Genomic DNA, 118,109 nt, shown 5'->3' on the forward strand with positions numbered 1-118,109 from the left:
CCCGATGTTTTTAATTCATTTACATGATAAGAATTAAAAATGATAATAATACATATGAAATCATTCTCTAAAATTTTAAGACGAATTGAAATTTTCAAATTGAGCTCAGACGAAGAAGGTAAATAGGTTTTCTTTGTTAAAATATGTTGTTAGTTTCTAAATGTTAAATTAAATTTTTTCATGTCTCAAACATTGATTCAATTTTATACTCAAATTAATATTTTAAGATTATATTTGAATTGTTTATATTATTTGATGCATTCTAATTTAAATGTTTATTTTGAAAGTCATATAAAAAAAATTGAAGACTTCTATATTAAGCCAATTATATCCATTAATTTTAAACTTGTAAACCAAAATATCAAAGTTTCAACCGTGTACAAATTATTATTTCGCATACAAGTTTAAGAAGTTTTTAGTTCTAATAATATTTTTTATTTATACAAATTATTCATTATTTTAAAAATAGGAAAATTATATTAAAAAGTATGTATTTTTTAACATAAAATTAGTATTAATTTATTTTAGAAAAAAATTTAACTTTTAGAAACTGAAAAAAACATATGTAGTAAAAATTATGGTAAAGTAACAAGTCATCTTAAAAGAGATCATATTTTTAACGTCACGAAAAATTTGTAATTTAATATATTTTCGTTATAAGTTTAATTTTAGTAAAAATAAATAAATAAATACATTTCTTTCAAGTTCATAAATTTTTATTTTTGTTGGAATTATGCAGGATTCATCTTTTGTCTACTTGTATAAACAAATATAAATTAATATTAGTAATCATTTAGTCATTGACAAATAATGACATGAAAGTAAACGAGAAACTTAATAATTTAGCTATCCTAACATGTTTTTAATTAAAGTAATCAAAATTACTTATTATTTTATATTAACTACAATATCATCTTATATTTTATCTTATACTTTATATTAATCGTAATATTATCTTAAATTTTATATTAAATATCATCTTATAATAATTTCATAATCTTACGTATGAAGATAATAAGTAAAATGTCAACAAGATACAATCATGTCTACCATTTAACAAAATAATTAAACACAAAAGGTTCAATAAAATAAAGTATAAAATTCTAAACACTTATTAAACAAAACTAAAATCAAAAGATAAATTGAAACTACTTATCAAAAAGACTCAAAACTTAATTAAACCTTAACAAAAATTATAAAACCACTTTATGTTAAATTATTAAATATGATTTCATTTCTTATAATATATTTTTTATAATTTTGATGGAGTTATATTATTCATTTTTTGTCTCCAGTCTCAATTGTTATGTTCTTTTTTATCATTAGATTCATTTTAGTCTGGATTATTTATTTTTATTTCATATCTATATATTACATAAAACGAAGGACATGTGGCAGCTCTTGAATGAACATTTTGAACATGTGGCAGTTCTTGAATAAACATTTTGGACATGTGGCAGTTTTTCATTTTTCCTAAAAATTTAAAAAGAAAAATAAATCTATTATTCAAACTTTTGATAACATTTTTATATTTTAAAATAAAATTTTAAAATTATCAATACTTTCTATATATATATATATATTATTGAAGAAAATTTTGTTACGGTCCGGCATTAGTTTTACCAATGAAGAAATAAATCTTGTTTTTTACCTCGTGAGAAATTAGTTTCTTTTATTAGACTTAAACATTAATAAACATTGACATGTAGTAATATAAAAGAATACAACAGAAAAATATGTTTATAAAAACAAAATTTATAAATGAGCATGCAGTTTAGAATATATTCGTATTTAAACCAAATACAAAATTTGAAAAATTGAATCATTAGTCTAAAAATTAAAAAAAAAATATTGTGATTCATATTTTTTTAATATAATTTACAAATTACAATAACTAGATAAATTAAAATTGAACAAATTTAAGAAATAATGTTAGAGTAGATGAGACCAAGTATCAAACATTATGTATACATGCGGCCTAACAATTTTTTTTCACAATTAATTAAAAGTAAAATTTATGAAAACGTTACTAAATTAAAATTTACAATTACTTTTTTTATTAACTTTAATTGAACTCAACTCAAGTGAATTTTCTAACTAAAATTCAAGCAAACAAATTCAATCTTAAGTTTTTGCGTATTAAACAAATTATTATGGAGACATTGGATACAAGTTTCCTTTTGTTTTTACAAATTTAGAAAGAGTTATTAATCGAGTTTCATTAGATTCGTTATTGTCTTAATTAAAAGAAATTCTAATCACCATTAGGAAAAATAATCTTGATATTATTATTTTTGAGAGAAATTTTGTTATTAAGGATTTATTTTTTTTCAAATAAATTTTTTTATGGCGCGGTGAATAGAATTTTTGTTATTATTATTTTTATTAAAATAACTTTCTAAAACAATATAATAAAATTTGTATACATAAAATTTCTAATGCAAGGTGACATACTTTTTTGTTCGCATAGCTATCATGTTTTTAAATTCTCTACTTTATCCCAATTTCTTCAAAGTTTCCATAGCTAAAAGAAATAATATAATTGCTAGTTGCTAACTACCAATGCACTTTTTTTTCCTATATCTTCTTTTACCATATAAATAAGCGAAAGGAAAAAACGTTATAATATTAAACAAAAAGACGCACGCAAAAAACGATTTAATACAATAAATTTGTATAACAATTTATGATATCCCCTGTTGTTTGACTCCCTTGTACAACCATCAAAATTGACTTTCTAATTTAAAATACAATACATGTTGTTTTTGCAGGGTCCGCCCGGACACAGCCGAAACATTTGGCGCCCACCGTGGGGCCGTGTAACTTCGGTTACCTAAAGGTGACCACGAGAAATGAGCACGGACTACCCCATCACCAGTACTTCATAGCCGCACGACATATGTCCTCGGCCATTCGGCCTCCACATATTTAAGAACGTTCGGCCTCAGCATAGTCTCGGCCGTTCGACCTCCACATATTTAAGAACGTTCGGCCTCAGTACAGTCTCGGCCATTCGGCCTCAACCTTTTCTCGGCCATTTGGCCATAGCATATTTTCGACCTTACAAGGTACGGACACATCTCTCGTTAAACTTGAAATTCGTTATGTTCCCTTCACGGTGCAGGTAACCGGCAACGATGGCGACAAAGCGAAAGACCGTCCGCCCTACCAAACTCCAAGCTGGTGAAAAAGAGTGTTCCAACGAGAACAACTCTCAGCTTGGTTGGGCGACGGAGCGAAAGACCGTCCGCCCTACTAAACTCCAAGCTGGTGAAAAAGAGTGTTCCAACGAGAACAACTCTCAGCTTGGTTGGACGACGGAGCGAAGGACAATCCACCCAGTAAGACCAAGCTGGTGAAAAAGAGTGTTCCAACGAGAACAACTCTCAGCTTGGCCGGGCATTCAGCAAAGAGCCGGCCATCCGTAACTTAGCCGAATCTGGCATTGAGCAAAGAGCCGGCCATCCGTAACTTAGCCGAATCTGGCATTCAGCAAAGAGCCGGCCATCCGTAACTTAGCCAAATCTGGCATTGAGCAAAGAGCCGGCCATCCGTAACTTAGCCAAATCTGGCATTGAGCAAAGAGCCGGCCATCCGTAACTTAGCCAAATCTGGCATTCAGCAAAGAGCCGGCCATCCGTAACTTAGCCAAATCTGGCATTCAGCAAAGAGCCGGCCATCCGTAACTTAGCCGAATCTGGCATTCAGCAAAGAGCCGGCCATCCGTAACTTAGCCGAATCTGGCATTCAGCAAAGAGTCGGCCATCCGTAACTTAGCCAAATCTGGCATTGAGCAAAGAGCCGGCCATCCGTAACTTAGCCAAATCTGGCATTCAGCAAAGAGCCGGCCATCCGTAACTTAGCCGAATCTGGCATTCAGCAAAGAGCCGGCCATCCGTAACTTAGCCAAATCTGGCATTGAGCAAAGAGCCGGCCATCCGTAACTTAGCCAAATCTGGCATTCAGCAAAGAGCCGGCCATCCGTAACTTAGCCAAATTTGGCATTCAGCAAAGAGCCGGCCATCCGTAACTTAGCCGAATCTGGCATTCAGCAAAGAGCCGGCCATCCGTAACTTAGCCGAATCTGGCATTCAGCAAAGAGCCGGCCATCCGTAACTTAGCCAAATCTGGCATTCGGCAATCAGCCGGCCGTCCGTAACTTAGCCGAATCTGGCATTTAACACTAATCTGAAGTAGAAGGACGTCAATCAGCCATCCGGCCATTTGTCCTCCAAGGTACGCCAAGACGACCACCACATGGACCCAACAATTCGGGGACCATCTAAAAAATCCCTTCGCACAATCAAATTACGCTCGGGCTTGGGGGGCTTCTGTACTGATAAGTCCTCCCAGCATAGACCGAGCGAATGGTTAACAAGGCCGCCCCCCAAAATGGCAATCAGGACCAAGGCCGCTCGAACACCACAAGGCCGAGCGTTCACCCTTGTCGAGTACCAAAGTCGAGCGCCCCGCCTGGACGACTCGCATAACACAAGAACCGGACGTCTATCTAAAGTAGCACGTCCGCCCAAAGATCAAACGAGCGTCCAATCACTCAAAAAGGGACGTCCAAGATGGAACGCCCGTCCAGAGTGAGATGACCGCCCAAAAATGGCAATCTGGCTGAGCGTCTAGCCATTTGGACGTCCGCCCTAAGATGACAATCAAGACAAACGTCCACCCATTTGACGTCCGCCCCAAGATAGCATGTCCGCCAAACGTCCGCCCAAGAGGTGGACGTTCGCCCAAAGAAGTAGGACGTCCGCCCAAGAGCTGAACGTCCGCCCAAGGTTGGCATGTCCGCCCAATGTGGAGCGTCCGCCAGTGTGAAGCGTCCGCCAATGTGGAGCGTTTCACCCAGTGTGGAGCGTCCGCCCAATGTGGAACGTCCGCCCAAGAGGTGGACGTTCGCCCAAAGAAGTAGGACGTCCGCCCAAGAGCTGAACGTCCGCCCAAGGTTAGCATGTCCGCCAAACGTCCGCCCAAGAGGTGGACGTTCGCCCAAAGAAGTAGGACGTCCGCCCAAGAGCTGAACGTCCGCCCAAGGTTGGCATGTCCGCCCAATGTGGAGCGTCTGCCAGTGTGAAGTGTCCGCCCAATGTGGGGCGTCCGCCCAATGTGGAACGTCCGCCCAAGAGTAGGACGTTCGCCCGAGGACCGGACGTCCGCCCAAGAGCTGAACGTCCGCCCAAGAGATGGACGTCCGCCCAAGAGCTGGACGTCCGCCCAAGGATCGGACGTCCGCCCAAGAGCTGGACGCCCACCTAGGGTAACATCCCTGACCGACCATCATTCCCAACCGACGCACTTCGCTGATTACACGGTTAAACGCTAAATGACACATTAAGTCCTTAATGAAGATTAAGGTATTATTGGGTCGTTCCCAGGCCCCCAAAAGGTAAAAGCCCATTACAACTCACTATAAATAAAGGTCTCAGGTATGAACTCTGACCAACTGGATAACGATGCATACACGCATCACAAGCGTTCTGTCATATTACTGACTTGAGCGTCGGAGTGCCTTTAGCAGGTACCCGGCCCCTCCCCAACTGGGAGGGGGGAGCAGCGCCAAGGAGAGGGAGGACGCCCGCCCAGCTTGGAGCTGAAAGCAAAGGATCATCCGCCAGGAGAGGAGGACGCCCGTCCAGCTTGGTGCAGAGAGCGAGCGTCCGGATTGGAGGACGTCCGCCCGGTTTGGAGCACAGAGCAATCGTCCATATTGATGCCGCCCGCCAGTGAAGCTTGCTTCGGTTCGTGGGATCCAGCTGAAAGTGTCCGCCCGTTTCCGACGTTCGTGATCGCTCGTCCGCCCGGCTCCAGCGTTCGAGACCATTCATCCGCCCGGCCTCAGTATTCGTCGTCCGCCCGTCCGCCTTCAACAGTAAGCTCGTGTGTTTTTGCAGGGTCCGCCCGGATACAGCCGAAACACATGTGCTTTGCAATTTTAATTTCAAACTAATTTTAACAACTTAACATTCTTCATCTTCCATTGTGTTTCATATATATGTTGGAGGGACTAAGTTAATTTGTTAAGGAAAAACAGAACTGATTAAGATTGGATTTTAAATACAGGAATCCTTTTAAATGAGATATTAAATTTTGATTGAGAAATACAAAAATAGAATGTAGACAACAAATTTAAATCCAAGGTGAATGAATTGTTTGCTATATTCTATTCAACAACTTGATATTAAGAATTAATCACAACAAAGTTGGTAATTCGATCGTCGCTAAGCCGTCGCTAATAAATCATGACGGTTTTTAGCTGTTTCTAAAAGATTATCAGTGCCTTTTTCTTTTTTAGTGTTAACATATTTTACATTGACTAAATTTTATCTAAAATTATCAAATCAAGGTCCACATATGTAAAATGACAATTTTTTTCACATAATTTGAAAAATTAACAGGAAAATACATATACAGTAAAAAAGAATTAATTAACATGAAAATTAAGTCTCTTTGTTATGGTACATGAAACACGTTTAAAACTATGTTCCCACTTCTGAGTTGATTGAGATGACTTCAAATTCAAAGAAAGTCACTGCTACCAACGTTTTTCTTACCTAGGGTTAGCGTGTTCTTGATAAACTGCGCATGAATTATGCATGAATAATGCATTCCTAATAGTTTAAAGGAAAGTAATAAAAAATACGTTCATGGTTGGCTCTAATGGAGCTTCACCCACCTAATAAAGTTCCAATTTCATGAAGAACACAACACAACTGCAAAGTTTTTCTGCAAGCATTTCAAAAAGTTGCAAACATGTCTTCTCTAAGATCAACCATGTCAAATGGTCCTTCTAAATCAACCTTTGACGAGCATCGATGGGTGATTCACATCCGCAAAACCCTGGAAGAAGAGCTCGAGGAAGATGGTGAATTTGCTGTATCCATCTTCAGTGTGCCCAAGCTTCTCATGGCAAGTGATCCTGACTCGTACGTCCCCCAACAGGTTGCGATTGGTCCTTACCATTATTGGCGTCCCGAGCTATATGAGATGCAAAGGTACAAGATTGCAGCAGCAAAAAGATTCCAGAAACGACTACAAAGCTGCAACTTGGATACTCTGATTGATCAATTGACCAAGTTGGAGCAAAGGGTTCGATCATGCTACCACAAGTTCTTGGATTTCAACGGGGAAACACTGGTGTGGATGATGGCAGTTGATGCCTCGTTCTTGCTTGAGTTCCTTCAGGTTTATGCCATGCAGGAAGGAGCAAAGGTGCAAAGGGTTTCCAGCAGCATGTCGCATTTAGTGGACTATGCTGGGAAGAAATCAGCTCACAATGCGATTTTGAGAGACATTGTGATGCTTGAGAATCAAATCCCGTTATTTGTGTTGAGAAAGATGCTGGAGTTCAAATTCTCATCACTGGAAGCTGCTGATGACATGCTGAGGATGATGTTCATAGGGCTGTTCAAAGAGATTTCTCCGTTCAAAATGATGGAGGAGTATCCAAACATTCAGGTATCAGAGAGCGTGCATTTGCTAGATTTCTTGTACGATGTGATAGTGCCAAAATCAGAACAACAACCAGACACAATCGAAGCTGAGGTTCAACAAGAAGAAGAACAAAACCAAGGGAATGAAAATGAAGAAGGAAGCTCATCAGACTCCAGCCATGTTAAGCAATTCTTCAGTGAAATATGGAAGCTTCTTTCAAAGTTAAACAAAGGGCCAGTGAAGTTAATAAAGAAGGTAATAACTGTGTCAAAACCTCTCAAAGTCATTGTTCAGTTGCCTTGGAAAATCGTTTCCAACCTTCCAGGACTCAAGCTTCTGAAGCAACCTGTTGAATATTTCTTCTTCTCTCAAGAAAAAGGAGAAAATATGAGTTCAAGCTCCAAAACTCTCATGAACAAGCCACCCTCAGTGGAGGAAATCACCATTCCTTCTGTTACAGACCTCTTGAACTGTGGTGTTCGTTTTGTAGCTACTGCTGGAAGCATATCAAACATCAGTTTTGACTCCAAAACGCGAACTTTTTATCTTCCCACAATAGGTTTGGACGTTAACAGTGAAGTTTTCCTGAGAAACTTGGTTGCGTATGAAGCATCGGTTGCATCGGGGCCGTTGGTTATAACCCGTTACACTGAGCTGATGAACGGGATTATAGACTCGGAGGAAGATGCAAAGATTCTGAGAGAAAAAGGGATAATTATGAACCATTTGAAGAGTGATAAAGAGGTGGCTAACCTATGGAATGGAATGAGCAAGTCGTTGAGATTGTCGAGGGTGGCAGAATTGGACAAAGTGATTGAAGATGTTAACAAGTATTATAACTGTAGATTGAAGGTTAAAGTTGTGAAGTTCATGAAGGCTTATGTGTTTAGTTCTTGGCAGTTTTTGACATTCCTTGCTGCCATATGCCTCTTGCTCTTGATGGCTTTGCAAGCTTTCTGCTCTGTCTACACTTGCAGTCGTTTTTTCCAATCTGCACTAAATTCCAGTGATTAATTCATCTGTCATGGGATCTCCAAGTATTAATAAATGGAGTCTTTTTTTAATAGAATATATTAAAAAACTATTTTGATAAATTGTTAGAAGTAGATAACATCAATTTAGAATATATAAATGGATGTAAACCTTACTTTAGAAGCTAGTAATTTTTTGTGGAATTGAGTTAGGCTTAAAGTACACTTCTTAACATGGTATCAGATTAAGTCTCACATCGACTAGAAATAAAACCAATTTAGAGTATATAAGTGAATATAAACCTTATTTTACCAGCTTATTTTATGGAGTTGAGTTAGACTTAAAATTTATCTCTTATCATAAATTATTGGTAATTTTTAAGGATCTATTTCAAACATTTTTAAAAGGAGGGACTAAATTGAGATTTTTCAAACAAAATTGGGACAAAATTGACTATTAAGCCTCTACTAAACATGCGTTAACAGATCATTTTCCTGTTTGTACCGTATAACCCAAATTCACCTTCTGATAAAATTTGGATTGTCGGATTAACTTTTTTATATTCTTTTTACCATGTCTTCAAAGTATATTGGTTGGTACTAACTTTAATGTTTTGAAAAATATTAAAATAATTATGATATACAAAATCAATGTATTTTTATTAAGGCAAGCACAAAACAATACCAATAATAAATTTAGATTTGTTGTGATATGCATGTCAGTTGGTCACTTGGTGATGATGAAGATGATTCGTCTTGTTTCAATAATTAAAGCCATTTCAAGATTATGTTGTTTTTTTCCTGTTTTTTTAAGTTATTCTGTCTTGTACCGTATTTTTCTAGATTTCAGTCACTTGTTGTTATAATGAAATCTTCATAGTCCAATAACTTTATATTTTTTATAATTATAAAATTTTACTTTTTTTCTAATTATCACTAAATTATTCTTTATCAAGCTAAAAGGTGGTTAGGTTGTCAAAACATCATTTTGTCTATGAGTAAATTAGTTTCTCATTGATAGAATTTTTTATATGCCATGTTCTGCATGAGGAACAATAATTATATAAGTTAAAGCTTATCCGTTTAGATCTTAATGTGAGAAGCATATATAATCTATTTTAGTGAGATGTCCATACTAGTAACTATTAAAATTTGATTTCCCTTTTTTTTTTTACACAATTTTTAAATTTGATTATTATATATAATTGTAAATATATTTAGATGAATCACCCATATAGAAAAGAGTTTTTGTCATCGATTATTTGAGATACTGTTTATCAAAGTTTATTATTTAACTCATTTAATAAGCCCAAGGAAAGTTCTGTTTTTAGGAGTATAGTTATTCCTATTTTGTTAATATATAGTACTTAGATTTGATTTTTTTTTCTGTTATATAAAAACTTACATAAGTAGTTTCGTCTATTTTTAATGATGAATAATATTCATTCTCAATATTTTCTTGAGTCAATTATTTCTAGTTACAACAACTAGTATAAATTTTTGAAATTGAGATCTCGTTGTAATATGTTTCATTTACTCTAAAATAAAGAAAATTTTGGAAGCCCAAATTACATTCTTTTTATTATTTATAGTTATTTAAACTTCGACATTCTTTTGCTTCAGAAAAAGAAAATAACAATATGATCCAACCCTTATATTATAGTATAATCTTACGCATCACTTCAAAATTATTATAAGAATTAAACCCCCACTAGAATGTAAAAACTGAGATATTCAAAGTTTAAAGGAAATAAATAAAAGCATGTGTATCCCTTCAAAAACATATCTTATCCGATTTGATAGGATCAAAGAATGAAGCGTTGAGTTTAACTAATAATAAAAAACCCTAACAAATTTTAGAAATATCCTTATTTTCTCAGCCAATTATATTATTTTTCCCTTGCACAAAGTTGTATATTTTACCATTATTTAAAGCTAAATCTTACTTTTATACAACTTTAGCCAGAGCTAGAAAATAAGATATAGTTGAAATGTTGTATTCTTTTTTTTTTTAATGAAATGGGATTGCTCATCATGAGTTATGTCATGAGATGGATACTTTAATTAGGAGAATTATGGCAACAAGCCAACTTCATAATTATACATTATTTAGAAGCAAGTGGCAGAGATTACAATGATTTACCTTTTCTTATGGTCAAAGAAATCTTTCAATCTTTCAATTAATAAAACTATTTAAATGAAAGTGGGGGTTCAACATGCAACAAACTTCACTTTTTTCCTTTTTTCCTTTATTTCTACGAATTGTATCATTCCTCACGAAAACAATATTGTTCTTACATTGCTCATTTTTCTCATTCATTGAGCACATGTTAAAAAAAAATAAGGTAACACAAACCTATGTAAAACTTGGGAGATCCAAGTTTCCAAGTTAAAGCGACTTAAAATTTCAAGCATATATCAATGTGCCAACTTGAACAATAAGCACTAGGAAAAACATTTGTTTGAGGGGAAGAATGAGTGTAACAAAAGATTGATCAAATACAATAATTTGTTAGGTATAATTATTATTTTTTATTTTTATTTTTTTAATAAACTTTCATTTAATGTCGATCTTCAGTGTTCCAAAGCTTCTTCAAGCATGTGATCCAGACTCATATATCCCTCAACAAGTAGCTATTGGTCCTTACCATTATTGGCATTTAGAACTGTATGAGATGTAGATACACAAGCTTGCAGCAGCAAAAAAGTTCCTGAAGCAATTACAAAGCCCTAATTTGAATAATTTTGTTAAAAATCTCATGCTGACAAGTAATAAGGTCAATTTAAAATATATAAATGGATGCAAACTTTAGTAAGTCAGTTTTGTAAGGTTAAGTTAAGTTTAAAGTCTATTTCTTAACATTGTATTTAGAGTTAGGTTAGAGCCTATCCTAATAATACTTATTGTTTGTTGAAGATATTATTTCACTGACCATCTATTAATGTTTAATCTTACGCGTGATGAGGTGTGTTGGAAGTCCACAAAGTTAGAGCTCAAATTCTTATTGTTAAGCACGCGTTGATCACGAAGATCATTGTCTTATCAGAGAGATTTCTCCTTTCAAGATCATGGAAGAATATCAACAAACATTATTCAAGTCTCAATAAGAAAGCACATCCTGCTAGATTTCTTATATTACATGATTGTTCCAGATATGTTATTAAAATGAGAAGAAGAAAACGAAGAATCAAACATTAATTCCAGACAAGTTAAGAAACTCTTGAGAGACTTTCAAAATTAAACATGGTCAATGAGTGTAATAAAAAAAGTCTAGATAAAAGTAATGGTATAGGAATACTTGTAGTATAAATATTGTTTTAATACTGATGTTTTTGTTCATATTATATATCTTGTTAAGTTTTCATTTTTTTATAACTTGAATTACGAGAGTTATTTCTCTAAAATATAAATTCAATGGTTTCAAAACTTTTACATTTAAAAACTTACTTTTTAATTTCATCAATGTTTTTTTTAAATTTTGGCCAATGTTATTTTTAATTTTTAAATATTAAATAAAAAGGAAAATATTACTTCATTAAAAATAAAAGAGGTAAATATTTATTTGAAAGAAAAAAATAGATTATTTTACTAAAATTATAAAAAAAACAAGAAATTTATATTTAAATGACTGAGAATATTGGTACCAGGGTACTAAAATTGGAACAACTTCTCTTCAAAATCCTTACTGTACATCACACTTGTCTATCAAGATTTAGAAGTTATTTTTTATTATTTAAATGACTTTTACATATTATAATAACACATATTAGCTTTGTTAAATAATTTTTTCCGTTAATGGTGATGTGAAGCATAACTATTGGTTACTTGCGAATGTGGTTAGGTTAAATGCTTGTAATTAATGATTAGAAACCCAATTAATTTACTTTGTCCTAATGATTTAGAATCTTTTCCAACCTAGATGCACGTGACTCTAATATTCTTCACGTGTATTCTTTATTGCCTAATGTATCACTACATGTTAGTTTAAAGTGTAATTATTGTTTGTTTACACAATTTATTAACTTTTAATCTTTTTTTTTTTATGTAAAACTATTCGAGTAAAATATACTTAAATACACATTAATTAAAAATAATTAATATAAATTATAAAAACATATTTGATAAAGGATAATATGTGTTAGTTTAGGATTATAATGATATGTACAACTTTTTTCTAATCAAGTAAATTGAGGCTTTAAAATTTTCCAGTCTAGAATATATTTTTTTAAGAACACAAGAATTATGATAAAAATAAAAACTAATTTAATCTTTTAATTAAGTAGAAATAATTGATAGTCTTGATAATATAACTTTGATGAGATTCCTTTAGGAAAAGGCTACTAGACTAGTGATATTGTAAAATTGAATGAATTGTGACTCTTTTAAATTTAAATTACATTTTGTGAATGGTTTTAAGACATATTTTTTTAGTTATTCTATTGTTGATATAATGTATTTTAGTTTAATGTTGAATTTGGGTTTACTTTGCATAAAGATTTTTTCATTTGAGTGTCCAAAGTTAGATATATGTACATAAAAATAAATGCAACAATGAATTGAGTAAACAGTCATACCTCGTAAATTGTGAACTTTTATATTTTTTTTATGGACCTTTACTATATGTATTGAAACCTTTTTTCAATTTGATATTTTCTCAGTGTGCATATGTGTTTATTTTTAAATATACCATTTAATTTAGACCAATAAAAAATATATAAATATATAATTGAACAAGATAAATAAGGGATTTCATTAAAATAAGTATAAATATATACTGAATTTCTTTGTTAGAAAGAATTTAGGAACTCAAAGATTGAAAATCAAGAGAGATATAAAATCAACAAAGTTTTATATTTAAGTCAAATGGTTGTACCTCCTATATATTTCATAGCAGTAATACGATTAGATTTCTAACCTTAAACATAGTATAACCAAAAACCGTATGTTGTGGATTGGATTGCCTTTTACTAAATTGGAACATTAACAAATTTCGTAGATACCATGATATCTAACTATAGCTTTTGTGTTTTGTTTTCATTCTCCACTTTTCCTAACACAACATCCTTTTTCCCTGTTGGGAAACAAACATCTTCAACTATGCATAAATCATTTGAATAGATACTCCTCCTATTGTGATAAACCCAACGAACTCAATTAAAGTTCATATTTATGAGCGTCCCAATCACAATTGCACCACCAATATTGTGATTGGGAAGCTACTATCACCTTGTTAACCCAATGGTTCGTCTCGTTTCAATTCTTGTTCTTTCATGGATCTTGTTTTCTCCATGCCATGCAGAAGATTCAGGGTCCCCAAAAGGTTTATTTTTTGGACATTAATGTCACATCAAATGTTGTCGTTTTGAATATTACCTCTTGTGTTGTTTCCTAGCTGCTTTTAAATTATGGTTGATATGGGAAATGTTTTTGTTTATCACAGAAACCCAGAATGGAAACTCTGCACCTGAGAATAACTCAATAATACCATTAGCAGCAACAAGAACGTACAGAATTGACCCAAGTAATGATTTCAATTACTACGATGGTGGATGGGATATTACCAATACACATTATTATATGGTGTGAACCTCTTGTTTTTCTACCCACATGCATCCTCATTTTCTCCACACATCAATGTTTTTTACAAGCCATGATGTACTCTTTTGCATTGTAATATTAAGCATCTTCCTACCCTAACAACTACTTTAAAGATGTTAGATAAAAAATCATAAGTTTCTGAGTTGGAGCTCATACATATATAATCACAAATCAATATGTAAAATTGAATGTAATATATCTACCAAAGTTTACAATCATCTTCATGAATTTACCTTAGACAACTCAATATCAAATGAACCCTAATAACATGTACTTTTCATCACATGTTGCAAATTTTGCATATGTTGTAATATTTAGTTTTCCCTTATGCTTGTGTTCCTTTTAACCATGATATGAAGCTTGGACACGCCTCATAAATGGTGTGTTCATGTGTCTGACAATCGAACACTGATACAATATGACATATATGACATTTATATGACACGTATCGAACACCGACACAATACGACACTTATATAGATAAAGATACATATATAACATCTAATTGTCTTGCTACAAATTGGTTGGAGTGTAGTCTCTTGCTTTTTCTGGTGTTCCTCCGGTTGCTGTTGCTGTCTGCTGGTTTTTCATGGTGGCAATTTCCTTCACCCTCATAGCTTTATTGAGTTGTTGTGGCTGCTGCAAGGGAAAGCACAGTGCTGAGTGCTCTCGAATAATTTATGTAGTGTCACTCAGCTTTATCGTGCTCTTCTTGATCATGACAGCGTAGGTCCCTTTTATCCCTTCGTATATTTTTTGAGAAACATGCTTGAATCCATGTTAGTGTTCACTCCCACGTTGCAGAATTGGAGGGTTTTTCCTTTACACTGGACTGGAGAGATTCCAGATTACTGCAAACGATGTATCAGATGTTCTGGTCACGAAAGCAAACTCAATATTCAATATTGTTCAAAACGTGGTAACCAATCTTGCAGCGGCCAAGAACATACAAGTAGCTGGTTTTACTCTTCCAGATGATATCAAGCAAGGCATTGAAATGGCTGAAGATTTCACCAATGAAGCTGATATTATTAGGAATCAAGCAGAGAAAACTGCAAGAATCTCAATGGAATTCCTGAACGCTGTGTGAGTGAAAAACATCTTTTAGGTTTTACTATAATTTGTAATAAATAATGAAGTATGTTGCTATAGCATTTGTTTTCTGCCTTTTGTGAAACTTAGGTTAAGGAATTGAATTCATCTTACTGAATCAGTGTCTGTAAATTCCAGAAGCGAGAGTCTGATCATTGTTGGCTCTATGATGCTTATTTTGGCAGCGATTGGCTTCAGTAAGTATATAAACTCCTGCATGATTATTTCCTTTGAGCAAAAAGTGCATGCATTTGACTCATTATACATTGTTTTAATTATCATTGCAGTGGTCTCTTTTTTTGGCTGGAAAGTAGTCGTTTATATGTAGGTGACTTAGTTCCATTTCTTTCTTTCTTTCTCTTGAATTAATTGTCTATTTTTTTAATTTTTTTGTGTTTTCAATTTCCCTCCTAGTACTATGTTTCTTTTTATGATGTTTTTTTAGTACTGCAGCTTGCTTTTCTTTGGGTGGATTCTGGTCACAATCACATTTCTATTGAGCAGCTTATCTTTGGTTGTTCATAAGTAAGTGCTATCAAATTATCACAACCATGTTCATCTTCAATTTGTAGTTGATTTGTTTGTTTACTTTTGATTTCATCTTCCAGTGGTGTAGCCGACACATGTGTTGCAATTGATGAATGGGTTCAACACCCACGAAGTGAATCAGCTCTAAGTAAACTTCTTCCTTGCATGGATGAGGCAACAACCCAGAAAACCTTGGACATAAGCAAAAACACCTCGTACCTTGTGGTAAATTTGGTTAATGAATTTGTAGTTAATGTTGCCAACAACGATAATCCTCCAATGGCTGATAAGGATATAAAGTACAATCAATCTGGTCCAGCCTTGCCCCTCATCTGCAATCCATTTTTCCCTAACATGACTGAAAGAAAATGTGACACCATGGAAATAACCTTAAAGGGTGCACCTACAGTAAGTTCAACACTCCATTTTCTTCTCTCAAAATTTCGTTAACCATCATGCAAGGCCTTAATAAAACATACAAAATCTATTAAACAAGTTTTACTACATCAATTTTCACGAACTATTATATATTATAACTCAATTTTACAATAATAAGGTGATTGACTTATAAAATAAAGTTACACTTACTAATATATTATAAATTCGTACTATTGTATATAATAACTCAATTTTATAAACCAGCTAGTAAGTTGATTGACTTATAAAGTAAAGTTACAACTTATTAATATATTATAAACTAGTTTTATCTATAGTTAATAATATCTTTAATGATATGAAAATTAAACTCAACAAACTCGACTTTCATACGCTAAACATTCTTCCATTGCCTTTATATATGCTTTAATTAAAATGGATAAGATGAACAACTTATAAAAAAAACTCATAAATTTATTGACTTAAGGTTTGAATTTAAGATAATATCAGTTCTTTATATAGAACAGACTCATATCTTATTGGTATTATGGCTTCAAATCTTATTGATGTTGTGTTTATCTGTTAATATGCTTGATCGACAGGCATATCAGGGTTTTTTATGCGATACATCTCCATCTGGTGTATGCATTACAGTGGGGAGACTGACTCCTTCCCTGTACTCAAAGGTTATGGTGGCTACCAACTTGAGTGACTCACTGTATCGAAATGGTCCAATCTTTGCTGGACTATTAAACTGTTCTTTTGTCATAGCAACATTTGATCAAATCAATGACCATGATTGCCCTTCGTTCAAGCGAAACAGCCACCAGATATTCGTTGGCTTGGTGGTGGTTTCAACTGCAGTAATGTTTTCTGTGATTTTGTGGGTTCTCTTCGTCAAAGAAAGACAAGTTCAAATGTCTGCAAAGAAGTTAAGGACAACAACAACAACACCTGGTGTAGTTCCACAAAACCATGACCATGATGTAGTTCCACAAGACCAAGAAAACCATATTAGCTCACCATAATTTCTCTAATATGGAGCAACTTTAACTCTAAGCAAGATCTTAATTAACTTGGTAAGAATTCAAGATGGTGAATTATGATTACTGATCATTTAAACTAGAATGTAATGTAGGTATTTTATGCTTTGGAGAGTGAACTGTATCATCTTTTAACAGTTATATATATACTTAATACATTGCTTACTGTATTACAATCATTTAATTAATCCACCTAACCTCGTTTTTTTAATTAATATTCACCTTTGATTTAAAGAATATATTAAGAAGTATTATAAAAAATTGTCACTGTTTTATTTCTCTTCTTTCTGACATGCATCTATATTTGTCAAATAGTCAAAAATCTCTCTATTTTATAAATATATAACACAGAAATTTGAAGGAAATTATCCCTTCTCAAATGTGTATTCTCCAATTTATTGGTTTGAAAGAATACATTGAAATGGAAATCCGAATTATAAGTTGGCTTGAAAGTAAAGTTAGAATGAAATGGAAGGAGCTTCTGAATTTAACTTAAAAGTTATAAAATTGGCTTGAAAAGTTTGAAAGAAAAAAGTAAAAAAGATTTTGATTTCAATTTTCCAACATCTAACATTTGTTATAAAATAATATTATAAATGAAAATTATATTAAAATAAAGTTGAAAAAATGGAAGATTGTTAGCCAAAAGAGAATCCAAGTGAAGATTCAATAGGTTAATAAAACTAAGTGGAAAGCTGGTTATAAATATAATAATAATTATTAATTGAAGTTACATTATAACACATTAAATATTTAAATCAATAACTAAGCCTCAATTCACAATATGCTATTTTCAGGAAAAAGACAACACTTTATTAATAAAATACTACATTACGTCGCAAACAATCTAATGAAAAAACTATTTAAAATTTAAATTAGTTAATGGTGATGGTATATTGGATAGATGAATTATTAATATTCTATAACGCTATTTAAATTCAATAAGATCAACTATAAACACACCTTACTAAATGATATTCAATTATCAAAATTCTTATAACGATTAAAGAATATAAATAATTATAAAAATGTTTGTAGATTGTTTGGTACCTATATTGGGTTTTTGAGATCAGTCTTATCTTTTATTTAAGTAGAGAGAAAGTTAAAGTTGGAATTTCAAAGCGAGAATTAATTTACTTTCTAATCAAAATTAATAAAAGAAACGGTATTCTTTATTTTTAATTATTGTACTATATATTAAAAATAAAAAGAATACTTTATATTTATATTTTTATGGGGTTTCTTTTACAAAATGTTTGTGAATTTTATAATAGTTACCATCACATTTTCAAATTCTTTTTTATAAAAAATAAAATTGCACTAATTAAAATTTGAGCATATCATTGAAAAACTTGATATGAATTTTAGTTATGTTTTAATAACCAAACTATTATACTCTAACAAAAAGACTAATCAAACTATCATAGTCTAACTAAAATGCTTTTATCCCCTTATTTTTACTGTATTTATATTTATACTGCTTTCAACTTTTACATGATACATATGTTGGTTATGCTTTTTATACATTAAACATGACTATATTAAATAATGTAATAGCATTAAATAATTTTATATAAAAGTTCTTTTGAGAATTTTAATATTAATAAGTTATTAGTCTATTATTAACAAATTCTCTAACTTTCAAAAATAGAAAAAGTTTTTATTTAATTTTTTTTTAAATTTACTCTTGAAAAGTAATAGAAGAAAGAATGGTATACATTCTTAGTACTTTTCCTTGAAATACTTATTACAAGAGTTGATATGTTTTTACATATTTTTTATATTGTTTTAATGTTTGATAGGTTTTTAAAATTTTATCTAATTAAATTTTGAAGACCGATAAATAATATCACTTAAGTTACCTTAATTAAAATTGAATATAAACTTAAGTAAAATTAAATTTAAAGATGATCATGCAAGTTGGTCCTTCTCATTTTTGTCCGTAAAAAGCTGGTCAGTCTTGTTTTTGTCCGTAAAAAATAAGTTCATGAATAAGAAATACGACCTAATTTCTTTAATCCATTTCATATAACATTTAGTTTGTAGTTTAGTCCGTGACTCGCATAATAATTTTTTTTATATTTATAGTCTAAATAAAGTACAAGCTTGTTAAAAGTATAAATGATTTTAAATTCAACAAAAACCATAGAATAAAGGTAAATGAGAAAACTAATTTTGGATGGATTGGACACAACTGAACAAACTATATATTTGAATATCCGTGAAGAAACGTGGATGAATAAGTTATTTAGAAGAAACACACTATATGTTGTGTTGATGCTGTTCGATTTTAAGAATTTAAATTAGCTAGAGCCGTGAAAATGGGTTGGGTTAATTCGGCTCACCATGGGTTTGTGTTGGATTGAGTTTGAAAAAATTATATTTTTTTTATGTGAGTCAGATTTAAACCCGGTTCATTTAAATCCGTGGTGGGCCGGATTAGCCCATCAACTTACCTACCTAATTTTATTTTATTAAAATTTTATTTTAATTTTATAAAAAAAATATTTATTATTTTTTTTTGAAAAAATTATGTAGATTCCTTATTTTTAAAATTAATTAAATATCCATGTTGGGAGTCAAATTTGTTTAAATTTGAATTATAGGAAGTTTGTAAATTTTTTTATTTAAAAAGAAATTATAATTAAGTAAGCTAATGAATCAACCCGTTTACCCACAATCGGGTCGAGTTCTAATTGTTCTGACTCGCTAATAAATGAGCCGAGTTTGGTTGACTCACTAAGTGACCAACCATGATGGACCGGGCCAAGTCAGACCGGATGGTCCGTTTTGACAATTCTTATAGGGAGTTGCTCCCTCCACCCCCACACGTCTCTTCCTCCACCTCCCCAATTTTCTAAAATGCCAATTATATCCTTCTAAAATGACAATTATATCCTCAAAAGTTAAAAGGAATACTGCCTCTGGACGGATGACATCCGTTTCGCCTTAAACGGATGTTGACATCCGTTGAAGGATGTCATCCGTCCAGAGGCAGTGTTCCTTTTAACTTTTGAGGTTTCGTTTTTATTTTACTACGTTTTGCGGCTCATGCAAGGATTATAGGCTTGGATATTCAAAGGATTATTGGAAGTATGGGAAGGGTTTAGGGTTTAGAATTATAGGAAGGATTATGACTACGTACTTGGAGAGGAACCACGACAAGGACACTACACCATAAACGCACTGCACCACGTATTGCACCGAGAACAAGAGGAAGATTGCTTGATAATTCTTTTCACGATCACCAAGCTTTGCAGAAAAATATTTTACTCATACAAGAAACTACGTAGGTTATCAGTGAAATATGTTATAAATGAATAAAATTAAAAAACAATAATTTTAAAAATAAAATTTTACTGAGGGGCAAAATAGTAAAGAAAAGGTGGAGGAAGGGGCAAAAAAGTAAAGGGGAGGTGGAGGAAGAGATGTGTGGGGGTGGAGGGAGCAACTCCCATTCTTATAAACCATGCAAGCCAAATATAGGTGGAGAGTTGCTCCTTCCACCACCACCAACCGTTCCCTGCACCTCCCTATACCTTATCTGTCCTTCTATAAAACGGATGTCAACATCCGTTTCACCTTCAACGGATGTTGACATCCGTAACATCATTTACATCCGTTAACGGATGTGCCACATCTGTTTAATAGATTTTTAAAAAGTTTTTTATTTATTATTTAAATAATAATATATAAATTATAATAATAATAATAATTTTATTAAATAAAATAAAATTAATTTATAAATAATAAAATAATAATTTTTAAAAAATTAAATAATATTTATATATTAATTTAAAATATAAAAAATTAAAAAACTAAAAAACAAAGAAAGGCAACGGATGTGGCACATCCGTTTTAATATATTTATAACAAATTTTTTAATTATTATTTAAATAATAATAAATAAATTAAAATTAATAATAATTATTTTATTAAATAAAATAAAATTAATTTATAAATAATTAAGTAATAATTTTAAAATAATTAAATTATATTCATATATTAATTTAAAACAAAAAAAATAAAAAAAACTAAACTAAAAAACAATAAAAGCAACGGATGTCGTCACATCCATTAACGGATGTGGCACGTCCGTTTTAATATATTTATAATAAATTTTTTAATTATTATTTAAATAATAATATATAAATTAAAATTAATAATTATTATTTTATTAAATAAAATAAATTTAATTTATAAATAATTAAATAATAATTTTAAAATAATTAAATAATATTTATATATTATTTTAAAACAAAAAAATAAAAAAACAAAAAAAGACAACGGATGTGGCACGTGGAAGAATTTTTTCTTCAACGGATGTTGACATCCGTTGAAGAAAATAGGCGGGAGTGTAAGATATTTTAAAATATAAAGGATAATTTTGGAATTTTAAAAAAATGTGGTGGTGCACGGAACAAAGTGGGGTGGTGTAGGGAATAACCTTATAGGTGTTGTGTATTAGAAGTTGTCATTTCCACCTTATGATCCATAATTAAATCATTATAAAAAGATTTATATTTTTTTAAGAGTTCTTTATTTCTTTTGTATATAGGAATATTTTATATATTTCTAATTCTTCAATAATTAGTAAAATAATATTTTATAAACATTTATTAATGAATAATATGATTTAAAATACTATTGAAAGTATCTGTATAATTTATTTTTTCCTTACACTAATGTCTTCACATTTTTATAATAAAAACTTAGAATATTTGTCAAATATTACTTTTACATTTATAAAATGTTAGATGCAAAAATGAAATAAAATAAAAATATGTTTAAGTAGATAGAATGTTAATAGGAAAGGAAATAAATTCAAAGGACTAGATGTAAATAGTTCTGTATCTCCTAAAAAGGTAAATTGAACCTAAATTCCAAAACAACTCATACAAATTATAAAAAATTATTTTTCTTATTTACCTGCGTATGATTATTTTAACCCCATAATTTTTAATAATTTCAATATAAATTTTAAAATTATTTTATTATAAAAAATATTTTAAATTTTGTTATTATGAAAATTTTAACATAAATGCACTTATACGTATTTTCACTTGCATAACGTATAATAATGAAAACAATAATTTATAAATTAATAATACAATATAACAATCAACCTAAATTAATTACATGTAAACACGAGAATGGAAAGAAGTCTTATATTATGATGAAATTATTTTGCTGAGATATTATAAAATAATATATTTTAATAATTCTAAATCTTGATTTAATATCTCAATATTTTAAAATGTTTAATTTAATACACATTTTGACTATAAATTTAATTTAATCTCAAGAAAATATTATTCCCAAACTTATCTTTTTGGAGAAAAGTCAAAGAAGTTAACGTATAGAGGAGGACCGTTTTGTAAGTAACTTTGCTCCTTTCGCAATAGTGGACCGTTTTGTAAGTAACTTTGCTCCTTTCGCAATAGTGGAGGACCGTTTTGTAAGTAACTTTGCTCCTTTCGCAATAACCGCCTGAAATTATTTAGAAATTAATTATTTATTTATTTTTAATTTCACTGTTTGTTAGTCTCTGAATGTTAGAATTATACCAAGAGGCAAAAACCTCTCTAAGAAAAATAATAATTATATATTTGTGATTTGTGAATGATCTGTGTGTATTTAACATGAAAAAAATGTCAGATTTACTGGTTCATTGATTTCACCATAAACTTCTGTGAATTAGGCTGAGAAAACCTCAGTTCTCTGCAATTTCCGATTTGGAGGGGCCGTCACCTGACGACTCCTCTCTCCGCCTCTGCTAGTCACCTTTGATCATAGCCCACGGTACATCTCTTTTGTTTTTGTTTTCTTCTTTTGTTTATTATATTCTATTTTTCTGTCTGTTGTTCTGGGTAAGAATTGAATTGTTTGAAACTCTGAGTAATTATAGTTTTGTAATTGATGAGGATGGTGATGGAATTGGAATTGACGATATGTGTTGAATGGTTGTGATTTTGAAAATAAACTGAGAATCTGCGCTGAAATTATTTGTAGAGTGTTCTAGATTACAGGGAGGAGTCTGAGGTTGGAGGGATTGATAAAGAAAGAAATGAAATGGGAGTAGAGGAGAATATGTATAAGCTAGGTATTCTATTCTTTGTTCAGGATTTAGTTTTTCCGAGATGAATATTTTATTAGACTATAACATGAGGAATCCACAAACACAGTTAGCTTTTGACTGAGTCAATTTGATCTTTAAAGGGATTTTTCTTTTTTCTGATGAAATTCAATATTTGTCATAAGAAATGAGATATCATTGTGCTATTATTGGTTTTGGAGTTATCTATTTATCAATTTTAAGCTCTAGGTTTTCAGCATTGTGGAAGTTTTAATATGTGATGCATTTGTTTATACTATTAGCATAAATCTTCTTCCATCTACTCTAGATTTGGTCTCTTCAACAACATTATTCAGTTCTTTTAGGAATAAAATTCATCATAATTTTATTGTTTGGTGGGATGTGGTTTAGATCTTTATAAATATTCCTGTTTTGAGGATGAGTTCCAACTCAACTGTAAAGTTGCCTACTGTGACCAGTTAGTCACATATTGGAATCTAAAATCAACTTTGTATATACAAGGGGAAGAAGGTTGCATATAATGAACCTCCCTCATCCATTTTGTGAAGCAAGAAGCCTTTAAGGATACTTTGGGGTGTTAGATTTTGCAAGTATTCCTGTTGTATAGGGTCCTTTGACTTGTTCTCTTTTTGGCATTTCCAATCTGGATAAGAAGGTTTCATCTCTTGTTTCTACTGATTTGTATTTTGGCTATGTTTTTCTTTCATCGTCTTCAAATAAAGTGCCTTTCTTGCTAAGCTTAAAAATTTCAGATCCCCTTGAAGGACAAGTCTTTTGTTTGGACAATGATTTTAGTGAAATTAGTACTGGTGATGCACTACCGCTTTTGATATCTAAGAGTCATCTGCCTGTTTTATGCAGTTTTAGTTCAGAAAAACTGCCTACTTATCTTTATATCTTGGGAACTACTGAGGTTGGGCACATTTGGACAAACAACTTAATTAAGCGCTTATTCAATATGTTTATATTTGTAAGCCTAACTGAAAAGTTTAACCGTGAAATTCGTTGAGATAAGCTAAGGGTTTTATGGGAAGATTTTAACCAAATAACTGTAAAGTGCTTATATGATAAATCAGTTCCATGAAGACTCTTCCAAATGTACCTTATTCCTTTTGAATCTAGCACAGTTCTTATTAACTTTTGAGGTTTTGGAAATTGGAAAGATTGAAGTTGGCAAAACTTTATGCTTGTAGTTCGTTTGTGTGCTTATATATCAGTCGTTACCATCAACCCTGTAGCCACAATATAGATATGATGTCTTTTATTGTATATGTACCTCCCTTTACATGTTTCCATCTAAAATCTTACTTGATTATAGCATTTTGTCTTCGAATACTTCAGGTGATTGAATTTGATGGATTCCAATAATTGGAGACCTAATCAAGGTAATAACCCCACTATGGATACAAACGACTGGAGAGCTCAACTACCACCGGAGTCACGCCAAAAAATTGTCAACAAAATGTAAGCTTCAATTTTAATTCTGTATTCTTGAGATTATTTGATTAGTTCTTTTACCAGTTGTTACCTATCAAAGTCAAATTAATAAATAAATAAATAATGAATCCCTAAATTGACAACATTTTCATAAGGTTTCTTTTGTTTGTTATATAGAAGGAATTCTATCTAATATTATTGTTATTGTTGTTGTACAATTTGCTGTACAACTTGGTCTTGGTGTTGCGTTGCATAACTTGATAGAACAGACCTTTTTGTATCATTGGTGAGCATTTGGTCTGTCCTCTAAATGCAGAGCACTTCTCTTTTATTTAGTTTGGAGATTTAGAAAGAGAAGGGAGAGCAATGCTTTGCCAGTTTAATATATTGGTAACATTTTGGAGCTTTTGGTTGAAGTGCCATTATAATTAAACAAAAGATATGTCTTGAGTACGCTACTTCGGGATTTTGTATTTGGTTCCTCCGTAGTGTGGTGCTATTTTTTTTTTCACAATTTTGGTTACAAATTGATATTTAGTAATTTTTGTTATAAGATATATTGTATTGCCAGGAAATATAAGAAGAAGAAATGTGGAAGAATGAAGACGTGATAGGTAGTTATCATAGAAAATTACCTTCATTCTCGTGAGAATGTAGAATATCCACATTTCGCTATGGGAAGAAAGCAAGACTTTATATTTTATATTCCTAGGGATCCACAATATATGGAAACGAGTTTCTAAAACTTGTAAAAAATATGGGAATGTGGTATTGCCTAATTCCTTTATTGGGAATAATTGGTGATACTTTGAAACAAACACAAACTTTAGAGACATTGGGTGAAAGGTTATCGTAGCTAAATCCCTTAATACCTAAGACGATGTTATGAAGACCATCATGGCAACTCATTAACCCTACTCCCTCTCATAGGTTGGGTGTGTGGGCTTTTTCACTGGTTTCATCAACTTTTAACAGATAACCGTGTTCTGTCGTTTTAGAATTGGCTGATATTCTTAACATCTCCGTCCTTAAATTATCTAATTGTGAAACTATTGTTTATCTTCATGTAGAATGGACACATTAAAAAAACACATTCCTTTTTCTGGTCCTAACGGATTGCAAGAACTTCGGCTGATTGCTCAAAGGTTTGAAGAAAAGATTTTTACTGCTGCAACAAGCCAGGTACGTCCATTTTGAAAATTGGGGATCCTCCATTTCTTTTGTTGTTGCATATGCAAATACATAAATATATAAGAAAATTATTCAAGGTTTGACCCAGCACTGGTGTTTTGTCTTTTTTCAGCCTGATTATCTACGGAAAATATCTATGAAGATGCTTACAATGGAAACTAAGTCCCAAAACACCCTGACTAACAGTCAAGTTGGCCCTAGCAATAAACCTACCGATCAAGGTTAGCATTTAATGGCCTGAGTTTGGTGATGATATTTTGATGTGGTACCAAGTGTTCAATCCTAATTAAAGTACAAGTATTTGGAATGGTGTATTCCACTCTCTTAAGATTGGAGAATTTGCAAAATACTACCAAGATGTTAATCAATTATCTCATAAACTTTAGTCAGTACTATAATATATCCTTCCGGTTAAGCTATATTAAATCCTTAACAGAGGTGCCATGTATGATATAGCAAATTTGGAGCCCTCCATAATGATATAGGAAGATAAATAAGGAAGCTATGTGACAGCAAATCAATTTAATTAGGATTATCAATCAGATTAATTTTGATTAAGAATCAATTTAATTTTGTTTATTCTGTTTGGATTTTTATTTATGACATTGATAGTTAATTGGTGTAATGCAGTTCTATAAATAAGCATACTCTAAACAGAGTGAGGAGATCTGATTTCTGAATAAACTGTCTCGTAATCTTCCTCAAATCAATATATTTTTGGATTCTATTCATTCATTGGAATCCCTAAAGTGCTGTAGTTGTTTGAATAGTTTTATTCCTAGTTCTACCTACATCACATAAATTCTTCTTTTCCAACTTACAAAATATTACATCATACGAAGTTTGCTTGCAAGACATTAATGACCAATATGGTCTGGTCATCAATTTTGTTTGACTTTCTAGAGGATCTTCATCTCCTTGTCAATAATTCTCCACTTCTCTGAGAGAATAAAATCCTCTTTCTCTTTCTAGAGCCTTACCCCAACCTAGCACAGTGCTCCTACTCAAGCATACCAAATAGTGACTACGGGTTGCAACCAATGCCACCCCCTTGTGTCACTGAAGAACATACCAGAAAATACAAATGATCAACCAAAAAGTTAAAAAGCAAGTGATAGTAACAGTTTTGCTACAACGTGATGTTTTAGCAGAGACAAATTGTAGGGATTCCAAATATGTTGAAGATAATACTTTATAAATCAACTGGATGATGAGAAAAGTTAAATTTGACTTTATAATTTGGGTTGATCAGTGTGGAAAAAATGTACCATTTAGTTATTTATTTGTTTTCAAATATTGCATTACTTTAATTATGGAAATTACTGAAATTAGATAAAATTAAACTTAAAATAGTAAATTACAGAGATGGATGGTTGAGATTTTGCCACATGGCATTTCTGTTAAATATTAATGCAACTAGCAAGAAACTATTGGAGTGGTAGTTAAAGTTTAAGAACTAAATGGGATGACTTCAAATTTCGTAGTGTTACTTTACAAATGCCCCAAAGTTTAGGGGAGCCAAATTCACATAAGCCTTATATATTTGATTAATTTTTGGCATTCTTGTTCTTTTAGTAATATTCTGATTTTCCTATCCAATCATGTCTGCAAGCTGATGCTATTGAGACTATACAATATCCTTCTGCTTAAAATATCATAAACAAATAAAATTGATTTTATTGGCCATTCATATTATCTGTGTAGTTTGTGTCCTTGTTCTCTGTCTTCTTAGATATCCTTGTTTTGAATGTTTATGTTAATCTTTTCCACGTGTTATTAAATTCCTGACATATTGATGCTTTATTGTTATCAATATGTTTTACTTCTCACCCAGCAAATAAATTTTTTCATAGGACTTGTTTTGCAGCCTCAAGTTCATAATCTTGGGCAACAACATTCTGTTCCGTTGTCTAGTCAGATGCAGTCACATCAGCAGCTTCTATCTCAAAATGTTCAAAATAATGTTGCATCTCAACCTAACCTTCCACCTGTATCTAGTCTAGGCCAGACTCCCAGCCAAAATATTGTCCAGAACTCTAACATACAGAATATACCTGGGCCAAATTCAGTTGGAAGCACTATTAGCCAAAATTCCAACTTGCAGAGTATGTTTCCCGGTTCTCAGAGAACAATGCCAGGAAGGCAGCAGGTTGGTCCCTCACAACAACAGCTGCAATCACAGAGTCCACAGCAATTTCTTTACCAGCAGCAGTATCTGAAGCAGAAGCTCCAGCAGCAATCTCAGATGCAGCAGCAACAACAGCAAAGCCTTATGCAACCAAGTCAGTTGCAATCTTCTCAGCAATCTACTAGTATTCAACAGTCAATGCAGTCCATGCCTCAGCAACATTCACAAGTTATGAGGCATCAACAACAACAGACTTCTATGGTACATCAGCAACAAACACCAGCCACTCAACAGACAATCTTACCTGCACAACAACAACTTATGGGGCCTCAGTCAAATACAGCAAACATGCAACATTCACAGATGCTCGGGCAACAGAACAATGTTGGTGATAAACAGCAACCTCAGAGGATGCTTTCACAACAAAGTAATCTTACAAGCCTGCAACAACAGCGACAACAACAATTAATAAATCAGCAAAACAACCCAGCAAATGTACATCAACAACAATTGGGAAATAATGGCCCTGGGTTACAGCAGCAGCATTTGCTTGGACCTGACTCTGGCAATGCAGACATGCACACAAGTCTTCACTCTGCACACATGTTGCAACAACCAAAGGCTCCAATGCAGCAACAATCACAACAAAATTCGTTAAATTTGTTGCTACCTCATTCACAGCAGTCACAGCCATTGGGTTCACAACAGCAATTAATGCCTCAGATTCACACTCAGTCTACACAGTTGCAACAGCAATTGGGCTTGCAGCAGCAGCAGCCAAATCCCTCACAACGTGATATGCAGCAAAGAATTCAAACATCAGGATCCTTACTTCAACAAAATGTTCATGATCAACAAAAGCAGTTGTATCAATCTCAAAGAAATCATTCAGAAACATCAGCAAGTATGCTCTTACACTTGCGTCTTTCTCCTTGCCATTATATATTTTTGGGAGCTAATAGAAGCTTTCATTCCATACCTATTGCAGCTTCTCTGGATTCTACAACACAGTCTGCACAACCTAGTGGAAATGATTGGCAAGAAGAAGTTTACCAGAAGGTACAATGTTTCTTATCACTTTTATTTCGTTACCTTTCATGAAATAAAAATCACTTGTTATTGATGCGTGAAATTTGCAAGCCAAGTAATGATATCGAATCCACAAGGATTGTGTGTTTATCACATTTTAATATGAAGCAAAAGGAGAAGGAATTCGTTGAAATTGAGAATTGATTATGAAATACAAATTTGGGGGGGAAATCAAGAATTTAAATGAGAATGTAACATAATTAAAAGATAAAATTTATTGTGAGAAAACTTTCAGGATTGAGTTTGACAGGAAGACTTTCTATTGATTTAATGTCTTACTTTATGCTCTTTTGATTCTTTTTGAGGGTAAATTAACCAAAGGTAATCTACGCTCCCTCTCAGAATACATATATGTATCTAATTGATTTGACCCCTGCTCTCATAGTGGCTATGTTCAATTATACCCATTATTATGTCCTTTGTTAATTCATTTATTGCTTGAGGAATTAAATATATTCTTATGCTTTAAAACCTAAGTTCATCCCCTGTAGGTTCAGCTCTTGATCTTTCCCCGTGGCTATGATTGTGAAAAACGAAAACAATAAAAGAACAATCAAGAAGAGAAACCAAAAGAAAATAATAGAAAATTCAATTAAAGATCAACAATCTTTAGGGGATAAGTTCCAGTCCTAGAATGAAGGGAACTATTCACACATAGCCAAGAGCAATCCTTCAAGAGAAGAATAAAATGTATCAAACCGAGAATGTGTAGCCGATCCTCTTAAGTTCAATATGGCTATCCTCACTAAAGGTGTTTATTTAAAGCATATGGGTTCAACAACATTAGACCTGCAGTAACAAAAGCAAAATAAGGCAATAAAATTTTGCTTAAACATGCACCTGTGTGCAAGCCATGTGCATAAATGTGTATATTTCAACATTTACCAATTACAATCTCTTTCCATGCTAAAATGTCCCTGCACACATATAGAACACTAAAAATACATAATTTGCTTGATAAAATAGTAAAAAACAAAAAGAAATATAACAAGATAAAGATTTAAACTATAAAACACCCAAAAAGGTAATTTACTCAATAAAAGAGTAAAAACAAATAAAAATATGCAAGATAAAGGTTTAAACTTATGTAATATGCCTAAATGAAATAATATTAAATAATGGACTAAAATGCAACACATCACTTATACTGGTAGAGTATTTCAAAAAGTAAAGTAATATAGTCCGAGTAATTTATTTTTCAGTCCTATACACTTCCTCTAACCCAATCTCATGAACTAGAATTGGAACCTTTCTACACCCAAGAAACTGAACCAATATAGAGCATACCCAACACTTCAACATTTATGTACCAAATGAAAACCTTAACTGGTCCAACAACTACAAGTGTTTGAAGTGGGATTGACCTTAGATCTTTCTTTGAACAATTGTGATCTTGGCCCATATGACTTGCCAAGTTTCTTGATTTATGACATAGAAAAGCAGAATTTAAAATGTTGTTCAAGGTTGAGTGTCTTGCAAAGTGTAACCTATGGCACAAAGGATTTGTAAGCTATCATGGATAGATATCATACTTGATGTTCTTAAAATATGAAACTTCTATAAAGTTCTTCAGTGATAACAAGTCACCCATTAGTACTGCAGACAACTTAATTCTTTATGACAGAATAAAGCTCATTGTTGGAAATCCTACATCGATGAGATAAGGAAAATTTATAGTATATAAGTAAGTGCAAATCTCACCTTACAAGCTGGTTTTGTAAAGTTGAGTTAGGCTTAAAATTTATTTTTTAAAATGATATTTGAGCCATTTAAAAAGCATATTCTAGTGAGAGATTTGTTGTTTGTTGGGCCTATTATGCCATCTCTTGGGCCGCTATCGAACCACCCATAAAGTTCTAGTTCCACACTCAAGATGTATATGTCTAGTGTGACGGGTATGTGTTGGAGATCTTACATCAACTATAAATAAGACAAAGTTATAGTATATAGATGGATGCAAACCTTAGTTTACAAGTTGTTAGGTTAAATTAGGTTTAAAGTCCACTTCTTAAGACACATAAAGATAGACCATTTGTCAAGAAAGGGCTAGATAATGGTCTTATAGTTATAGCATTTAAGGGTCTCAACTGCCAATTGTACTGATCAAGAGACTTCCCACAAAGCAATTCCAATAACTCACTAGCAAATTATGAAGGATAGATATCTCTATTCACGGGCTCAAAGGAAAGTGTTGTGCTTTATAATTAGCTCATGTATTGTTTCCTTCTAAGCCAAGTTAGCTTTATTAGAAACCGTCTCTCTCTCTCTCTCTCTCTCTCTCTCTCTATATATATATATATATATATATATATATATATATATATATATATATATATATATATATATATATATATATATATATTATAAATAGTGTAGTAGTATAATCAATTCAGAAACAATGCTTAGATATTGTTTTCTTTCAAGTTTTAGTTTTATGTCAAGTGAGTTTTCTTTTGTCACTACCTTTTTTATCATTTTAGTTGTTCTCCTAGCCTGCCATTAAGAAAGACTCTTTGTAATTATTGATGCTATATTTATTTGAACGGTATTTTGAAGCGCAAACTGGTTATTTTTTAGAGATCTTGATTTAATCATAAAAGTTAAACTTTCTATTTATGATGCTCTACAAAAGGCGGAAAAGGAAACTTCTCTGTTATTGTCAATGCAAAAATGATATTGATGTTATTTATTTGCATGAGAGATCTCGAAGTTCATGACATTTTAACTATTTTATTTGATTTTTTTATTTCAATCTACAGATCCAAGCCATGAAAGAAAGTTATTTGCCAGATATGAATGAAGTGTACCAAAAAGTTGCTAATAAACTTCAGCAGGTATCTTTATACTTATTTGCATATAATTTATCGTGATGTAGGGATTAGAATAAAAAATATCAACATGTAATAAATTAATATTCTCTAATCAGCAGGATTTATTCATTGAAATCCAGAAATCATATAATTTAATTTAGCTCGAAAATGTTTCTAATCCATATAAAAGCAGCAGATTTTGATTTTGGTCACAATAATTTTTTTCTTTGCTTTTCATCTCAATCCCAATAAAATTTGAAATCAGTAATTTTAGTTTTTGACATCAATTTTAGCATAGATAAATAATGTATATTTTATTAAAAAAAATTGCGTAATTCTTATAAAATATATTTTATATAGTGATTTTTTCAATTTTGGAGAGACTAAAACGAAGAAAATTTTTTACAATATCAAAATCAAAATACATTTATTTTAGAGGGATTAAAAACATATTTAAAGTTATTAATTTTCTATAACTGCAAGATATATTCATAAATTAATATTATGAATGAGGGTATTGATTTCTTCTAAAATCTTTATTGGTGGCATGAGGACTCGTCTCAATTTATTTATATGTATTTGCTTTTCCTCTATTTGACGTACATTTGCTTCCCTTTATCAGCATGATTCTCTTCCCCAACAGTCGAAATCAGATCAGATTGATAAGCTGAGGGCATATAAAATGATGTTGGAGCGTATGATGGCATTGGTACAGATTCCCAAGATGAGCATTACGCCTCATTTCAAGGAAAAATTGGGATCATATGAGAAGCAGATTATAAGTCTCATAAATCAAAGTAGACCCAGGAAAGGCATGTCTTCTGTGCAGGTAGGACAGATTCCCCAAACCCATATGTCCTCCATGCAACAGCCCCAATCCCAAGTTACGCAATTACAGTCTCATGAAAATCAAATGAACTCTCAGCTGAAGTCAACAAATTTACAAGGTTCTGTGCCAACCATGCAGCAGAATAATATTGCAACCTCTCAGCACAATCCTTTGTCTGGTGTATCAGCAGGACAGCAGAATATGATGAATTCGATGCAACCTGGAGCTAATTTAGATTCTGGACAAGGAAATTCTGTGACCTCCTTTCAACATGTTCCAATGAACTCCATCCAGCAAACTCCTGTTAGTACTCCTCAACTACAGACTAACATTAATTCCTTACAATCACAAGGTGGAGCAAATGTCAGTCAACCAAATTCCCTTCAATCAGGTTCCAGTGCACTTCAACACCAACTGAAACATCAGGAACAGCAGATGCTGCAGACTCAGCAATTCAAACAATTTCAGCATCGTCAAATGGTGCAGAGGCAGCTCTTTCAGCAGCAGCAGCAACAGCAACTACACCATCCAGCGAAGCCACAGCTATCTGCACAATTGCAAACACATCAAATGTCCCAGCTTCACCAAATGAATGATATAAATGACTTAAAAATGAGACAAGGAATTGGTGTTAAGCCAGGGGTCTTTCAACAACATCTTACATCAGGTCAACACTCAGCATACTCCCATCAACAGCTGAAACAAGGGAATGCATTTCCTGTTTCTTCACCCCAACACCTTCAGGCACCATCTCCTCAGATTCAGCAACATTCATCTCCCCAGGTTGAGCAACAAAATCATCTCCCGTCTAAAACTAAAGTTGCAACTCCTCTGCAATCTTCTAATTCACCCTTTGTAGGACCTACCCCTTCACCTCCTTTGGCTCCATCTCCTATGCCAGGGGAATCTGAGAAGTCCGTTCCCTGTGTTTCATCAATATCAAATGCTGCAAATATTGGACATCATCAAACAGGGGGTGTAGTAGCACCACCTCAATCCCTTGCCATTGGGACTCCTGGGATTTCAGCGTCTCCTTTATTGGCAGAATTCAGTGGTCAGGATGGTGCGCATGGCAATGCTTTAGCTGCCACTTCTGGGAAGTCAACTGTGACAGAGCAGCCTCTTGAACGCCTAATTAATGTGGTCAGTATTGAAGCATATCTGATGCTGGTTTTGTATACTTTTATTCTACATTTTAACCAGATTTGACAAATTAAAGTGTGAAAGGTTCCCTTAATTATTTTACTGCTATGCTCGGAATTATAGATGACAAATTTATGTCTAAATCATGATTCTAGGTAAAATCAATGTCATCTAAAGCATTAAGTGCTGCAGTCAGTGATATTGGTTCAGTTGTCAGTATGAATGATAGAATAGCAGGATCAGCTCCAGGTAACGGATCCAGAGCAGCTGTTGGTGAGGATTTGGTTTCCATGACTAATTGTCGCCTTCAGGCTCGAAATTTCATTACCCAAGATGGTACCAATGGAGTTAAGAGGATGAAACGTTACACAAGTGCTATACCCTTGAATGGTGTATTATCTGCTGGTAGCATGAATGATAGCATCAAGCAGTTAACTGCTTCAGAGGCTTCTGATCTAGAGTCAACAGCAACATCCAGTGTCAAGAAACGGAAAATCGAGGTAATAAACAATATGTTTTTGACTGGTATGTTTTATTTTATAATTATCATATTTTCTGTTGATTATCTTTGTTCCCTGGCTGGACTTGAGATTTAGAAATGTGTTTGTCTCATGGATTATTGATGCATTGAATCTACATTAATTCTTCACGTTTTTTATTTAATATTCTAACTTTCTCTACTGAAGTTTATGATTATGTTAATTCTCTACTAAAGTGCTTATGAAAACCTGAAGTGAAAATAAAAACATAACGGTCAGTTAGAAGAATATGCAAAGTTACATTTTCATTTTCTCGTATAGGCAGCAGACACAGAACTGGGAATTCATTTAGGCTATAATTTAAGATATTCTTGAGTAGAACTAGACTAATCCGTCTACCGAACAAGTAAAACAAACAACACAACAAATTTTATACTGATTCACCTAAAGATTATGTCCAGTTTTTTCTTAAGCAAACTGATTAAAAAGTTCCACTAAACAATCAATTGATTACAAACTAGTAACCAACCACTCCTGGTTACAAGTGAATACATAAACCATTTCTGGTTCTCACGAGTACATAAACCACTCAGGTTATACCTATCCTTTAAATTAAGAAATCCCAAAAGAATAGAACACGCTCAGAGAGAGTACAATTGAAGATCACTGGGTCTATTTCACAATGTGAAGGATTACAAAGGCAATCTCTCACCCACAAAGAACACTATTAGATAGAAATAATTGTATATGGCAGTTGTGTGTTTTTCGTGTTTATCTTGAACTCTTAATATAGGCTTGGAAGATGACTGATATGTAAAGTTTTAATTTGAATCTTCAGCGAGAATCTTCATCTTCCTTAGCTTAGATGCTTGATATGGAGAGTTTTAATTTGAATCTTAAAAGCGCTTTTGCCTTGGTTATGTGTATAGAAACAATTCAAATAAGATTTTCATATATAACAATTAATCATAAATGCATTGATTCACTTGTTTCCTTAAGTAGATGTTTACCCGACTCTTTGTAATAAAAATATTTCCAAACATGGATAACATAGACGTTGTAAATAATGTTTCAAACACTTGATATTTATCTAGAAAATATTTGATTGTTATTATAAGATAAATTCGTGTTAAGAACTCACATGGTCCTATTAAACCGTCTATCACAAGACTTGCCAGAAGCGTTGGATGGTCTAATGAAAGAGATAAGACATTCAAACATTTTATACACATTCAAACGGAGTGTTTGTTATCATCAAACTCATAGATGGTCTACTGATATTAAATTGTCCAGTGGGGCTTACAGGATCTAGAGTCTCAACATGGATGTTACTGCAACTTTCTCCCATAGCATACACTCCTAGTCCTAATCCTATATCAAATTTTACTAAGTGATGTAGAAATTACTAATTAGTTAAATAACAAGCAAGCAAGATAAAAGAATTATAGCAGTAATTGCACGACATTAAGAAATGATTTAGTGGTAAGGCTGATGCATGTTTGACACTACTTTGTCTCATGTTTACTATTTATCCACCCTGTTTGGTAACAATGCCAACTATGGCATAAGCTTAGAAGTTAGAACCTATTGTTGGTGTGAATAACTCACTTATGTACATCATTGAAGTTGCTAATATAGCATATGGACATTCTATTAAATTCATCATATTAAAATCTGTTCGTGTTTCATTAGAGCATGATGATTCATCAGATAATGTTCTAAAAGACTTACAAATACCATGGTTACTAACTTGCTAAAAAATGGATAATAACTTCTACAACAAGACTTATCAAGTTATTACTTTCTAAAGGAAAACACATAATTTCCGGTTTTTATCTGTAAATGTGTAATTTATCCGCTGTATTGGTATTTTATTTGATACGGAAGATTTGCTGGTAGGTTAACCATGCCCTTTTGGAAGAAATAAGGGATATTAATCACCAACTTATCGACACAGTAGTAGACATAAGCAATGTTGATCCAACACCTGCTGTTGAAGGAGCAGAAGGAATCCTTGTCAAGTGCTCTTTCATTGCTGTGGCTCTCAGCCCTAGCTTAAAATCCCAATATGCTTCAGCACAGATGGTGAGTTCCCACTTCTGAGATCTTAAGCCTTCTTATTTAATTATTCATTTTCTTTCTTAGCCTTATTTTCATTTCTTACTGTACAGTCACCTATTCAGCCCCTGCGTTTACTGGTTCCTGCAAATTATCCTAACTGTTCTCCCATACTCCTAGACAAATTTCCAGTTGAATCCAGGTGAGATTTTGAGAAGCACTTTGGTATCTCCTGTGTTATGATCACTTCAATGTTCACAAAAACTTAGGAGCTATATATGATTTAAGAGTCGTTCGTTTTACATTATTTATTAAAACAATGATAATTATGTATGCTTATGAGACTTGTTATTATAACCTAGGTGCTCTCTGGAATGTTTGTTTTCCTTTCTAAATAATGATGATCTACAAAATACTTGTCTTGCCTCTCACCTTCACCATGGTTTATCTAATGTTTGATGGGAAACATATTCTTAATGCATCATCTGTCTTCTATTCTTACAGTAAAGAGAACGAAGATCTTTCAGCAAAGGCAAAGGCAAAATTCAGCATATCTTTGCGCAGTTTACCACAACCTATGTCACTTGGGGATATAGCAAGGACTTGGGATGTTTGTGCTCGCAGTGTTATTTCTGAGCATGCCCAACAGAGTGGGGGAGGAAGCTTCAGCTCTAAGTATGGAACTTGGGAGAATTGTTTGACCACTAACTAATGTCCCCTGTTTTTCCATGCAGACCTTTTCTTTCACCCTACAAGTTGCTGTCAAACATTCTCTTTCTATTTATAAGTAATAATTGTGGATGTAGATAAATGCCTAGTTATGAAGTAGCCACACCATTATGTATATACTTTTTTTTTTGCATTTGTCTAGGTAATAATCATGATTAGGCCTTATTAGTAAAATTATATAAAGTATAAACGTATAAGAAGCAGAAAGTTGTTCCAATAATTGCTTTCCTTTTCTGTTTCAGTTTAGCTTTATTATAGTTAAATTTCGATGAGTTGAAATTGATTTTTTCTAGACCTTAACTTTTTAGCTTTTAATTCCTTTCATGTAAATTAATCATTCCTGTAATGTTGTACAGAGTATCTCTTCCTAATTATTAGAAATGTGGTTGGTTATTAATTGAAATTGATCAAACCTACGTTGCAAGCCAATAGCAAAACTTTTTTTTCCATGTTTTGGAAGTGAATGTCTGTATAATTGGAAATGGATATTCAAATATGCTTTAGTTTATACAAAAGGGGTTTCGAACCCTCTGATAGTTTTTTAAATTCTTATTTCAGAATACCAGAAAAATTAAATAAATGAGGGTATCAAGTTTTTAAAGATTATTTGCTATGTAATGAACATGGATGACAAAAAACTCGTGTTTACGGATACTCGTGAATAAAATTTGTGACGGATAGTTGGTATATATTTATTATCTGTAGATTGTGAGTAGCTGATATTTTGATATTTGTTTATAAATGGATCGGGTGTGGATAGTATACTATTCGTATCTGCATATATTTGTTATTTGTGGATATTTTTTAATTAAATAAACAAGTATTTGCACAAATAATAGGTGGACTGTGGGCTAATGGTAGATGAATTTTCTTTTATATTTTTTGAATCGAGTAATAGATAGACACTATTCGAATCTGATCTACTGGTTGACATCTATAGGTTACCATTAATTCATTGTATTAAGAACAAAGTTGGTAAGTGTTTTGGATTCGTTAGAGACTACCTATGAGGCTTAGATAAAAGTGACCAACACCTTCACATGGTCTTGGATGTTGACCTAACCAATTTCTTAGGATTACACTTTGTAAGAACTTCAACAATGAAGTTAGAAGAGTTTTTGGCAAATTAACAATAAGTACCATCTTAGGTGCAACTAAAGTAATTATTTTAATCTATTTTCATTGTTCATGTTTACATGGGGGCACAATGGTTATATATTATAATCTCTGTATTTGAAATATATCTTTAGAGTGTGGTTAATCCCTCACAGCTTTATCTTACTAAAACAAATAAGTAAGACATTTTAGCTTAATAAAACAACTTTCACTCATAATTAATTCAAGTAAAATGACTTTTGGACACTCTGGAAATAGAAGATAAAAATAATAAGTGTTATTGAAGATTTTGGAAAGATTGAGTATCGAAAAAGCTTGGCTCCTTATTCAATTCGGATTAAGTGATCAATACCTCTAATATGTTAAGATCACAGTGTGTAAAAAATTAGTAATCAGATTTTCTTTGGTTTGAATGGCAAGAACTTCTTAATTCAATTAAATAAATGTTTGTTGAAGCAAAAATATGCTTTTTAAGGCCAGTGATTGAAACAAACTGAAATCCATCACTAATTAATTAGATCTGAACCAACCAATCACATATGGATTTAACACTATGTTTTATACAAAATCTGAATATAATGGGTTAACGAATCTTCCTATGTTATACTTTCATATTTTTATCTATCATGAGACTTAAATTCCCATATGGAATTCTATTAAAATTACCCATTAAATACAATACATGCTACACTAATCAGTACACGAACAAAAATGGTATTTCTGAAGTACAGAGCTTTTCTATGTTACTGAATCACAGAATTAATGCAACCATCTCAGAAATCAGAATCTAAGGTCACCACTTTCAGTAAGAAATGAACATCATTTGTTTTCCCCTTCTGTTGAAGGGTTCAGACGAAAATGAAGTAAAACAATCAAGCTCAATCAAGAAAGAATTAGTTCAAACACAAGAATGGCAATGCAGTAAGTATTGTATTAACTATTAAATATAGTATGTTAATGTGTGTATTGTCAACCACAAGACAATACACTGCACAAACCCAAAGTCAAGGCAAACTTTTAAATTGGGGCTTCAAAGTTGCTAAAGTAAAGTAACAAAACTAAACATCTACCTCATCATTCTCCCCCATAAACACGCTAATCTAAGGCCAATTTTGCCCTATCTAAAGGGCATCACATGACCATACAAAAAGCAAAGTAGACAATCTCATTACTGACACAGATAGCTGCATGCTAAAGTTACCTATCCGCATGACCCACACCATTGATAAAAACAACAACAACAACAAAAGTATGGTGGTGGAAGAACCCTAAAAACCCATCTCTCACCAAGTAATGAAAAAAATAAGGGATCGTAGAATCAACAACCCCAGAAAAAAAAAAGGATTTTTTTTTATCAGTTTGGCTTTAGATCCTGAAACATGGTATCCCACCTGATTTCTTCTGCAGCAGCAGCCGAAGACCAGTATCCACCATCATCGTCATCATCATCTCCTTCCTTTTTTTCCTCCTTGCTGAAATGGTAAACCATGGGACTGGTAAAACCATCAAGACCATTGGGACTTCCATTTGTGAGCAAGAGCCTCTCTTGCTTAGCCACCATCAACTTTTTGGTTTTGTTCCTCTTCATGACATGACTCTTCCATCTTGTCCCATAAGGCCTTGTTCTCGACGATGATAACGACGATGGCACCACGACGAGTGCCGCAGACTCTTCTTCACAGCTGATGAACGTGCGAAAGTAATTGGCCAAGCACCTCTTGGTCCTCTTGATCGCCACCATGAGGCTTGCCACAGGGCGTGGTGCTCTCTTTCCTTTCACTTTCCTTGCGAGCTTCAGAATCTCTAGCCTGTGTTTGGCTATGGAGATTCCCATGCTCATCAGAAACTCATGGTTGAAGTATATCATGTCTTCTTCTTCCAGCTCGTTGTGTGCAAAAGTAAGACCATACTCATACACTAGGGTTGGCTCAAGGCTTGTTTTTGACAGCCATGAGAACCAATCCATGGTTGTGTTGTGTGTGATGTTCTTCAAGTTGAAGAGTTGTTGAGTGTTTATATAAAGAATGGTAAAGAGAGTTGAAAAAGAGAGTATCTGTGGTTTTCTTTTTGTGAAATTAGTTAGTTTATATATATATATATATATATATATATATATATATATATATATATATATATATATATATATATATATATATATATATATAGTAGTTGAGTCTTGAGAGTGACTAAAGAAAAAGTGAGTATAGGTATGTGTGTGTATGTTTGTGGGGTATGTTAATTACATTGTAACCCCCACACATCAGCCATGTTCGTGTTCCCTCCAGAAATAGGGTCTGTGACATCAAACTTTAAGGAGTGAGTGAGACCTAAGAATACGAATTTCTTATTCAAATTTAGCCCATCAATCACGGCTTAAGGAAAAGTACTTCTGCTGGACCCACCACTACTTCTTTGTGTTAAGTAGTTCAGACTGAAAGTGAGAAGGTCCTATCACTCAACAAATTTTTTCTTATCTTCACAAACTATTTTTAAACATATTTCTTTTATATAATATATTGAAGTATTCGGACATTGAAGTATTCCGTTAAGAAATAAATTTTAAATTAATTTCATAAAATTAATGGGTGAATATAATATTTTAATATATTTTAAATTCAATGAAAAAGAAAATAATATATAACGTGTTAAGAGGTAGATTGTAAGGTGAAGTCTAGATATTAATGGTTGGTTCGATAGCGGATCTATACAAATCTTGGTAGAATAGACTCTAATTTAATTTCATGTTAAGAAATGAACTTTAAACCTAACTCAATACTTTAAATTAGTTTTATCTCTAATCAATACGAGACTTTCAACGTAATGTTGCAAAAAAATTATATTAATATATCATTTTTTATATTTTATATCTATTATTATGGAAGAGTTGAAAGTTGGTTTTGGTGTATGGGAAGGTATGCAGGCGTTACTTACAACAATTTACAGTGGGTTGGATTAAAGGAAAAGCAATGTCTTCTTTTGCCGTCAAATGAATTATACATTATTGATAGACCCATGACATTTGTCCTTTGAGTTTTCTTGCACTTGCTTGTGTTATAAAGAGATTAACTTTGTAAAATCAGTACGATTTCCTCAATTTAGTCCTTTGCTTCTCCTGTTTCAGGCAATAAATAATAATGATTGACATGATATCAGGCAAACTTATACAAAAATTATAAAAAAGTAAGTTTAAGCTTTAGGATTTAAATATTTAACATATAGAAAAGAGATTATCTGTGCATGATAGTCACACTGATAAAGATTAAGATTAGTTTTATTTAAAAATTTAAAATATTGGATATGTGGATTTTTTTTAATATATTTAATTTTGTTATTTTTATTCATTGACTTAAATTTATATTTAAATTATTTCTAGTAAAGATTTCATGAAAAGATAAAATCAATCTATAGAATATAGATAGGTCAATCATATTTTAATAACTAAATGTTTCATTATCAATTTCATGGTATCAAAATATCAAAATTCGTTGAATGATATAATTAGAATCAATTAATATATATCTCTGGAATATTATTCGTTATTATGATTTTATTCTTTAAAGATATTATGATGTTGATCTCAATTCCTAAATTATAAAATGTTGTAAGAACAATATTATTACTAAGAGAAATCGTTTTGTTTCGTAGAAAAGTTTTTCGTTAATATTTTCTTCTCTGGAATGAACAATGAAAATGTGATATTTTAATTATATCTTCATTTTCCAAGAAATCAAACCTCATATAAGTTAGACTTTCGTAAATTAAGGAAGCAGCGACTATAATTATCTCATTAATTAATCATACCCAAACCGTCATTAATTATGGTTGAAAAAAAAACATAATTTAAGATCAGTTTATTGGAGTCTATTTTTTGCTGAGACGGCACTTTAGGGGAAAAAAATTGGAAATATATTTAAAATTATCTTAGTTAACTTTGAGATGTAATGTTCCATTGACTTTGGTTCTTCGTGCCATCACCATCCAATTAGCTTCTAATAACTATAAGTATTTTGTGATTAATTGAGCATAATAATAATGGCTGATTAGTTTGCACGTTTGAAATCTTTCAAATCTCAAGAGCTAAATTTGCAATATAAAAGGTCAAAAGATTATAATTTGTTCTAAAGTTATTTAAAATTTTAAGGAGGTTCAACACACATATATCTTCACACTAGTAAGATATTGTCCGTTTTGAGTCAAGCTCTCACGGATTTGCTTTTGGTACCATTTCAAGAAGTCTTTTACCAATTAAGGTATCTTATGTGTATATAAACTCATGTCTATCTCTTATTTTATCTGATTTTATTTGTACCCAACAAAAATAAATAGAGTTTATATTTTAAACCAATTCAAAAGGTTTACTTTCTCACATTTTTTTTTCTTAGTTCATATCACATTTTATATTACAGTTCACCTAAAATCATTATGCTAAAATAGTTAACGAAGAATAGGAATATTTTAAAATAATATTTAACTTATAATGGTTTAGAATTAATGAAGATTCAAAAGATTCGCATAACTTTTCACTGATAATATAAAAGTAGACTATTTATTTATCAATGTCTATTTGTTTGAAAAGGTTTAGAAAGTTTTTTTAACACCAGCATAAAGACAAATAAAGAGGTATAATTGTGTAATGAATAGTGTACTAAACTAAACATATCTTTAATCTGAATTATGTTATTATCACATTTAATAATTTTATATTATTTAATATTCGAGATCTAATCTAAATATTCTTTTATTTTTTGAAAAGATTTTAAAAAGTAAATTTAAAACGAAATTTTATGTTTCAAAATAGATAATATTTTAGATATATAATGATTGACCTAATGATATCATTAAAGAGATTTAAAATCATGATATATTCACTTTTTAATTTATTAGCTCTCTTAAAAAGGTTCAACTAATATAAAAAATATGTAAATATTTTAATTATAGTATTTTCTTTGCATGATTATACAAAAGTTACTTTTCGTTATTTTTTTATCTTTTTAAAATAGAAACAAAAGGTCAAAAGTTAATTTTTAGTATTAAATCATTTTTGTCTATTTTTAATATTGTTGGATTGTCACTTTTGACTATACAAACAAAAATTATCTATCATTTTTAACTTTACAGAAAGAATTTCATAAAATTAATTTGATGTACGTGAATCTCTTAATTATAGTTTAGAACTTGATCTCCAAACTTAAAATAATATTTCATTTTAAAGTTAATTGATTGGAGAATGTTAGTAGCCATTGAAAGCAAGAAACCTATACATGCATAGTAGTGTTGATCTCGATGGATATCTTTCCCACATTAATGTTGGTTGCCATGTGAGCTTATTTTTCTTATTTATTTATTATTATTATTATTATTACTACTACTTTTGTCAATTCATCAACTTTCAAAAGTAAATGTGCCACTTTTGCAAAAATAATAAAGAAAAGTTGAAAATAAGAACAAAAAATGATACATAACTTGCTTTGGCTACATGTCAAATCACTTTTTTCCCTTGACAATAAGTGATTCTCACAATGGTTAATAAATAGCTCAAACATTATCCATGGTTTAGTAAATGCTCCTATCAACTATAATTTCATATATTCAAATTTTTTAGTTTATTTAATATATTCAAATATTTCCTTCGTACTTTTATCATCTTCAAACGTGTGAAATAATTAAATTAGTGAATAATACATTTAATAAATGAAAAAAACAAATCATGTCATAACCCAAATTCAAGTTTCGTGTTGCTTTAATGATAACTTGGGGAGTAGCATTTTTCTAATAAACTTAAACTTTTTATTGTTCGATTTAAATAAAAAAATGTCAAACTCGATCAACATATTTTTTCAACAAGTCAAACTGTTGACTTGTTCTATTTACATTGTTATTCACAAATCTAATTTTAAGCTTCGCATTTTTCTGATAATCCCATTGAAATAAACTAATCAAACGTTTTTTTCACAAGTCATAAGCATTAATTGATTCATGCGTATTTAATTAATTTTATATGTATCCATGTACTTTCTTTACGTACGAGTAACTTCATTAAAATTGGATTTTATTTTTTTTATTTACTCGACTAAATTTACTTACTTACATCTCAATTTTCAAGTTTGATAGAAATAATATCTATACAAGTCTTTTTTTTTTCTTTAATACTACTAAATATGTTTATAATTTTTAAATTTAAATTAAAACATGTTGAATGATGTAAACCGTTTAAACATTAATCTAAAATATACAAGTTTAGAGTTAATACGGTGTATTCACCGCTCGAGAATCTATATGTGATATTGAGAATAGATTAGTTGGACGATAACCATGTGTTAATTGACTGCAAATGTCAGATGATTTTTCAAGAACTAAAAAGTATAGAGATATTAACAATGTGAAAAATTATACACAATCTCAAGAGTACGCAAAAAAAATAATTAACATAGTTATATCTATTATTTTTAAGTTTTAAACATAAATATAACAAAATTTGAAATGAAATAAATTTTAGTTTTGTGTCAAAATTTAGAACTAAAAATAGATTTAGCTTTTTTTTTAATAAATACATTTGAAGTTATTGATGTAAAACGTGACTGAAAAGTGCATAAATTACTTATAATTTGCTTAAATTAATTCAAAGTTAATCTAGATTTAACAACACTCCATGTTACTAATTGCGTGGCACTTGCTGCTCGCAAAAGCATCTTTTTCTTTATGTTTTATTGAAAGGACCACAATAAAATTAATGTTTGCGTATCAATCAACCTTATCAAGTGAATGTAAAGATTAATTCAGATCATAAACACAACTTTAATAATCAGAAATTAAACACAACTTTGTGCAATCATTTAAACACCATGCAATTTGCGTAAGCAAATGAATTTGGGGTTCTTCTGGCTTTACACAAACGCATAATTAGAAATTAGAATAATAAGAGTGCTAATTAATGAGAAAATCATATTCAAGAGAAAGTGATAATATAATAATTAATTGTATTTGTTTGGTAATGGTGTGTTTGTTTGTGGACATCATAATTGAGTTTATGGGTATCAACTAACGTTAATCATCAGCTTTGCAGACCTTAAAAACTCCACCTTTTCTATTAACACAACATTAACCAAATTTATTGTTATTTTTATTACTTATTATTATATTATGTGTATTTTTTTTATGAGAGATCATCTTTCTTTGTTATAAAAATAAATAAATAAATATCTTAAATATCTAACACATCTACATCCATTTTAAATCACTTATTTATTATAAATATATAATAAGTATGTTTATTATAAATATACTTATTTATTTTGAAGGAAATGCGATCTCTCTCACTTATTTATTATAAATATATCACAATGGTTATAGTAACTCTTGATTATCATTATTTTTTATATTTTTTTGACTAAGAAAAAGTGCATAAATTTTATTTATTTGGGCTAAGAATAAGGTGAAAAACTTGATTTATCCCTGTTAAATATAAATTGATCTGCTATAAATAAAAAAATAATAATTGTTTCATGTAAAAAAATATATGTCTAAAATTTTTGCTAGTCAAACCTAAAAAATAAAAATAAAATAAAATAATTTAAACATAAATATTTAGTAACATTTATATTAAAAAAAAATGCCTTGTGAAACATTGAACACAATCCCAAGTATCCCAACCTAGGCCCAATACACTCTTTTCGGTATCTTTGCACATTTCAAAAACCCTAACAAAAAATCTCTAAACAGTTTTGTGACTTAAATTACTTTTGATCTTATAGTTTCGTAAATGTACCATTCTTATTTTTGTAAAATATTAATTGAAAATTTAGTCCTTCAGGTAATATCAAAATGTTAATCTATTGTTGATATATATATATATATATATATATATATATATATATATATATATATATATATATTTCCATTTCTAATAAACAATACTGATGTGCCGGTAAATTATGTAATATTAACTGTTTATTTATACAAAATATTAATAAGAATGTTGAGTAATGAATTTTAACATTATGAATATATGTTAACGTTTTTTATACTAATTAAATGAAATATTGTGTTACATCAAAATTGTTTAATTTTTCATAATTATAATGTTTTGATATTTAAACACTTTTTAACTTTATTTTTAAAATTAAGGTTTTTATTTTGTTTTGTTAATTTACTATTGTGTTGATTTTTATATATGGCATTTTTATATGAAAACAGATTATTGTACAAATACTGAAGAGATTGTATAAAATTATAAATACCGGTCAATGTAGAAGATGTTTGAACAAACTTTTAGTATAATTTTTCATTTTTCAATAAAAATTATGATTGTAAAACAATAATTTTTTATTGAGATTTTCAATAAAACATAAATAAGCTTTTATTTTAATTATTATTGATTATATATTTTAAAAAGATAAAATTAGAATGTTACAAGTACATATATCTAATACACATATCATACTCGTATATGGATTATTCTTTTCATTTCAACTTTAATTCATAGGATAACTTTTAATTTACTACAAAAGGCTCTTAAGTTTTTTTTTTTAAATCCTTTACTTTCACTTTTTATTTAATTATATCCTTTTATTAATCAAAAGTTGATTTTAGTTTTTTTTAACTTTCTAAAGCATGAATATCAATATTTTTTTCCGTAATAACATATTTAAAACTAAAAACGCGTCACTTTCGCACTCTGTAATTACTAACATTACTTTCGCACTTAGTAAAAACTAATGATCAACTTAAAAATTTAATTACTATAAAGGTTTTAATTGAATTAATTAAATAAATATTATTTAAGACATTAGAAAATTAGCCGTATTTTTGTTGTTTTGTGAACTCTTAATCCCAAGTCATGACATGACATATTACCTAATTGGCCACCACGAACAAAACTCGTCTCACGTTCTTCTCAATTTATAAAACAAAATTAAGAATTTATTCAATTTCAGAACTTATTTCTTAATTTTAATTTGGAAACACACTCTAATTTTGTGTAAAAAGTAAATATAACAAAAAAATCACATTTTTTCTTCATACTAACTTATAAAACTAAAAAGACAATAAATATCTATATACATATATATAACGAAAAAAAAATCTTTAATTTATATATATATATATATATATATATATATATATATATATATATATATATATATTTGCTTTATAAATAATCAGTACAACTTTATATATAATTGTCGGCATAGTATATTACACTTTTTTTCATCCACTTTTGCAACATCCCCATGTTTGGTGCTTTCTGCAACTTGGTGGTGGTCTTGTTTGCTACCCTATTTTGATATATTTTTTATTTTGAAATAATTTCACAAATAATTATGTCAATCACATTATAATTTTTAATTAAATAAAAATATTAAGCGACTATAAAAGTGCGCATTAACGAATAAAAGAATTATTATATTAATCCATCAATATAGGTACGTAAACCAAGTTCATATATGCGTCATTTTCACGAATAAGATGTAAATATGATTAAACTTTTTATATTTTTGTTTGGTAAGATACTTACAACGTGTTATTTTTAATCAATTTAGAGTTCATTATTCTTCGTTATTGGATAAAATGAAGATTATAAACTCTTATTTAACTGGAGATTTAAGGAATATTTTGTAATTTTAATATTATTACTTTTAATATTTTTTAAGCAATATTATGGTTTTAATCGATATTAAATGTAACTATATATTTGCTTATCAAACTTAAAAGAAGAAATAAAAATATAACCTCCGATTATTTTTACGGTAGGAAATTTTTTTTTAACAATTTCTTTTTACAATTTTTGACATGATCCGTTTCAAATATTTTTCTAAAATTAAATTTAAACAAATCAATAAAATAATGACACTGTTGTAAAAAATTGAAAAAAAAAAGTTGTTAAGAGATCCATATGCTTTTTCAATTTTAAACACACGTTCGTTTAAACTTTAATGGTTTACGAAGAAAGTATAAAGCTGCATATATCACAATTATAATAAATTATGATATTATAATATTAAAATCTACAAAATTATTTTGAAAATTGATGACCGAAATGAATAGTACTTTTCTAAATAATTAATATATCACACATATATATCTAAATGTTTATTAGAAAGAATGAGTAAATATATTTATTTATATTCTTATTTAAGTGAGTTATCTAGTTGACTATATAGTATAGAGTGTTTGTAACCTACTTAAAAATACTTATATTTAATATTTATATATATATATATAATTTGTTATTTGTGAGGAAAAGCGTAAAATAATTTTTTATTTAAATTTAATGAAAAAAACCAAGACATTTGATGAGGAAAAAAAGAGTTAAGTTATTATTGCATCAAACCCTGTTCGTACGGTTTTACTGTCATGACTGGCATTCATCTACGCCACACAAAAACCAAAACCTCCATTTTATCATTTCAATTAAACTCTCACGCACCGCTTCAACGATTCTCTTATCGCGCTTTTTTAGAGTAATCTCGTTTTCTCTCTTCTCTTCCTTCTACTCGCCCTCTTCCACTTTCAACTGTCAGGACAAAGTGACAAACAATAATATTAAATACTCCTTCCAAAGAATCATCTAGAAATAATTAATATTTGGTATTTATCTTTATTTCTTATTAACAATAATCTTCAAATTCATTTTTTTATATAAAATGAAATTAATTTGAAAGGAAACCTTGAACATTTTTCAATTTTGTACATAAAAAATTAGTAATTACATAGTTCTTAAATAACATATATTTTTTTTAGGGAATCCAGTTTAAGATCTCAACCCAAATAATTGTACATGCAATCATTTTAAATACACTAATAATTGAGCATATATGCAACGTCATTATAGAACTTATCTCCACATATACACTTTGGTAAAAAAGTATGAATTTAATGATTAATGTAAAAACATGTATTATCTTTATCTCCGATAACTATAAATTATTATGAATATAATTTATTAAATCATTATGATAGAAATCTATAAAATTTATACGTAGTATTTTCTATTAAATTTACGGTGACAGCGTGTTAAGTGTTTCTTCTATCAACAAGTTAATTTTAATTAATAATTCTATTCTTAAATAAAACAAAATTTGATTTTTTTAAATAATGGAGTAAAATTAAAATAATTAGTTATAATAGTAAACTTAATGGATAATATTGTTGGGAATGGTTTTAAAATGCTATTTGTGTTTTTCAAGATATGATTTTGACGTAAATGGGTCTTTTATTTTTTATTTTATTTTATTTTTATTTATTGTTGTGTTTGTACGCAACTTTGTGTTTGTGAAGATGAGATAGAAACAGTGACAAAGTTTGTAATGATGTTGACAGGCATGGAAGGAGAACCTCGACATCAATTGAAAGGATAATAGGCTCAATTCAACACTCAATCAATTGCATTTAAAAAATAATAATTAAAAAAGTAAAATTAGAAAAATAAAAGAGAAAAAAAGTATATCTTATATATATATATATATTATAACTGTTTATCATTTTAAGTATGTATGTGGATATATCGACTTTTTTTTAGTTATAACATTGCTTAATATGTTTATTTTGTTTGTTTAACAATTATATATATTAATGTTTTAATTTAAGTAATCATGTTTCTGATATCATTACTAATTATAACTAATATGTACTATAATAAATATACAAAATAAATCTACTTAACCGATGATAGATAGCTTTAATTTTGATTCTAGAATACGAGATTCATCATAATTTTAATTTTAAAAAGTATTTTAGTAGGTAGAAAAATAAATAAAATATTTAAACTTGACCTCTACAGTTAAATAATATAAAACTAGTAAATGTGATTAAAATAATATTAAAAATTTTAAATTATGTACTTAAAAAATATAACTATTTTTATTTCTGTATTAAATTTATACAATGTTTACAGAAGTGATAAATTATTACAATCGTGCAGAGCGTGTATGCACGCATCACATAGTGAGAGTGGATAAGCGCATAACAATCTGTTCATTGATGTGTCGTTTTCGTGATATAGTATTAGCAATAATTTTAATCACTAAAAAATATTTAAAATTTTTATGACCAAAGGGAGTCAATCCTTTTGTTTGGTCACCACATCACAATATCATCCCACCACCGATACGGTATCTACGAACATTTTTCTATGTCTTGATAAATCATGAGATATTATTAACTCGCGAGAATTTTTTTCTCGAGAAAGTGAGCTTCATAATTTGCTTTCCATTTCTCTTTCTGCTCGTTTTGCGTGTCCAATCTGAATGCCAGTAAATTTTTTTAATGGAAACAGTAAATGCATTTCTATATATGGATGCATTATTATTTTTATTTATTAGTAAAAGTACGTATTTGAAAATACATTATTTAGTTAAATATCAAAATTTAATATTTAATAACAATTTACAACATAGAAAAAGTGTCACCCTGAATAATTTAACTATGATCAAGTTTGGAAAGTTAACTATAGCAAACAAAAAATAGATGAATATTTAAAAATAAAACAATTTATTCTTATTGAAGAAATTGTATAGTATGATTTAATTTTGAAAATATAAAAATTGAAAAGAAATGAACTTTAGACTTTTGTATGAAAAAATGAATTTAAGAAGAATAAGGATTTTACTTTTATCATTAATAATGTTTTTGTTGGTTAGGGGAAAAAAAAGCAATTATATGAAACCTATTAAGATTAAATATGCTTTTAACTTTATGTTAAAATTCAAGTTATTTTTTTTTTAAATTTTGAACTAATTTAGTTCTTTTATTTTATAACTTTGTAAATTTAATATTTTTAATAAAATTTTATTAAGTTTATTTTATATTTTAAATGTACTGAAAGTGAAAATGTGTCAAAATTTATCAAAAATTAGTTAAAAAAATTAAATTTATACATTGGAGAACTAAATTGATCTTATTTTTCAATTTTCACTAAGAATGTACTGTAATTATATTATTAAAACAAAAAAAGAATAATATTTTTTATAATCATAAGTGATTTTGAATTCTTGTGCTTTAAAGAAGATGTCTTTTTTGAATTCTTGTGCTTTAAAGAAGATGTCTTTCGTACCTGAGGTATATATGCACTTTTTAAAAACAGTAATGTTGTTTATGTATAAATATAAGATTTGTTATATAAATATATTGACATTTTTTTATTATACGAAACTCTTGATATTAAAGAAAATAAATGCATTTTAATTTTTAACGTTAGAATATAAAAACAATATAATTGGTGCAGAAGTTGCACGTGGTCGGTTTGTGCTTACCACAAAAGTGTCATCCAGTAGCTACCAAACCCAACCGTTCCTATCAAAATTAAAAACACCTTAAATGCTCATATAAATTCCAAGACTATATTTTTTTTAATTATTTAATACTAATTTTAATTAATCTTCTAAATTATTTTTCTTTCAATTCTCAATTTCTTTATTAATAAAGTATTTTGTATTACTTTTTCTTAAAAATTAAGCATTTTAAAAAATTATAAATTTAAGTATATACGAAAGTAATTATCTTCTTCTTTCCATGGTTCTTTTCGTAAATATTTTTCACTTTTTATAAGTTATTTTTCTTTTAATTTTTTTAAATCTAATTATTTTCGAAGTTCAGCGTGTTACAAATCATAATTTAGATCTAATATTAAATATTAAACTTTATTTTTCTTCTTTACAATGATTAATATAAATATTTATAAAAAAATATTATTTTAAATGTTTTGAAATTGAATTTCCTTTTGTTATGGAAACGAGACATCCCGTTTATTAAATTTATACTGACGGTGGTGTTATTAAAGTGATATATACTATTTAATATTTGTGTAGTGTTATTTTGTTAATGAATTAGTTTTAATAGATAATAAGTTATAATAAATTAGTTTTAATAAGTAAAATGTTATTTATTTTTAAAAAAATAACAAAAAATTAGTAATATTTAAAATAATGTAATGAAATTGAAAAAAAATAGTAAGATAAAAAAACCATTTCAATATAATGAATATTATACTAAAAGTGGGAAAAAAATGAAAGTGAAAAAGAAAAAGTTTCTTATTTATTTAAATTAAACTAAAAGTCTGAGAGAGAATGTGGGACCCACTGGACCCAATTTGCTTTGTACCGTGTCCTTGTCAATCTTCAATAGCTTGTGGGACCCTATCCATTGTCTTCCCATTTTAAGGTATGTTTACATTTTGAAACTTCAAATAATATTTTTAGTTTCTTATTATAATTACAATATAAAATTATTAATTAATTTGAATTATTAAAGTCAAAGAGTTACACCGTGATATGATAAACTAAGATTAAAAAATATATATTTCATTAAAGTTCGATAATTATAAATTAAAATTATTCGCATCTTCGTAATCTACCGTTAAAAAAAATCTCTTGTTTAACTTTTATCGCGTGAATTTTTTTTTCTTTATCATAATATAATTGGTAAGACTAAAAAATTATTTACCAAAAACACAAAAAATTGATTAAAATTCAATTGTAAATTCAATGCTTGAGTTTAAAAATATATGAATAACAGCTATTTTTATCGAAATTATGTAATATTTGATTATTTATTATATCTCTTCCTATTTTAATTTCTAATATTTTTTTTCTTTATTTCTTTTAGTCACCTTGACTTTCTTTTACACGAAAACAACTTTTCAGCATCACTTGTCACGTAAGAATTTTCAAAGAAGGGTCCACCTTATTTGTTTTAAAATATGGAAACACGTTAATAAGTAGGTTTTTAATAACACGCAATAAACTATTTTGCTAAAATCATATAAAATTATTATAGAAAGTAATACAATTGTACGTGTAAAATTTAAAGTTAATATCACGTATTAATCTAAGAAATTTTATATCCGTTAAAAAATAAACTTTAAATTTAAACCGGTATATTATTCTTATTAGTAAACTAAACATTAAAAAATATATGAGAAATTTGATAACGAATAAAATAATATGTTTAATAAAAATTCTTTGATAATTATTGTTTAAAAAAATAATAGTAGCAAAATACATTTTTACTTTCATGTAACACACAATACAAAGATAAAATGATTATAAATATAAATTTTTATATTTTTAAAAAAGAAGAAAATGAAAAATAAAAAAAAGTAATATTAAATAAATATAAAAATTTATGTGTGTGAAAAAATAATTTTTTATATATAAAAATAATAATAATGATATTTTAACAATTTTTTAACGTGATCTATCTATATGTTATATGTCGTTTAATTCAAAATTACTTTATAATTAATAATAATAATAAATATTAATATACACCAATTATAAAATAACACGTGAAAAAAAAATATTGAAACAAGATAAGATGTCACATCAAGATGAATGGTTTGACTGTTTAGAAAAGCTATGGATGATAAACAATATGAGGACAACAGGGGATGAACTTTTATGATTCAACATTATTATTGTGGAAAATATACAAGAAAAATAAAACTGAGAACGTTGCCGTGTTTGGTAAGAAGGTAGTAAACAATACAGTGTCGTTGAGGAAAATTTTCAGACAGAAGGTTTGAATTAATTTTTTTATTAGCATTTATAACGGAGAAAAATAATAAGTTTATTATTTTTATATATCAAAATTACTATAAATAAATAATAATAAAAATAAATTTTAAAAAATTTAATTTTAGGATAGATATGTTTTTAGTTTTGTTTACTGCTTCAAAATTTGGAAATATATTTATTTTCAAAATTATATCAATTTATTTTATATTAAAATATTTGATAATTGATTTTATAAAAAATGTTTATTTATTTTAATTTTTAATTTTATTATAGTTAATTTATACCAAACTAATTTTACTCTTTTTATTTTTGTGGAAAGAGCTTACCAAAAAAGTGTACAAAATATCTATAATTTAAGTTCAGAATTATTTTTAAGACCCTCTAACGATAGGGACAACTTTAGGAGGGTCACGCTTTGGAATTTTGTATCCCTCAATGTGAACATATCACTTTTAGTGGTTATTCTCTTTCTCTCCTTTATCTTATCTTTCTAACGTGAATATTTTTACGATAAAAGGTTAAGTAACATGGATATTTTTATAATATAAATATATTATTCCTTGTCATTTAAATCATTTGTATGTTGAAATTGTGGTGACATTCCAAGTGAAATGAAAAATGGAAAATGTCTCTTATACAAATATTTATAAAAAAAAGATGGTTTCTTGATCTAATCCTTAAATTTTAGTAAGATTTTTGTTATGTTTCATTTGAGTATTGTGATTATTTCAACATTCTAATTGGGATTTTAGTTATGTTTATGAGGATTTTAATATTTCATAAATAGGGTTTTGTGTATATCAAACAAGAATTAGAATTAAACATATTTTAAAATACATGTAAAAATTATATCAAATTAAAAATAAAATTTAAATCTAATAATAATTATTTTTACTACACTTAATCGTTTCAAATTAAAGCTTCAAACGATTTAAATATTTATTTCTTCTTTTATCTTTTAATATATTTTCTAAAAACATGGACGAATTTGTAAAGTAGACTATACTTACACCTTAATTATTATAAGAGAAATAAAGGAAAAATATATTTATACTAGATTTTGTCTCGACTCCATTAGAAACTATTAAAAATTATTATATGTATAGATTTAATATCAATTATTTTTTTCTTTTAATAATCTGTATTGACTTTCAATACTAAAAAATCACACTATATTTGTGAAATCATAACCTTATATAGATTTAATATCAATTAATTGTTTCTTTTAATAATCTGTTTTGACTTTTAATATGGAAAAATGACACTATATTTGAGAAATCATAATGTTGCCTTATATAATTAAAAGACAAGACAAACTAGTAAGGACTTTGGTTACTAACCATAATTCCTTTGAACAAAGTTTATTTACGGAATAAACCAATATATAGTAAGTTTTTTCTAAAATTGTTAGTTAAAAAGATTAGGTTTAAAGTCATAAAAAAAGTTTTATTTGTCTATTAAATTAACAATTTTATAATCTGAAAAACATTAAATTTTAATTTGGTAAATAAAAATAATAGTAAAAGACATTACTTTCCATTAAATCGATTCCTTCTTAATTAATAAAAAAAAGTGAGACATAGTAAAACAAGTAATTTATATTTTTCAACTTAAATTATGATTTGTGGGTTAATTTTTTCATTTTATTTTTTAAAATTATGATTCTCTATCACTTTATTTAGTGAATATTTTTATCTTTATTTTATTGCAGCTAAGTGGAAAAGAACAGGCAGACGTACATACCTGACAAGGACAATAACCTACGCACCTCTCTGACCACACATTTAATTCACTTCACTTACTTTACTAACTCTCATCTCGCGAAAAACACCCAAAATATCGTACGGGAGAATGCCCCATATCGCACGGTGATAAAACGTGCATATCGCAATTGCAACGAATGGCAAGAACGGTAATACTTTCAAACTCTGGGGTCAAATTTATGGGACCCCTCCGATAAACTTTGTCGTTACCGGGGATCTCAACCCAGTTAAAGTCGCTTTCTCAGCAACTATCCACGCCTTTCCCCTACCCTCTACCTCCAATCTTCACCATCCAATATGCCAGGTTATCACTTGCGGAAACTGAGCTAAAACATCCAACGGTTGATGTCATAGAGTAGCTTGATGTCGCGTCAGCATAGGAAATTACCCCAATTCTGGAGCTGAAGGACAGCTGTTAGCTCGAGATTCCGAGCCGATTGTTTAGACAAAACCGAAGCCGGCTTAGCGGGTCCCGCAATTAACTGCACTTGTAATATAAGTGTTTTTGCTTCCCTGATAGCTTATTGACATAGATGGATAAGTACTTGGGCTTATCACCTCCACTATCTGTCGCCTCCTATATAAAAAACACCCTATTTCTGCAAGTTCAAATGACCTCTTTCTCTCTCTCTATATATTTTTGAGTTTCTAGAGAGAGAGCGAGTAGATTAGTCCATTTCCGCGAGGAGAGAGAAAGTGCAAGAATCGGAAGAGAGACAGGAGAGCGTTTGGTTTGTGATGTGTTAGCTTCTAAGGTTAGAGTTTCTCTCTTACATGTTTCCGAATCTGTAGCTTTTTGTTTTTTTTTTATTAAAAAAATTATGCTCTTTTTTTTAGGTTGAAACTTTTGGTTCATGCATCTTAGATTAAAGCTGCTTTGTTGATCGTGTAGGATGTAGATAGAGTCAAATCGTTTTCGTTTTCTCTTCGTTTGGCCACCGAAACCGCATCGTTTTTGTTTTTAGGTTAATTTTGGAAAATACTGAGGGTTTTTTCCTAAATAAATGCTTCTGGTTAGATGATTTCATTGACGGTGCGGATTTTGATTATTCTTCTTTTTATTTTTTTATTTTTTATTTATTTTATGTTCTGTGGTTTACATGTCTGACCCTAGCTGCTATTATTTTTTTTTCTTTTATTTTTTGGTTTTGCAGATCTAGTTCACTGTTGTTCATTTCAGTGTGTATCTAATCGAGGACGAGGGGGTTCCGATGTCTTCTCTTAGTAGGGAATTGGTGTTCTTGATCTTGCAGTTTCTCGATGAGGAAAAGTTCAAAGAGACTGTGCACAAGTGAGGCTAGTTTGTAATTTTGTTGGGTTATTTTTGGTGTTTTATTTATTTTTTATTTTCTTACCACATTCATTAATTAACTAAATTTTTTTGGGTTAAAAAAATAATAGGCTTGAGCAGGAATCAGGGTTTTTCTTTAACATGAAATATTTTGAGGATGAAGTGCACAATGGGAATTGGGACGAGGTGGAGAAATACCTCTCTGGTTTCACTAAGGTGGATGATAATAGGTATTCTATGAAGATATTTTTTGAGATAAGGAAGCAGAAGTATCTGGAGGCTTTAGATAAGTAAGCTCACCACTAATTCACATTTAGATTCTTTATTGACTCTGAGTCTTTAAATTACAGTGTTCTACTAGCAGACAAGTCTAATTAACTGTTTTAAATTTTATTACGTAGGCATGACCGGTCTAAGGCAGTAGAAATATTAGTGAAGGATTTGAAAGTGTTTGCTACTTTTAATGAAGAATTGTTCAAGGAAATCACACAGCTTCTGACATTGGAAAACTTTAGGTACCAATGCTAATTTTTACTGCTGTTTTCATGTGAAAAAGTTCTCTAAGAAGCAGCTAATGAGTTTCTGCTGACACAGGGAGAATGAACAACTGTCTAAGTATGGCGATACAAAGTCTGCACGAGCAATAATGTTGGTTGAGCTCAAAAAGCTCATTGAAGCAAATCCTTTGTTTCGTGACAAATTGCAATTTCCCAACCTTAAAAACTCAAGGTTACGGACTCTAATCAATCAAAGGTAATTTTTTTTTATGTCCAAGCATTGATTGCTTAGTATGGAACACATATTTGTGCTTTGAATGTGAAGTAACTTTCTTGTACCCAATGCAATCATTTAGTTAGCGTCTTAATTTACAATTGATGGGGATCATCTGCCATATTTAGATTTATGTTCTTATTGGTTTATAAAAGCTTGATGTTACTGTTTTTCAATCTTTTGCAATTTCCATTTGTATGTGACACTTATTTTCATCAAAATTAGTTCCATCAATCTGTATCTAGTGCAATGTGGTGCAATTTTTGACTGCATTATCTGCTTCTGTGCCTCCTTTCTGTTAAATTATAGATAATGCATTGCTGTGTTACGGTTTGTACCGAAGATACACTACTGACTATTTATTAAATATCTTCTACTAACAAAGAATTGCTTTTCTTTTTCTTTTAATTACAGCCTAAATTGGCAACATCAACTTTGCAAGAACCCACGGCCAAATCCTGATATAAAAACACTTTTCGTGGATCATTCATGTGGACAACCAAATGGTGCACGAGCTCCTTCACCTGCTAATAATCCGCTACTAGGCTCCTTACCAAAGGCTGGAGGATTTCCTCCACTTGGTGCACATGGGGTGGGTTCCTGAACTAATTTTATACCTTCTTTTGGTAACACGAGCATCATTTCATGTCTCTTATGTTTCAATTCTTATTTTTGGTGCTGGACCTCTCTGTGCTTCTTTTACAGCCTTTTCAACCTACTCCAGCACCAGTGCCAACACCCCTGGCTGGTTGGATGTCGAATCCAACCACTGTAGCACATGCTGCGGTTTCTGGAGGTGGAGCTATAGGTCTTGGTGCTCCGTCTATCCCTGGTATATTCACCAAGTCTTGGGGTGTTTTCATATTGTGATCGTATCTAATTTCTCTTTGACTCATAACATGTTTCATTGTCTTGTTAAGCTGCTTTGAAGCATCCTAGGACTCCCCCAACTAATCCTTCGGTTGACTATCCATCTGGAGACTCAGACTATGTTGCTAAGAGAACAAGGCCAATTGGAATTTCGGATGAGGTAATATGGCTATGCTTATGGACATAATTAGCAATTCATTGGTTGGCAAATTAAGTTTTGATCTCATGTATTCTGGTATTCATCACTTTATGCAGGTGAATCTACCTGTCAATGTGTTATCAGCAACATTCCCAGGTCATGGTCAACACAGTCAACCTTTTAACGCACCTGATGACATACCCAAGGCTGTTGTGCGGACTATTAATCAGGGGTCAGCTCCTATGAGCATGGACTTTCATCCAGTTCAGCAATCTTTACTTCTTGGTCTGCTGCTCTTCTAAGGCCTTTTAGTTGTTTTGTAAGTTGCATGTATTTGCTACCAAATTTCCATTTAACTTCTTTTTTATGCCATTTTTCAGTTGGTACAAATGTGGGGGACATTGCTTTGTGGGAGGTGGGTTCTAGGGAGCGGTTGGTTTCAAGGAATTTCAAAGTTTGGGATCTTAGTGCATGTTCAATGCCATTTCAGGTTGTCTCTTTACCTTTATACATGAATGTTCTTGATAGTAATCGGAGCTGAACCATAAGACTTGTAATTTTGTCATCTCTGAAGAAAAACTAATTATGATAATTTCAGGCTGCTCTTGTTAAAGATCCGGGTGTTTCTGTCAACCGTGTGATTTGGAGTCCTGATGGTGCTTTATTTGGTAAGTTTAGAATTTTTAATTCTTCAATGCTTGATTACTGATAATCATATTATATTTGTCTTGAGATGCCAACTGAACCAATCCGAAATGTCTGTATTTGTTCAATGAACAGGAGTTGCTTACTCAAGGCACATTGTTCAGATATACGCTTACCAAGGTGGGGATGAAATACGACAGCATTTGGAGGTATGAACTTGAATGGATAATGCATTTGCATATGTGCATCTTTTGTATTTGCTTACTTAATGATCCTGTTTTCTAGATTGATGCTCATGTTGGTGGAGTAAACGATCTAGCATTCTCCCACCCAAATAAGCAACTATGCGTGATAACTTGTGGTGATGATAAGACCATTAGGGTAAGTTTGTCAGAACGTGTGCTTGGTTTGTTGAAGTGGAGAGTTGAATGTGTTACTAACTAAATTTTGTAATTGAAGGTATGGGATGCTGCTTCGGGTGCAAAGCAGTATACATTTGAAGGTCATGAGGCTCCTGTTTATTCTGTCTGCCCACATTACAAAGAAAACATTCAGGTTCAAACTGACTTCCGAACCTTCAGGGATTGTTAATTGGGTTGGTTTCCTTGCTGACGCTCATTGCCTTGTGATGTTGTAGTTCATATTTTCAACAGCATTAGATGGAAAAATAAAAGCATGGCTGTATGACAATTTAGGATCCCGTGTTGATTATGAAGCTCCTGGTCGTTGGTGCACTACCATGGCTTATAGTGCTGATGGTACAAGGTATGTACTCTCAACAATGGATCCTTCTACTGTGCTAAATCTTGTTGCTTAGTTGAGTTATATTTCCTTTTCATCACCCAATGTTCAAAATTGGCTATGAATGTATGCAACAGGCTCTTTTCATGTGGGACTAGCAAAGATGGAGAGTCCTCGATTGTTGAGTGGAACGAGAGTGAAGGAGCTGTGAAAAGGACTTATCAAGGATTTCGTAAGCGATCTTTGGGTGTTGTGCAATTTGATACTACCAAAAATCGTTTTTTGGCTGCTGGTGATGATTTCTCCATCAAATTCTGGGATATGGATAATGTTCAGCTTTTGACAACTGTTGATGCTGATGGGGGTCTCCCTGTAAGTTAATTATCTTATTGAAAGTTGGAGAGCTAGCCTCTAGAAATTATAGTTTTTTGCTAATTGTTGCCTGATCTACACTATAGGCAAGCCCCCGTATTCGTTTCAACAAGGATGGAGCACTTTTAGCTGTCTCCACAAATGACAATGGAATCAAAATTTTGGCCAATGGGGATGGCATACGTTTGTTGCGCACATTAGAGAATTCTTTGTATGATGCTTCAAGAGCATCAGAAGCCTTGACAAAGGTATAGATTGATAGTGTTATACTTTGCGCATTTCTTATTTATTTTTAATAAAACCTAATCTAACACAATGTTTGTGGCAGCCTACAATTAATCCAATTTCTGCTGCTGCTGCCGCAGCTGCTGCAACGAGTGCTGCACTGGCAGAGAGGGCTTCATCTGTAGTAGCTATTACTGGAATGGTTTGTGATCTTGTCTTTGTAAATCAGTGGGACTCGTAATTTATTTGCTTGATACTTGTACTGTTCTTTTTAATGTTTATTTTATTGTTCAACTTGCACTTCTTAATAGTGCATATTCTTCATCAGTTATTGGAAAATAGGAAATATCATACTTGTTGTGATTTATGATAACTATCATTTGTTAACTGTCAATTTCATCTCGTCAGAATGGGGATACCAGAAACATGGGTGATGTTAAACCCAGAATAAGTGAAGAATCGAATGACAAGTCAAAGGTATGGAAGCTCACTGAAATCAACGAACAATCTCAATGTAGATCCTTGAAGCTACCAGAGAATGTAAGAGTTACTAAGGTATGTTACTTCAATTTTATTGTATACTTTACTTCAATTTTATTGTATACCCTCCATAGAAATTTAGTAACAAACTTATTGCAGCTTTACAAACGTTTTAATGATTAGATGTGTTATCTCTAACCCATTTTAGTCCACAATTCTATGGGAAATACCCTTTTAAAATTGAGTTCATCAGCCCTTAATTTAATCTCCAGTGAACATAATCTTTATCAGTAGATTTTGGATACACCCTCGGTTGCTTACTTTAGAAGTGCCTTTTTCTATGATCTGGTAACACTAGTATCTTACGGACTTGGGTTATGCAACTAAGGAGAATTGTGGATTTCTTGCTTCCATGTAGTTTGGCAGGAAATGTTCTCCTATTCATGTAAATTTTGTAATGAGCCAAACTCATGTTTCTAGTTTGTATTACCATCTTACATAGAACCTATTTTTCTGTCTTGATGCATAAATGGTGAAATAATCCTTAAGTATTTTACAAAACTATTTTCTCTAAATATGGCTATGAATAAGGTATATTTTAAAAAAGTGATTGGACAATTGTGACCTTCATTCTTGTGATGTTTCTCTGGCCAAATCTCCATGACGGAAATTGTGATTTTTTTGACAGATATCAAGGTTGATATATACAAATTCGGGTAACGCTATTCTTGCATTAGCATCAAATGCTATTCACCTGCTGTGGAAATGGCAGCGAAATGAGCGCAATTCATCTGGCAAGGTGTGAGAACATGTGATTTTTCTTATGTCAGACTATTCTCTATTCAGAAATTGATACTGGGAATTGCACTCCTTTTTGATGTTGATAACTCATCCTGTAGGCCACTGCTACCTTGCAACCTCAGTTGTGGCAACCTTCTAGTGGCATCCTGATGACCAATGACATTGCTGATAGCAATCCTGAGGATGCTGTACCCTGCTTTGCATTGTCCAAAAATGATTCATACGTAATGTCTGCATCAGGAGGGAAGATATCTCTGTTCAATATGATGACCTTTAAGGTAAACTATTAGCGTAGTCATTATTCAAGACCATGTTTTGGAATTATGCTAATGAACCAATTTCAATCTTCTTGGCTAAGTGCAGACTATGACAACGTTCATGCCTCCACCACCTGCGGCAACCTTTCTTGCTTTCCATCCTCAGGATAACAATATTATTGCTATAGGCATGGATGACTCCTCTATTCAAATATATAATGTCCGTGTTGACGAGGTAACAGAGCTGTCTGTATGTGAACAGTTTGTACTCATGGTTTGAGATCTTTTGTTGTTAATGAACAGTTCTTTTGCAGGTTAAAAGTAAACTCAAAGGCCATACTAAAAGAATTACCGGTCTTGCTTTCTCTCATGTATTGAATGTATTAGTTTCATCTGGAGCAGATGCTCAGGTAATAATTGCTTATTGTAATCTCTCTTCAGAATTTGGTTTTTCTATTATTCAATTGCATAAAAGAATTTGTAGATTTGGATCTTTAACTGGTTTCTGTGGCAATGCATCTTCTTCTGTGATGATATGGGGAGTTACTATTGTACCCTATTTATTATGCAGATTTGTGTTTGGAACACGGATGGATGGGAAAAGCAGAAGTCTAGATTCTTGCAGCTTCCTCCTGGGAGGACACCACCGGCACAGTCAGATACCCGTGTACAGTTTCATCAAGATCAAATACAGTTCCTGGTTGTACATGAAACTCAGCTTGCCATTTATGAAGCAACAAAACTAGAAGGTCTAAAGCAGGTTAGTCTAGTTCAATATATCATGTGAACAATTTTTACGAACTTTTTGTCTAATGCCAATATCTTCAATTGTAGTACTACCCGCGAGATTCATCTGCTCCAATATCGCATGCAACATTCTCGTGCGATAGCCAGCTTATATATGCCAGCTTTTTAGACGCAACAATCTGTGTATTTAGTGCTTCAAATCTCAGATTACGTTGTCGTGTCAATCCTTCTGCATATCTTCCTGCAAGTGTCAGGTAATCCTTTTATTAAGTAGTTGTATCCGCTGGCATGGGCAAGAATGTTCTATGACTTAAAAGAAATAGATTTAAAATGCTTTAATTTTCTTACCCTTCTTCCAAAATGAGAGTCAACCTGAAAATGAATATGATTTGCGTTTCCTAGAATTTATTAAGTTTTGTGCGTAACCCGGGATTATTCCTAGTTTATAATGTGCTTGTAATGAATCTTTGACATGCTTTTTGTTGAATACTACTAACATTGTCTTCGTGAAGCAGTTCCAACGTACAACCACTTGTAATTGCGGCTCACCCACAAGAGCCAAATCAGTTTGCTGTAGGACTGTCGGATGGTGGAGTTCATGTTTTTGAACCCCTCGAGTCTGAAGGCAAGTGGGGTGTGCCTCCTCCGATTGAGAATGGGTCAGCAAGCAATGTTGCAGCTACTTCTGTTGGACCTTCTTCAGATCAAGCTCAAAGATGATCCGTGTCAGCCGAAGACAAGTTTCTTTTACATACTTGGCTTGCTGGCCAATTTTAAGAACTAAATTTGTACTTAACTTAATGCAGGGCACTCTTCAATTTAGTTGATCCAACTAAGTTAAATCCATCGATCGTGCTGTGCACACAATCACATCATGCCAGAGCCCTGGAGCAACTCCTTTGGTTGAAGGCCAAAACCACATTGTAATTTGCCGATAGATGTGAAATTCTTTTTAAGTTTAATGCTACAGATCATGTACAAGTTCTTTTCAGCACTTTCAAACTGCTTCTGGCTATTTAATTAGATTGATTGATCCTAACTCGTTGCCTTCTGTCAGTCCCGTTCCAATCTTGCATGTAAATCACTGTGCCAATCTTTCATCTTTCATCTTTTGGCTCAGGATTCGGGCACACCAGTTATTTGCTTTAGTAGCTGTAAAAGCTGTTTGGTTTTTAAATACTGTTGCTATTTATTATTTCTGAAGGTTTGTATATGAACCTGTAAGTAATAAAGTTGTCTTGTTCTTTTGAAAAATAGACATTTTTTTAACCCAATGAAAATAATGTCAGTAATAAATAATGCATGCTCAAGCCTTTTTGTGACTGCTCTTAAATTTTCACTAGTTAGGCGTGTTAATAAAACCATTTTAACCTCAATTGAACATTACTCTAACAAAAGTTTTTGTCAAATTTAGTTCATCAGAAAGCTGAAAGAGATTGCTGCTTTTATCCCTCATTTTAAACACTGTAGAGCACTCTTGCACGTTTTAAATATAAAAAGAAAATGTCCAATTTTAATGTTTGAGCATTAAATTTGGGGATGGATAGGATGTTGAGTCCACGGGTGTTTGTGATTAGATTATATGCTGCAATTTCTGATTGGTTGATGAAAGTCCATAAATGCATGATTTGAATTGGGACCCACTGTACCTAGCCAGGGTAAGGTCTAATATGAATGTGATTTATTTTGATACCATTCACAGTCACTGCTGTCACTTGTTTGGCATCAACACTGCCAGGGCCCCCCCTTTCTTCCTTCAGATCAATTTCACTTTCTGCCAACTAAAAAACAAAATAGCAGCCAACCACAGATATTTTCTATTTTGTAAATACTCGATATTCATCTGCTTGAAAATTCACATTATTATTTCTTTCCTGCAATTATATTATGATTTATTGACATTAATGATTTCGTATTATTAGTATAACTTATGTTCTTTTACATTGTTAAGTAATAAAAATTACTGGTAATTTATTTTTTAAAGTAATTGTCAAAAAAAAAATCAACAAATTTATCATGTGATTATCTATAATTGAGTGGTATTGTAAAACTACTTTGCATTGTTTGTACGTACATTGTATACTATTTTATCATGAACAACAGGAGTAGTAAAGGAGATAAAAAAACATTTATGCATGTTGATTATTTTGATATAATTGTTTAATTATTATTTTTTAATTACAAGGATATTATGGAAGATCTAATTCGTGACCGAATGCACCATTCTCCCTTAATAGCAAATTAGATATAAACTTCAATAACACTATCTATCCGATAATTTATCATAAAATATGTTATTGTTCAATTTCCTATATATATCACACCACTTTGATGGCACGATCTCAATTAAAAATTTTAAGAGTATTAAATGCAATAGAATTTTTAGATAAATACTCAAATTTACCGTTAAGTCGTTTTTTATTTTTTAAGTGCAAATAAATAGACTCTGGTAAATAATGATTACAAAAATCAAATCATATACATTTATTTAAAATACGAAATTTTAAGTAATCAATATAATAAATTTTTTATAAAAATTCAGTTAAAACGCAGTAATTTATTATAAACTTAAAATCTAATTTCTTTTGAGAAAATTAAAATTTCAGTCCATAAATTTGAACAAATGGTTAAAATGTTATCTTAAATTTTACAAAATTTTCTGTTTTCAATGTATAAAATAAAAAATATTTGTAAACAAATTATAATGTCTTTATTATGTTTATTCCTCCCAATTTTAAAGTTATTATTTAACCTATTAATATAAACTATAATAACATTTATATTTGATAGTTACTTTTGTTCCAGAAAAGTTTTCAAAATTCAATTTCATTGAAAGTGACAAATTACTACATTGACATATATAATTTGTAACCCTCCAATCAACAAATTAACTTAAAATAATAAAGTATCTCGCCACCTACCACCTCTACTATCAATTTCACATCTATTTAACTTGTTTCAATAGGACAAAATTTAAAACATTCAACACAATAATAATTTTTTTAAAACATCATAATAATGAGAAAAGAAACAATTAAACTTATTTTAAAATTATACTTGAAAATCATAAATCGATATGATATAACGTACGCATTATTTGAATCATTATCGTCTAAAAATTAGGATACTCACTTGCTGTTACGCACATATAGTTAACTAATAGATACCATAAAAGAAAAAGAAAGAAAGAAAAAATATTACTTTTATACTTAAAAACGAAAAATATTAACTTTTGACCACTGAAACCAAAATTTACTCATTTTTGACTAATTACACATTGAAACCCTTTAAATAATAATACACATTTTTATAACTTTAAAAATATTACTTTTATATTTGAAACGTGAGAAACAAGAAAAGTGAATTTATGAGCAGCATGAATAGGCAGTAGCAAACACGTCCTTGCATAATTCTTTTCCATTATGAATATATTTACAAAACAACCAAACAACAAAAGCAAGTTTGGCAGCACACGTGGAATCACACCTTCCACAAAGCCGTTATTATAGCCAATGTACAATTTGAGGTCGTTTTTCCATTCTTGTCTGAGATACATCAGTACGACTGACATGTATTTATAATATAATATACGCATATATATAAATCAGAATACCGCATTAACTAACCTGGCCGAAAGCTTACCAGATTCGGGAGGTATATTGATTTCAGTTTCTTCATGTCATTTGCTGTCACCTTACAGGACTCCAATGTCAGAGATCTCAAGTTATTGAGTGCTTTCAAATGCTGCAGACCAGCATTGGTGATACGAGAATTTGAAACATTCAAAGAAACCAACCCAGTGAGCCCTGTAATTATGATCATAAACGTGTGATCATCACAGACATATAGCTAACTACGATCACCTAACTTTCACGACTCTGGCCAAAGGAATAAATGCAAACCGTTTTTCATTAAGAAAATAACAATTCAAAGCAGGGGAAATTTACAGCAGCTATGATTCACTGAACCTTCACGCCTAGACCTTAATATCTTGTTATGGTCTTGCGCTTTTGAAAATACAAAATAAGTACCAAGCCTTGTGTAAAAAGATAAAAAAAAAACAGCAAAACAAAAAAACCCTGCCTTTCGTTAAGAATCGAATTGTAAAGCATCCTGCAGTTCCAACACAATATTGACTGTAAACCCCCCTCGTCTTCCACAAAAAAGCAAAACAAGAGGATAAAATAATCTTTGTGAATGAATGACACAACCTACACATACAGAATAACTACATTAACAAAGATACTGTCAAAAGGACCGGGAAAGTATGACCCGGGTCTGGTTATATCCAATCACCACTTGACTATAACTTGCATACCGGGCTATTCTACTGCCCTTGCATATCACGATGAAGTGGGCATGCTTGATTTCTAGACAAAGATTCACCGAAAATAAAGACAATAGTAGAGCACAGCTGACATATTTAGATGCCTTTTCCTAACATTTAATTGGGTGATTGCCTTGGTAACCTAATTTAATTCAACTTTATAGCATAATGAAGATATTTACATACAAACTTCAGAATTCATTTAGGACTTAAATTTCCCAACTAGAAGTCCCTTGAATAGTTAACTAATTGAAGCATTTAGGACTTTCACGAGCAGACACCCTTCAAAAAGAAGGGCATATGATCCTGTCTAATCTATAAACCCAAACCCTACAACTTATTCATATATTTTTTGTGATCATTTAGGTTTTCAAGTTGGTCAAGAAGGAAAAAGAAAAGGCAAACAGAATCATACAACATACATTTCAGATAAAACAAAGGAATGCGGAAGTACCTGAAATTAACTCAAGAGTTTTGTCTGTAAGATTGCTGTTTTGTGATAAATTTAAGCAGACCAGAGAAGAAAGCTCTTTGATATTTTTCACACCAGCATCAGTCAAAGCTCCACCACATATTTCCAAAGACCTCAGGTTCTTAAACTCTGTTTCACCAAAGAAAGTTGGCAAACCAACGAATTCAACTTGTAAGTGATATGGGCTCAATCAAAGAACATTAACATTCCTTCAATTCCATGTAAATACCACTTATCATAGGGGGATTAAGATTGAATTTGAATCTTATTTGACAAGAAACAATTTATAGTAAATATTAGTCAGTCCGTGCATATACTTTTCATACGAGACTAACAAAAATCTTTCCAGCAAACTGCATATAACATGCATCAAATTGACATTTAGTGATCAAATTAAACTTAAAAAGAATAATTTGTGGGCTAAGCATTGCGAATTAAGAGACAAGCATTATCCGATTACATTTCAGATAAAATTTAGCTCATGTAATTTGACTGTAAAGAAAAGCCAAGACATCTTCTATTTGTCCTATAAAAATAATAAGAAAAAAAAGGCCAGAAAAAAGGAAGATAAAATCATATTGAAGGAAAAAAGGTAATAATCAACATATCCACGAATAATAATTCCGAAATAAATATTTAGTGATGAATTGCATACTTTTCAAATAGTTTGTACCAAAATCTGTGATTCGTGCACCAAACAAATCCAGGTCAGTGAGGCCAGTCAAACCTGCATTGCCAAATTCAGAATAATGCATGCTGCAAAATTAAACTTTAAGATTACAAAATAAAAGTGCCAGAATACCTAAAGCTAAGAATAGCAAAATTTGTGCCAACTCAAGTCACTCTATCACCACATCATCATATGGGATGCATGTGTATCACATACAATGAGTGCATAAAAATTAAATTCATATTTCAGATCGTGGTAAAAAAAATAGTAGGTAATTGATTGGACTGAACAGGATTGGAGATCAAGTACAATCTAAACAGAAATAAACAAACCGTTGTTTGAATTCTATTCTTTTAATAGAAACACGTACTTGTAAGGTTTGACAGCCCAATGTCAGAAATTTGGTAAGCATCCAAATTAAGGGACTTCAGAGATGAGAGTCCACGCAATTTGCTTAAACCACCGTCACTAACCATGGTAAAAGAAAGATTTATTTTCTGCAGATTAGACAGTCCTACAACAAATAGAATAAAAAAATAATCAACGAAAAAAATAGTCATAGAATTCTACATCACAATATCTCAAGCATTTACTGCACCTCGCATAGTAAGAATCACAACTCAAAGAGTGTCATATTTCTTCCTCATTGGTTTATTCATTAATCAGCAATTAATCATGTCAAGAGATTAGTATAGGAGAACATCTCCTTTCAAATGTAAAAAGGGATAAAGCTAACTTCAAAAGAAAGAATGAAAATCCAAACACAAACTATAGAGATGGGACATCAGAGCATCAGTCCCAAAATGTCCAAATCGGATGAGATGCAATAGGTAAAACGATCAGACATAATTTCAGTAGCATAAAATATCTCTCAAAATTACGGACATAACCATATCATAGTTATCAATATTCTAGTAGTGAAGTCAGCAGTACAGCCATGAACCGCTACGAAGTTTTAAACAGTGGTACATTTTTTTAATTATGGCCAATACAGTGGCTGTGCCATGCCATAGTGGTGCTTAAATGAGGCATTTATGAAAATCCCCCTTCCGCCACAAAATTACAGTTTCTTTCAGGGGAGGAGAGGGATTAAGAGCAAAGTTGAGATTTCTGTCCCCTATTTTAGAACTAAAAAAACCCTGATATGTATTTTTCTAAAGTTTCAACCTACACCAACCTGTCTCTAGCAGTATTACTAGTGATAATCAGCTTCCACTATTGTTCTCTACTTTGAACCCTCATCCTCCTCTGTCAGAACTCTGCAACATCCACCCTGGCCTCACCTTATATCAGATGTCTGAGATGTCTTGCCTTTTAAAATTTGATAAATGAGCATGCCTTTGTTTCCCTGACTTCTTTTGCTATATGCTGACTTTTTATTAAAACCCATGACGTGACCTTTTATTGGAAAATATGACTATGCCATCAATGTTGAGTGTTTTCTTTTAAATAGCAAGCACTTGCATTTGTACATAGTATAAATTATTTGAGCTATATATAAAAATTTAAAATAGAGGCCATCTTACTAATAAGCTATACCGTTGTAGTATTTTTGAGGTTGGCCACTATACACTGATATCCACCATTTTTTTGAAGTACAAGCAAAACTCAACCAAAAAAGCATACAAATTATTATAGTAAGGTTCTGGTATATCGAACCTGATAAATGCTGTAGTCCATTGCTACCAACCTCTGTATCAGACAATTCCAAGCAGTTCAATCGCTCATGGCCTTAAAACATTGAGAAGAAAATGAGTCAAATATTCACTCAAGCAGAAATGTGCATTTAAAATGATAAATAACATGAACAATATTAAATTAATCAATTGCAACCAATTATGCATAGTAGATAATAAGTTAATTTTTTCACATTCTTTACCAAAACAATTAGGCAGCAACTTCATCCAGGAAGTCATAAAAAAGAGAAAGAAAACAGAAGAAATTTCATATAAAAAAATAATGGGAATTCAAGCATCTACCAGCCAAATTGACCAACCCTTCATCACCAATCTTACATGAATCAAGGTTCAAGCTCTCCAACTTTGTCAGTCCTGCTTGAAAACATACATCACACTGTTAATAAATACAGCCATTTTCTTTCAAATATATCCACTGTCCTAGGATAACTTCTTTATATCTTTCTGCTATATATATGTTAATAATACATAAATATTCTGCTCACATATTAATTTAACATGTACAAAATAATAAGTTACAAGTTATATCACGAACAATAACTACAAGACTAATATTGAGAGTGTAACTCATGAAGGTAATATTTTGTGAAGTAGAGATTAATCAGTTATCATTGCTATAAAAGTAGTCTTACAGAGTCAACACATTAGTGTAACACAATATCTTCCAAATTTGTTGCCAAAATTATTGCCGAATTCAGGAAATTTCAAAGAAACCAATATATTCGTTTCTAATATAAGATTATAGTTTGTTTACTCTTGAAGTTGTGCTGCCCACAAATGTTTTGTCTTGCAAACTTCAAAGTCCAAACAGTCCAATCTTGGATTGAGATAGTTGTGCTTAGATATCCCCAATAAGCTTCGAATATGACCAAACTCCTTACAAGATTCAAGCAATCCTCTCCTTTGAGTTAGCATTACGAGTTGAAATGCAGGTAGATTGTATACTTTTCTAATATATAATTTGATCGATCAATGACACTAATGACTTGGACTGCCACATAATTAGGGACAAAAATCTTTTTTTATAGGGTATTTAGCATTAAATTCCTGGTTCCACATTTCACATTCCTGGAAAAGGATAGGTTTTACTACCAAGCTGCCTATATGGCATGTAAAAATTCCACTAGACAGGTCTACTGATGTCCACTTACAAGTTTATAAATAGCTTCTATCTTCACAATAGACCATGATGAATATAGGAAAATAAAACAAGCAAGAGATTTGAAATCACCTTTCAAGTGAATTAAACATGTATCTGTTATGACATTAAATCCCAAGTTTAATACTTTCAAATTTTCCAGTCCTGTAAAAAAGAAAGATAATGTTACAAATGTAATGCCCCCAACAATATTTATGGTGTAAAAAAATAGCCCAAAAAGCTTATTATTAAATATAAAATCACAGCCTGAAAGAGGTAACCGTGCAATTCTTAACAACTTACGTGAGAATTTTTCGCATCCATTGTCAGAGATATTGCATCTATTAAGATTCAAGTTTGATAGCGCAGGAAGCTCTGACACAAAACATAACATCAAATCAATCATCAATGCACATTTCACGTTTAATAGGTTATTTATTGACAAGAAAGACGTGATGAATTTAAACTTTAGATTCAACAAAACAGTTCACTGATAATAAAAAAACCTAACAGAAGGTGGTTCAAAATAATATGCATGTTCAGCTCAAACCTATTTTGTTTGAGTCAATTAAACTCGATAAAATTAGAACCTCAAAGTTACTGAATAAACAAAAATGTAAATACTGTGTTAATATTATATTATTAGAAACAAAAAACTGGGTTTCTTCTGAAAAGGTACTAAGGCTTGGACCAAACTCCTCCGGTGGGTAATCAAAGCATTAGCTAAAAGCTGCTTGATGGATTGAAATTTCGCTCCAGTTTGGGTCTGCAAAACAATTTGATTGCTCCATACTAGCCAAATTTCACTCAGCAGTTTTTAATTTCACTAAACGGACTCCCAAAAAACTAAACTTTAGTTATCTGCTTATGTTGTTAAAATGACTTTCATATTAATAGTTTTAATTTGATTAAATAAATGAGTGTATCTTTTAATGTTACCTTTAATGTTTATAATTAGTTATTCAGTGATAATTAAGTTTTAAAATGAAATTTGAGTTGGATTTACGTAGTTGGGAATTACCAAGGTGGTAAATAGGGTGACTAAGATGTAGTGTGCGTATTGAGTAATGAAGCCAATAATGTGGTAATTGGCTTGACTAAGATATATCTTCCGAAAGTTGTTGTGTCATGAGTCAAGTTGGATATTCTTTAAATTTCTTGGAGCCTTGAGTGAAGCTAGGATTGTGATTGGCAGACTGATTCATGATTTGATTGTATAATTCTACGTGGTAACAAAGTTTATATGAAGTTTTTAATAACGGTGAATTGGAATCATATATTAAATTTAAGTAATAACAAGTTACCCTTGTGCTTTGTATGTGTTATGGATCGTCTCAGGAACAACTATAGAATGTGATAATTTATGATGTTTTGAAATACTATTGGCACATCCACATGTGCCTGTACATATAAAAATATATTTTGGTTTGTAAGACCAATATGCTTGAAATAAAATAAATTCACTTGTTTTATATTTAAAATATTCATGCATGTCATATATTTTAATTTTTAAGTTAGCAAAGTTATTAGTAATTATACATGTTTTATGGAGACGTTGTCTAAGAAAGCTCAGTTTAAATACTTGGAATCACATCCCACACCCAAGGATTTTGTTTCTAAAGCTTCATAATCAGTAGACTTTCCCGGCTCAAATTACAATCTTCATCCAGTAATATGCTAAAGGGATCCAAACGAATGCTCTAAGCTTTAAAGCATACAACCCTTCAAATATAAGAGCAGGACTATAACATTTCCAATAAGGACTTAAGCCAACCAAGAGATTATACCCTACCAAACAGCTGGTAAGCCTAAATATAACCATAACAAGACTGATTAATACAATAAGCATATAAATCTACAAAAGAATACCTGCAAGAGAATCCAAGCATGCAGCTGTTACAAGGCACCCTTCCAAATTTAACAGGGCAAGCTTCTGTAACCCTGGAATGGACCAAAAATGTTGAAAATAAATGAGACAGATTAATATGAAATTTCCTTTTAACTGGTAAGCTGGGACAACTGGGATGCACACCCAACTTTGCAATTTCTCTAATTAAACAACTTAACAAAGATCAACCTTAGAAAAATAATTGACAAAATATTTCATCATGAGGTGGACTTTGAATGAATATATTTTTAAATCAGCATTCTGACTTATTAGACAAAATGAGTCTACATTTTATAATTGAAGCACAAAGTATTTTAATCTGAAATCAAAAGAAAATAACCAAATTGGTCTTTAAAATAAAACATCGACTCTTTAAAACATGAATAGTTCATCATTGCATTATGAAATCCTGTAAAGAGGTATAACTTCATTGAATAAAATCTTGGTACATACAAGAAGTGGGCACAAAACATCAATTGACCTTTGCATCTTCACATACAACATGTAGAGCAAGACTAAAGAGAGACATATAAAACTACTTTGAGGAAAACAATACCTCTCAGGAAACTGACGCCAAAATCAGTGACTTTACTGGATGAAATCTCCAGACTTTTCAGGCTACCAAGCTCTGGAGGTAAATTGAATCAGATAAATTGTATTGTTGATTACTGAACAACATTTCTAATAAGATGGCAATGTTTACTTCTATAAACACAAAGACATGCTGACAATTCTTTGTTGTCAAATACAGTTGGTGCTATTTAATCTTCTCAAGTGATATAAAACCCTTAAACTCAGGGTAAATAAACTTTGCAGAATATGTGTAGAAACTACTCTGTAGTAGAAAAAATACTAATTGCATAAAAGAAAGTCTAGACAATCAATCTTGGGTAAAAGTTTAAGTCACTGTAATCAAAAGAAAGCAAGATGTTTTGCAACAAACCTGAAAGAGGTTTCATATCATAATCTGTTATGCAATTACACCACTTTAAATTGAGAGATTCCAACTTGGTCAAACCTGAAAATACGGACCAAATCATTTGACAGAAATTACATGGATATCAAGTTTGTTTTGTTGTCTAAGAGTTCATGCTACAGAATCACAGCTAATGTAATAGAACTCCTTTTACAGGGTGCACTTGTTCACTAATACATAATTGTAAATGAAACAACTAATATTATGAAAAAGTATAATAAGTTATTGATTCCTTATTTTAGCTTTCCATAACACTTGTCAAGAATAGAGGCACAAGGTAGCACAAAAAATATTACTCAACTTGGATGTTCAGTTAATTGTCTTCTGCTTCATTGACAGCACAATGTCAATTGTAAGTTGAAAGATCTAACAATTGTGATAAACATTAGACAACAATACCACATCATTGGATATAGTAGCAGCCTTATGACTTATATAAGTTAGAAGTTAAAATTTGAACACAGTTTTGAATGTCTTACAATAACTGGTTAGTTAAGCTTTACTTTCACACAAAAATTGCATCTAAGAACAAACCTCGAAGATGAACAAGGCCTCCATGAATACCAGGACATCTCTCCAAATCCAACTTGACCAAGTTGACAAGACCAGAAAAGGCACTCATTCCCTTAGCAGAAATTGAATCATTTCGTCTAAAACTCAAACTTGTCAAGTTTGACAGGCCTGGAATATTTTATTATTGTTGTAAACATTCAGTAAAAGCATCCTATGGACAAAGCTCCTAGAAGTAAGTAATTTCACATGAATATCTACATTATATGCAAGACACATGAGGAAAATTACGAATATGTTATGTAACAAAAAGGCTAAGACAGATGGCAGGGGTAAACAGGAAACAGTATATTACATATAACATGCATGCAACCCACTTTAATCTCCCTATTGAGAATTCATTGTGTCAAATGGGATTAACTGATAAGGGTGGCTGTTGAAAACATTTTCATTCTTTGAAAGAAACAGAATTTCCAATGCAGGTAAAATAATCATGTGCATTGCCCTCTCCAGAGTTAAATTCTTTGAACATGATATATTAAAATGTTTAACATTATAGTTAAAATAGTACAAAAAATGTAATACCATGCAGATGATCAGCACAAGATTTATGTATTCATTTTTTCAATATTAAAATAAAAGTAAATTAGAAATAGGTGTGTCAATAGGAAATAAATTTTCCAAAAGAATAAAGAAAACTAGGTCAAAAATTCTGGTAAAAAAGTTTCCAATAACCAACCAAAGTGCTTAATGACATAATAATGAGTTTATACTTACTCCTTTAACTGATCACTTGAAGGATCAAAGTTCTTAAATTGAGAATCATTTACCAAGAATTTCATTCGCTGAAAGTTTTCCATGAAAAAAAAATTATTTTTATGAACTGGCAGCCTGAGTATCCTAGGCTAACATCAAATAAGTTTTCACAAAAGGCAATACGTAACCCATTTCCACATCAATGTATACACAGTTTACCAAAGGATATTTAGATATTTTATTTATTCTTTTTAAGATGAAGAAAATAATATATAAGATGCCAAAGGACTAACACCCAAGAGAAAATATGAGAAATAAATTAATAACTGCAAATGCATTGAGTGTTATTTTATGACAACAGATAAGAAAAGAAAGATTACCACTGATACACTCTAGTCCACGATCTGAAATTTGATCACAGTAATTTAGATTCAAAGAAATTAGACTTCCACAATCTTTAAGGTATGTCAGCACAAAATCAGTGACATCAGACCCAGAAAGATCTACAGAAAGTAAAGATGAACCCTGGGATGAGATGACGTCCATCCAATTATCATTAACACCATCATATTCTCCTAAGTAAAGATCCTGTAAAAAAAAAATAAGTGACAAAAATAATTATTAGACCAAGAACACATAATCAACCAGGTTCACAATGACTTGAATTATTTACCTGTAGAGCACAATCACGAAAAGCTTCGAAGGAAGCACTGGTTAGACATCTCGAGTAAACCAAATTATTAAAAATTAACTGACTTATATCCCGTGGCAGCATAGAAAATGAGTTATATTTATCAATGTCCTGTCAGATAAAGATTGCAGTGATTAGATCTAATCATCAACATATATAGGGTCCGAACAAAGTAAAATAACAAATCTTTTGTTAGAATAATACCTCATTTATTTTCTGTATGCACAGGTCCAAAAGTGGTGGACATTCTCCTTTTCGTAAGTGAAAATCAACAGATGGATAAGAAAAAGAGGATGTCCACCATTTCAAACTCCCACATCTAGAATAGCTTCGTGATAGTCCTCTGATAATACTATCTTCATTGTCCTGCTCTCGCTTCCTAGAACATGCTCCCCCCATCCAGGAAATATTCCCGTCACCAATAAGCCAAAAAACTTGCAGCACAACACTAGACTAATCCATTCAATAACCAACAGCTACCATATGGAACCAGCGCATCACTTCATCCAATTAAAAAAACCAGAAACAGTAATAGCTGAATAAGATTCAGCAACTTGAGCATTCAGGAATTGACTTCTCTTGAATCCATTAACAAGTTCTATCTAGAACACCTCCTCTAAAAGCCAAAGACCAAAACTGCCAAATCAGCTTCAAATATCAGCAATTGCACAATAATAAGCACTTGCCATATTTGTCTTAAACACATACACAAACAGGAAAAGGGTAGATTACACTAAGACCTCATTGTGCACCAAAAAAAGGGACACATATATGCATAATCAAACAGATTCATCCTTGTAAAAATACACTAGTTCAAAACACGATAAATAGAAATTAAATTTATTTTTTTTGCGAGTTCAATTACAAATTACAATTTAAAACAACAAAACACAACGTGAAAAAACTAGAATACACTACACTCAGTACTCGCTGTTCACCAATGTTAAAATTATTAATAAAATAAAAATATAGAAATGTAGAGAGATTAAAAGTGGAGAAAAATAACCACTGGAATTCATAAATGAGAATACCTATCAATATATAGGCTTACAACCAATTTAAAATATCAAGCTTACAATTAGGCTTATTTTGAAATTTAAAGTAATTAACTAAAACATATCATGAAAGAAAAAAATTTCAACAATAACAAAATCACTGTTTAAAGCTTATTTAAAATTCTGAATTCAAGTATGGGAAAGTTTCAAAGTTCCAGGAGCCTAAAAAGAACAGAAAGTGTATACGTAAAATCGAACAAAAAACGGATTCACCTTACAATTGCACACAAGTTCAAAACACTGGAAATAAAAATAATAATTAAATAAAACTAATATGAACGGCACAATAGTACTGTAACAATACTATAAAAAAAATGAAACAAAGAAATTCTCATAAAATACACTAAAATAGGAGGGTTTAAAACTACAATACAAATAAACATAAGCATACACAGGTAAATAATTAAATAATAGTAGTGATACGGAAAGAACCAGCGGGATAGTAGCAACCTACAATGATCGAAGTGCAGAGAATCCAAACGGCTAAGTAACAAGTTACGAGCGATGATCGAACTGAAGAGAACACAAACGGAAAACATAGCAAGTTACGAACGATGATCGAGCCGCAGAGAACAGCAGAATCCAGAGATGTTGTTGAATGAAGATTTGCAGAGAGGAAAAGGACAACAGAACGAAAGACGATTCTGGAAAGAGTGAAACGAAACAGCAGAGAGTTTTTAACGAAGGGAAACTGAGAAGCAAATAGCGAGGAAGTTGCAGGTGAAAGTTGAAAACCTGGGAGTGAGTGCTAGAAGAAAGGAGTGGTGGGTGGGTACGTGGCTCGTAACCGAGGCTCCATCCGAAGCAAACATCGGATTACACGTGGCGAAAATGGTAGGTAAGGGATTGAGAGGGAGGCGCAATTCTCATGACTTTATCCATTTGGAGGAGTAGGTGGGACCCACTCCGTTGCCTTGCGAACTGTGTACACGCAATATGCTTCATTCAATTCGATCATCACGCTACTTAAATTAACCATTGCTTTATATCTTCGTTTATATTTTATTAATTAATTAATTTATGGCTCCGTTTATTAATTAACAATCATGGCATCACTTGTTTGTTTTTACTTCCAACCCACTTAACCATTATTCCTTTACGCTATTGCACGAATCAATCCAACAAATTTCAAATTGTATAATTGACGGAATTCTCTTAATATAACACTTCAGTGCGTAATTGAGTTTCACATTGAAATTTTTAGAATCACTGGTCAATGAGATTTTAATTAAAGTTTCGTATATTTAATTTTATTGAAAATTTGAGCATGAATTCATAATTGAATTGTAATACTAACAATGGAAGTGATGAATTCAATGAAACAATTTATTATTTTGGAAAATTAATTAAATATTATTACACCAAAAGAATTGAAAGCGCCATCCGGTGGAAATTGTTGAAGTGCAAACAAAGTCCCACATTGAGTGAAATAAGGACTGGTCAAGGGTTTATATACACATAGATATCTCCAATGATAAGAGGCCTTTTGGAGTGGTACCAAAAGCAAATCCGTGAGGGCTTGGCCCAAAGCGGACAATATCTTATCATGTGTGGAGTTCTATGTGTGTGTCGAACCTCCCCCAACAGTGGTATCACAAATCCGTGAGGGCTTGGCCCAAAGCGGACAATATCTAATCATGTGTGGAGTTCTATGTGTGTGTCGAACCTCCCCCAACAGAAATTACAGTACACATTCTAACAGTACAAATCTTCTCTACGACTTCTAATGAATAACATCACGTTCGATCTTCAATCTCAATTCATGAATTATTGGCTATAATAGAGAGCAAAGTTCCTAAGGATATCAGATTTTTAGCCCTGAATGGACAGCAACCACTCCCCCGACTAGATTCTCATACTCTACTTTCTGGAACCCAGCATTGGCTATCATTGATGCAAATTTTTCCTGGAATTCATCAATTACAACACATCAGTTAACACAATAAGAAAAAAGAAGTAGATGACTCCGAAGAAAAATTCCTTCAGATCCATAAGAGAGGTTTCTGCACAATTCTCATGATGCCAAGTAAACATAAGCAAGTTTTCCATCGTTTATAGATATTAAATAAAAACAACACAAAACTGGAGAACAGATAATAAAGAACATGGATAGCTATGAATAGATGGAAAGTGTGATAACCTGTGAGGGGAAACGCCTGATACTCTCAACTAAGTACTGATAGGATTCTCGATCACCAGCAACCAGCTCGCCCATGTATGGAATAACTGAGAAAGAATAATAATCATACCTACATGCAAAAGAAGATGAGTAACATCAAGCTGAAAGTTGACTGAGTACAAAAGGAGGCCATGATTCTATAATAGTGGCCAGTTTATGGAGTATAGTTACATTTGGTTGGCAAGGAATGCCTGTATTTAGAGAACCATCATTTCATCCTATCATCTACTCATATCTATCCCAAAGGGGTTTCCAGAATTTTTCGAGTTCGGATTCTCGAGTGGGTTTCTTTGTGTTGTCCTTTACTGTGCCTTCAAAAGCTTTTTAATATATTTTAAAACATCAAAATCAGTGTCTATTAGTATACTTTAAAGGCTCTAAAAGAACAACATAGAAAAACCCAATCGAGAATCCAAATTTGAATTTTCCATGTAAATTAAAGTGTATCTTAGTTATATTTTCTTTCTCAAACGTGAGTAGAATGCATATCGTCATTCTCAATTTTCCTTACCATATGTCAACCCACCAATACTCATGATTCTCGCAAATGATACTTACAAATCTTTAAATATAGGAATACCAACGTGGCTAAGTTCAAGGCAAAGGAACCTTCCTCCTGGTTTCAATACCCTGTTAAAGAGAAAAAGAAATAACAAATATAATAATGATTCATCATACGTTTTAATTGATTGCCATCACTGCTCCGGCATACAAGTTATAGCAAATTCTTGAAAAAGTGCAAACCTACCTATGAGCTTCATTGAGTACTTTCTCTATGTGTGTGACATTTCTTATCCCAAATGCAATAGTATAACCATCCATTGAATCATTTTGGAAACTCAAGCTTTCAGCATTTCCCTCCACCCATACAAGGGAACCATCTTCTCCAAAACCTATTATAATAAGCAGAAAATATTCATTCCCAGCAAATGAAGATACATTAAACCAAAATCCTTTATGAAAGCTTAAACTAATCATTGACAGTTTAAGGCATTCTCATTTACCCTTCTCCAAGGCACGCTGTCTGCCAACATTTAACATCTGAGGGTTAATATCACATACATAAATCCGAGTTTCTGCCTCTAAAGTATCTTGAAAAACACCTTGAAGTCCTCTCAGCTTAACTTTGTTTATGCTCTCCAAGATTCTAAAAGCAACATCCCCTGTAAAATCAATAACTTTAAGCTTGATACAAAAACCCATAAAACTTTTAAGCATCGCATGCAACAGCACATCACTTCAATTCCTGAGAATTTTATTGAGAAGAAGCAAAGTTTATGTTAAATAAATACAGAAACATCTTACAACTACATTCCATAAAACAACCTTAAACACATATGGAGCACATACAACTTATTGTTCAAAAAGTTAAAATACCACCATATCAAGCACATACATATATTTTACTTTATGACTTGTATAACCCAGTAAAAAATAATTAAGTATTATTAAAACAATCTCTTTTTGTGCTCTTAGTACTTGAACATGCTACAACATAAAAAATAGCTAGACGAATCAGCAAAATTGGACCAGACAGACAATAAGTTTGGTCAATTAGCTGGTGAACTAAAACTTCTCCCACTAATCAATTCAGAATTCATTCATTTTTTTCATTCAGATAGCGCCACATACCTGTGCCACCAGCCACGTCAAGATGCTTCATTCCAGGAAACGGATTCAGCTTGGAAACTAACCTGAGCAGAAAATAATCATAAATGTAAGTCAAGTCCAACACCAATTGCTATATGATTGAAATTGTTATTATTATTATTACAATTAATTATAGAGATGAGAATGTAATATAAACCTATCCTTCCACAATCTGTGCAATCCAGCACTCATTAGGTCATTCATTAAATCGTAGCTCGAAGCAACGTTCGTGAAGACATCACCAACCATGCGAGCCTTATCTTCTTCGTTTACACGTTTAAACCCTGAAAATGTGCCATAACATCATTTTTTTTTCCAGTTTTTAATTCAGAATTGAAATTTGGTTGCGGAAGAGAGTAGAGAGTGTAAACCAACCAAAACTGGTGGCGTGAGAATGTAGTAGCCTTGGAGTGGAAGATAACGCAGGGAAGAGTTTAGTCCCCAACCGTCGAGACACCGATCCCAAAGCCATGGTTTCTGGCCACGAAAGGGGGCAAAAATGGAATCACCACAAGAATAAGAACTGATGATTGATTAATCAGCTACTTGCATGAATCTGATCGTGATAATTGTTCTTTTTTTAATGCTATGGAAGGTTGGACACGGAGATTCAGAGAAAGATGAAAGAGCAGAGACAAAAACACGCGAAGCTGAGACGAGGACAACCGCCAGCACCGTCGCCTCCGATCTCTATTAGGCCTTGAACCGCTTTCTCCGTCACTATATGGACCATCCAACACAGATTTCTTGTGGGTGTTGTAGGCCTTTACTTTCTGCACTTCTCAATTTCTTTGTCCACCTCCTCGAACCAACAAGGTTTCCAAAATTTCTAGAATAAAATTTTAAAAATAGAATTTTCAGAATAACATTTTTAGAATGTAATTTTGAGAATATATAAAATGTGTTTCTGAATGAATTTTTCAGAATAAAATTTTCGAAAAAGACTTTCTAAAACTCATGTCTTTAATGTTTTTTGGAACATTCATATGTAAAATATATTATGGATTTTTTTTTCAGAGTATATGAAATATTTTTTGAAAAAGAATTTCCCGTTCAATCAATTGTACTATATTAAATAATAAAATTAAACAGATTATAATAAAAATTTTAAAACTCAATTTCTAAAATTAAAGTTTAATTAACTACTTGTTAACTTAAAATTAATTTGTTTTATATTTATTTTATTTGTACGAAAATCTTAAAATTATATTTTAGTTTGAAAATGTTTAACGAAACTTCGGTGGAAACAACTCATTAAAATCGATCAATTTTTATAAGAATTAATTCACCAAATTTGGTTGATTTTAACTCAGAATTGACTTAGTTGAATTTCGGTTAATACTAATTTATTTGAGTTTCGATCGTATCTGACTCGATCGAATTTTCAATCAAGGCTAATTCATCCAAATTCAATTAATATTAAATCGTGACCATCTTAACCATCCATGACAGTTCCAGTTAAATTTTGACTGTGATTGTTTCAACCAAATTCGACCAATATTTAGTTAAAATTAACTCAACTAAGTTTTCACCGTAACCATTAAAAGACTAATTTTTAAAACTAAATTAAATCAAAATTTTAAATATAAAAGCCAAACAGAAAATAACCACCAATAAAATTGACTAGTGACATAATCATAACTTAACACGTTTATATTTTTTAAAATTTAAAAAAAAATCTCAAAAATTGATACATGAAATATACAAACATATAACTAACATCAACTTAATAATTAAATTGATCGTTTTAAAAGAATAAGAATACTAAGTTGAACAAAAGTAATAATAATAAAACAAAATTGGACTCAACCAAGATCAAATGTATAATTAATTAATATTTATTAATATATCCCAAAAAAAAATTCCTATCAGTAATAAAAATAAGTACTTCCCTTGGACAAGAATGCAACAAAAAGAAAAGTAGGTGAGATATATGAGAAAATAAATTTAAAGACATAAAAGTTCAACTGAAATCACACTAATTTTTGTGCCGCCCAACTAATATGGTAAGCTAATAACTACCCAACACTCGCACATCATTTAATTCCCAACTACTATGCCTTAACAAATCACATGCACATTATATTATTATATTATTTATAATAAATTTCTAAATTATTTTCTAAACATGCGTTACAATATAGTTTTTTTTATTAAAGAAAAGATATACATTTATTTATTTTATTTTATGTGTGAAGAAATCATTAAATTATTGATGTGAGTTTTGTGTCAAATTAACATTCACCTTAAGGTTTTCCATTTTTAATGATTAATTATTAACATTTTATTATTTTTTTAAAAATTATGTAAGTACTTTAATGCTTACTTGTAAAATTAAATATTAATTTGTGAAATAAAAGTAAAAGTTTTATCTAGATTTATTTTCTTTTGTAATATAAGATATTTATTATGTTAACTGTCAATAAAAAAATATATGTTTGTTAGAACTATTATTACTATTAAAATATAAGACTTACTTGTCTGTTTTCTAAAAAATATATTAACTGAGTAATAAAAATAAATCAATATATTAATAAACACTTTTCTTATATTGATAAGAAAATAAGGAAATTAGTGAAAATAATATTTTAGGTAAGTAAGTCAACAACGACTGCTGCAATTTATGAGTCAACTAATATAGTACACTATGATTACTGGTGACAATTTTTTCAATTTAATATTAATTTATTATATTTCAAACACATACTTTTCGCTTTCACGTTTTATTTTCTTAGTTTTTTTATTGAAAAAACACGCACTAAGGCTTTGTTATTTTTTTATGATTTGGGAGAGATGATTTGAAGAGATTATTTGGATGGATTTGAGAATAATTTTTTTGTTATTTTTTTGAGTGGATTTTTGGGTAATTGAGAATAGATTTGAAAGTAAAGTTTATAAGAATTAGTATAGGATTTGATTGATGTGACAGATTTAAAAAATTAATTTAATTGGTAGAAATTAAAGATTACCAAAATGCCTCTAGTTATTAAAGTAATATAAAATGGTATTTATTAATGGTATATTTAATTGTAAAAATGTTTATAAAGAGACCAAAATTATAAATAATTATTAAAATTAATTTTTAAAAATTATAAAAATTATAATGTAGTAAAATGAATTTATTTTTAAATGTAGTATTTGTTTGTAATATAATTTACTACCAAGTAGTATCAATTTATTTGTTACGGAAGTGAGATTGATTAATTTTAAACAAACATATAATTAAACGAAGTTATAATATTACATGACCTAAAAAAAAAGTGCAAACATAATAACATACAAATATATTTGTAATAGTTCATGATGACCTTGGTTCAGTGAGGTATCATTGCAATTTATTGAAACGATATTGTATTGGCATCCCTATTAGACGTCTTGTATGGGATGAATGCGAAGATAAAAAGTCGAAGCACTGTCTGAATAAATTCTGATCTTCAATGTTCATAGTCCGTAATAAGTTTTCAATTTCTTTTGTAGTTGGATTAGATGATTGAATCCTAGCATTTAACAGGGATATTCGACGCTCCATGACCTGTGTATGTCGTTCAATAGCAGCACATAGTCTTCTTCTTTGATTATTTACTTCTTGCAGTTCATATATGATTCTAGAATCCATCTGATTTGCATTTCATTAAGTTGACCAATAAATAAAAGTATGAAAACTGATGTCAAAGATTCCTAACATTTAAAAATAGGTAATGTAAGTTATCAAACACATAAGTCAATTTAAGCAAAAAAGTCATGTAATACATTCTCGGAATAGTTATCAACTTAATCATCTAAATGGTGAATAATTAAGTTAACATTTTGATTCAGCTTAGCAAATTAGCGGTTCATGTCGAGGGATAGGTTTGCCAAGTTATCTTCAATACGTTGAACCCGCACTTACATTTGTTCCATACCCTGCATTCTGTGTTGCAAGTCTTGTACCATCTCCCACATTTGAGTCATCATATTAGGATTTGAAAGAGGTGGAGGAGGTTGCACAGGGTTGTCATGATGGTGTAGTTGCTCTTCTTCTTCATCATCACCGACATCGTGTTGCCAAACACCGTTGACATTAACAATATTCAACCTCTTCAAAGAATTAATTGAAAAATGATGTCGGGTCCCAATATGAGTGTTGGCATCGGCATCAACCTGAACTCCACAATATTGCATGATTTGTGTGATAAGAACACCGCATGGTAGGGGTGTGTAACCGGCCTTGCATTTAAGCATATGCTGCATGATGTGATGAGGCCAATTCATAGCTATACTATTTTTAAGCACTCATATCATAAAGATATCTTCCTGCAATAACTTAGCAAAATTCTCATGTCGTGGAGTCAACATGTGCACAATAACATAATGCAGAAGTCTATCATTAATATTCAAACAACCAACTGTTTTAACACGGTGACCCTGCATTTCTGGTATAACCATAGTAGCTAATGTCATCTCCCGGTCATATGGAAAGTCGTCTTGGATATTTGAATAACACAATTTTTGACCCTCATACTTCATATTAGCAACATTCAACCAATAAACTGGTTTCAATGTAATCCTTCTCTTGTTGACCTCACTGAGCAAATATCCATTTTCAGAAATCTTCAGATTTGAATAAAAAACTTTGATTAAATCCGGATAGAAGGGTCCCTGCAATGTTAGAAATTCGACCACCCCTTGAAATAGAAGATGATGTTGAAAAAATAACCGTGAACCGACAAATGATTCGAAATTCATTATTTTTGGAACAATAATATTCCTTGTGTAGAATTCAGCTGCATAGTTTTCCATCTGATGGTTGTGACTGAAGAAACGACGCTGATCTAATTGTTCTACAACAAATGGTCTGACATAGGCTGCATCGTCTGGCTTAGTTATGACTTTTTTTCCCTTACGACTTTTTCTAGGCCTTTTGGTTGATGATGAGGTCATTTCACAATATCTTCAACAAAACCATAAATGCAACCAATAACAAGGTAAGTCATAACAAATTATTGAAGATTAAAAATAACAACAATCAAAGAAAAATGCTTAGATCATAACCATAACCATAACTTAAAAATTGAAGATGGATCAAACCAAAGAAGTCATAATTACAAAACATGCACATATAACAATATAATAGTAATACAACTATTCATTTAAGACATCTTAACAGTCACCACCCGAGATCATTTTACATAACTTATTCCACCTCTTGTGTGGTGGAAGTCATATCAACCTCTTTGTACATGTGGGGTTTCCACATAAGAAATCATAACATTGGTCGAGCAAGTTTTCATCAGCAATATTCATAGCACTCAACATTTCATAAATGTCGGCCTCTGTGATTGTGTATGTCGAGGTGGGACGGAGTATTTGATTTCTATCTTCCATTGTTGAGACTTGACGCATGACTGCATCAGAAATTACACCAAAATAAACATTTGTAGAGCCAAGGACATTTGTGAAACCATCCAGGTTGGTCGTCAACTTATCAAATTGAACATCTATCACATCGACCATAGGTGCCTTCCTTTTCGAACCTCGTGAGGATGAAGTCCCTCCGGATGGAACAGAAGGCACCGATTGAGTCTGCCCTGTACTATACTCATCAACAGATGGAGGAGGTGATGGTGGAGTTGGGTCTCTATACCCCAGATAGATAGGCTCTTCTGGAATGTAGTCCATATTCTGATTCAGATCAACCTGTACACGAGGTCCAACCCGCTGTCGGCTTGCTTGATGAGTGGTCCGAACACCACTCCCAATAGCTCAATCAGCCGCCCATAAGTCCACCATTAAATCGTAGTGCCTGATACTATTAACTCTCCACTTTGATGCACTTGGACTCGACTGAAACAACATACATTATAATTATTAGCAACATATTATGTATTATAAGAATCAACCAAATATGAGTATTTAACAAATACCTGAATGAGGTCCTCCCAAACTTCGTCCTTAGCTTGAAATCTCATACTAATGGGGTTTCAGGAAAATCCACTCAATCCAGCAAAGAGGTCATGTACCTCACGCCATTTATCTTTCAACACTCTCTGACGATTTTTCACATTATTTTTCGCAATGGCTACATACCCAGAGCTATGAAGATGATCAACAATGTTACTATATGCTTGGGATGTCCAGCTTCCGTCAACCTTATTACCGAGTCTTGGTTCCTCAATCATGGTGTGTAGAAGACGTGTGTCCATGTCCTCTGTCCACTTTATGAACTCTCTAGTAGGACCAGACGACTGAATGGGTACTCCCTTACCTCAGTTCATTTTAAACCTAGTTGATATTAAAATAAAATAGTCATACAACAGACATAAAAGCAAGTTCTTGTGATATTAAAAAAAAATAGTTATACAACACAATACAATACAATAACTACGAGTTTTGATAATCTCGCCACATTTGATCTGTTATGGAATCCCTTATACTACTACCAATCCTATGATCTTCTTCTTTAACTTGAGATGATGAAACATTATGGTCTTCCCTTTCATTCAACTCATTATCAACTTCTTCAAGTAATGAGTCATCGTTATCCATGCCACGAAGGAAGTTGTGTAAGATACAACAAACTAATATAATGTCTGTCATTGTCTCCAATCCATAGTGTGGTTCAGTGCCGCTTGCAATGATAGGGAATCATTTTTTCAACACACCAAAAGTTCTTTCAATAACATTTCTCAACGATGAATGTCGATGATTAAACAACTCGTATGGATTCTGTGGTCCTCTACGTGTATATTCTTTAAGGTGATATCTAACGCCTCTATATGGAGTTAAAACTGTGCTTTTCAACATAAATCCAGCATTAACGAGGTAGTATTTTCCTACAATGTTGTACACATAAAGGTATTTAGTGACTAATGAATAAAATCTTCAATAATGCAATATACATACTGACCTTGGGGGATAACCAACGGATCCTCTCAATCAAGAGCATTTTTTAAAATTCTAGAGTCAGATGCAGTGCCTTCCCATCCAGCTAGAATGTATGTGAATTTCATATCAAAATCACAAGCCGCAAACACATTTTGAGTTGGCCAATCTTTTCTTCCTCGAAACCTTGGAGCATCTGGCACTTTTACACGAACATGAGTACCGTCTGTGGCCCCTAAACAATCCTAAATAAAAAATTAAGAAGTCATTATAAAACTCAAAATTTGTTATCATCCATCCATAATATAACAACTTCAAAAGTGTTCATTTGCTAACCTTAAAGTACGGGTAAAATCGATTGTTGTTCAAGACATATGGATGAACCTCATTTCCTGAGGGTTGAATTAAAAATTCTGATTCCAAAGTTAAAATAGCATCCAACATACTGTGAAAGTGATTGCTAACCGTCGACCCAGATCGATGAAAGAAAAATGTAACACTTCGATTATTAACATTATGGCCAATTATATGAAGAAATTGAGCAACTTGTTCCTCCACTGTCGACCGAATGACGTCCTTAACTAACCTGTTTGTTCTTAGTCTCTCACAAAGATTAATAAATGCCTCTGGACCCATCCTAATAATGTCGCGACACAGATTAGTATGCACCAGGTATGACATTAATTGTTGCCTACGACGATCTCTGTTTGGTAGGAAATTCCTTACACTACTCGAATCACTCGAGTACATATTCAAGATACTCAACGCATGTCCAACAATGCATAACATTGTTAGTGCAGCCAGTGAAGTGATTATTTGTAATTGCTAACGTAACGTTGCGACTATATTGAAGTCTACACCAAACACATCATCATCTATATCTTCATGGTCCAAATATGATAAATCTATTTCTTTTTCCATCTATTTATACTTAACGAAATATACACCCTATAATAAAAATCATGCATTCATATATTCATTAAAAATAGTTCATTGATATATTAATACATTCATATATGATGATAGCTATATTAAATAAACATAATACTTTCCATTAAGGAATTCAACCTCATGAACATACAAATAATCACCACTAATTCACGCATTCATATAAATACTAAAACCAAAGAATGTATTGGACTTACCTCTTGAAGACGTATGAAGATTTGAAGCTGGTATAAGAAAAAATTTTCAGTCCAAATTGTAATGTAATGTCACTGACAGATTCTCCAATTACATAAAGACTTTCTCCTCGTGTAGATGATAGTTTTCAAATGTCAATTTTCATACACCCTAAACCAAACCATGAAACATAGTTATATCAAAATATTAGCTAATAAAATGATTCAACATTGTACACAAAGCAAAAAAAAATTATTTCAATCTTACGGTTAAATTGAAGCACCTTGCCACTTAAATCAATTATGCAACACAATCCCCCACCTTCATAACCAACCAGCCACCAAATCTTCTTTTGTAACAATGCTAAGAATGATCCAACACGCATATCCAGTAAACCCCTTCGTTCTTCATGCGATCAACTCCTTCTTCGTCCTCATCTACATCATAACAATTGAAAAACAACAAATGATTTGGACAAACATCATACTGCAATGCTAACCTCACTCAGGCAATGTTGTTCGTCGTGATAACAAGAAACCGGCGTTGCTCTTCGGCGTCAATGGAAGAAACCGAACACATTACACTTTCAACACCACCTGCGCACACACCTCAGGGCACAAATATATTAACTCGTTCTGCTCCTTCAATAAACACATCAACGTACCCAACACCAAACACTTATTAATGGATGCTCATGGTCAAAAGCGTTTTCAAAAAATGTCACCGTGTGTGCAGGAATCTTTCCTGTGTAGACACTATCTCAAGCAAGCTCATCAGGGAATCTCTGCAACCACGACAAGCCAAAAAACCTTTGCTCGTGAATCTACAGTAGCCCTAGTAAAAGCGTAAGCCCACTGTTCTTCTTAACGTCTTTTTACTTTAAACATGTTAGAATCGGTTCTGTAGTTTAGCGAATCAGTTTCGTACGTTAAACTGATATACACAGAAGGAATTGTTTAATAGCTTCAGGGTACTTATGACATTTCAGCAACAATCCCTCTAAATCTCTTCACTTTGACGGGTGATAAAAAACGTTGCAACCCACAAATCAGTCTGCACCAACACTCATTTTTCCTCTCATCCGAACACCCCTTGTTTTTCAAATACTCGCTCGCATTTGTCTCTAAACAGAACAATCAATTTAAGCAAACACTGCGTAAAGAATAAAATTATCCGTTATTATTACTTTAGACGCTACTCACGTCATTCTTAATTATAATTTTTTTGGATTTAATTTTGTTAATTTATTAATTCTATAATTCAAGATTATAAATTAACAATTTTCAGATTTAATTGGTTTCTTCTTTTTCTTTTTTCATTTTCTAAAATCGTAGATGATTTTTCATGTATTTTTGTTCCAACATTAAATTCTGTAACTAAAATTTATAAAAGTAGAAAATAATTTTTAATTTGTCTAAAAAAGTGTTAATACATGGATTTTAAATTTAGATCAGTTTTATAAAAGTAAACTTTAAATTTAGTTCAATTTTATAAAACTGATCCGTAATGTCCTCATCTTTCTATATAATCAATTCATTTTCATATATATATATATATATATATATATATATATATATATTTTCTGTCACTTAAATAATGATAAAATAATTATTTTAGTTTTAAAAGATAGCATTTATTAAAAATAAAATTTTAAAAATACATATACCAAAAGATAAATAGTATGCATATTACATGTTAAAGGAAATAACTAAAATAAGTAAAATATTAATATTATATGTGATACGCATGGTTAAAAAAAGAAACTTAACTCACAAAGTACATAATAGTATGTTTTAAAAAATATTAATATTATATAAATATATTTAAACTTTTTCATTTGTCTTATAAAATGCTCTGTTTGGTCATAACCGATTGAACATAAGATAATCCATATATTTTCTGTTTGAATCCATGGATCTTCTTGATTTTTCCCTTTAATGCGGAAATGCTTGGTGTAACAAATAGGATAATATAATATAATATGGAGGGATAAATTCTGGAACCGATGATCCAATTTTCTAAAAACAAGGACAGCTTTCCGAGGAACCCGTGTTGGATGTGGCGTTCTGGTCAACTCTGATAAATCAATCAAAGTGAAAAAACGCAGAGGCATTTGATTTGTTTGGCAGTGGCAAAGGTTTTGTGTTGTGTTTTTTGTGTTGTGTTCTTTTGAGTTGATAAGCATCGACAACATCGAAAACGATGTCGTGCGAGGATGTGTTCATTGGCGCCATCGACCAAGGTACGACCAGCAGCAGGTTCATAATCTACGACGGGTCGAGTAAAGCCATCGGAATCCACCACGTGGAGTTCACGCAGTTCTACCCGCAACCCGGGTGGGTGGAGCATGACCCGATGGAGATCTTGGAGAGCGTGAAGGTGTGCGTGGCCAAAGCAGTCGACAAGGCCACCGCCGATGGCTTCAACGTCGACAAGGGACTCAAGGCCATCGGTCTCACCAATCAGAGAGAAACCGCTCTCGTCTGGAGCAAATCCACCGGTCTCCCTTTCTACAACGCCATCGTTTGGATGGATGGTCGTACTTCTTCCATTTGCAGGTCCTCTTTTCTTATTCTCTGTATAAAACTATGATTCGGTTTCTAAATTTTTCCCTCATAATTTCATGTGATTCTGGATCCGTCTGTTGGGAATATGCACTGTTCGAAATTCATAATCAATTTTTCAAAGGGGAACCAAACAGGGGAGTGTCTGTTTGTATAACAATCAAGATCATTTCATTCGAAAATCACTGTATTTATCTCATATTATGTTTTATGTGATCAAACATGAATTGAAACAGAAACGCTCGTGAATAGTATACTTTTATGTGGTACTCAAGAATCTGAAATCATTTACTGATAATTCTGTGGGGGTAGTTTTTCATCATTTGTATATTACTGTGTATGTGTATGCCTGTCCAACTTATGGTTGGTGTTTGGAGTTGGCCACTCTTTCTTTCTTGTGCTGTGGTTTTGTTTTTTGTTAGAACTGTTAATCATGTTCATGGATTAGCTGCTGATTTTATTTAAACAGGAGACTGGAAAAAGAGTTATCCGGCGGTAGAACCCATTTTGTGGAGAAGTGTGGCTTGCCTATTAGCACATACTTTAGTGCAGTGAAATTACTGTGGCTGATAGAAAATGTGAGTGCCGTGAAGGAGGCTATAGAGAAAAAGGATGCGCTGTTTGGAACTATAGATACTTGGTTGATATGGAATTTAACTGGTGGGGTAAAGGGGGGATTGCATGTTACTGATGTTTCTAACGCATCTCGTACAATGTTCATGAATCTAAGAACCCTGCAGTGGGACGAAACTATATTGGAAACTCTTAAAATTCCTGCTGAAATTTTGCCTAAAATTGTTAGTAATTCTGAAGTTATAGGAGATATTGCGGCTGGATGGCCAATTACTGGTATCCCTATTGCTGGATGTTTAGGGGATCAGCATGCTGCCATGTTAGGACAATCATGCCGTAAGGGGGAGGCTAAAAGCACTTATGGCACAGGTGCTTTTATATTACTGAATACTGGTGAAGGGATAGTTAAATCAAAACACGGTCTTCTAACCACATTAGCCTACAAGCTTGGCCCAAATGCTCCAACCAATTATGCATTGGAAGGATCAGTTGCTATTGCTGGAGCTGCAGTGCAATGGCTTAGAGACGGTCTTGGCCTCATTTCCTCTGCTTCGGAGATAGAGGAGCTGGCATCACAGGTTGATTCCACTGGTGGGATTTACTTTGTTCCTGCTTTTAGTGGATTGTTTGCTCCATGGTGGCGTGATGATGCTCGTGGTGTTATTGTTGGAATGACAAGGATCACAAACAAAGCCCACATTGCTCGAGCCGTGCTTGAGAGCATGTGTTTCCAAGTGAAAGATGTCTTGGATTCAATGCACAAAGATTCAACACAAGATTCCAAAGAGGAATCCTTGCTTAGAGTGGATGGTGGTGCAACTGTTAACAACCTCTTGATGCAGACTCAGGTTTGTGCTTTTCTTTCATCTAGTTCCATGTTTCAAATTTTGCTAACTGTCGTGTTACTTCTGTCATAACAATAACATTATATGATGTTTGGTTTGTAATGCTTCTTTAGTGTTTATAGTTACTGAAGTATTGGTGTTCATTGGTTGTTGCAAATGCTTGTTACCTTTTACATAACTGATAGTTGTTTTGTTAATGATGTTTGTTCTACAGGCAGATTTGTTGGGAAGTTCAGTAGTTAGACCTGTTGACATAGAGACCACAGCACTTGGAGCAGCCTATGCTGCAGGGTTGGCTATTGGGGTTTGGAAAGAAGATCATATTTTCAATTCCCAGGAAAAGATGAAGAATGCTAAAGTTTTCCGTCCCATAATGTCTGAGGAAGTAAGGAAAAAGAAATTTGAATCTTGGTGCAAAGCTGTTAGTAAAACTTTTGACTTAGCTGATCTTGCTCTTTGATTGTCTTTTTACCATTTATCTTTTTAAATGTCCTTCACTTCTGCTTATAAGTTGAAGGGAACAATTATGTTAATTATCAAATAAATTTTACATTACTTTTCTATGTTGTTCTTGTATTTTGGAGAAGAAATAAAAACATTATATAAAATAGAATAGAAGATTTAGAGGAGAGTGGTAGTTTCTTAATAATGTTTTCTATTTAGCTCTGAAAATTCTGGAATCAGCATTTAAGGAAATGACAGACAGAATGATACAATAGTTTACCTTCTTCTTGATTTAAATTTCTTCTCTAAGTTTTTTGTATTTTGCTTGGGAATTTCTATTTGATAATAAGAGATTTCATCCACATGTCAATGATATTATATAAAAAAGTTACACTTATATTTTTGTTCTAAATATAATCTTTAAAATTTTATCAAAATTTTAAATTTCCCATAAAATAAGAATATTATTTTTCCTCTTTTTTCAAAAGAAAAAAAATAGTTCATCAAATGGTGAAATTTTCTAGTCAAGTTTAAATGTATTTTTTTTATCGGCGTGAAGTTTAAATGTGCTTTTAGCTCTTGAAAATTTTAAGAAATTTGTATTTGGTCTTTAATAATTTTATTTTTATTTTTAGACTTGAATTATTTATAGATATTTGACAGTTAAAATGATTTTTTTTCTCTATTGATATATTTATTTTCTTATATAGTTTTTGAAATATTTTTAACTTATTTTTTGTCTCTAGTTTTTCATCATAATAAATAACTTATCATGTCAATATAAATAATATGGTGGAAGAGACCAGTACAAAATAAAAAAAAAAAATCAGAAATCAAAATTTATGAAAAAAATTCTTAGAAACTATATGCAAAATTTCAAAATTTTTAGTACCAAAAATATAAGTAAGAGATAGAAATATTTTAGAAAGCAATATTTCTTCCTTCGTCGATGAAAAATCTGTGTTGGGCCTTGGCCCTGTTTATGTACCCAAAAATAAATTAAAGTGAAGGAGTCTGTTTTTTTAGACATCCTTTTAAAAAAGGAAATTAAATATTTTAAAATTAAAATTAGGTTATAATTTTATTTTTTTATTTTCCATTTAAATTTTCTTTAATTTAAACGTATTATTTTATTTTAATATATAACTAAAGATTAAGTCATGGTAGCTTCTTATTTAATACTTGCACAGAAATTTAATGGTTGTTATTAACAAAAGTTAATTATTGTTAATATGATTTTAAAAATAAAATTAGTAAACTTATAATTTGAAATAAGAGTGTGATGGCAATCATAGTGTCCTCCACATATGCCTCTTATGATTGAATGTTCCCTTGGCATCATTTACATACACTCAATGAAATTGAAAATTCACGGTTTTTTATAAGTGCACCTTTTGACTACAATAAGAACAACCCCTTCATTTTCTCAATTTCAACAATATTTACATAAATTATGCATAACTACTAATATAAGCTATATGGAGTAATAATATACTACTTTTTTTTCTTTTTGAAAATGAACTTTAAGAATTAATTCACACTTATTTATATAATAACAATTTTGTTTTAATTTTAGTAATCTATTTATATATTATAATAATTTTATTTTAATTTAATTGGAATGAATTTTCAACATAATTTTCTGACAAATATTAATTTAGTATTTTTTTTCTTCATGTGTTTATTTAAGAATAATTTCTATTAAATGTGAAACACTTAAAATATTATTTTAAATTGAGGACGCAATCGAAGTTGAGGTGATCGAATATAAGTATCAAAGAAAGTTCAATAAACCTCAACTAAAATATTTTAATTAGTTTTGAAATTATATCGAAGTGAGTTTTAATCTAACTCAATATCATCAAGTCAATTCATTAAAATGAACTTTGTTTTCATTTATATATTATAAATTCATATTATTTATGATAATATGAAATATTTAATGTATTAAAGTAGTAAAGTTGAAGTCTAATTCAACGTCAATTAATTGATTTGGTAGAAAAATCAATAACAAATAACACAATAAATTCAAATTTTAATTAAAATAAACTTTAAAACCATATTAATATAATAAAATTTAGATTTAACTGAAGTTATTTATAAACGATATAAAACATTCAACAGATTAAACTAGTAAAATTTAAGTATAATTCAACATTACTTAGTAAAACACCGATAATAACTAATAAGCTAAATTCAAAATCTCAACTAAAAGAAACTTTGAAATTATGTTAATGTAATGAAATTTAGACTTACTTTGATCTTATTAAATTATTCAACAAAATAAAATCTGCCACATTTATATATATTATAAATTTGGTCTTTATATTAACTAATGTGAAATCTAGAAAAAAATGTAATAAATATATGATTCCTTAATCATGTAATGAATTGCATTTTTTCTTCTTCTTTTTGTAATGAGTAGCTAATAGTATCTCATGAGGTGTTTGGCAAAAAGATAATAATATTTTAACAATATTTTTTTGACAACATTTTAACATTATCTACCTGTTATTTTGTGATTTGTTCAAAATTATTTTACAATTAATAATAATAATTATAAACACCAATATGAACCAATCACATAATGATACGTAAATGATGTTAAAATGTTGTTAAAGTATCGTTATTCTTGACAGAAAACCAGAAAAAATAAAAAATGATGGTAAATTTTTCACAAAAGCAACTTTTATTGCTTATAAAAGTTTACGGCGAGTTCAGTTCACCTCTTTTTTACGCACTAACTCTATAAACTTATATTTAGTAATAACTTACAATCCACACTTCATAAACGTTTAACATTTTAAACTTAACATATCTCCAACTCAAAGTTAATAATTAGATTATAAAAAAGTTAATCATATTCTTAAAATAAAAAAAGAGATGTATAAAACATCATTAATATTATAAAAGAAAAGAAAAAGAAAAATAGAAGTACGTGGAAGGATTGTGGCTGTTTTTGTACTTTAGCCAAAAGCTATGATATAAATCATTGACATATTTTTCTTTGTATTATTATTACTATAATGGGATATGATTGTACACACTTTCAATTTCCTTTTATTGATTTTCATAAACTTAGAAGAAGTGTTTTTGGTGGTAGCAGTGTTGAAAAACGAGATAGAAGAAAAGTGGAAAAGTGAAGGCTCTGCAAAGGCAAGAAACCAAAACTGTGAAAAAGTGTCACAAGTCAGAAAAATCAAATCATATCCAGCAAAGCAATCCAAGAGTAAAGCAAACAAACTGCCATCAACCCAAAATCAACGAACCTTCACTTCACACCACTTTTGTCTTCAATCTCAACTTGCACTTCTTCACGCAAACCAGCTCGTACATCGGTTTAATACATATATTATATTCTCGTATTATATATAATTAAATCTTATAAAATTTATGATTCAGTCATCGTGATTAAAATTTCATTAATATTAAGTTTATTTTAAAATCTAGAAATAGAAGTTAAAAGTACGAAGATAAGTGATTGTATTTATAACGAATATAAGACTTTGTTAGTACTTTTAATAGAACAAATGATTGACTTTAGCGTTAGAGTATCTTTAACCAGTAAATCCAGACAGTTTGAAGAGTAAGGAAAGATTTTGACTAAAAACATCTAGAATTACCTAAATTATCTTCGAGTAAAGTGTGAAGGTGTGTTGTGCATAAATCTCCGATCGAACTAATTACTGACTTGAGCATCGAAATGCTTTTATCCGATACATTCAAACGGTTTAAAATGCAAGCAAGGAAATATTTTGACTAAAGACATTTAGAATTACCTAAACTATCTGGAAGTAAAATGTGAAAGAATATTTTGCAAAAGTTCTCGACTTTACATCCAAGACAGTCTCTATTAAATCAAATTAGAGATTACTTATAGGAAGTACTCTAAGAAAATGTTTTCTATACAAAATTTTTTGAAAACTTTTTTACAACCTCCTATGTGATAGCTCGTAATTGGTCTGTTTCAAATATACAAACTAATAAAATAGTAACAAATAATCTATTATCAAAAAATTGTTAAAATAATTATTAATATATCATATCAAGATCAAATACTTTAATATCAAAACGAGTGATAATTAAAATGATATAACTATTAATATGTAATAAATGCTCTGTTTATAATTTTTAGAATAAACTTTGGATTAAGCATTTCATCAATCAAAGTATCACCGCAAGATCGTAAGACTATACAATACACCTAACATGAATTTAATATGATAATCCCGAATTATAGAAGATAAATGACTGATTTTAGCCTGTAGTTTATTAATACGAAAAGGTGGAAGAAAGTGAGAATCACGAGGCACATGATGCTGAGATTCTGATGATAAACTGAGACTCTGCAAAATAGCTTTGCTTTCTCTCTTTCTTTTTGTTTCTTGTTTCTTGTTTCAACGGTGAGCTGACCCCCCATGACTCATCATTCAATGCCAGCTTAACATTGCATGCATTCATTCATTGCCCTTTTTCAAATTCAATCTGGACCACCCTTCATATTCACCACCAAGTGAAAAACACAGTCAAATTAAATAAACAACTTTTTCGTTTCCTATTATTACTGTTTTCCTTATGTGTTCTTATTGCACTACACTCAGACTTTTCACTAAGTCTCGGTGCATGCCCATGTGCTGTGCTCGAGTGCTTAAACAAATTCTTCATTAATCACCAGCAGTAATTGAAACCATGTTTGAAGCTTTTCACGTGATTTTTGCGACAAACTTGAATAATACTCGCATTCAAAAGGTAACTTAACTTGATGATGTCAATCATGTCATGATAATGAATTTTCACTTGCAAGGATAAAAGAAAGATACAAAGTTCCACTCATCACAAAAGTTCCCTCGTTTCTTCTTTTACAAAAGCTGCCTTGTTATGTTATTATGTTATTGTATATCTAATAGTACCAAAACTTTAACCCCAACTTTTCATTACAAACAGCACAGTTAAAAACACAAACACTCAACCATAAATCTTACCATTTTTTTCATTCAGAATTACGTAATAAACAGTTTCAGAGTTCTGAATACATTAAGAAGATACGAATATCATCACATGTTTTTTCCCTCTTTCTGATAGAGACACTTCTTGCATGTTACAGAATTACACGTCAACCTTACAAACTATGTTTTAAAATATCTTTCGAATATGAAAAAGTATCACTTTTGAATTCATACATATCTCATACATACCTACCTCAGTCATTCCACACATTCAAGCAAAGCAATATGTTCATAAAACTATACACATGTTGAAAAATCAATACAATCTTTCAGTCTTTCTGCTACTAAATTTGAGAGCTTTAAAACTTAATAATGCAGTGAAGGGTGTTTGTGTCTTTTGAGAAAAAGTGACACACTCCCTCTAACTTTTTCTCTCCAAATCCATAGAATCTGTTGCTTTCTTTTGTTTTTGATTTTGGGTGAAACCAAACGGACCCATATAGCCACACAACCACCCAAAGAAACCCCGTTTCTCTCTTCTTATAAAACCCCATTTTTCGTTCCTCTTTTCCCGCTTCCTCTCCAACAACAATAAACAACAAAACGTTTGACATTGTTCACATCACATGGCTTCCACCGCCGCCACCACCACCTACGCCTCCGACCCCACAACCCCTAACACCACCTTCGTCCAAGCAGACCCATCCAACTTCCGCGCCGTCGTCCAGAAACTCACCGGGGCCTCCGACGACCCCGCCGCCCCAAAACTGCCCCTCACTCTTCCCTCGCGGCTGGCGGCCCAATCTCCCCTGGTCGGCCCAAAAAGGCCCAACTTCAAGCTCCACGAGCGCCGCAACGCCGCCGCCAAGAACCTGGACCTCCCCGTGCTCATGGTCTCCTCCAACAACGTGTCCCTACTCCGAAACAGAACATGCGAGAACCTCGTCATGGCCTCACCCGTTTCCCCACTGGAGATGATGCTGGCGCGTGGGAGCCCACGCACGCCGCACGAGGAAGAAGAAGAGAGAGCGATTGCGGAAAAAGGATTCTACTTGCACCCTTCTCCTCTCTCCACCCCCAGAGCCTCTCAACCTCCTGAGCTATTGCCACTCTTCCCTTTGCATTCTCCCACCGCCACCGCCACCGCCGCCACCTCCACCACACACCACAACCACCGCCGCCACCACCTCAATTAACCATTTTTTTTTTTAATTTTGATGGTGGGATCAATGAATGAACGATTTAAGCAATTGCCATTTGATTGTTTAATGTTACGTTGGATAGGTGTATGTATAAACGTATGTATGTACGAGTATGGTGTGTGGTGTATTGTATGTATGTACGTATGCGTGAATGTATAGGTGGTAGCGTGAAGAAACTTTGGTTGGGTACGTAGTTTAGACGCTGATACTGTTTCTTAATGCACTTTCTTTTTCCTTTTTAAGGATAATTCCACACTGCACTTTTTAAGAAACTACAATTAATGCTTCAATCCATAAGTATACGCCTCAATAATGTCTTCTCAACTCAATCTTATATTTCTATCATTAAAAAGAAAAAAGGTTGACTTTACCAACAAGACCATTCACGAGACTATAGTTTAAAGGACAGTAAAATTAAACCTTTTTATTTCTGAGAAATAGAATGGAAGTAAGAAAAAACTTAATTAAAAAATTATAATGAATCAACCATTATCATTTTTTTAATATCTTAATAATCGGCTCATTTAGTGTAATATTAAAGACCTAAAAATTGAAAAACTAATTTAGTTTGATACACATTTTAGTATATTTAAATTTAATCTAGTGACGAAGTTTATGAAACATTTACATCACTATTTATAAGTCTTATAAAATTAACATTATTTATAAGTTTTATAAAATTAATTTGAGTTATACTCAAATTTTATTTTTAATTCTTATATTAGATGAAATATACGATGTTCTCAATATAAATGCACAATATTTATAGGGAAGGAGGTATAGGGTCTCTGGTTTTAGTTAGACTACACAATCATTACCAATGTTCATTTCAATCATTCCACCACCAACTTCTATTTAGAGTCTTAGGTAAGAATACAAATAAAAAGCCTCTTCTTAATTTATGTCTTAATCAAGTTTATCCATATTAATAATTTGTGTTAAAACTTTTAATATTTCTAATCATTTGTATCAACTTTTACCTTCAGAAAATCTAATAATTCAAAATGTTGCTCGCAAAAACAATTATTTTAAAAAATACTTATGTAGTCATTTTTTTTACATAAATGGTTCCTTATTACATTTGCCATAAACTTATGTAAAAAAATATTAAAAATATATATTTTCAAAATTTGTAATGTTATTTTTTAAATTATATCTCTCCCTTTCTTAAATCTATACACAAAGGAAGGAAGAAAAGGTAGAAGTACACATTTTAGTTTGAAAGTGATGTTTTATTTCCAAAAATATTAATGATTATGGAATATTTCTGGTCACATGCTTTTATCTATTGGGTTGGCAATGTTACATATAAGTTCTTATCACTTGTTATGTATGCTTACACGACACAAGGTGTTGAACTGATAATGAGATCAACTTAGACATATGAACTTTTCTCTTCAGATTGTGATATAGTATCAAACCCTAATAAAGAAAACAATTCTTGAACCGTTTTTCCCTTTATTGTTTGGGTAACATTTCATAATTTAGGGTTTTATTTGTGATCAATTTTGTAGCAAATAAGGTCTTGTAGATGCATGCATTTAACCTAGTAGTATAATTCACCTTATTAATCATCACTTCCTCCTATTTTAGGGTAATTCTTCTTGAAACATTTAATTTATATAACTTTTTTTTTGTTAAAAATCTAAATATGAATTGAAAATCTTACCGTATAAATAAGAATAAAAAAATTGAGTAACATATAAAAAAATCAATAAACATAGAGTTTTAAGATTTTAGATTGAAAGTGACGTTAGGTATCTTATAATGACAACTCATTTAAAAAATTTAACAACTTTGAGGTTTTCATATCACTAATTGGATAATACATACTTATATAATGTGAATATATAACGGTAAGTGTGTACAAATCTTACTGTATGTGAGGTTTGAGTTAAACTTAAATTCACTTCTTAATATGATATTAGTTAGAGTCTATTATAATGAAATTTGTTGTTCATTGAATCTATTGTATCATTCACTGTTGTGCAACTATCCAACTACCTATTAATGTATAATTTCATGCTTGATATGCACATACTTTAGTGTGAGGGAATACATTGAAAATCTCAGGACGACTAAAAGTAATGTAACTTACAATATGTGAGTGTGTGTAAACTTTATTCTACAAGTAGATTTTTGAAATTAAATTATACCTAAAATCTTAATATATTTTAGTAAAATAAGATTTTATGTTAGAAGTTATTTACCTGATTAACTCTTCTTCTTAGTTTATCATAAAAAAATTTCAACAACTTTAAAATTTTCATATCACTAATCGGATAATACATACACTTTACTAAAATGAGGATAGCGAAATCATGTTGCACTCAGATTCTTCACAAATGTTATACGCACAGATTCGTAATAATTTACTGCGAATATTTTGGCTTTGTTAGTGATTGAACAGGTGCATCTCTCAGAATCCAACAAAAAAAGAAGGTGCATAACATTCATATAAAATATTTTAATGTTAATCACTCAATAACTTTGGCCTTATTTTATACACTTTTTTGACAAACAATGTTTAGAGAACCCACCATCCAAAAGTCACACAAATATGATGCACCATGATGACAATAATGATTGCTCTGTGTATTCACCTTCAAGCTATTCTGCCATGTAATGTGCCTCATCTTTATTTCACAAATTATTTTAAGGACTTTGACAACATTTTTTTGACAACATTTTAACATTGTCTACGTGTCATTCTGTGATTGGTCCAAAATTATTCCACAATCAATAATAATAATCATAAACACCAATATAGACCAATCACAGAATGACACGTAGACAGTGTTAAAATGTTGTCAAAAAAAATTATCCTTATTTTAAACATCTTCATAATTAAAGTAGACCTATTCCTTAACGTGGTATTGGACTCCTTTCTTATCAACAAAGAGCAAATTAAAAACAGTATTTATGGTATTAGTATTTATGGTATTACTCTGTATCCTTCCCTTGGTAGTTAATGTAGTAGATAAAATCACAAATAGTATTTCTTGATACGTAGTTTTGGTGTCACCTATCTGTTGTGTGCTGCACAAGTCTTTCATAATAGAAATTTGGTCAAATACAGTTACCAATAATAATGAATAATAAATAAATAAACAAAAACTAAATGTTCATTTTGTCAGCAATAATGAATAATAAAAAAACTGAACGTTTGCACTTTTGAAAGATTGAATCAATTAAACTCTTGTGGAATAAATATTCAGTTACTTGTGAATTTTCGGACAGTCTTATTCAATATTTGTTCAATTACTCTTTTACTAACAAATACAATATAAGTATTTGTTAGTATCGATATATAGAATAATTTTTGAATTGTTTGATAATAATATAAAGTTTAAGAAATTTTAGTTGTTCATGTTCAAATCAAACGTTTCTTTTTGCATTAAATTATTATTTTACAATAGTTAATCGGTGTTTAATTTTCACATTATGGGAATATAACAAGCTGTGGTATAAAAGAAAAAAATACATGACATGACTGATTTGGTTAACTATCATAATCCTCTCAATGGGGTTAAGTGTTGTTGAATTTAATTTCACAGTTGGTTAGGATCATGATTTGCTTCCCACATTGAGTCCATTAAAATGACCCCATACCCTTGAGCCACTTCACAACAAAACTAAACATCATTTCTTTTAGTTGTGGATAATATTCAACAACCATGCTCTGCATTTGGACTCCCGTTTAAGCTTCAGAAAATGACTCAACACTAAATTTTTCTATCATTTTTTTGTGTCATGCATCACCCTTAAGTCATAATAGCATTCTTAACCTCGAAATTATTAGCCAGTGAATAAGAACTGCATAATTTTGTAGTTAATTTCACTTTACCACCCAAAACATGGATCAATGGGTGTAATATTGTTCCTGTTTAAGCAATGATTTTGGAGTTTAAGTTTTATACATTCTGCAGTACATATTTGGAGACTAAACTTTACTGTCTATAATGATAGTATAGAGTAAAATTGTCTATAATGTGGAAATACCTGCACTCTATAAAAAGGAAAATAAAGGCTTACTTTGCTAATAAAAACCCAATCCTTGTTTATACTTTAATTAAAGGATTAAATATATTTTTAGGTACGAAACTCGTACACAAAATTCGTCTCAGTTTCAAACTTTGATACATTTTAGTTTTTAAATTTTAAAAATTAACAGATATAGTCCTTTTAATTTATATTAATTATTTTTTACATGTCAAACATGTTTTTTAGGATGATAGTTGAATTATTTACACCGTTTAATACATTCCAACTCAAAAGTTATTTTGAAACACCTCTCAATAAACCTAAAAAAATTAACATCATTAACTTAAAAAGATTATATCTATCCACTTTTAAAATTTGGAAATAGAAATGTATCAAAGTTTGATTGAAAGACAAATTCTAATTTAAGTTCAGGAAGTAAAATCATACTTAATCCATAGTTAAATAGACATAACTTTGTGCCTGCTCATGCATGGCCAAATCCACGCAAGGTAGAAACTAGGCCCTATTAGCTTGATAAAAGGCCATGAAAATAAAACGATGCAATTAAGAAGAAGAAAGACCAAGAAACTATGTTCAAGTCCAGATGTGAAATGAAATTATTCCGGCAACAGAATCAACATCAGTACTGAAATCATGTTGCTAATCAGCAATTTTATTGATTAAACAATTTCTTAAGTTTCAGAACAAAACTTACTATATAGAAAATAAAGAAATCCAGAAGGGACTTATTATATTGACAGAAAACAAAAATGAATCGAGTGACCAAAATTCTAGGCCATTAAGTTATATACTATAAACAATATGATGTCCAGAGCTTTTGGCCAGACAAACACTGAGATGAGCCATCTTGGTTATTCATCTCTCATAACTCTATTTAACGAACTGATGCACAAATGGACTGTTGGTTGTACAATTCTGTGACTCCATTTGTGATCTTCTGCCTGTTTTTCCTCCTCTTTGAGACAACTATGAACCCTTCATCACTGTTCTTTTTTTCACTAACACCTAATGTCTCTTGCTCATCACTATCACTGGATTGAGGCACTGCCTTACTCTTTTCTTCATTTCCATACGTAATGTTTATGACAGCACTGTCTTTAGCTATTTCATCATCACAATTTTCCAACTTCCCAACTTTTCCTTCACTTTCGTTAGACTCATCCACAGAGTCAATATTTTCCTTGACAGATTTCACTAAAAAACTGAGCAATATCTGCCTTGCTATCTCGGACTTCTCAGATTCAGAAATACTGTTTTTTGCGGAACTGGCCTTGATTTCAGAGAAATTTTCATCTAGCTTATGTTTTTCTGCCATGCTTACCTCAGATAAAGAGTTATGCTCATCGGAAACATTTGAATTGGAATCATTGGCTTCTATCTGAGAAGCATTTCTTGGAACAAACTCAGGCGCATGAGGATTCATAATTCTTGGAGATCCAAATCCGCTTCTTTCTCCTATAGGTGTTTGGCTTTTACTAAAACCATGTTTCATGCGGAAAGTATAGTTGGTTCTGTAATATAGAGGTGATCTAGGTCCACAAGGGACCCTAGCAACAGCAGGGGGAAACACAGGCTCCACATTCATGCCTTGACTAACATCTGTATCATACATGCTAGTGAAGGAACCTGAATTTAAATGGTGAGACATGGACAACATTCCTGGATTGAAAGGTTTGGCTGCAGCTGAAAGCTTACTACCATTTGTTTCTGTGGGTTTTTCCTGATCAGAAGAAGCAAGGGAAACCTTCTCAACTTCCAATGCAGAATTTTCTTGTTGAGGTTCGATTTCTTGAGTTTCCTCTGTTTCATCATGCTGAGAAACTGCATTAACTATGGAACTTCGGAACGTACCTTCGTTGGTTGATGTCACAGGTAGACTGCTGGATATCTCATCTTCAGCATTAATCTTGTCCATCTCAGTCTTTTCCAACAGTGGCTTTAAAACTGTACCTGGTGGAGCCAGAGCTACTTCTTTGTAAGATATAGACTTTGAAGCCAAGGAACTTAGAGATGCTGGAGATGAAATTTTTGACACAGAAGTTTTTGTTGGATAATTAACAGCATCCTCGTTCAAAGCAATGTTTCGAGCTTTTGGTTGTCTAGACGGAGATGACATGTCGGACATTGCTCTAGGAACTCCTCTTTGTGGTGGTGAAGTAATCTCATTCCTAGAACTGCTTTCCCTGTAAATGTAATTATTAGAACCATTGATGCTGAGCTTTGATAGAAGAGGCCGCTTTTTGTGGCCAAACTTGCGGTTAGTAGCATTTCCTGATCGCCCTTTTGAATTTGCTTCTTGCCAACCCTCATCGGATGAGGCCTCATAAACAACTTCACTTGTCACTGGCCTGTAACTAGTGAAATCACTATTTTCTTTTGGTATTTGAGAATCACGTGTGTCATTGGTTTCTTCTATATTCTCTTCTACCATGCTTGGAGCATCTCTTGAGTCATAAAAAACAATGCTCTCCTCAGCTACTGCATCTTCATGTTCTTGACTGTTATCACTTGTTGGGAGCAGCTGGGAAATAAAAGCGATATGTGAAATATAAAATAAGGTAAATGTTCTAAAATGTTGTCAAAAGTACTTCTAATTTGAAATTAGACTACTACAGCACTTCACCTAAAACTATAAGCTAACTCCAAAAAAATTTAATATGTTGCATGCCGTTCAAACTTGAGTTTAATAAAGGATAAAACTTCCAAAATCTTTGGAACAGAGTCTTCCCTTAAGGGCAGTACTGAATGAAAGGCACATGGTCAATGGAACTGGAACTTAAGGTATTTTTGATCAAGAGAAAAATCATAAATTACCGTAGCATATCAAGAGAAGCATTGGTTACAGGCAAGTCATCACCGGGAAATAATATTTAGTTGTAGATAAACATCAACTAGAAATTTTGTTACCCACCTTTGCACGCCTCTGTTTTCTCTGTGCATCGTTTCTTTTCGGATCAGGACTGATAAAATCCAGGAGATCTGACACGCTGCAAGAAAAGGCATAAATATATATGTATGTACCTTGAAATATAACCTGTTTAAAACACAGTAAATGGGGATACCATGTTAGTACCTAAGGTGACCTTTACTTGCAATGGATGCATCAGGCTTTGGAGTTCCATTTTTAGCTGCTTCTTGCTGCTCTATGGCTTTTGATTCAAAATACTCAAGCCAAGCCGCAGCATCCTGCATTGGGGATTTGTTTAAAGAAAATTTTTAAGATTAGCAAAAACCAATTATCAACCCCAATAATTTGTTAATCCTTAGTTCAATCCTAGATAGATACTCTTTGGCTTATACTAGTAATACCATCAGAAAAAGGAAATGACCTGTGTACGAAGGTCTTCTGATCCAAGCTTTGCTTGAAGTATCTTTAGTGTAGTTTGCTCATGTTGCACACTCAGAGAGAATGCATCCATCAATGAAAGAGCTATAGCTATGGCGTGGTAGCTAGCTGCAGTCTATAACATGAAAAATACTGTATAAAACACTTCCATCTATAGGGGAAGGGAGAAAAAAGGAGGGATGGAAAGAGAGAGAGAGAGAGAGAGAGAGAGAGACCTGTATATGATCTGCTCCTAACAATCTTTTGTTGCATTTAAGAGCTTCATGCAAGTATCTGAGTGCCACATGAACATTTCCCATGCCCTCTTCCATCATAGCCACATTTATATATGTTGCAGCTGTGTTTGGATGAGACAGCCCACATGTAAAGTGAAGAAGGAATAGAGCGCGATTAACATACCTGTGAAAAGGGACATGATTTCAGAATATCAAGCAGAAAGTCATAAACATCCAAGGAACTCAATAGAGTTTAACTTACTTCAGAGCCAGCTCAATGTGTTGCAAACGATAATAGAAAACAGAAAGATCCCCGTAGCTTTTCATAGTGTCAGGGTGGTCAAGACCAAGCTCCCTCTCATTTATATCCAAGGCCTTTTGCTGATAAATGGTGGCCTAAATAAAGAATAATAGAAGTTGATATTTTTTCCAAATCTTTTACCAATCACTACATAAAGAGTTAAAGATACTACACAGGTCCACTGCCATGCAGTACTCTCTCAAGACCCTCAGTAAAATCTGTTGATTCGTTATTATATTTAGGTTCAGAAAGTCTTAAACATGCTTTCCCCTTTTCTCTTTCTTTCATCTCTTTCCCCTATAGTAGCTCAGGACAAAAGAAACAATATTTTCTCCGACTATCTTAGCTTAAACTATGTATCAAGAAAATTTTCAGATTTCTACAATAGCTTAGGCAAAAATGAATTATTGTTACCTGGTTAAAATCTCCTGTGTGGTAGAGAACCACAGCTAGGAGACTATATGCACTAGCAGTATTTCGATGATAGGGTCCACAAACAACCATCATTTTAGCCAATGCCTGCAATATGATAGTATTGTCAATATTGTCAAAACACTGCCATATTAATAACTAGTAAACTTGAAAAGGACACATCATGCAGACACCGAAAAAAGTTATATGTACCTTTGTTCCATAATTTACAGCATCCTCAAGCTTTCCTTTATCAAGAGCAATTTTTGAAGCCTCCAGCAAATTGCGTCCATCTATTGAGGAACACCCTACATGCTGTAAAAAAATGATCTTCTGTGTAAATGGTTCAATAAATTATACATTTACACATAAAATAGATCTAGGGACTATTACATAAGCATGACCTCACCTTGCAAACAGGAACCAAGCTGATAATATCATTTTTCCCAAAGGGCTTAATAGACTCCATGTCATAATCTCTAGGGAATAATTCCAATCCAACCTGAAAACAAAAACAAGGGCAATTAATAAAAGCTTCTTGTATGACAAATAGAATAAGAAGACAAAATGCTGATACCTTGTGACATAGCCCTCTGAGAATCGACAACTTCCTCAAATGTTGAAATTCATCATTCAGTATCCACCCAAATCTTTGGGACAAAAACATTCGTAGCCACTGAATTCTGAGACTATGATCATCATTCAAACTTTGATCATTATCTTCTGTTCGACTCCCACCAAGTAAGACATTTAGTGTTGATGCAATGGCTGCAGATAGATCAGCTACATTTTCAACAGAGGCAATAACTGCTTTAAGTTGATGCTTGAAAGCTCGAGTAATCATCTCATGAATACAAAGGGATTGTATGTGAGGAAGATTCTCAGCAAGTTTAACCTGATTAACACATGAAATTAGAACCAAAAAAAGCAAACCATATTACCAAAACTACTTAAAGTAGAAAGGTATCTAGAGTACAATAGCAGCTTTCAAGCAGTAGAATAGTGGTAATATTTGAAAACTGTTCAAAAAGAGGCTCTAGAAATTGAAAGAACATTAAAACATACTACATCCAGAAAATTAATCCTCAGCTAGCCAATATTCTACAGGAAGCATAGAAATAGAGAAAAGTATTCTCACCACTTGACCCAAAGATCGCATCTTTAAGCCTCTTAAATGCATAAAGTCGGTCAGTGTTCGCCCATCCACAGGAGAAAGTTCAAGTGATCCAAAGTCCATAGCCTAAAAAATTGATTCATTATGTTCTTAATTATGTCTACAACCTCTATGTTATTCAAACGAATGTAAAGTCCTTTGAGAATTGTAATGTTACCAGCTTTGGCAAGGCAACTTCATCATAAAACTTGTGTGCCATGTTGATAAGCTCATCCACTGACTGTTGCAAGAAGAAATAAATTGAAATGATTAATACAGTTACAAGTACAAGAAAGATAATGAAAGATTCATTATCATAAACATAGCAGCATAAATAGTACCAAAAACAAACTAAATATAAACTAAGTAATAAAATTGGAAAATGACGTAGTCAGAAAAGATGTAACAAAAGTACAAGAAAATTTTCAAAAAAGAAATGTTGATCGCATTCCAGAGGTGATATTGGTATCTAACATTTAATGAACTTAATTTCTTCAAAAAATATACCATTAAATACTCTTAAAAGACCTTTACTAAGCATTCAATTTTCAACAACCATTTATCACAACAGATTATTCAAAATTCTCCCCTTAAATACGTTGTTCTTGAACTTATAAAACTTTTCTCCAGACAAAACCTTCACGAAAATATCAACAAGTTGATCATTAAAGTTGCAAATAAAAAAAGCAACAACATGAGAATACACCAAAATGAAGCATACAATCTTCAAAATACGCCACAAACCTTCGTATGAAGATCAGTTCCAGATTCTTTGAGACGCAAAAATGCTTCGTTAGAAAGTAGTTTCTCTAATTCACTAGAGTTACTAATGTCACCACTGTTCGGCTCAACTTTATCAGCATTGTCATTCACATCTCCAGGGCTAGAGTCATTTTGCTCTCGAGAATCTGTACCGTCTACATTATTTGATTTCTTCTCTCTCTTCTTCAAAAATTTAAATTGCTTTCCAAGACCTTTAACAGCTTGCTCAACGTCATTCCCATCTTCTTTGTTTTTGGAACAGTTATCAGATGAAGTTTCCTGTTTTTGCAAATGCTGCATCCAACAGGAACCAAGTTCCCACCGAATAGACCTTTTTGAAATACTTGGCTCCTCCTTTATTTTCTCTATGCCTTCTTGAATAACCTTTCGAACAAGGCTTTTAGTAGCATCTTCGTCATCCAAAATTGATTGGGATGATACATTCCCTTCTAATGAATCAGATCCAGACTTGTGAAGCAGCATCCTCAAACTGCACAGATCACAAAAATGTGTCACTTTGTCAGACATCATCATAAATTTTCTATTAAGATCAATCTCTATGGATGACAATGCTTGCATTGAAATGGATCTAATTAACCAATAGCGAAAGATAACATAAACGTTGCCTGACATAATATGCAACCTAAAAGTGCTACCATTTCCAGATCATCCATCCACAGTTAACATTTGCAGAAAAGTTTACTGTTCAAAACCTGTTGATGTTGAGAGCATTTGCCCCACCATCTAGCTGATCATCTATCTCAATGTCTCGAACTTTAGGCTTCCTCATGTTCACATTACCCACAACCTTTACTGTTGCAGTATATCCACAGTGGTGTACAACAACGACAGTCAAGGAAGAAGTATCCTGTACCCAACAAAGAGAAAAAAAATGAACAATCACAATTCATCTATACCCTTGAGGAACAGGTTATTGACTTACATGAACAACTACACTTTCATCAGCTGTCAATCCTTTGATTAAATTCTTCTGAACATCATCCTTTTGCATGATAGATTCAACTTGCATAGAATCATGCTTTTTATTTCCATCCTGGATGTCACGTTTGACTACAATGGATAAGTCTCCCACACGATCTTCATGCAGAACAGCACCTAGAGAAGAATTCAATTGACTCTTCATGTTTGAGTTGGACTCTATGACGTGCTGTATAGCCGCAACAGCCTTAAATATTGAGGTATCAACAAATTGATTATGAAGCAGAAATGCTTTTCTATCCCTGACTACTCTCTCCTCCTCAGTTTTGCAAGGAAGAGAGGCCAATATTGCAAAATCCGTTGCCCACGGTCTAAGATCGAATTCGCCATTTCTTCCTTGGCCGCCACCATTACCACCCCAGTTTTCATCCTCTGCGGGCAATGCAGGAAAGCTTGAAGGAGACTCAGCCACAGATGGAGGGACAAGCCATGTATTTGCTCGGAATCCATAGGGAAGATTTCCAAACTGAAGAAACATGCTGTTAGAGAAAGATGTTTCTAAAAGAAAGGCAAATAATGATCATTTTCATTAATTTGATGAAAGTGTACCTTATTACGTTCCAAAAAGGCTTTCATCAACGATTCATATGCCTACATTTATCAATCATTTGTAAGAATGCTAGTTAAAACATCAAACTGCCTGAAGAAAAATCAAATTCTAATATCTATTTTTCTGATATCTTCACATGAAAGATATCTAAAAGCACAAAATATGGACAATTAGATAGAGTCTGTAGCCATTTATGTATCATAGAATAAGTTAAGAACCTAAAAGCGGAAGCAAAGAAGTTGGGATTAAGAAGAAAGAGAAACATACATTAGCAAAGGCTCGGCTGAGCTGTTGGAGAAGATCAACCAAGGTGTGGCTGTGCAGAGATTGCTTCCCCACAGTGTAAAACCCTTTCTCTGAAACAACCACTTCTATTACCTTCCCATTGCATATTTTAACCTTCATTCACGCACCAACAACATTTTCTCACGTCAGATACACATAACATGCAACATGCATCAGTAACAAAGAAAAAAACCAAAACCTGAAGCTGAAAGTAATCCCCTTTGCGCCTATCATCTTCATCCTTCCCTTCACATCTCTTCAATTCTGCAAAACCCAAAAAAAGAAAACGTTTTTTATTACATTATTGTTAAGCTTGTGACTTTCCCATGAGCTTGTTCAACAGAACCATAATGAAAGTGAGGAGGAAGAGGTACCCACGTAAAATGGGGGGAGAGAGGTGAGACAACGAGAAGAACTCGTAGAAGTCTGAGAGCTTCGGCGTCGGGTGAATGGCCTTCATTCCCACATTGTCGGAGATCGCCGACGGTGGCGCCTCCGACGACGGTGACCCGACCCTGGATTCCCCATTCGGTGTCTCGGGTGGGCTCAAACTCGTCTTGTTCTGATGTTGGGCCTTCCCGTTTTTCTTGGGTCTCGATTCTGGGCTTGGTAAACTCCGTTTGGGCCTACCGAACCTTGTTGTGCAGGCCACAATGTCCAAGACCCTCCGCACGTGCGCAACTGCTTGGGCCTCCTCTGTGTAATCCTCTAATGGCACAAACAAAAAAATATATAAATAATAAATAAGTTTAAATAATCATTTTACAGTGATTCTAGTATTTTATTAAAAACTGACTACAAAGACTAAGACATTATTATTTAAATATGAAAATGGAAACAAAAAGTTATCTCTTTAAATGATTAATTAAATAAATAAATAAATCTCATTTTCTAAGAATAAAAATTATTAAAACAAATAGTCTAAATAATTATTTAACTTTTATATTTACGCAAAAGAGAAATCGTTTAAGCTTTTATATTTAAAAATTCCATGCTATAACGCGAAAAATCACACCCGTGAGTCCGTGACACTGATATTTTGAGAGAAAATAAAATAAACAGTCGGCAAAATACATGATTATTTTTAATTAGTGTATAATCATTTTAAATCATAATTAATTAAAGGTAATTCTAATGAACTTAGATTTTTAAAATATAGAAAAAGGGGCGTACAGAAAACGTTAGTTTTAAAAATTGAATTTCTCTTTTTTATTTTCTCTTATATTTATAAAAAGAAAAAATAGTATGATTTTGGTATATATTAAATTCCAACACGAAGCTATTATGAGATGGCGATGGCGAAGGAAAAGTGGGGTTTGGTTTTCCACCGAAATGCAACTTGAATAAATGACAACAACAATAACCATTAACGTGTATCACACAAAAATAGATTTTCACTCTTATGAAAATGACAACAAAATACTTTTCAAATACTAATAAGAGTATATATTTTTTAAAAATATTTCAAAATAAAATTGGAAACTTTTTCACTTCCTCCTGCATGATTTATTAATTTTCCAATAAAGGGCACATTTAAAAAATAGTAAAATTGAGCATTAAAAACCACTATTTCTTTTTTGAAATAGATGGAGCCCACAAGAAATGATTCCATTATTTGTCGTAAACTACAATGTTTTAAGAAATATTAATAGATGTTGTATTCTAAGGAGCAATGTCTCCTCTAATATGTTATCTCCACACGTACACGTATCTTGGCCAAATAGGAGATGCAAAAAACTAAGTATCTAAAGGAAAATAAAACAATTTTTCATTATAGAACCCTATATATATGAAATAATAAAAAAAAAAGAAGTTAATGTCATGAGATTTATGGAGCTAAAAATCTTTATAAACACCATTGTAATAAGCTATTCAAACAATGACTTTTGACATTAGTGTACATTCAAACGTTGAACAAAGACTTTAACATTAAAATACAAGAAGTTTAATGTAACAAGAGTATGGTCTTATTTACCATTTAAAATATCTCACCAAACTATTTGAAAAAGACAAAAAAAAAAAAAAACTTGAACACGAATTTATGTTTTCTACTTTTTGGGTATTGTGTTTTTCAAAAATAATGAAGGACGCCTATTTTTTAATGTTTTAAAATATATTAAAAACTTTTTTATTATCTTAATATTAATATATTTTAGATATTTTGGAGACTCAATAATAAAAAATATTATAAAAAAAATAATATTTTAACACACATAAATTTTTATATTCATTTGACATTATTTTTGTTTATATTTTAAAAAAATAATACAAAAGTTTACTTTTTTTTATAATATTCTATTTTAATATCATATGTCAAATAAATATAAATGTGCTTTACCCTATCATTACTATTAAAGAAAAACCAATAAACTCATTGAACCTTTGCATGTAACTCCATTGGTAGAAAAATGGGCAAAGTTAAAAGAAAAAAACAAAAGTTTAGAAGCATTGATTAAAACATAAATGGTAAAAGCAGTTCACTGCTCCCTACTACTGAAGACTACCTTGGAAATTTGCATTTACCCTTTCAGCCATTCGATGAGCCTTAATTAAAAACAAAATTAAATTCCAGTACACAGCAATCTGTGATTAAACTGATTGATTACCCTCTTCACTAACAAACAACAAAGTACATTAAAGTGATAATGAGATATAGATAGCCAGAAATGGTAGAAAGAACTAAATGCACAAGCACATGAGACACGATGAGACACAAATTGTAGTTGATAATGAATGGGAAGCATGTTGTTGAGTACACCTACCTTCAACCATTCTCAGAACACATGGCTTTAGGCTCACAATTTCCACTCTGTCATTCAATTTATGACCTTTACCCTATGGAAGAAACACCATTCAAAAAACAACTTAGTATAAAAAACACCATTCAATATAAAACATCAACTCAATAAATAAACAACATGAAAAAATGCTAAATGCCAACCTCATGAGATAAAGAATAGTTTGTGAAATGGCATGTCTCCACCTTCACAGCCAATAGTTTCCTCACATCAAGAATCTTATCAGTAGAGATACCCTTTGCAAAATTTTCATCACACCATCAGTTCAACCCTCAAATGACACAACACTAAAGACAATTCTGCAGAATGTGAAATAATATATATACATATATATAGATAGATATATAGATATACCTTCAAAAGAATCTCTGCATCATATGGAGTCACCACAGTTATGTCAACAAGAGAAGGTGATGCTGCTGCAAATGAAAACACACAACAAATACAACAAACAGACATTGCAGAAAAGCATATCAGTTGAATTCTCTGCAGCAATATCTATATACATATCAATATATATACATACATATATACATCAATATATGATATATACTAGTGTGGTGATGTTAACAAAATAACACCTTTTTCTTCTTTTTTCTTCTTATCTGCCTTTGCTTTATTGGATTTCCCTTTTCCTGATCTTGGGGGCATTTTTTTGTTTCCTTGAACACTGGCAGACACAAAAAAGGTAACTTTTTTTTGTATATAGAAAGTTAAGAGCACAAGTTAGGAAAACTGAGAAGCAATTGAAAAAGGGTGATAGAAAAAGAAGAAGAAAAGGAGAATGGAGAGTGAGGAGAAAGAGTTTATATGAGTGAGAGAGAAGAAAGAAAGATAAGTTTTTTAGGAGAAGTGAATGATATTTTGTAAATTGAATTGAAGAGGATAGGATAAGGGTGATGGAATTTTAACCTTTTGAGGATTTGAGAGCAATTTCAGCCTCTCCTTGTTGCTAATAACTTGATAGCTTTTATTTCTCTTTCTCTCTCTGTTTGTGTTTGTGGAACCATGTGATGTGAATCTCTATGCAAATGTCTTATAACAAAGTTTGAGGTGGGCATGCAATTGAGCTCAGGCAAAAGACAAAATGGCCAGTGCAGACAAAACTGGCCGTTGATTTCTTGCCACGTGGCACTCACCTGTGTGGCAAGTTCATTTTGTTTTATCACATGTTTGCATCTTCATCTTGCTCCTCTGCACAGTCATCACACACCCTTCATATCATATTATATAATGCACTTTTGACAGAGTGTGTATTATTGAACCTCATGCACCAACCTTGTCATCTTCTCATTGGTTGCTATCTTTTGTAGTTGGATTATCATATATTCATTTTATAATATTTTTTTATAATAAATTATGTGCTACTATTTTATTAGACTATTTAAATTTATTTTTAAAAATATATTTCAAACAGATAATAATTGTATTGTAAAAAAATATTTTTTATTGTTTAGTCCATCACTTGCATTTATATATATGCTTTTTCTTACTATACCTTAAAGAAAAAAATATATGGTTGCAAATAGTTAATGTTTATTTTGATCTTACATGTTAATGAAGGGATTTCTCTTTTTTTTTTTATTCTGTAAGGAAAAACATGTAAATATATAATAAAACCTAGAAAAATCACTTTTCTTATGTTGAAACATGTTAATATATACTTGTAAACAAATTATCCTTTCCTTTTTTTGTGCAACTTATTCGAAGTGATGAATTAATGTTGTAACAAGTACATTATTCAATTTTTAAAAAATGTTTCTTTATCTGTCATTGTAAAGCTTAAAATCCCATTGGTTGTTTCTTTAAAATTTTAATTAACTCACAAATGTATTTATTGTGCAATAAAAGAAAAAAATAAGTAGTTTACAAATATTTGTTAAAATCAAGAAAATTTAATGTAGTTCGTAGTTCCCACAGATAAAAAACAGAGTGTGTCTATGTTTTGAAACTAGTAGTTAAAAACTATTAAATGCAGTTTATTAATCATTTAAAATATGCATCAATTTTTTCAGTATTTTTAATGATAAATATTATTTTTTTACTCTTTTCAACAGTTGTAGAAAATAATATTATCTGAAAATATTTCACCGATGATGGATTAAGCATTAATAAGGATATGCATTATTTGTATCAATATTAATTGTGTTTTCCTAGTATATTATTTGCATTTATTATTATTACTCTCTAAGATGACATATAATATTTATATCAACTATATTAATTATACAAAAAATACTTGGAAAAATCATTTAATATGTTTTTAGGAGAATGATGTGTTAATACAAATTTTTCTATAATATTTTAACCCAACTTTTTTTATTAAGTTTATAGTGTCTCAACAGAATAATAAATAAATAAAAATAATAAAGTGTTAAGATATTATAAAAAAAATTATATGAAAATATTATTTTTATTATTTTGAATGACTAAAAACATTCTATTGGTGAAGGTAATAAAGTAAGCACGAGGTTCAAAAATATTGGTGCATGAAAATGATGTAACTTTGGGTGATTAAGGTGATCAATCTTTTCAAACGTGATTACCTATGCTAAGAGTAATTACACTTTGACTCAATGATGACCGTCCAAATTAAAAATGCAAAAAACACGACAAAAAAATTATACAAAACGTGGTCCCTTCAAATATATAAATATTATATGAATAATTTAATATTTGGAAATTGATTTCAACGACTATAGTTCATCTAAACATATATTTGAATGATTATTGAAGTCAAAATAATTGACAAAATATAAAGTAAACTTCATCGGAATCGAATATTTGTAGAGAGATACCATTCTGTAATGCAAGATTGCTTCATTTTCTAAGGAAAATTATCATTATTTTGTATTTACTTTTATAATTAATTTCACCAAAACTATTATTTTCCATATTTTATTAGTGATTTAAATTTTATATAAAAAAAACTTTTACACTTGTTTTGTTTTTCTTTTATGTTGGATTAAATTTTAAATTCATAAGAGGTGTAATATGTTTTGTTGTTCTAATATTTGAAATAATTATTTAATGTTTTCTTTTTACTTGTCCCAATATTTTTTAAGAAAAGTTAATATGATATTTTATTGGATTGTCGTTAATGTCGTTTTAGAGATGATAACTTGTCATAATAATATGATTTTTTTTTTCTTGTGTAGAAATAAAAATGTATTATCATGCAAAATCATCGTTATCTTATTATGTCATTCGTGTTAATATAAAGAACAAAGTCATTACATTAATTCATTATAATAAATATAAGAATTGAATCAAGAATGAACTAAAAAATTAAACAATTGTTATAAATATTAGAACTAAAAGAGGTTTTTAAGACACGTATTATGAAAACAAAAATTATTATATTGACTAAAAATAAAATAATATAGATATGTTTACATTTAAATTAATCTTACAAACTCAATTTATAAAGTAAAAAAAAAAACTCTATTCATATATTATAATTTGATTGTAATTTATGTTTTGGACGATAATGTGTGTGGTTTTATTTAACAAAGGAGGTTTGCATTTATCCGTTCAATTCAACTTTTAATCAACGATAGTAGAAATTTAGAGATTTTTTTTATGTAATTATTATTATTATTATTAAATAGTGTTTATTATTAAAATAAAAAAAATAAGTGTAAAGATATAGATGAAAATTATTTATTTTAATCTTTAATTATGAACTACTACTTAATATTAAAATTGTCAAAATTGATTTAAGCATACAAATTATACATAAATAGCATTAATCTAAACATTTATTAATTAATATCAAAATTGATATTAAGTAGCATTAATAATAAAATTATATGATGAATATGTATTAAATATCAAAATCATACAATTTAATAATTTATTAAATATATAATTAGAAACATTAAATTAACTTTCGTTCTGCTGCTATCATTAAGGTAAGTAATTCAATTACAAATTTAGGTTATGTT

The 118,109-nt window shown here is 31.3% G+C and overlaps 10 protein-coding genes across 20 annotated transcripts; 6 read left to right on the forward strand and 4 right to left on the reverse strand.

Moving 5' to 3' along the window:
* Nucleotides 1–6,762: 6,762 nt before the first annotated feature.
* LOC108320440 (putative UPF0481 protein At3g02645) lies at nucleotides 6,763–8,457 on the forward strand. Its single transcript, XM_017551860.1, has one exon. The coding sequence runs from the start codon at nucleotides 6,763–6,765 to the stop codon at nucleotides 8,455–8,457; it is 1,695 nt and encodes a 564-aa protein (XP_017407349.1).
* Nucleotides 8,458–13,653: 5,196 nt separating this feature from the next.
* Nucleotides 13,654–17,036, forward strand: LOC108320441 (uncharacterized). Its single transcript, XM_017551861.1, has 8 exons — nucleotides 13,654–13,735; nucleotides 13,856–13,995; nucleotides 14,549–14,739; nucleotides 14,818–15,097; nucleotides 15,244–15,302; nucleotides 15,559–15,630; nucleotides 15,714–16,041; nucleotides 16,611–17,036. Exons 1-8 carry the CDS (start codon nucleotides 13,654–13,656, stop codon nucleotides 17,034–17,036), a joined length of 1,578 nt encoding a protein of 525 aa, XP_017407350.1.
* Nucleotides 17,037–22,420: 5,384 nt separating this feature from the next.
* On the forward strand, nucleotides 22,421–37,261 carry LOC108320608 (mediator of RNA polymerase II transcription subunit 15a). 6 transcript variants are annotated; one of them, XM_052868795.1, is made up of 13 exons: nucleotides 22,421–22,509; nucleotides 22,753–22,853; nucleotides 24,467–24,612; nucleotides 25,656–25,767; nucleotides 25,889–25,997; nucleotides 27,630–28,808; nucleotides 28,893–28,963; nucleotides 31,753–31,827; nucleotides 32,426–33,775; nucleotides 33,931–34,275; nucleotides 36,154–36,339; nucleotides 36,426–36,514; nucleotides 36,817–37,261. In XM_052868795.1, the coding sequence occupies exons 3-13, from the start codon at nucleotides 24,503–24,505 to the stop codon at nucleotides 37,022–37,024; spliced, it is 3,834 nt and encodes a 1,277-aa protein (XP_052724755.1). In that variant the 5' UTR covers nucleotides 22,421–22,509; nucleotides 22,753–22,853; nucleotides 24,467–24,502; the 3' UTR covers nucleotides 37,025–37,261. The 6 variants fall into 6 exon arrangements, with proteins under 6 accessions (XP_052724755.1, XP_017407562.1, XP_052724756.1 ...); XM_017552073.2 differs by having other exon boundaries at nucleotides 24,490–24,612; XM_052868796.1 differs by lacking the exon at nucleotides 22,753–22,853 and having other exon boundaries at nucleotides 22,486–22,509; nucleotides 24,490–24,612.
* Nucleotides 37,262–39,070: 1,809 nt separating this feature from the next.
* On the reverse strand, nucleotides 39,071–40,203 carry LOC108320535 (uncharacterized). The gene has a single exon (XM_017551981.2). It carries the CDS (start codon nucleotides 40,121–40,123, stop codon nucleotides 39,512–39,514), a length of 612 nt encoding a protein of 203 aa, XP_017407470.1. The 5' UTR covers nucleotides 40,124–40,203; the 3' UTR covers nucleotides 39,071–39,511.
* A 15,826-nt stretch (nucleotides 40,204–56,029) lies between these two features.
* LOC108320594 (topless-related protein 1) lies at nucleotides 56,030–63,810 on the forward strand. 2 transcript variants are annotated; one of them, XM_052868798.1, is made up of 26 exons: nucleotides 56,030–56,187; nucleotides 56,587–56,723; nucleotides 56,834–57,013; nucleotides 57,125–57,238; nucleotides 57,318–57,476; nucleotides 57,909–58,086; nucleotides 58,200–58,326; nucleotides 58,415–58,524; nucleotides 58,620–58,788; nucleotides 58,884–58,993; nucleotides 59,102–59,171; nucleotides 59,284–59,357; nucleotides 59,434–59,529; nucleotides 59,608–59,703; nucleotides 59,786–59,913; nucleotides 60,027–60,261; nucleotides 60,348–60,509; nucleotides 60,590–60,688; nucleotides 60,895–61,041; nucleotides 61,655–61,765; nucleotides 61,866–62,045; nucleotides 62,131–62,259; nucleotides 62,339–62,434; nucleotides 62,596–62,784; nucleotides 62,859–63,025; nucleotides 63,284–63,810. In XM_052868798.1, the coding sequence occupies exons 2-26, from the start codon at nucleotides 56,644–56,646 to the stop codon at nucleotides 63,489–63,491; spliced, it is 3,414 nt and encodes a 1,137-aa protein (XP_052724758.1). In that variant the 5' UTR covers nucleotides 56,030–56,187; nucleotides 56,587–56,643; the 3' UTR covers nucleotides 63,492–63,810. The 2 variants fall into 2 exon arrangements, with proteins under 2 accessions (XP_052724758.1, XP_017407538.1); XM_017552049.2 differs by having other exon boundaries at nucleotides 63,287–63,810.
* A 2,344-nt stretch (nucleotides 63,811–66,154) lies between these two features.
* Nucleotides 66,155–77,792, reverse strand: LOC108320640 (uncharacterized). Of its 4 annotated transcripts, none has more exons than XM_017552130.2 (16): nucleotides 77,406–77,792; nucleotides 76,101–76,532; nucleotides 75,879–76,007; nucleotides 75,586–75,793; nucleotides 74,474–74,620; nucleotides 73,907–73,981; nucleotides 73,520–73,591; nucleotides 72,945–73,016; nucleotides 71,379–71,450; nucleotides 71,169–71,240; nucleotides 70,256–70,291; nucleotides 69,900–69,971; nucleotides 68,611–68,754; nucleotides 68,226–68,297; nucleotides 67,553–67,699; nucleotides 66,155–66,577 (listed from the first exon to the last, which is right to left on the reverse strand). In XM_017552130.2, the coding sequence occupies exons 2-16, from the start codon at nucleotides 76,293–76,295 to the stop codon at nucleotides 66,393–66,395; spliced, it is 1,698 nt and encodes a 565-aa protein (XP_017407619.1). In that variant the 5' UTR covers nucleotides 76,296–76,532; nucleotides 77,406–77,792; the 3' UTR covers nucleotides 66,155–66,392. The 4 variants fall into 4 exon arrangements, with proteins under 4 accessions (XP_017407619.1, XP_052724759.1, XP_017407616.1 ...); XM_052868799.1 differs by having other exon boundaries at nucleotides 70,220–70,291; nucleotides 76,101–76,512; nucleotides 77,406–77,790; XM_017552127.2 differs by having other exon boundaries at nucleotides 70,220–70,291; nucleotides 77,406–77,790.
* Nucleotides 77,793–78,257: 465 nt separating this feature from the next.
* Nucleotides 78,258–81,537, reverse strand: LOC108320471 (2-methoxy-6-polyprenyl-1,4-benzoquinol methylase, mitochondrial). Its single transcript, XM_017551887.2, has 8 exons — nucleotides 81,156–81,537; nucleotides 80,938–81,064; nucleotides 80,763–80,824; nucleotides 80,135–80,293; nucleotides 79,879–80,023; nucleotides 79,689–79,760; nucleotides 79,092–79,200; nucleotides 78,258–78,857 (listed from the first exon to the last, which is right to left on the reverse strand). Exons 1-8 carry the CDS (start codon nucleotides 81,250–81,252, stop codon nucleotides 78,756–78,758), a joined length of 873 nt encoding a protein of 290 aa, XP_017407376.1. The 5' UTR covers nucleotides 81,253–81,537; the 3' UTR covers nucleotides 78,258–78,755.
* A 9,099-nt stretch (nucleotides 81,538–90,636) lies between these two features.
* Nucleotides 90,637–93,306, forward strand: LOC108320408 (glycerol kinase). The gene is made up of 3 exons (XM_017551818.2): nucleotides 90,637–91,321; nucleotides 91,797–92,748; nucleotides 92,960–93,306. The coding sequence occupies exons 1-3, from the start codon at nucleotides 90,966–90,968 to the stop codon at nucleotides 93,203–93,205; spliced, it is 1,554 nt and encodes a 517-aa protein (XP_017407307.1). The 5' UTR covers nucleotides 90,637–90,965; the 3' UTR covers nucleotides 93,206–93,306.
* Nucleotides 93,307–98,434: 5,128 nt separating this feature from the next.
* On the forward strand, nucleotides 98,435–99,579 carry LOC108320542 (VQ motif-containing protein 11). Its single transcript, XM_017551989.2, has one exon. The coding sequence runs from the start codon at nucleotides 98,762–98,764 to the stop codon at nucleotides 99,329–99,331; it is 570 nt and encodes a 189-aa protein (XP_017407478.1). The 5' UTR covers nucleotides 98,435–98,761; the 3' UTR covers nucleotides 99,332–99,579.
* A 4,386-nt stretch (nucleotides 99,580–103,965) lies between these two features.
* Nucleotides 103,966–115,177, reverse strand: LOC108320602 (protein REDUCED CHLOROPLAST COVERAGE 3). Of its 2 annotated transcripts, XM_017552064.2 has the most exons (24): nucleotides 115,075–115,177; nucleotides 114,744–114,832; nucleotides 114,517–114,581; nucleotides 114,306–114,398; nucleotides 114,127–114,199; nucleotides 111,743–112,072; nucleotides 111,564–111,628; nucleotides 111,347–111,478; nucleotides 111,079–111,120; nucleotides 110,474–110,995; nucleotides 110,244–110,398; nucleotides 109,513–110,020; nucleotides 108,947–109,009; nucleotides 108,754–108,855; nucleotides 108,193–108,510; nucleotides 108,025–108,117; nucleotides 107,829–107,930; nucleotides 107,619–107,723; nucleotides 107,166–107,299; nucleotides 106,904–107,087; nucleotides 106,672–106,803; nucleotides 106,416–106,528; nucleotides 106,254–106,329; nucleotides 103,966–105,863 (listed from the first exon to the last, which is right to left on the reverse strand). In XM_017552064.2, the coding sequence occupies exons 2-24, from the start codon at nucleotides 114,811–114,813 to the stop codon at nucleotides 104,217–104,219; spliced, it is 5,124 nt and encodes a 1,707-aa protein (XP_017407553.1). In that variant the 5' UTR covers nucleotides 114,814–114,832; nucleotides 115,075–115,177; the 3' UTR covers nucleotides 103,966–104,216. The 2 variants fall into 2 exon arrangements, with proteins under 2 accessions (XP_017407553.1, XP_017407554.1); XM_017552065.2 differs by lacking the exon at nucleotides 115,075–115,177 and having other exon boundaries at nucleotides 114,517–114,578; nucleotides 114,744–115,003.
* Between the last annotated feature and the right edge of the window lie 2,932 nt (nucleotides 115,178–118,109).

This window comes from Vigna angularis, chromosome 9 (genome assembly GCF_016808095.1).
Source record: "Vigna angularis cultivar LongXiaoDou No.4 chromosome 9, ASM1680809v1, whole genome shotgun sequence".
NCBI lineage: Eukaryota > Viridiplantae > Streptophyta > Magnoliopsida > Fabales > Fabaceae > Vigna > Vigna angularis.

Excerpts from the sequence above, each read along its gene's own strand:
- LOC108320440 (XM_017551860.1), top strand. The coding sequence starts at position 6,763 with ATGTCTTCTCTAAGATCAACCATGTCAAATGGTCCTTCTAAATCAACC.
- LOC108320441 (XM_017551861.1), top strand. The coding sequence starts at position 13,654 with ATGGTTCGTCTCGTTTCAATTCTTGTTCTTTCATGGATCTTGTTTTCT. Across the intron at positions 14,740-14,817 it reads CTCTTCTTGATCATGACAGC|AATTGGAGGGTTTTTCCTTT; the intron begins GTAGGTCCCTTT and ends CCCACGTTGCAG. Across the intron at positions 15,631-15,713 it reads TTATCTTTGGTTGTTCATAA|TGGTGTAGCCGACACATGTG; the intron begins GTAAGTGCTATC and ends TTCATCTTCCAG.
- LOC108320608 (XM_052868795.1), top strand. The coding sequence starts at position 24,503 with ATGGATTCCAATAATTGGAGACCTAATCAAGGTAATAACCCCACTATG. Across the intron at positions 28,964-31,752 it reads AAGAAGAAGTTTACCAGAAG|ATCCAAGCCATGAAAGAAAG; the intron begins GTACAATGTTTC and ends TTCAATCTACAG. Across the intron at positions 31,828-32,425 it reads TTGCTAATAAACTTCAGCAG|CATGATTCTCTTCCCCAACA; the intron begins GTATCTTTATAC and ends TCCCTTTATCAG.
- LOC108320535 (XM_017551981.2), bottom strand. The coding sequence starts at position 40,123 with ATGGATTGGTTCTCATGGCTGTCAAAAACAAGCCTTGAGCCAACCCTA.
- LOC108320594 (XM_052868798.1), top strand. The coding sequence starts at position 56,644 with ATGTCTTCTCTTAGTAGGGAATTGGTGTTCTTGATCTTGCAGTTTCTC. Across the intron at positions 57,477-57,908 it reads CGGACTCTAATCAATCAAAG|CCTAAATTGGCAACATCAAC; the intron begins GTAATTTTTTTT and ends TTTTAATTACAG. Across the intron at positions 59,172-59,283 it reads TCCTGATGGTGCTTTATTTG|GAGTTGCTTACTCAAGGCAC; the intron begins GTAAGTTTAGAA and ends TTCAATGAACAG.
- LOC108320640 (XM_052868799.1), bottom strand. The coding sequence starts at position 76,295 with ATGGGGGGAGCATGTTCTAGGAAGCGAGAGCAGGACAATGAAGATAGT. Across the intron at positions 68,755-69,899 it reads TGGACTACAGCATTTATCAG|GACTGTCTAATCTGCAGAAA; the intron begins GTTCGATATACC and ends TATTTGTTGTAG. Across the intron at positions 68,298-68,610 it reads TGGGCTGTCAAACCTTACAA|GTTTGACTGGCCTCACTGAC; the intron begins GTACGTGTTTCT and ends TTGGCAATGCAG.
- LOC108320471 (XM_017551887.2), bottom strand. The coding sequence starts at position 81,252 with ATGGCTTTGGGATCGGTGTCTCGACGGTTGGGGACTAAACTCTTCCCT. Across the intron at positions 80,294-80,762 it reads TGACGTGGCTGGTGGCACAG|GGGATGTTGCTTTTAGAATC; the intron begins GTATGTGGCGCT and ends TTGATTTTACAG. Across the intron at positions 78,858-79,091 it reads TCAGGCGTTTCCCCTCACAG|GAAAAATTTGCATCAATGAT; the intron begins GTTATCACACTT and ends GATGAATTCCAG.
- LOC108320408 (XM_017551818.2), top strand. The coding sequence starts at position 90,966 with ATGTCGTGCGAGGATGTGTTCATTGGCGCCATCGACCAAGGTACGACC. Across the intron at positions 91,322-91,796 it reads CGTACTTCTTCCATTTGCAG|GAGACTGGAAAAAGAGTTAT; the intron begins GTCCTCTTTTCT and ends TTATTTAAACAG. Across the intron at positions 92,749-92,959 it reads ACCTCTTGATGCAGACTCAG|GCAGATTTGTTGGGAAGTTC; the intron begins GTTTGTGCTTTT and ends TTTGTTCTACAG.
- LOC108320542 (XM_017551989.2), top strand. The coding sequence starts at position 98,762 with ATGGCTTCCACCGCCGCCACCACCACCTACGCCTCCGACCCCACAACC.
- LOC108320602 (XM_017552064.2), bottom strand. The coding sequence starts at position 114,813 with ATGCCCCCAAGATCAGGAAAAGGGAAATCCAATAAAGCAAAGGCAGAT. Across the intron at positions 108,511-108,753 it reads TGCGATCTTTGGGTCAAGTG|GTTAAACTTGCTGAGAATCT; the intron begins GTGAGAATACTT and ends TGTGTTAATCAG. Across the intron at positions 107,088-107,165 it reads CACATTGAGCTGGCTCTGAA|GTATGTTAATCGCGCTCTAT; the intron begins GTAAGTTAAACT and ends CCCTTTTCACAG.